Below are 140,457 nucleotides of genomic sequence, written 5' to 3'. Positions count from 1 at the left end.
TGGCTTTCAAGTACGGAGAATGGCAAATGCAAAGGTGTGGAGGTGGGAATGGATAAGGTCTGCTCTGGAGACACTGAAAAAAACAATTTGGGGGCTTCCCTGGTGGCGCAGTGGTTGAGAGTCTGCCTGCCAATGCAGGGGACGCGGGTTCGTGCCCCGGTCTGGGAAGATCCCACATGCCGCGGAGCAACTGGGCCCGTGAGCCATGGCCGCTGAGCCTGCGCGTCCGGAGCCTGTGCTCCGCAGTGGGAGAGGCCACAACAGTGAGAGGCCCGCGTACCACACACACACAAAAAAAAAAACAATTTGGCAGGAGTTTAGCATTAGGCCCGGACTATAAGTGCTCAATAAATGGTAGACATGGTTATGGCTGGATGTCAGTACCTGTTTGATGAATACATGAAGAAGGGGCCTGGTATTCTCAAGTTCGTAAAGCCCTTTCCCAACTGTCAGAAGAGATGGCTACAGCCTTTGGGGAACATCTGCACATCAGTGTCTGAGTTCCATCCCTGCCACCGCCTGGCTGAGGGATTTCTTTCTCTCTCTAAGCCTGTTCCCTCCCCTGCAAAATGAAGCTCAGACAGCCTGCTGGCCCTAAAGCAAGGATCATGGGCCCCGGCAAGTAGGAGAGCCTCAGTCAGTGGGACAGAGCTAGGCTGTACAGATATGTGCAGTGTCCCTTAGGGTTACTATTATTGTTGTTTATTCGTCTCACCAACCTTGTGAGGAAGGCAGGCAAGGCAGTGAGCTTGGGGTTAGGAGGTCCACCACGGATGGGCTCTGGGCTGGACCACTTCAGCTGTGCTCTTATTTCCTCAGTTAATCCCCACAGCTCCCTGCAACACGGGACCATGATTTTCCCCACTTTACAGAGGGGGAAACTGACTCAGGGATTCACCCAACCTCTTGCTGATACAAAGAAGCCAACCTGGATGTGAAACAATCTGTGGCTGACACCAAAGCCAGTGTCCTTTCCCTGAGCTCATTCATGCTGAGCGGGCTTAGCCCAGAGAATTTGAGTTACTTAACTAGTGGCTGCACAGTGAATTACAGACATTGCTGGGCCCCCTATCATCTCACCTGCCTCCCGCGGGTCCAGCCCGTGCCTGGTAAAGTGAGGGAACTGAAGGAGGGAGCCCACCTGAGTGGAGCCCAGAAGATCCAGAGGGCAGCTGGTGGGCTTAACAGTGAGGTGGGCCCGCCTCTTGGGGCTGGGGGTGGTTAGGGGGGCCTGCAGGAGGGAGAACCCACGCAGGTAAAGAGGAACAGGAAAGGCCTTCCTGAGAAGGCGCTGTGTAGGCGGCATCAAGCCCAGGCTCTGTGTGGGTGTCCGTATCCAGGGCGATGAGGAAAGAGCCGGGCCCAGGGTGGAGTTGAGAAACTGATGGGACAGGGGCCAGGTCACTGAGAGCCTGCGATAGTTAAAAATACTCCTAGGGATTTTGAATTCTACTCCATAAAGTATCCTGGTTTATTTTAAAGTAACAATTTTGTTTTTAGTTCCTCGCCAGTTGAGTTACTGAGTTTCTTCCAAAATCTTTTCCACTCCAGGGAAACATTTCATATATATCCTGTGACATGGCTCTGTGGCCCTGGGATACACAGGTCCCTGCTTGAGAAATGCAGCTGTAGGCAGTGGGGAGTCATGGAAGGTTGTAGGCAGGGAGTGACTGTGTTTTAGAAACGTCACTTCAGGGCTGGACCATGAAGAGGCAGTGTCCCCATGCAGATGGAGGTAATGAAACCAAAGCTAAGCAGGGGGTGTGGGTTTGGAGGGCTAGAGTTGGTGTTGGTGGAATCTTTGCTGGAGAGTGGCCCTGACCCCCTGCCCACTCTCCTCCAGTAGGGGGTCAGAGCTGACTTGAGCCTCCTCCACAGGTCATCACCTCAGGCATTGCAGTCATCGTGTTATCACGCTACCTCCCCAGCATCCCTCTGGTATGTGGTACCTCCTGGGATAGGGCTGTGCGGATAGGGGCAGCAGCCACCCCCAAAGGCCTGGCCTGCTTGGAGGGGGTGAGGCTGACCCCATGGGGGCCAGAGCTGCCCATGGGGCCGAGCCTGATGTCCACTGACCAGTGGCCTCCTCCATCCAGCGCTGGACGGTGTTTAGCTCGAGTGTGGCCTGTGCTCTTCTCTCTCTGACCTGTGCTCTCGGCCTCTTGGCCTCGATTGCTGTGACCTTTGCCACCCAGGGCCACGCACTGCTGGCCGCCTGTACTTTTGGGGACCCCGAACTACTGGCACTGGCGCCCGACTGTCCCTTCGACCCCACTCGCATTTACGTAAGTGCTTAGGCCTGGGATGGGGTGGGAGGGCAGCGAGGTGCTCATCAGAGGTGGGAAGGGTTCTTGGAGTCCTGCCCTCCACTCCCCAACCCCAGGCAGCCATCACTGCCCCCTGTCCCCCTACAGAGCTCCAGCCTGTGTCTCTGGGGCATCTCGTTACTGTTCTGCATGGCAGAGAGTGTGTTTGCTGTCCGCAGCGCCCAGATCACCCACCAGTTGCTGGAACTGAGGCCCTGGTTGGGGAAGAGCAGCCATCACATGGTAAGGCCTGCCATCCCCCAAGCCCTGACTCTTCATACTTCCTGGGAGCCCCTGCTGGGGAGCTCAGGCTGATCTGTCCCCACCCCTCTGTAGAGGGCCCCCACCTTGAAACCTGGGGCAATAGTGTTCTCCCCAGGACCAAAAGGAGAGACTTGGAGGCTCAGAGAACTCAGATCTCCCAGCTAAGTCATACAGCTGACACTTGGCTCTCCCAAGGCCCAGGATGAGTCTTGGGGAGGGGGAGAGGTATCTGGGCTGGAATTGGGGGCACTCCAAGGGTATGGCCTGACTCTTGCTTAGTGGAGAGTAATGATGTCCCTTCACCCAAAGATCACCCCAGCCCCCGACTCCTCCCACTTTCTGGATGTCCTGGAGGAGAAGACCCAGACCCAGTGGGCTGGCAGCCTCTGACATCTCCACAGATGCGGGAGAGCCCAGAGCCTGTGGAGGACCACGACCTGCAGAGCTGCACTAGCTCTGGGCTGATGACCCTTTGACAGCTGTTGCCTCACCCAAGCCCCGTGGCCACTGGGGCCCTCCAGCCAAGTCTGCACCGTGATCAGGCCAGGATTCCTGGAGCCAGCCAAGAGGGCTCAATGCCACTCCAGGACGCGGGTGGGTCTTTCACCCCTCTCCTCCAGCCACCCAGCCCGCTGCACTGAAACGAGACTTTATTCTGAAGATATTAAAAAGAACAGAGATGCTCCACGTGGATGCATGCAGCGGGGGAGGGGACTCGGCCGGGGGCCTGTGCTGCTCTCCCACACAGGACACTGTGGGTGGCGCTCTAGGTGTGTCTGCCCATCTGTCTGTGGGCCTGTGTGTGTATCTGAGAGAGACAAGACACACAGAGGGGTCCGTGGGTCTGTGTTCATCAAAATGCTGAAACGCAGGCGGGGGTTCATGGGACTCACAGCTGGGGGGCTGGAAGCAGGAGGTTTTCCTTTTGCATCATGGCCTCCGGGACAACAAGGGCAGGAACAGGCAAGGTTGAGGCCCTCCTGCAGGGAAGGATGGCTCAAGGAAGGTTTCTCCTCAAGCCCCCAAACCTCTGGAATCCTTCTCTCCGCTCCAAATAAAAAGACAGGCATGATTCCCAACTCCACCAAGGCTGAGATCTACAAGGGTTGGGGTGGAGGCAGGGAAGCTTGCCCCGTGGTTGGCGGAGGGAAGTCTGGCCTCGTGGCTGGGTGTGTGCGGGGGTGGGGGAGGGGGAATGGCTGACGTTCTGATAGCTAGGTAAGGGAGGGCTGACTGAGAGGCAGACCAAGCCAGAGCCTGTGTCTTTATCATTGCCGAAGGGAGATATTGCCTCCCGGATGGGGAGTGCCAACGACTTGCTGGCTTGGGCCTTGGGGGGGGGGGGGGCTGCAGGGTTCCTTTCTCCATAGGCCCCTCAGAGTGCAGACCCTGGGGGTGGCAATCTGACCCCCAGCCTGGACAGACACAAGGGCGAGGAAGCTGAGAGCCGGGAGAGGGCCAGTGAAGGCAGGGAGGGGAAACCTGGCTCCTCGCTCAGAACTGGGAGGCGCTGCTGGGGTCGCACTGCAGCAGACGCACGATGGACGGGTCGCTTTTGGCCCCGCGGATGAACTCCTCCAAGGACAGCTTGCCTGCGGGGTGAGGGGAACAGTGACGGAGGAGAAGACGGCAGCAAAGCGAGGGGGCTGCAGAACCGAGCCGCGGGAGAGGGAGGGGGAGTAGCTCCCGCCCCGTCCCGCCCCGTCCCGCCCCGCCCCTGCCTCCTCACCGTCGTTGTTTGTGTCCATTTGGCGGAAGATCTTCTCAGTCCTCTTTTCCGGGGTCGACTCGTCCTCCGGCATCTTCATCACGGACGAAACCATCTTGTAAATGGCCTGGGGGGCGGGTGGGGAGGAAGTGAGGGGGAGCCTGCCTGATCCCTCCACCCCCAACTTTCCAAAAACGCCCCCAGGTGCGCTGACGATCGCCGCTCCCGCCAAGGTGAGGCGGAGAGGGGGTGACGGAGGAATGGGGGAACTGGGAAGTTCTGAGACTGCGAAGGTTTCCGGAAGAGGGGGCTATTGGAGAGAGCCCTGAACAAGTTCCCTTGGAGCGCTCGGTGGGAAAGGAATTGCAGGCAGAAGGATCTGCATGCACAAAGGCCCCAGAGCGGGCAGCCCTGAGTGGACGCCGAGAACTTAGGGATGGCTGAATGCAGGGGGTCAGAAGAGATGTTGGAGGACATCGGGGCCCAGAGGGAGAAGGGCCTGAAACGCCCGGCCAAGGAGCTTGTGCCGGACGCCCCAGGTTCCCAGTTAAGTCCCAGGTTGAAAGAGCTGCTTCTCAGAAACTTCGGGGCTCCGGGCGGCCCGCCCTCGATGACCGACAGGGGACGCTGGGCGAAGGGGATGACACTGGGCTGCGATGCTACTGTGGCCGGCAGGGGGCGTAGAGCTGCCCTGAGAGCTGGAGGGAGTGAGGCAGCTGGGTCCACAGGGGGCGGGGGATATTATGCAAATAAACGCACGTGAGTACCTGCCCGGGGCGGGGACAGCCTCGGCTGTGCTGGGCCGAGGACGGCTGCTGCCAGATGCAAGAGCTTCGGAGGCGACTCGAAGGAGGGTTTATGCGCTAAGCGTACACAGAGCACAAAGGACTTGGCCTGTGGGCTGGGTTCCGGCGCCCCGGAGCTCAAGGACCAGACCCGTCGCCTCAATCTGCCAGCTTTTTGCTACTGACACCTCCTTCAAGAAGCCTTCCTTCTCCCATCCCATAAACTTCCCTAGCCTCAGATCCGGCTTTGGCCTCCGCAGTGGTCTCTTCCGGCCTCTCTAGGTTTTGTCCCCAACGCTGCCTCTGAGACCTCTTTACAAACACAGATCTCCACCGCCACGTCCCCAGCCCAGGGGCCGCCCCCTCGTTCCCAACATACACAGGCCTCCCTCCGGGCCTGCCGTGCACCCAGCTCCTTCTGGATGCTGCCCCACGCTCCTTCTGCTGCCACCCACTCCTCCTTGGTGCTCAGCTTACATGGCGCATTCTTAGGGAGGCCTTCTCTGATCCAGGCTGGGTCAGGGCCCATATGCTGCCCCAGAGCCTCCTTTGGGGGCAACTCTCCGGAAGTAATTATGCATTTGTAGGATTGCTCCTCGGTCCCAGCATACAGATAAGGACCATGGACATCTAGCTAGTGCCCAGATCCACAGAATTTAGCACAGTGCCTGGAATCTGACAGGGACTCCCCTGTTTAAAAGCCACTGGCACCTCCCACTGCCCTCTGTTATCAAGTCCAAACATTTGGCCCTTGGCATTCAAGGCATTTCACACTCTGGTCCCTGCTGATCTCTCCACCATCAGGCCTCCCCTAGTAGGTGATTCTGCCATAACCAAATACCCCTGTGCCTTTCAGGTCTCCCAGTGTTTACAGCCTCTGCCTGGAACAATAATACTAACTACCATTTACAGACACCCACTATGTGCAAGGTCCTTTACATACATTATTCTCACCCTTGCAATAGCCCTGAAAAGCAGGTACTGAGATCCCCATTTTCCAGATAATAAATTGAGGCTCAGAAAGGAAATTGATGGCAGACACCAGATTAGAAATTGCTGCCTCTTAGCCACTGGATAGATGCTTGTGGAGTGCTAATGACCCCTCAAAGCAGGGTATACGAAGTAAGGTGGCCTGGTTCCACTAATCACTTGTTCTGTAGCCTTGGACAAGTACTTAACCTCAGTTTCCTCATCTGTAAAATGGGGGTAATCATATCTTCCTCATTTGGACTGTCTAGAGTATTAAATGAGATACTGTGTATAGCTGGCTAGAGTAAGTGGTCAGTAAACATAATCATAGTATAACCATTACTCAACCACCACAGCCTCAGGTCTTCCCTGCCCTTCAATCCCCTGGACTCCCAGATGTCACCTTTACACCCCTGTCACCGAGCTGGTCAGTGTGGCCTGCACAATTGTCTCTCCCAGCACAGTGGGAGCTCCAAGAGGCTGAGGTGAGGTCTCTTCCCTTCCAGTGTGCCCACCACCTGGCACAGGGCTCCATCCTGAGAAGGACTGAGCAAGTGGCTTAGAGAGTGACTGCTCCCCTGTGACAGCCCTTCTCCTGGGCCTCCTAATTAATTGTCTGGAATTACTGCTCGCTCATTGTTTCAGTGGAGCCGACTTGTAATTAATCGGTCACTAGGGTTTGCAGAGTTCTGTCTGCACCGGTCGTTTGGAGCCTCTGGGTTGCTGTAAAGGAACCCAGTGCTTAGATAGCAGAGGCCAGCCAGGCAGGGGTCCCAAGGATGCCCAAAGAATGGTACTGGCTTGACCAATGCCCTGGGTTTGGAGCTTCCAGCAAGGCTGACATTTACCAGTATACACCAGGCAACCACACTTAAGTGGTAAACATGAACATCCATACAGATTAGTTGGTATCCAGCTGCTGCCCAATCCCTGAGTGATCTTCCACTACCCTGGCTACCCCAACCCTTCCACCAGCACCCCCAGAAACCCCCACTATCCATCAACTAGAGAGTTAAGGCCTGGCCCATGGGAGCCATTGATAATCATTAAGTCTTTTCCCTAGTGATAGACATAGGGAGAGCACCACATCCTAAGGCAGCCCATTCTACTCTAGCTGGAGAGAGCAGACCCAGAAGCCAAAGTCAAGAGTCCACTAGTGGCTGGATGAGTTGGGAGGGGGAGCAGACAGCAGAGCTGAGGGACCAGAAGGGAAAGAATTCAGAGAGGCAGAAGGAAAGGGAGCAAGAGCCTGTACAAAGTGGCACATTCCGAGGATGTTGAAAAGGCCATTCTGGCTGGAGCAGAGAATGTGCAGAGGAGAAAATAATAACTGACAATCACTAATGTTTACTGAGCGCCAGTTATATGCCAGGCCATCTACTAGAGTCTTTATCCTGCTTTACACCCACAATAGCCTTGGAAGAAGAAGGGGTTAACACCCTCACTTTATAGGTGAAGAAACAAAGGCTTAGGAAAAAAGTGAACAAGGAACTGGTAGGTAAAATAGGACCAGATCCCTGATGGACCTCAATGCTGCTGAGGGGATGGGCACTCTGGAAGGTTTCTGAGATAAAGCCAACGTACTATGCTTAAATTTGTTCTAAGAAAGGACATTCCTATCAGGTTCTTAAGTCTCCCTGTGAGATCAGCCTCACCATCCCCGTTTTACAGATGAGCAACCGAGGAGTTGAAGCCAACTCCAGAACTGGAAGTCAGACCCCTTTTAAGAGACAGCTCTGAGTGTTGACCAAGTTGAACCTGACTCCACTTAGATGCTGTGTGACCTTGGGCAAGCCACTTCACCTCTCTGAGCCTTATGGGGTTGTTGTAAGGATGCACTGAGCTCATGGGTATAAGCGTCTCACAGTACTAGGCTCTTAGTGGGCTCTCAATCAATTAGTTGGAAGGTGGCTGGGTATCCAGATGGAATGTGGGTGACAGAGCCAGGTGGCCCATTCACAGGCTGTGTGATGTCGGGCAAGTGTCTTTACCTTTCTGAGCATCCGTTTCCTCATGAGTAAATGAGGATCAGTGAAACATAACTGGCCTGTACTCTGCAGAAATGTCAAGTCTTGAAAGACAAAGAAAGACTAAGGAACTGTTACAGGTTAAAGTGGTCTAAAGAGGATAGGATGACTAAATGCAATGTGTGATCCTAGACCAGGGCAAAAAACGCTATAAAGAACATTATTGAGACAGTTGGCAGAATTCAATATGGTCTGTAAGTTAGATAATAGCATTGTTTCTATGTTAAATGTCCTGACTTTGATAATCCGGGGCGGGTTATGTAAGAGAATGTCCTTGTTCTTAGGAAATCTGTCCTGATGTATTCAGGGGCAGAGGGTCATGTTCAGAACAACAAAACATTACACACACACACACACACACACACACACACACACACACACACACACACACGATGATAAAGCAAATGTGGTAAAATGTTCATTGGTGAAGATGTAGAAGTTTTCTCAACTTTAAATTGGAAATTACTTCCTATTAAAGACTTCTATAAATGGGTCGTAAGAATAGCACCTGCCACTGCCTACCCACAAGGGCTGTTGGGAGGGTAAAGAGGGCTAGCAGGTGCAAGCTGCTGGGCCCTGTGCCTGCCATTCTGAGGGGCCCAGGGGCCCACCTGCACGATCTCCAGCATCTCCTCACGGCTGATATAGCCGTTGCCATCCAGGTCGTACATGCTGAAGGCCCACATGAGCTTCTGCTCCAGGCGGCCACGTGAGGTCACACTCAGCGCGATGATGAACTCCCGGAAGTCGATGGTGCCATCGCTGTTGGTGTCAAAGGTGCGGAAGACATGCTCTGCGAACTTGGAGGCGTCACCGTAGGGGAAGAAGTTGGCGTAGATCTTCTTGAACTCATCCACGTTGAGGATGCCCGTGGGGCAGTCCTTGAGGAAGCCCTTGTACCACTCCTGCAGCTCCAGCTCTGAGAACTCTGTATTCTCCCGCAGGTCCTGCAGCATCTCGGGCCGCAGCTTGCTGTTCTGCTTGCCCATGGCCACCGAGCCAAGTCCCACCTGGGTCCCCGAGGGGGTCAAGGGACAAAGAGGAGTGGTCAGGCACTCCTGGCCCCTTGACAACACTCCAGACACCGGCCACTCCAGCCTCTCTTTTGACCCAGTGAGAGAGAGGAGCTGGCCCAAGATCACACAGCTTACATATACCCAGGCACCCTGCCACTGTGTCAGCTCCACACCATTTCCCCAGACCTTCTACTTCCCCAGGGAACAGACCTGGAGACAGAGGAAGAGAAGGGGGCTCACCTTTACTGAGGCCCTTCTCAGTGCCAGCCACTGAGCCTTCCCAGGGTATACCATTTCACCCTCACAAAGTGAAGCCTGAGAATTAGCCCATTTTACAGATGAAAAGGTAGGCTCAAGGAACTGAGGTGACCTGCTTCAGGTCACATAGCCATGAAGTGGCAGGGCTAACTCCCAGAGTTGCCAAGGGAAGTGCAGAAAGGCCCTCTGGTCTTCCTCCCTCCTACCCCCTGCCCCCTTACTGCCTCACATACACCTGCTCACACAAAATACACCTGCAATCCAAACACTGACCTGTTCTCCCTCCCACCATGTGTGCTTGACAAGAGGCAGAATAAGGTAGGTGTTAGCCTGGGCTCCAGAGCCAGATCACATGGGTTTGAATCCCAGCTCTGCTTCTTACCAGCTATGTGACCTTGGGCAAGTTCCTTAAACTCTCTCTGCCTCATCTGTAAAGTGGGGGTAATAGTACCTACCTCATTATTGTTGTGAGGATTAAATTAGTTAATACATATGAAGCACTTAGAAAGATGCCTGCACATATCAGTGCTACCTAAGTGTTAAACAAATTTAAAAGATTTACATGTGTCCAGATGCCAACAGTAAACAAATGAATACATACTGACACATGTTATGCTACACAGCTCACCAAATCCACACATGGATCCCATGCCACTCACATACCAGCACACACCCACCCAGGGTCACCGTGCCTGCACACACGACAACATTCCCTCTGTTCCACAACTCACATGTACTGACACAGCACCATGCACGCACAACTCCCATACCCTGTGCATCGAGACACACCAGCCCACAGCCCCACATGTCTCACACATGCCATCACAAGCCAGCTCCCATGCCTACACCTCTCACATGGCCAGCTGCACGTGGGACCCTCAGACACCTTTGCCATCTTTCTTTCTTTACCCAGGGGTGCTGCCAGGTGCCAGGAGAGGGAGCTGCAGCCCTTCTCAGGCTTATGACAGCCCCCTCTTCCAGGGAGACCTCTAGCCAGTCAACCCTCCCCCAACACTTACCTTTCATCTAGTTCAGAAAGGTCCCCTCAGTGCAGGAGGTTAGACTGTGGAGGGCTGAGGGGAAGGTATTGGAAAGGAGACAGCCAGGCGGTTCTGGACAGGGATGTAGGGATGTGTGTAGGTGAATCTCCCCCCAGCTGTGAGACAGAGTGAGGGGGTTATTCCTTGTGCGTGCATGTGCACATGTGGGTAAGCGTGTGTAAGTGCATGTGCTCATGTATGCGTGTGTGCCCCTGGCTTCTGCCTTGCATTTGTCTCCCCGTGTATTTCAATGTATATCTGTGCATGTGCATATATGTGCGTGTGACTAGGTATGCACCCATTACAGTGTGAGGGGCATGTATCTGTGTGGCCATTTGGGGGACCTGTGTGTGTCCTCAGCAGTGTGTCACGTGCATGTTTCTGTAAGTTGGTTCCCTTTCTTTCTAAATCAACCTTTTTTGCCCCAGGCTGAGGATCCACTGAACAAGTGTGTGGGAGGGCACTGAGGAAATGCCTGGAGCCGGGGTGGCCGAATGTGTCCCTTAGTCCCCTCCTCAAGGTCCAAGGAACTGGGTCATCTGGGCGGAGGCAGAGAGACGCGCTGGGCAGGAAAGATCTTCTAGTGCCCCCTCCCCCCTGCCACCCTCTGAGTCCGTCCCCCTGCCCCCAGTTGGAAGAACTGGAAACGAGGGCGGTAATAGATTCTGCTGTCTCCGCAAAGACCCCGTCCCCAAAATGGGAAGGACCTAAGCTCGGTCTGAGAAACCCGCCTCGGGGACCCTCTCCAGTCCTCTCCCCAGCTCTCGCCCTGGCCCCCGCCTCAACCCTTTCAGCACTCGGGGAGCGCCAGGCTCGTGGCCCTTCCTGGAGGGGGCGTCCGGAGGCGGCCGGAACGCGACTCCCCAGGCTGGCCACTCGGCGGTCAGGACCCTGGAGAGCGCCAGGCGTTTCCCGGCGGGAGCCCCACTCCCTGAGTCCCCGGAGGGAAAATTCCTGGGAGGCCCGGGAGCGGCGGGGCTGGGGAGCCCTGGACGTGGCCCCCTACCTCCGGGATGCCCCTTCCTCGCACCCCCTGGCCCCGGCCGAGCAGCCCCCACTCACCCAGCGACGCGGAGACACCGACTGCGCAGGGAAGGCGGCGCTGCTGCAGCGCGCGGCGGCAGAGGCGGCCGGAGGGGCGGGCGGGGGGCGGGGGGCGGGACTGCGAGGGAGACGCCCCGCAGCGTTAGCCCGGTGCCCCTCCTCTGGGGGGGGTCCCCGTTCCTCCCTCTGCCCTAGAGCCCTGATAGTGCGTGGAGCAAAGGGTTAGGCTCCGCCCCCGCCCCTGCCCGGGAGAGGGAAGGGGACGCCCTCACCTCTCCGGCCCCCATCCCGAGGGAGCACCCCGCCTGGGGAGAAAGGCAGAGGTCCCCATCTCCTCAACCTCTCGACTCAGGTAGCCCGAATACGGTGGACGGTAGGGATAGTCAGTGCCCAGACACCTCTTTCCTAAGCCGGGGACAACCCCCGACAGCTCCACCCGCCTGCCTCCCCCATCCCTACCTGGGCTTGGAGCCGCAAGTCACAACGAGGGCGGAAATCGGATCCTGGGCGCCTCGATATGTACCCTCCCTGCACCTGCGCCTCAACTCCGGATCTAACTGAGCTCTTCAGAGAGGGGGCAGCGCCCACTCCTCCAGTCCCTGAGGTCTTGGGGGGCAGACACGCCCCCTACCCCGCCTCTGCCTTAGAGAGCCCCACCCCCTTTTCCCGCCCGCCACACCGGGTCTCGTGCCCAGGACCTCTCTCAATGAATTCCACCTCTTAACGTGGATCTAAATTGCTCTTCCCATTCCCCCCGACCCCAGTCAAGAAGCCCTCTCCCTCCCTCCCCAGCCTCCCCAGTGCCTGTACTGGATTGCGATAAGTGAGGGCTGGGGAGCATCTCCACCTGGGGCGTTCTGAGGTGTGTAAGCCCCCTGCCTGCAGACAGGACAGCCCCTTTCCAGAGTCGCTGAACTCTATCAAAGCTTCTCCTGCCAGGATGGGGGCTGCATCCTCCTTCCCACAGCCTCAGCAACAATCCCGACCTCTGGGCTCGAATTTTGCTCTTTCTGTATTTCCGGGGGGGGGGGGTTGATCCTTATTGTCCCCACTTCACAGATGAGAAAACTGAGGTTCAGAGGGGTTAAATGATTTTTCCAATGTCTGACAGCGAGCGAGAGGGCTTGGACTTGAACCCATGTCTCCTCATCCATTCATTGCACAAACGTTTATCAAGCATTAGTTCTGTGCCCAGCACTGTTCTAGGCAGTGGGGTTACAGGAGTGGACAGTAAGGCATGAATATAATATACAAGTCAGTTCTGTAGTGTATTAGATAAGTGTTTTAGGAAAAGTTGAGATCAGTGTGCAGAGGTTGGGATAGTGGCAGTGCTTAGGACCATGCCAAGGACTTTAGATTTTATTCCAGGTGAGATGGGAAGCTCTTGGGGCTTTGAGCAGACTGGAAGCTTACTCAGATATTCTGTCCTCAACTGACTTTGAGGAGTGGGGTCCAGGATGGGATCAGGGGGCCATCTCAGGATAAGAGATGACCAGGGTGGCAGAGATGGGTCTGGTTTCTGGACTTACTTTGAAGGTGAGCTGACAGAACTTGTCATCTGACTGGACAGTTCCTCCCACTTCCTTGGCAGCAGCTAGGACCCTTATGACTCCCTAGGGCTCAGACCTCCAGGTTCTCAGACCAAGCCTCTCAGGTAGTCCAAATCTAGCCTTAGTCTCTCCTGCTAGAGGACAAGCGGGGAGTCTCAACTGGAGGAACTGGGGAGCCAGGCCGTTGTGGGTGAGGGCAGCTGGACCCTCCAGAACATTAGTTCCTCTCTGTACCTTGGCTCTGGTTTTGGGACCCCTAGGGAGGCGCCAGACGTGTGTGGGTGGTTCCCAGCTGCCTCTTGCAAGAGGACCTGGGGGTGGGGAGAGACTTGCCGCTCAGGCCCCTTGAGTGACAAGCTCCCGCCCCTCTCCCCCCAGGTTTGGAAGGCCGGCTCGGCTTGGGGCTGGGAGAGGGACCTGCCCTTGGGTCCTCCTCACCCTCTTCCTCTTTCCTCTACACGCTGCCAGCAGCCTGAGAATCTTCCCAGCCAGATCTGGATCCTCCTCTCCATCCTTGTGGGGTCTCAGTTTTCCCTCACTGGGGACTGCTCAGCCACTCTGCTTCCTCCTGCTTTCCCCCCTCCCCCGCCAGCTTCACCTCCTGTGGGCTGACTCCTTGGTTCAGCCTCAGGGGAGCCTACTTCCCCCACCCCACTGTTCTTCTTCTCTGTGCCAGTGACTCTGATGCCCTGCCCTCAGGACCCCCAGTCTGCATTTCTGTCTCCCCAATAGATGGGGCTTCTGAAGACAAGGCTATGTCTTACCCTCACCCTGGGTACCCCACATCCCTTTGACTTTCCATACCTCAGATGAGGAGGGTGGATGGCGGGGACAGGGCAGAGTTTTGGCTCTGGGAGCTCTGCTGATTACTTCCCATCAGCCACCTCTGCTCTCCTGGGGGCCTAAGAAGTACTGGGAGCCACGCTGAGCCAAAGGGGAAGGCTTGGGCCTCCCCATACTGTACCCCAAGGCCATTGGCCCACGAGGTATAGCCCAGAAAAGGGGGGCACAGGGCAGTTGTCAGGAGGCCTGGGTCCCTCACTTTGAACGACCTGGAGCAAGTCTCTTCCCCTTTGTGAGGAGAAAGGTTAGACAGGTGACCTGGGTGCTCTGACATCCCCTATCAAAAACCCTAACCAGAGCACAGACAAGACAGGCCTCACTTACTGCCTCACTGGCTCCTGGGGGAGTGTGGGGACGTGAGTTTTACATAGATGAGATCCCAGTGGCCCCGGAGCCGTGCAGATTTGGATTCTGTGAAGGCCTGTTGCAGGGGTGGAGGTGAGGGGTGCCCTTGCTGATGATACTCAGTGCCCCCCCCCCGCCCCCCGGCAACCCAGACTGAGGCATGTCTAGGAGGGAGAGAAATGCAGAAGCGAGTTATTGAGAGAATCAAGCGAGGGATGAGTGGAGAGGGGACTGCATAGCTCTTGAGCACCTACTGTGTGCAGAGTGCTTTGCCTATGTCACCTCCTTTGATCCAAACTAATCCTGAGGAGGCAGTAATGTGAATGCCATTTTACAGATGTGAAGACTGAGGCCCAGAGAAGTGAAGTCACCTGTCTGAGGTAATACAGCAAGAGAGTGACAGAGCCAGAATTTGAACCCAGTTCCATGTGACTCAGGAGCCCAGGCCCCTCTCTGGAACCTCTCAGTGAGGTAGGTGGACATAGCCCCTCCCCATCCCCCTCAGAGGCACAGCCCCCAGCCTCCCTCTTAGGTCCCAAATGGTTTGGAAAATCCTGATGGGAGCAGATGGTGGGGACAGATGGAGGGAAAAGCATCTCAGGGCTGAATTACACAAACAAACATTGATAAAGTGATTAAAACCTCAAGCCACCCCTTTCCAAAGGGCCCTGCCCACCCCAGCCTGGAGCACAATGGACCCAGAGGTGGAGACCTGGGGGTCTCTGAATGCCCAGCGTCTTAGCCCAACTGATCCCAGCTTCTGCTCACCTCCCTCACTGCCGGGGACCACCCCCGGACCAGAGCCCAGGGCGGCAGAGCTGCCAGGAGCACAGCCGGGAGGGGGAGGGGGTGGGCCTGGCTGTTCCCGAGGGAGCTGGGCTGAGAGGAACAGAAAGAGGGGAGGGTGGGGAGGGTGGGTAAGTCCTGGGAGCTGGGAACGCAGACCTGAAGTCAGTGGCGGGCATGGGCGTGTTGCGGTGGGGCTGGCATCCCTCAGAGCAAGCCTCACTTTACAGATGGGGCTCAGCTCCCACTGAGCAGGGCCGAATCCTGTCCCACCACCCACCCCCATGGTGGAGGGGGGCAAGGCCCTTCACTTGCAGAAGGTCTGGTCGGTTTCTCCATCTGTAAAATGGAAACTATAATATTAGCACCTCCCTGGAAGGGGCTTGTGAGGATTAAGTGAGATGGAGCCTGTAAAGTTCAGGGCCCTGGGCACTCCAGGCTGCTAATAGGGCCTCCCTGCTGTAGGAGGATCAGGAAGGCCGGGGCTGGTTGGACAGTGTCCCTCTCCAGAGCAGCAGTCAGGGCTTGGAGATCCCGCCGCAAGAGCCCCTGAGGCTGCCGGGCTCTGCAGCAGGGGGATCCTCCTGGGTGAAAGCAGCTGAAGAGCACCACCTCCCTCCCGAGTAACAGCAGCTGATGACTCTGCCCAGCCCAGAATCCAGGACCCCCAGGGAGAGAGAAAGGGGCGTGTCTTTGCCGGTCCCTCACTATGAAGGAACGGACTTCGGAGGGCAATAGACCCAGGCTCAGACCTTGATGTGGCCCCTTCCCAGACATGGGAAAGTTGGCAACAACAACCCCTCTGACCCTCTGGCTCCTTCTCTGCAAAACTTGCATTTCCAGCTGCTTTCTGGACTTGCTCCCACAAACCCACAGACACCTCAGACTCAAGCCAGTCAGTATCCAAGTCATCACCTTCCACCACAGCCTGCCCTGTGCCTGGGCCCCCCTCCATCACCAAACAGGCCCGAGATCCACCATCCAGGACCCCTCCCTTCTCCTCATCCCCACACCTGCTTCCTTTCCAAGTCAGCGTGTCTACTGGGTACATCTCTCAGGCCCGACCTCCGCTCTCCTTGCCGCCTCCCCTTCCCCACGTCCTCATCGGATTGGCCCTGTGTGACGCTCTCCTTGCCGCCTCCCCTTCCCCACGTCCTCATCGGATTGGCCCTGTGTGACGGCTCCGGCCCTTTTACAGCGCCTGCCTTCAGTTTCTCTAAATCTAATCCCCTTCCTCCCTGCTTAATAACCTTCCATGGCTCTCCACTGCCTACCAAAGTAAGTGAACATTCCAGGCTCTCCATGACAGACCCCAACCCTAGCTTCCCATCTCAGCTCTTCCCGTCCACCTTCCTTCAACAACTCCCCACCAGCCAGCAATCCTCTACCAGACTGCTGGGATCTCCTACACCAAGAGAAGAGATCCAGAGTAAAGGCTGGGGAAAGGGGGCTCCCTGCTCCCCGACCCCCATAACGCTGCATATGGGTTTTAACCTAGTTGGGGGTGGGGTGAAGTGAAGCAGGCAGCTGGGATCACGTACCAGCCAACCCTTGTCTGCACAATAATCCCTCTGCTGGTTAAAGCAACTCCTAGCTGGAAGGGCCTCTGGCTCAGCCAGGGAGAAACAGTCACTTGCTTGAGGTCACCCTGCCAGGGCACCCTTTTGTCCCCTCCCCAAGTCATAAGTGACTCCTTCTGTGGCAGCTTTCCTGACAGATAAGCATTCAGATCTTTCTCACTCATTTCCATTGCTGGTTCGCTTCTCCTGGTCCATCTCTGACTGTCTGAAATTTGTTGCTGGGTTCACAGCAAATAGAATGGTCACTCTTGGAAGTGGAATTAAGGGCAAGAGGCTGAGTGTTCACTTGTGACTTCATAAGCAATTCTGCCTGGATGTATTACAACCTGCATGCAGGACATTTGAGACTTGAGTCAAAATCTAAAGAGTCAAGATTTCTTTTTTTAATTAATTAATTATTTTTTCAAAAAGTTTTGGCTGTGCCGCATGGCATGTGGGATCTCAGTTCCCCAGCCAGGGATCGAACCCGGGACCCCTGCTTTGGAAGTGAGGAATCCTAACCACTGGACCACCAGGGAAGTCCCAAGAGTCAAGATTTTTAAAAGATGGTTCTTCCTCCTCTGGGATCTGCTTCCCAGAAGTCTTCCAACAGCCCAGCTCTGCCCTAGGGGGTTGCCCAGGCTGAAGACTGCACCCAGCACCCGTGGCCAGTGTGACTCTCCTCCCAGCAGACCTGACCCCACCACTGGCCAGCTTTGTCCTCCTAGAGCCCCGGTTCTACTACTGGGAAAAGCTTCCCTCCCAGAGTTGCTGTGAGCAGCCCATGAGACACTGGGAGGGTCGTGCCCATGAAGGAGGCTACTCTGTGACACTCCAGGGCTCTGGGGTCTACACTCATACAGCCTTGAGGGCAGGGCCCCAGCGAGAGGAAAGGTAACATTCCAGCTCAAGGATTCCGCGGGCACCTGCGATTATCCCCATTTTATAGAAGAGGAAACAGGCACAAGAGATCGAGTTCGCTGCCTGAGCCTGTGCGTGGGGTTAGAGCCAGATTCAAGATGAGACCCGGCTCCATGTCCTGAGCTCTTTCCAGTGGGCTGGGATGCCTTAGAGAAGTGAGAACTTCCTAGAGGATTCAGAGGGACGCAGAGTCCCAGAACCCAACCCCCAGAGGCTGAGGTTGCCACATCCCAAGGCCCTCATGCTCTGGATCTGTCTTTCTTGCTGGGAAGACTGGGTCAGCTCCCGTTTCTGGCACCTTAGGCTCTTCCCGAAGCTGGGGATTGCCTCTTTGTTTCCATAGTAACAGCGAACAGGGGGGCCTCCTGAATCAGTGCAGGGATACCGCACAGGTACTGGCAGGTATGCATGTGCCCTGGGAATCCCTGGGATGGACAGCCTGAGGTACACGCACGCATACCCACGCACACCCTTGCACATGCATGCACACCCAGTGCATGTGTGTGCACACCCACTCCCCCTTGCACATGAAGGCACATGTACAATGTGCCCACTAGCTGAGAAGTGGGTCAGGACATCACCCTGCCTGACACGGTCCACTCTCACAGCAACCCTGGCCCACTCAGGCAGGGGGAGGGTTTTGGGGAAATGAATGACTTCCACTTTATAATAATACATCTATAGATACTTACTATGTGCCCAGTACTGCATTTTCCTTTTCACATATAACATCTCCTATACTCCCCACACCACTCTGAGAGAGGTGCCTGGTGAGGAAACAGGCTCAGAGAGGTAGAGTGATTTGCCTGAGGTCACACAGTAGCCAAGATTTGAGCCGAGGACTGTTTGGCTCCTGCCCTCCACGACAGATCCCTTGGTGCCAGACTCAAGAGCACTCACCCCGGGACCCACAAATACAGATGGGGGTGCCTGGCAGCAGGTAGAGCCAGAGCTGAGGCCTCCCCGCTAGGATGCCAGGGTTCCTGGACTTGTGGCTCTGGGCACTGGGTTCCCTCTCTGGCCTCCAGCCATTCTTGAGACTGAGGAGTGAAGGGAAGCCCAGAGGACCGCGAGGGCTTTCCTTCCACTGATTTCTCCCAGTCAGCAGAAAAGGAACTTTGAACAGCCAGAGAAAGACCCACTGGGAATTTCCTGCTGGTAAAGCCATCTGGGTTCACTTGTGAGCTCCCTGCCCTTCCTCTGGAGACAGAAATCCAGCTGCCAGGGTCCTGGCTTCTCGACCTCTCGGGCCTCTCAGGCAAAACTTGGGGAAATGAGGGGGCCTGAGGCTGGAGGCTGGGCCAACTGAATCATCCTGAATAGGAAGCTGGGAGGTGGGCTGTCTTGCAGGAGGCAGCTTTCAGCAAAAAGATGATGTGACAGTGAAAATGGGCTGCTGGGGAGGGAGTGAGCTCCCTGTCACTGGAGGCATCCCAAGTTGGTAGGCACTGGATGCTCCCCGTTTAGGAAATTCAAGATAACCAGTGACTGAGTGCTGCATCGTTCTCCTCATCACTGCCGTCATAGCAGCACTGATTAGATACCCTTTGTGTCAGGCACTTTAAGATACAACTGCCACCAGTGCTAATAAAAATAGCAGCTCCTGTGTACTCAGCCCTTTTGCGCTTGATCATCATTGACTCCTCACAGAACCCTGTGAGGCAGGCACTATCGTTAGGCCCATTTATGGATGAGGAAACTGAGGCTCAGAGAGGCACGGCAGCAAGATTCAGACTCTGCCTGGCTGCTGCGTCTGTGATCTGCTCACCTGGGAGTTGGCCTCCTGGCACCCAGGCAGAGGGACCAAAGCGGGAGGCAGGGCGGCCTCCCCAGCTAGGGCTCTGGGTCCCCCCAGTCCCGGAGCCTTTCCTGTTCTGGGCAGCACTATGGCCCAGGTGGGCGCCCTCTGCTGGCCATGCTCTGGTTCTGCAGAGCCATGTTGTTTTCAGGCTGAGGGAGACCCTGGGATGTGGGAGGTGGGTGGGCTCTTGAACCTAGACCCTCACATTAGATGGTGGTACCTGAGGTCACCCAGCCAGTCAGGGACTGAGCTAAGGTTTGAACCTAGCGTTGTCTGATTCTCAGCCTCCCGTCCTTCCACCCCTCCCTGGTGGTGAAGGAGTTTTACTCCAGCAGCCTTCGCATCCTCCACCCCCTCCCTGCACCTGGACCCCCTAAAACAGAGCCTCTAGCCCCACTGCTCCTGAGGGATCTTAGTGACTGTGGTTTGTAGCTGAGAATCTGTCTCCAAAGGCAAATCTGGGGTCCACGATTTGAGGTAATTTGAGGCATAGAGATGCTACTGACTAGCTGTGTGACATTGGGCAAGATTCTCAACCTCTCTGAGCACTGTCAGATGGGAGTCAGTTCCTTTGTAGACTCTGAAGAACTGAAGAAATTGGAGGAGGTCTCTTTTACCCATTTAGAAGGTCTTTACTCAGACCTCTCCTCTACCTCTTCCCTCCTCCCCTCCTTTCCCCCTCCTCCTCCCTCCCCCCCTTCTTTCTCTCTTGCTCCTCTTCTCCACTCCCCACTATCTCGTCCACCACTCTGTGGTGTGGATATTATCTTTCTTTTCAAGAGGAGGCATTTGAGGCTCAGAGAGGTGGAGTAACTGGCCCAGCGACACCCAGCCAGGTGTTTTGGTTTAGAATCCAGACTTTGGTGAGCTGACCCCTCCCCTGTTCCCTCTTCACCTCCTCTCTCCTCACTCATCACATCTCATCCATCAGCTCCTCCTACAAAACTTTCCCCAAACCCTCCATCAACTTCTCTCCTTGTCCCTTGCCACTACCCAGACCAAGACCCATCTTTTCTGGGCTGGTGACTGCAGCAGCCTCCTTGCTTCCTCACAGGTCACTCGGCCTGGTTTTCTGCAGTCTGGCTTACACACTGGAGCAGGTGAAGTGACCCTTTTAAAATGTAAATCAGATCATATCACATCTCTTTTTGAAAGTTTCCACTGCAAATGGAATAAATCTAAGCTCCATTCCACTCCCTCAGGCCCTGTGCTATTGATCCTAGTCACCTTTATTTCCTCTTTCTTCCCCATGAAGCCCCAGTCTCACTGGCTTAAGTTTCCTGACCATGCCAAGCCTGCTTCTGCTCCAGGGCCTTTGCACTTGCCGCTCCTGTGGCTGGAGCACCCTTCCTGGGATGTGTGTTGTGCCTGCCCCCCTTTCCTTCTTAGTTCAGATGTCGCCCCCTCAGACCACACTACCTAACATTTTCCCACTCAGCCATTCTCAACCATATTCCCCCATTTTTGCCAGAGCCATGTGAGTCTCCGAAGATATTGTACTGTCGTTAGCTCCCTTGTTTCTTGCCCGTCTCTCCCACTGGAACATGAGATCCATAGGGGAGGGACCTTGTCATCCTGTCCACAGCTGTGTCCCCAGGACCTAGCATAGGACCTGGCAGTTAGTAGATGCTCAATATGTGTTTGTTGAATGCAGAAAGCCCTCCGCAGCCCTGACTTCTTTTGCATGCTCAGAGCAGTCTTTCAAATCCAATCCTATTTTTCCTGCTCCCACTGTCACAGCCCAGAGCTTGTAGCAACCCCTCCCATCCCTCCCTGCCACCCTACTCTGCCTCCCTTCCTCCTCCTCCACATAGACAATATGCTCTCCCAGGCCTCAGGCCAATGATTCCTTTTTCCCTCTGTCCTTTTTGCCTCATTTGACTAATTCCCACCTGACTGTCAATACTAATTAACTCAGGTGTCACCTCCTCCCAGAAGCCTTCCCTGCTTTCCTTTTAAGTTAATACTCTCTCCTGGCCCCTGAAGATCCTTGGTCCCTCCTGGTCCGTAAGGCAGTCCTCTCCTTGTATATTAAGAATATCTCTCTCCTTAAGGAGCTCCTCAAGAACTTGGACCAATCTGGTTCATCACGATGTCTTTGGCACCCAGCCCAGACTGCCTGGCACAGGCATTCAAGAAACATTGATCTGGGCTGGCCTCATCATTGCTGTGATGGGGACTTTGGGGGATTAGACCAGACCAGTGTCTCCCAGCTGTATGACCCATGGCAAACTACTTCCTCTCTTTAAGACTCAGTTTCCTCATCTGTAAAATGAGTATAACATTCCCAACTTCTTAGGGTTGTAAGGATTCAAGAGAAACTTCTCTAGTGTATGTAGTGCTCTGGCATGTGGAAAGTGTTAGGTGAGTGGTGGGTCCCTTTTCCAGTATGGACTTGGGCCTGGGCTTAGCAACTGCCTCTGGGAGCAGCCAGCCCCCTCAAGCCCTTCAGGGGAGGAAAATGTCTATCCTCTAGTGAGCCCTGGGCCCAGGACCTCTGAGGAGCCCTCAGAGCTGAAGGGAAGATATAGGCAGACTGGATCAAGCCCTGAACTTGAAGCCGCATCACTGAATTTAAGACATGGCTCCATAATTCACTGGCTGTGTTACCCAGTGTGAGTCCTCACACCTCTCTGAGCCTCAGCTTCCTGATCTGGAACAGGAGCTAATAACACTTATCAGCCAAAGACTCAAAATAACATGGACAAAAAGCCAAGTCTGGGTAGGCGCTTGATTACTGGTCCTCAAAGCAATCTCCTTCCCTTCTCCTAATTCTTCCTGTGATTTGGGGTTTGTGTATCTAGGGGACCCCCTAGACAGGGCCATGACCATTCTAGGTGGCAAAGAGGAACCTCCCCATTCTAAATGCTAACCTGCAGCCTGGGTTAGGGGCTGGGACTCTGGACACTCAGGAGGCTCCAAATGCTGGTGACCTCACCAGGTGCCAAAGTGTAAGTGACCAGTCAGCCCCCTAGGAGGTGTCTGTGGGGTCCTCCAAATGCAGATCATCTTTGGAGGACAGAGGCCCACCCCTCATGCCCCCCACCCAGATCCCCGTTCATGCATTTAATCATTCTTCCACTGCTGTATTTCCAGAAGGTTGCACAGAGCCTGGTACATAATAGGTCTCAATAAATATATGTTGTAAGAACAAGTTTTTATGTTCAACACACTTATTGTCTACTGCTCTTAACCCTGTGCTAAGAGATGGTGTACAGATGGTGCACACAGAGGAACTGGTCCTGACAGCTCTCTCCCAAGATCACCCAGGGGGGCTCTAAATCCTCCCAGCTCTTCCCACTCCAGAGCCAGCTTCCACTGGTTGCCAAGCTCCAGGCATCAGGACTTTTCCCAGAATCGAGGTAATGCCCAAGCACCCCATGCATCATGGGGCCTGGGAAGGCTGCACACCTGCAGCCATAACTCTCCAAATCCTCTCTGTCTTTCATGCCCCGTCCTCCAGCCACGCTTCCCCAGCCCTCTAAAAGCCTCAGACACAGCCATCTCCGCCCACCCAGTGCCCTACATCTACCTGGGGTTATACCCAACGTGGCCAGCGGGTGGCGCTGAGACTCCCCTTTCCCCAGCCCTGGACTGGACTCCACACCCCACCAGGACCCTGTCCCTCCCTCATTTTCTCCCCAGCACGGACAGGAGCGGACTCTGTGACCTCTAACTGACCCCTCTCTTTCCTGCTGGCTCCTGCGATGAGGCCTGAGGAGACTCCAGTTGCTCCTGCAGGCCCCGGGTTGTCTTTTCCTGCCTGGTGGGTGAGGGGGGGGGGTCCCCGGGGCCAAGATGCAGCTGGTGGGGCGGGGCTGGGCGGGGTGAGGCTGAAAGCAGCTGCCGGGTGAGAGAAAGAAAAAGAGAGAGAAGAGAAGAAGGAGCGGGAGGGAGAGGTGCTCTGGTTCCCTGGCTCCTATCCCAAGCAGGTGGAGGTCCCAGCTGAGGCTCGCCCCAGGATAAGGTATGTGGCTGAGGAAGCAGAAGGGGCCAGAACCTAACCCGCTAGCCCCTCAGTACCCCTAGGCCTGCTCTGCTGCTCAGCAAGAACCCCTGAGCCCCCTCCCATCTCACCCCTCCCAAGGTGACCAAATAGAGACTTGGGGGGCAGTACAGGAGTCGAGGGGTGGGCATTAGGAGGCAAAGGCTCTATTGCTGTTCTGGACTCGATACGTGAATTTGCACCAAGCTCTTCCCGTCTCTGAACCTCAGTTTCTTAATCTAAAATGGAGGCAGAGGCCGGGGGCTCTTGAAGATGTTTTGTGGGATAACTTTGCAAGGTGTCCCTTTTTCAAAAAGAATTCGTTCTTTCAGGGGCTTCTGAAGACCAGAAGGCTTTTTTTTTTTTTTTTTTGCGGTACTCGGGCCTCTCACTGTTGCGGCCTCTCCCGTTGCGGAGCACAGGCTCCGGACGCGCAGGCTCCGGACGCGCAGGTTCAGCGGCCATGGCTCACGGGCTTAGCCGCTCCGCGGCATGTGGGATCTTCCCGGACAGGGGCACGAACCCATGTACCCTGCATCGGCAGGCGGACTCCCAACCACTGCGCCACCAGGGAAGCCCCAGAAGGCTTTTAAGACCCAAAGGGATGCGCCCTTAGTGGTGGAATTTCAGGCAGTGCAGGGAGGGGGTCATTTAGAAAGATGGGTGGTCCCTCCATGTCAGGGGCCCTGAGGCCCTGGTCTGTGCCTCTCTCCTCAACCTAGTTTCCCTGACTGGGACTCATGGTGGAGAGTGACACAGGGTGGTGGGTGGGAGCTTCCCCAGGTGTCTGGTGCTCCAGAGGTCCTCTCATTAGGGAGAGGGTGGTGGGCGCAGGGTGAGGGTATTTCTCTGCCACTCCAAGATCAGAAAAAGAGTGGATTAGGCAGCAGGGTGTGTGGCACCAAGGTAGGGACAGTGGTAGGCTTATGGATGTCCCCAGGGTAATGAGGGAGGGGTCACCCGAGCCCTTTTTGAACTGTGGCTGCTGGCCACGTCTCCAAAGTCCCCTGCACTTCAGAGTCATTAGCTCATTCACTGCTCACATCCTTCAACCAGTCCAGAAGGGTGGGGGCAGGGGGGCTGGAGCCATTCCTCCCTCACCCTGCTCTTGGGAAGAGATTGTTCCAGATTGTTCTCTGGCTGGGGAGAAGCTGGCACGGGCAAGTTTTAGGATCTCAGGGATCCCAAGGTGGGAGGCAGTCCAGTCAAGCACATGATGGGGAGTCAAATCAGCCTCTGTTCAAATCCTGGCTCTGCTGTGGGTCCTTGGGGGAGTCAAGTAACCTCTCCTAGCTGCAGTCTCCTCCTGTGGAAAATGCGGACAACAGAGCGGGCCCTTACAGGGTTGCAGTGAGAAGCAGTCCACATGATGCAAGTAAAGCCCCCAGCGCGCAGCTGGCACCTATGAGATGCTGTTGCTCTCATTATGGAGGGAAAAATGGATGTCAAGAAGGGAAGGACTGGCCTGGGGTCACAGAGTTAGGCCCTCCAGTGAGTCAGAGCACCCTCTTCTCAGCCCCATGGCAAACGCTGAGCACCTACTGTCTGCACCCCAGCACCTACGGAGCACTCTATAGTCACCCCCATCCCTACTAGGATTGCTCCCCTCTGCTCACTCCTGTCCCAGCCTGCAAGGCCTCGGGTCTGGGGCTGGGGAGGGGAGAGGGGTGGGGACCCCCAGGCGCGGGAGGGCAGGTCAGCTTTGGGGCGGGTGCGATGGGAGCCCAGAGGAGAGTCTCCGTGGTACTTGTCCTCCCTCTCCCTCGGGAAAGGGCAGCGGTGGCGGCCGGGTCAGGGCTGCGCGGCGGGGAGAGAGGCTGCGTGCGAGCCTGGGGCTGAGCACAGTGGGGCACGGAGAACCCCGCTCGGGCTCCGGCACAGGCGAGAGGGTGGCAGCGCGGGTCGGCGAAGCCCCGCGGGCCGGGTTATCGGGGGTGGGGGCGGCGAGGGGGCGCCCTCCGCCCCTCACCCCGCCCCCGCGCCTCTCCCCGCAGCGGGGGCGCCCCGCCCCTCGGGCGCCCGACGTGGACGCGGCCGCCGCCGCCGCCGCCGCGCGGGAGTCGCTGTCCGCGGAGCCGACATGCAGGCGGCGCGGGGCGGCACGGGGCGGCCGGGCCGGGCGGGCCGCGGGCCGGTGCGCCAGCGCGAGCGGCTGCCGCACGCCGGAGCCGCCGCCATGCACCCCGGGCCGCCCCGCGCCGCGCTCCGCCTGTGGCTGGGCTGCGTCTGCCTCGCGCTGGTGCAGGCGGGTAAGGGGGTCCGGGCGCGGGGCGCGGGCGGGCATCCTCGGGTCCCTTGCTTGCTCCCTGGGGACCCCGTCTCAGGCCCGCTCACTGCTCCCCTCGCCCCACGCCCCAGCCCCTTTCCTGCCTGCTTGACCCCCAGACCCGACCTCCAGCTCTCAAACCCCTTCCCACCACCACTGCCCTGGGATCCACGGTCTTGGGATTCCCCAGCCCCCTCATCCCATTGCCCTGACCCCAGGCCTTTCCTTCAGGAGCCCTAGCTCCTTTCTCTGGCCCAGGGAGCAGCTGAGGACACCGGTCCCCCCACCTTGGGCCTCCCTCCTTGACCCAAAGCCCTGCAGGCCAACTCTGCAGGTCGAGCGGGATGGGGTCCCACTGTGTGAGGGGGATGGGGACCGGCACCCGAGGGCACGGGGACAGGTGGGGTGGACCCCGAGCCTGGAGTCTGGCCTGCCCCCTGGGGCCTGGCCTCCTCCTCACCCCGCCCCTCCTGACGCCCTGTCCCTGTCCCTTCTGGCTGCTGCCACCTTGCTCATCTCTCCTCCGACCCAGCTCTCCTTGGCTGCTCAGTGCTGTCTCCCTGCTTCTGTCCTGTGTCTGTCTCTGATACCCCACTTGTCTGTTCTCTGGTTCTGTGTCTGCTGCCCCTGTCTGTGACCCTCTGTCTCTCTCTGCCTCCACGTCTGTCTTTGTCTCCCCAGGCCCCAGACCTATGAGGTGAGGGGTAAGGCTCAGGCTTAGGTCTTCTTCCCCTTTAAGCGCCTGCCTCTTGGGGGATACAGAAGCTGTGTGAGTCCGCTGCCCCTCTCCTAGAAAGTTCTTCCTTCCCTGACCCCCACCATCCTCATCACCCTCCTCTCATCTGGTCCCCTTTGTCCTCTCCTCCCATCCAAGAGGCCCTACCCTGTTCTCTTGACTCCACTGAGGGGCCGTGCTCTGAGTGACCCCATCTTCCTCTGCCGCCTTCCCACCTGCCTCTTGGGGCTGGAGGGGTGTGGAGAAGAGGCCTTTCCCCAGGCTTCATCCTGCCTGGGTCTCCACAGTACTGGGGCTTCTTTTCTTGGTCCTCACTCCCATCCCAGGGCTCACCCAGCTAGGCTCTTCTCGACCTCTGGGTCTTTCTCCTTCCCTCAAGGTCACTCACTTGACAGTGCAGTTCTGTAGAAAGAGCACTGGACTGGGGAGCCTTCTGATTGCTTTGCACCAGACTAACCTTGAGCTCCTGCAGCCCGGCCACCTATGTCTCCTCCATGCCTGTCTCCTCACCTCTCATTCCTCCTCCTTTAGACCTGGCCCTGGCCCGGGCTCATCAATTTTAGCTTGAAACCTAGTGGGGCCAGTTGTGGCCAGCAGGGGTTCCCACCCTGTTTACAAGGAGCCTGGGGCCTCTCAGGCCTGGCTCTTCAACCACTAAGGAACTGAGACCCAGGTGCCAATCCCACTGGAAGGCCTGGGTTTCTTCCTTCCCACCTCATGGCCATTCCCAGGTTATCTTGTCATACTGACGGGACCATGGGCCTGGGCCTCACGACAGGGGGTGCTCAGGCTCAGGTGCCTCCCCACCCCCAGATAGCCCCTCGGCCCCAGTGAATGTCACCGTCAGGCACCTCAAGGCCAACTCTGCAGTGGTGAGCTGGGACGTCCTGGAGGATGAGGTCGTCATTGGATTTGCCATCTCTCAGCAGGTAACCCTTGAGGGTCCCTGGGAGGGAAGAACACATCAAGATAGAAGTGGTGGACGGGGGAGGAAGGGGTGCTGAAAGAGAAAGGAAAAAGGAACGAGGAGCAAGAGAGATGGCCAGAAAGCTGCACACGTGGCTGGGAAGGGAGGCCCCAGAAGGGAATCCTTTGGTTGGAATCTGGGAATTAAGGGCATGATTTTGATCTTAAACAGATCTGAGTTTAGGACCTTGCTCCAGTTCTTGCTAGTTGTATGGCCTTGGGCAATTTCCCTAACTTCTGTGAACCTGTCTCCTTACCTGTAAAATGAAGATATCAATACCTACCTGCAGAGGTGATGGGATGCTTGAGTCAGATTGTGGATGTCCGGGGTTTAACATGGTAGCCAGGTGAGGCCTTATCACCGCCGGAGAGGTGGACAGACGTGGGGTGGGGGCCTGGGCACTGAAACCTGGGGCCCGGCTTTTGCTCCACAGAAGAAGGACGTGCGGATGCTGCGCTTCATCCAGGAGGTGAACACCACCACCCGCTCGTGCGCGCTCTGGGACCTGGAGGAGGACACCGAGTACATCGTGCACGTGCAGGCCATCTCCATTCAGGGCCAGAGTCCGGCGAGCGAGCCCGTGCTCTTTAAGACGCCACGGGAGGCTGAGAAGATGGCCTCGAAGAACAAAGGCAGGCCCGGGCCACCGTTAGCAAGGGAGGGGGTGCGGGGAGGGGCGGTCAGGGCTAGCGCGGCGGGCGGCTGGAGGAGAGCGTGAGCCCCCCATCCTCCCCCAGCCCCTGCTGCCTAGCCAAGCAGCCCCTGAGAGAGGGAGGCCCACTCTGGTCCCCCAAGCTATGGGATACAAACTTTCAGCTCTGGATTAAGTCTAGTCGGTGCCACCCAAGTAGCCATCAGCATGTTCTAGAATCTCTTTTTGTTAGGTGTGTGGGCACCTGTAGAAATAAGCCCTTAATATTTTGCACTTGGCCCTAGAAATGTGGCTGGCAGGGGCCCAGGGAGTCCTGGAGCTATAGTGTCTCTCTCCACACAGATGAGGTGACCATGAAGGAGATGGGGAGGAACCAACAGCTGCGGACGGGCGAGGTGCTGATCATCGTCGTGGTCCTGTTCATGTGGGCCGGTGAGTCTGGCCCCAAGCCCTTCTTCACTTCACCTCGGGGAAGTGGAGGACCCTCACCAGACCCTTTACTCACAGAAACGAAGGGTGAGGGGCTTGGAGGCAGTGAGAGGACTTAGGAGCCTAAGTTCTGCTCTGGGGGCCAGATCAGATCCCTTCTCTAACTGACCTCTCACCAAAAAAATAGCAGTTCAGTAGCTGCCTCGTAGGATTATATGAGTGAGTGCCCTCCCTAATGAATGGCCAAAGCCCCTGGCCTTCCAGCCCTGGCTGCAGCAGCCTCTCCGTATTCTTCCGGGTTGCTGTGCCTCCAGGTGCTTCAGGCCTGGGCAGCTCAGGCTTGGGACACCCTCTTAACCCACTCATCCTTCTTGACACAACTCGGAGACCGCCTGCGTGAAACCTCCCCAACCCATCCATTAGAATGTTCTCCTGCCTCGATGCTCCCGCGGCACCCTGTGTGCTCCTCTCTAAATTTAGCCCTTCTTAGCTAAGTTAGTTGGGTTCCTGTCTTTCTCTTTTCCCACTTGTCTGTGAGCTCCCTGGGGATAAAGACCATCACCTTTGTACTCAACTCAACCAGAATTTACTGAACAGCCACTCCATTCCAGAGAGTAGTGCTACAGTCGTGACTAAGAAGAGCCATATGCTTGTAAGAAGTCTGGGAGACGCCAGGCCCGTACTTAACAATAATTCAACGTGATGGGTGCTCTAATAGCACCATGTATGGGAGCAGAGGACGGGGAATGAATTAATTCTGGGGCTAGGAGTAGAAATCAAGAAAAACACAGAGAGGAGGTAAATGGGGATTGAGCTTTGAAGGATGAGTAGGAGTTCACCAGGCAGCCAAAAAAGGAAGGGTATTCTGGGCATGGTGTGTTCAAGAAGGAAGTTAAGCTCAGTCTGACTCTGCAGCTGCGACCCAAGAGAGAAGATAGAAAGTGAGGGGTAAAGGATGTTGAGGCTGTCAAGTGGACTGGAGTCCTTCTTGAGGGAATTAAACACCATGTCGAAGTTATATGAGCATCGTGGTTGAGAGGACAGCCTCTGTTTTAGAAGCATATGGAAAAATAGGTTCCGTAGACACAAAGAAAAGCAGACACTTGAAAAAAAAAAAGCTGGAAAAACAAAGGATTGTACAAAAGGGGAGGTTTGCTTATGGCGCATTATTAGTCTTGGCACAGACAGTATTCACATCATTGTAACAATATAGAATAGTGAATTAACTCGAAATTGTGAGGTAATTCTGCTAGGATGATGAGGAAGGTAGTAGAGGGAGTGGTTAGGCTCTATATGCCATGGTGGGACGTCAACAGATAATCTCTAAAACAGATCAGGTAATAGCACTATAGAGTTTCCTGTTGCCTAGTGGTTAGGATTCTGGGCTTTCACTGCTGTGGCCCGGGTTCAATCCCTGGTCGGGGAACTAAGATCCTGCGAGCCGTGTGGCGCAGACAGAAAAGAAATAGCGCTATAAATCAAGTATAGAGGTAAAAATGGGGAAAACACCTACGAGAGTTGGAGGTGCCTTAATACTATAGGACTTGCAAAAAATATTAGTTTGATAGCGATAAACATTTAGGAGAGTGCAGGCCCTGGAGTGCACACCCCCATTCCACCGTGTGACCTTGAGTGAGTTATCTAAGCTCTTCATCACTGCCCTCCCTCGTAACCTGGGGATGGTAATAACCAGTGCTCTCAGAGAGCTATGAGGGCTCAGTGAGATGGAATGTCAGGGCCCAGCACAGGGCCTGGCACATGCTAGACAAATGCTATTGTTTCTCTTTGCCCTAAAGGAAAGGGGAGCCCTCTGAGGTTTAAAAGAAGGAAAGGGAGGAGACACGATCAGAAGCATGTTGTAAGAAGATCAGCCCAGCAGCAGTGAAGGGGCTGGTGGGGAAGGGGACAGGTGGACACAGAAGCCAGAGGCCAGAGGCAGCCTCTTGCAGTAGTACTGGGCTCCAGATGGTGAGAGGCCATCTGGAGCCCGGTACCCACAGGAGCTCAGCCTGGTCTAGTGGGCATGAAGTGGAGGGGCAAGGACTGGGGCTCTGGCCTCTGACTGCTCTCCTTTGTCCCCTGCAGGCGTCATCGCCCTCTTCTGCCGCCAGTATGACATTATCAAGGACAATGAACCCAATAACAACAAGGAAAAAACCAAGAGCGCATCAGAAACCAGCACACCAGAGCACCAAAGTGGGGGCCTTCTCCGCAGCAAGGTGAGGGCAAAACCTGGGCCTGGATGGGGGCCCCGTGGCTGGCACCCTGGTAGTCCCTGGGCTGCAGAAGGGGTCAGCTTGGGGACTACCAATGGGGCCTGGCATGGCTGCAGCTGGACAGAGCCAAGCTTGGCCGCTGCCCGTGTGACACAGGGGACACTGCAAATTGATTTTGGATCCTCTCCTTTTGCAGGGTGCCAGGAGCCAGTAGGGGTTTAAAAAGAGGGCAGTGAGTGGGGAGGGCAGAGCTCCCAGTAGGTGCGGGACAGCAAGAGTAGGGGTTCTGGGCTCATTCATGCTCCTGCTGTGCTGTATGACCTTGGGCATGTACTTCACCTCTTTGTACCTTCATTTCCTCTTCTGTAAAACAGATATGAAAACCTTTTCAGTGCTTGCTTTGAGCAGCTCAGAAGAGAGACATAGAGAACGGAAGAGAATCTCATGGTTCTGACGATGATTATCCAACAAACAAACATCTGGCTCTCTCTACATTTCCTCCTTCCTCCATCTCCTTACACCCTCTGGCTTACTGTCCTCTCTCTTGGCTTCTCTCTGGCACTCTCCTGAAGCCTCTTATTAATCCACCATCTCCAGAAGCACCTCAGCAATGTCAGTGGCTGAGGCTACGCTCAGAGGCAGATCTGCAGGATGTGAGAGAACCAGCCAGCGGGATGCTCGGCTAGGGCCCCGGACCCAGTCCTGGCCACTCAGCTGAGTGAAGCTGAAGGCTGGGTTTGAGAGGCAGAGAGATAAGACATCCAGGCAGGGCTCATCCTTTCCTTCCACCTGAGAACAAGAGCCTGGCTTTTAGGCTGCAGCCCTGCTGCTCCCTTCCTTCTGGTGTCTTCTCCCTGTTTCCATCCTTGCAAGAAGTCTGTTCAATTTAGCCCTGGCCGCTTCTCTCATTTTTTTTTCCTCCCAGTTTCCAAACAAGCCCTCGGTGAACATCATCGAAGCATGACTGCCTGTCTGCAGGGAGAAGGATTTCATTTTTCTTCTCTGCTGGTCCCCAGGTCCATGGGCACAGGGAGAAAGAGGACTACCATGGGGGGAGGCACAGCTAGCTGCACAGTTCTCCCTCTGCCCCCCCATCCTAGTCTGGTGAAGAAGGCTGAACTGCAAACCCCAATTCTGCAAAAAATAAGCCACAAAACTAAAAGGCCTGGCCCTGTCCTGGAAAAGGCAAAGCTGCGTGAGACACAGCCGTCTTTCTGCCTCCTCGCCTCTCCTGGACTGGCTTCCTCTTTGAGAAAATGCACAAAGCTCCTGGGAGATGACAAGCACCTAGACTGACAGAAGCTGTGTCTTTCAGGGAAGCTGTGGGGCTGCCTGCCGGGCAGGGGCCTGGCGGCCATCAAGCCTTTGCTGGATCCAGCCATCAGGGACTTGTTTGTGGCGCGATGCACAACTTTGCGAGTGTGTAAGATGTTATCTGTTCTCTTTTGGAAAACACAACCGAAGGGCTTCACTCCAGAGGGCAGAGGGATTCCCCGAGCTGGTTGCCTGTGTCCTTTGTCTTCTTTGGCCCTTATTTTGACTGTAAGATCATCAGTCTGGGGTCTGAAGGAGACAAAGTGGGAAAGAGACCTGGAAGGTACTGGCCCCATTTCTTTAGGAAAAATCTCTTGGAGTTGCAACAGTGCTGGCTTGCACAACTGAAAAGGTACATCCACCTGGGACAACCTGGGGGCTGCTAAATCACCCCCTCTGGGGTGGACGCTGCTGGAAGGCGGGCCCGAGCCATTCACCATGGACAGTCAGAGCAGTCCTGACCTCTGGGGTCTCCATATCTTGCCATCTCATCCAGGGTTCGTGAAAGCTACCCAGGGTCCTCATGTCCTTCCCTAGAGCCTGAGTGGTGTGAGGTGACAGGTCTCTCCCTCCACTGCCTCTTTCTGGTTTAAAAAACAAATGGTGCTTGCTAAGGAAGGCAGATCCTTCCCTAGGACTGACAAGTTGCGGCTGCTGAATGCCTGCATAGGAAGAGACGGACCTCTGCGTCTTCCATTCGTGGCTAAGGACGACAGTGTGGGCGACTGCGCTTGGCACAAGCCTGGCACGCAGTCGGCGCCCAGTGAGTACCTGCTGAACTGAATGAGAAGCGCGGTGACCCCCAAGCCAGAGAGCTGAAAGCCATTCCCCAGTGACCGCCCCTGCTTTGCGGTCTACAAGAGCTCTCGGGGCTGGGGCAGCTGCCACTCTGCTTTGCCCGAGTGTGGAGCACAGAGAGGGAGGAGAGACAGGGTGAAAGGCAGATGTCAGCAACACTAAGGGCTTCCTCATGGGAGGGCATGAGGCTCCACTCATTGTCTTGTGACTTCCATCCCTGCTGAATGGGGCTGCAAGGCCAAGGCTCCTTAGGGGAGAGGTCCTTACCTCTGATCCAGTTAGAGCAATAACCACTTTTTAAATGTAAAATAAAAAGACATATGAAAAGGCACATCCTCGTCTTCTGGTAAATGCCCAAGTGTTGCCCTCTTTTTCTGGCAGTTGGCAGCAAATCAGGACGTGTGGAGGAGGGAGTCAGTTCTCTCCATTTTGGCCTGCAGCTTCTTAGGGACAAGCCTGGCAGCCAAGCTGGAGTTGGAAGGGAAATCTCTAACAGATGGGGGTGCACGTGTAAGAGGAGAAAATAGTTGCTCTATCATCCCATTACTGAGCCCCCCCCCCCCCCAAAACCGAGCTTGGGCTGCCTCACCGCATAGGTATGCAGGCTGGAGCTCAGTTTTTAAAACAAAGGGTTTTCCCCTCTGGATAGGGTTGGTGCTTTTCCTGGCCAAAGGGAATGCAGTCCTGCTTCTCCCAGCATGAAGGGGAAGTAAAGCGGGACTGCAGAAGCTGCCTGCTGCAGCTCAGGATTCACAGCATGCTGTTCGGGGATGTTAAAGGAACATCACTCTGATCCCGCAGCAGGCTGAAAGGTAGAGGAATGATGCCATTAGCCAATGAGCAAACCAGTAAATGGGGCACCTTGAACATTTCTGTCCAGAGCCGGGAGGAGCTTAGGAAATGTCAGGTGAGTGGGGCTTAGGGTAGGCTGTTCTGGAAGGTTCTGAGAGCAGAGGGGAGCAGGTCTTACAGGCTGGGTGGGAGAGTGGGTAATCGATTAGCACGCAGAACTGCCAGCCAAACCTCAGAGAGGTACTTCCCAGGTCCTCTGTGCCTGTTTAGTGCCAGATGATGGAGAAACTCCAAGTCAGCATCAGGTATAAACAGCTGTCAGTGGGGTCCAGGGAGTGCCGCTAATGGGAGTTTGCTGTCTTTACCTTATCTGTGCCTGTAGCACATCATCTTAGGGAATGAGGGGAGTGGAGTGAACAACACGCCTCATTAAACACCATTCCCTTTAATCACCTCCCTAAACCCCCAAGTTCTACAACTGAACTCTTCCCGAATCAACTAGTGACACAGTGGAAGCCTACGGCTGTGACTTGGGCTGTGGTCCTTTCTTCACCCCTCACTTAGATCTGCAGATTCCCCACAGCTTGGGAAGGGCTCAGGCAAGTTGTCTGAGACTGAGAGACCTGCCCTGCAAGACCACAGCAGGTCTGTGGGAGGAACGGTGGACTGAGGCAGGAGACCCTCAGGCCAGTTACTTCTCTGATGGGGCCCTGGGCTCCTTATCTGTCAAAAACCAAGGGGTAAGAACAGAGGATTCCCAGACCCCACCCACCACCTAGAGTAGGAGCCAAAGGGTTTCCTTATGGGACAGGAGACAGACCCCGGGGTCTACGGAAAGGAAGGAGGACTGGTGTTTCTATGAGGCACGAGTCTTTCCTCTCTCCAGTCGTCCCCTCAACCCCAGCTTTTCAGCGTAGGCCTCCTTTCGAACCCACTTGTATGATCTCTAGTTCAACCCTTTACAGAAATATTTAACATCTCACCACCCCAGTCACGTAATGTTTCAGACTTCTACTTTCTCACCCTCTATAAACCTATTTGACAGATTTTGGATTTTGCTTTTAAAAAGTAGCCTCCAAGAACAAAATGCTTTTGTAAATGGGACACCCCACCCCCCAAGCTCCATCGGTACAATACTCCCAAACCCTCAAATGTTATTTGAAGCCGAATTGAAGGAGATCTTTGTATACAAATAATTCCTTAGTGATACAGCATTTCAGGACTAGATGGCTTTAAAGGTTGTCCAAAAGATTACATTCCACCGCTTCCCAATGGGTGCTGGGAGGGTCAGATTTTTCTGTCTGTGGCATGTTCCAGTTGTCATAGGGGGAAGACAGGTGGGGAGGAGTGACAGGGCGGGAGCTTTTAATTAAGGAATTCCACCGTTGGCCAGTTGATACTTCCTGTGACAAGTGGACATTTTTTTCCTGACAGGTGCTCTGGCCTACAAAACAAGCATACCCTAGAATCAGCTTAGGAATAATTGTTTTCTCTTAGAAAAGCAGGAAACTCTGCTTTCTAGTTTTAGGTGGTTGGGACTTTTTCTTCCCGTAAAAGTTCACAACAGGCTGTTTAGAGAATGAGCTTTTAGAGAAGGTCCATTTCTCCTCCTCCTCACTTCTCCACAACATAAAACGAACTGAGGGTAAAGGATGCCACCAGCTCAGAGAATCCAGCCTAGTCTCTGAAACCTTTGAGGCCTACAATAACACATTGCTAAAAAGGAAATAAGCAATTACTGGACAAAGGAACACCTACACCTGAGAGGACAAAATGGATATGTGTATGTATAGGTCAAGGGACCCTCGGATTCAGACAAGAATATTAAACAGCTGAGTATTTAGAAAATTTATATTGAGGCTTTCACCTGGACTGTAGGCTACATGTTAAAAACTTACAGGACAGGGCTTCCCTGGTGGCGCAGTGGTTGAGAGTCCGCCTGCCGATGCAGGGGACACGGGTTCGTGCCCTGGTCTGGGAGGGTCCCACATGCCGCGGAGCCGCTGGGCCCGTGAGCCATGGCCGCTGAGCCTGCGCGTCCGGAGCCTGTGCCCCGCAAAGGGAGAGGCCACAAAAGTGAGAGGCCCGCGTACCGCAAAAAAACCCCACAAAACTTACAGGACAGCAGGACAGAGAAGCCTATCCAAGTATGTTGCTACTTAATGTCTCAGCACAAGCTGAGACTGTAAAGCATCGGCTAATACAGGTGACAAGCTCTTACTGCCTTCCTTTTCATCTTTGCTCCTGGGGTGAGTCTAAGAAGCTTCGGTTCACAAAAGTGATCTAACGCTGTCTCCCACATCTACCCACACTTATCCAACCTTCACCCCAGGTTCTAGGAACAATTTCTGGAGAAGTTGGGTTAAGAACAACTATCAATTCTGGTTTCTCACATCCCTTTCAAAGGGAGAATGCCCCAGGTAGCTCAGTTTCTTCCTTATCAGTGCTGGCTCTGGAGAGGCAGAGAGACACAGGGGTCAGCCATCAGCCACAGGAAGGAATGCGAGGCAGTGTCTGTGTGATGGGGCTGAGCCATTTTCCCCCTCTGCAAAAACAGCAGCACAGTGATATTTAAGGCTCTCCCTATGTCACGCTCCTGATGTGCACTATATGTAGCTGCTAATCCCAATCAATTTCAACATTTCTTAACTGCTGGAACGCCTTTCTTAACACTGTAATTTACCCTCAAAAGAACAGGGAGCACACACCCTCGCCTCCCCGGTACCACATTCTACTAACTGCCGCCCCTCCCACACCCCACTAACCTACCTGCACAAAGAAGGAAGAAGCCCTCCTTCAGAGCCCGCAATAGACGGCCACGGTACATAAGCCACCGACAAGAACTTTTATTTCTTTGCAATGACATTAAATACAACTGCTACAAGGAGAAATACATGATAAAGAGGAGGCACCAAACTTCACTTTCATAATTGATCCTGACAACAACCAAAGTAAACTGGGGCCTGCATTAGATGCAAAACTAAGGTTATTTCAGGCTCTTTATATACAAGTAAACTATGTAAACAGCACATTCCTACTCTGCATTGTCAAGACCCCCGTGGCGAGAATGTCATCACAGATAAAGAAAGCTAGGTAGGCAGTTAAATGCACACAACGCTTATGTAAATAAAACACGGCAAGAATTCTACATGAAAATTAGACTTAGAGGCCAACACTAAATGTGAGATATGTAGCTTTTAAAAACAGATTAAAACTCCAGATTCTACCCACTACCGTCTTTAAGGCGAACATGCCTGATAATGAGTTTTCTTTGGCTTTGTTTTTCTTCTTAAAGAATACCATGTTAACCGCTAGGGAACAGTTCTCTCCTCCCCCAGTCCAACAGATTTAATTAAGCTGCTAAAGCTTGAAAAACAGAATTATCTGAGCAAAGAGGAAATGTGATTGTCACATTTTCTCGTTAACCCATCACTCATTTGATTTGGCAAAGGCGATGCTCCCATTACACATCAGTCTTAAACCCTCCTGTACCAGGGAGGCAGGAACATGAGTCTTAGACTTTTGCCTAAGCAAAAGGCTGTCCCTTTACTCCTTGGCTATCTGTGGGGAACAAGACAGCTGCAACGCTAATTATTCCAGCAACAATTAATTCTAACTATGCTATAGTTCCAAAGGTGGATGTTTGTCCCACTCCATCATACTAATTTACGGAAACCTGGAGAAGTGACTGATATAGGAAATGCCAACTGAAATAACAGATTTTGACTCTTGCCTTTGAACAGAACTTCTCCTTTGCATTTTGGTCCCAGACTCTAAACCAGATGTCGAAGGAAAAGAGAATCCTTGACTGGATAGAAATAGTTAACACTTAGGGATATCCATCTAAGTTTACTGGTAACTATGACCAAGTTTCTCCCAAATCAGTTTCTAAAGCAGGGTAGGATGTTTAAGATGGGTTACTTGCATACAAAGATGGGGCTGATGGAACAACAAAACCAGACAGAGGCAATGAGCCCAGTATCACAGGCTGTGTGCTATAGCAACTAGGTACAACCGTCTCACAGAGTGAACAACAGCACAAATGCCAGACTGCAAAATCTCCCAATAGATGTCTAGAGCTGTCTGTAAAGAGAATAACAAACTACTAAGACATCCATTAAGATAGCTGCATATAGCATTACCCTTAAGATCCGGTAATGCTTTGTGCACAGGCTTAATCAAAACTATTTTAGATTCACTTTAGTAGTTTTGTAAAACTGTACATCAGAGGTTTGACCAAGTAAGGAGATCCTGGATCAAAAGGCACCTCTTATTAACTAATAATGGAGACAAAAGACAGCTTCTCCAAAGTCTCTCCCACAGGATGGAAGCTCACTAACACGTCAACTCATACTTGAACTGGAGTTCAGCAGATGAAACTGAAGACCAACTGACACCTCTCAATAGCACTGCTTTCTGGCCTGTCCTAGAGTCAAGACTCTGGGTGGGTGGCTCTTCAATAAAAAGCACAGTAAGGCTGTTCTTAAGAGGCATATCTATGTCTAACAGGATACAGGAATATGCCAGTAGAGCCCTAAGTTCACTGGGGAAAAAAGAAGGAATATCCTTGAAGAAAGGCAGAGAAGGCAGACAGTCACAAGATCACAAATCAACAGGGGTTGTTAGTCACCAGTCTTCTGTTAGAGTTAAGATGTACAAGATTTGTAAACACTATTGTGCAAAATAAATTTAATGAAGAATGAAAAAAAAAGCCAAAAAATAAAGGCAGCTAGTAGGTACAAAAAGAAGAAAAGATTTACACTTCTAATTTGTCCTTTCAACTACTTCAGATGTCCTGGATTACCAACTTTAAAATACTGACAGGTATTTGGAGATTCAAATAAAAAAGGTAAGAGGCGTTGTTAAAAGTGACTTGTATCCATTTATAAGTCATCAGCAATAATTAACACTGGCTTGCAGCCTGATAAAGAATCTCTTCCTCATAGGAGATTAAAAGATGATTTCTTTTGGGCACCAGAAGTAGACTTCACCTCTGCATAGAGGTGGGTGTTTTGCTTGATCCTGGGTGTTTTGACTTAATGCCGGCTTTCAGGCGGCAGCCACCTTCAATTTAAATTAAAAAATTAAACCTATTATCAACTCAACACTGCTTAAATGCATACACACACATAAACAGGAAGGACCTTATACAAAAAATTTCAAGTCAGCAATGGGCATTTCCAAAAGGTGACGAGTTCTTTAAATTAAAATGTTGTGAAAAATAAATTTCAAAATCTACAAAGCACAAAACAGCAGAAGATGAGACGCTGCTCTGGACAGGACCCTGGATAGGGACCTTCACTGCTGATGGGAGGAGACAAATGGACTGTACGGGAAATCTGGTAGACGCTGGAACCGATGGTGGCTTCGCATGTTCTGGTCAACCCACTGAGTCAGACTGTATCTTTGCAGAGACTTCTGTCGGAACCGGGCGTAGTTTCTATCAGCAGAGAGGGAAAATAAAAAGAGGACAGATGAGGGTTTCAGCTGGAATGGTTATTTGTACACAAAAAAGGCCAAGAAAACTATTTAAAGAATACTGTTACTTTTGGAAATTGGATATTCATTTTATATTTCGATTCTCATAATTTTAGAAATTTTATATTATTTTCCTTATATGAAAGTCACACTATAAGTTCTATTTCCTTCCAATTTCCAAAGCCACCTAATTCCCATACAGGTATTATGGTGATATGGTCCATATACATGAATGTTCTAAGAAAACCCAATGTATAATGTATAATAATGTTTAAGCAGGAAAAACCCATTTTCTCCCTCTGGAAACATTTAGAACAGGATCTATATTTTATTGCTTGCATCAGACCTGTACCTCCAACAGGACTTCACTGTCTGACACAGCTCAAGGTTGCTCAGGACACAGCAGTTAAAATTAGAATAAAATTCCCAGAGAAGGTAAGCATCACGTGAGAATCACACTGCAAGTTTAGAAACTGAACAGACTCAAAGTTTCTTGAGAGCCTCCTTTAGTTGTGTACTGGGCTGGGGTTCTGAGCAGGACCCTCTGAGATAATTTCACCCCATTCTCAACTCCAGCTTGTCCTAATAACCACCTGGGAAGCTTTAATGTAAAGATATAGATTCTTGGCCCCTCTCTCCACCCTTAGACTTAATAATTTAGAATCCCTTGAGTCAAGCCCTGGACATCTGTATTTTTAGACATCTCCATAGGTGATTATGGGGAATAGCCCAGGTTGAAAATAATTTTAACAGTACTTGGTATTTATCTAGCCCTATATGCAAATACTTGCTGAATTCTTTAAACATCTCACACCATTTAATCCTAATGACAATCCTACCAGAAAAGTACTCTCATTAACTCCTTATACAGGATAGGAAACTAAGCCTCAGGTAAAATAACTTCCCCAAGGTCGTAGAGTGGAGTAAGTAGAAGAGCCTGGATTTGAATTCACATCTGACTGCAGAATTTAATAACTATTACACAACACTGCCTTTCCGAGTACTGCTGTCATTTTGGCAACTATAAAGAAAACACTAAGTTTAAAGGCCCTGATGTGGGAGTACGTCTGACATACTTGAAAAATAGCAAGGAGAGACTTCCCTGGTGGCGCAGTGGTTAAGAATCCACCTGCCAATGCGGGGGACACCGGTTCGATCCCTGGTCCAGGAAGATCCCACATGCTGCAGAGCAACTAAGCCTGTGCACCACAACTATTGAGCCTGCGCTCTAGAGCCCGTGAGCCACAACTACTGAAGCCCGTGCGCCTAGAGCCTGTGCACCATGACAAGAGAAGCCACCGCAATGAGAAGCCCAAGCATCGCAATGAAGAGTAGCCCCCGCTCGCTGCAACTAGAGAAAGCCCGCGCACAGCAACGAAGACCCAATGCAGCCAAAAATAAATAAATAAATAAACTAAACAGTATGAAAAACAGAAATAGCAAGGAATCCAGTGTGACTAGAGCAGAGTGAGCAAAGTGAATAGTAGAGGAGATGAGGGTGGTGAGCTAACCAAGTCAGCCTAGACCAAAACATAGAGGCACTTGTGATCATGGAGATGGGAAGCCACTGGAAAACTCTGTGCAAAGAAGAGAGAATCTGACTTATGCTTTCAAAGAATTTCTCTGGCTGCTTGAGTTGAGAACAGTAGACAGGCAAGGGCAGAAGTAGGGAGACCATTTAGGAGACTTGCAACAATCCAAGTGAAAATGATTGAGAAATGATCAGGTTTTGGATATATTATACGTAGAGCTTATAGAATTTGCTAATGCACTGACTATGGAATAAGAGAGAAAGGAATCACAGATGACTCCAAGGTCTCTGAATAATTGGATCAAGTAACTGAATAAATCTGTAAAACCACACTACATCAAGAAACCAGAAGATTTCAGGACTAGAAAGGCTCTTTGACATCAATTAGTCCAATATCTTAATTTTACTGTTGTGAGGACCAGAGAAATGAAGTGATTTGATCAAAATCACATAGCTAGTTAAAAAGTGCAAAGCCAGTATTAGATCCCAGGTTTCCTGAATTTCAGTCCAATTCTTATTCTATTATACTATATCACTTCTTTTTCTACCTCTGGAATTAAACAATAATTACAGCCCTACCAAAGCCCTACCACATTTCTCCTGTAGCAAAATTCTACCCTTTTCTTCCTTCTTCTAAACACCCACTCACCGCCTGGTGAGGTCCGAAGGATGCTGCCATTTTGGGTTCTGCATGTGATGAACTTGACCCATCAAGGCACACAGCTCCCCCAAGGTACCTGTGATACAGAGAGATCAGTGGTTAGGAAGCAGCTCAGTGAACTACCGTGTCAGCCTAGGTCAAAACATGTACTTTCAGGGAAGGAGAAAACAGGCACTGGTCCTAATACTATCTATTTATGATTATCACAAGCAGTCAGCACAGAAACTATAAGCCAGAGAAGAGAGCTTGCTCTTGGATGATATGATGATGAAGAAGCAGCAATAATGACAGCCACCATTCATTCATTCAACATTAATTTATTAGCTCCTATAATGTGTGAGAAACTTTACTGGGTCCTAGAATATGGTACAGACAAGACACTGGACCTGCCCAATGAAGTTTATACAGAAGACGGGCAAAAACTTTGCAAAACTGGGCAAAAACCAGTTTCCAAAAACTTTGATATGTAGTGACAGGAGAAATACATGCTGCTATGAGTACAGAGACTGGGGAGTGGGGGTTAGAGAAAGTCCCCTCCAGGGGAAGTAAATTATAAGCAGGGATCTAAAGGATGTATAGACGTTAGTGGGAGGGGTGGGAGGTAGGGATATCCAGTAGAAATAGCTAATAGAAAGGCCCAGAGACACAAGACAGCAAAATACATTCAAGAAACAAGAGAAGTTGAGAATAGAAGGCGGGTAGGGGCTTTTTGCTTAGCAAGAAAAATAACTGGAGGCAATTTCTCAAACACCTGGGAGCCAGGCAAGGTGCTAGGCACTATACATGTTATCTTACTAATTCTGAAAAAAATATCTTGTAGGGAGATAGATTTTTTTTTTTTTTTTTTTTTTTTTGCGGTACACGGGCCTCTCACTGTTGTGGCCTCTCCCGCTGCGGAGCACAGGCTCCGGACGCGCAGGCTCAGCGGCCATGGCTCATGGGCCCAGCCGCTCCACGGCATGTGGGATCTTCCCAGACCAGGGCACGAACCCGTGTCCCCTGCATCGGCAGGTAGACTCTCAACCACTGCGCCACCAGGGAAGCCCGGGAGATAGATTTTTATTAAAATCATTTTAGAGATGGGAAACTATGGCTCAGGGAGGTGAACTTGCCTTAAATGATTATTAAACTGGACTAAAAACTGGCTCTTTTTAGATTCCATGCTTTTGCCACTATTTGATAATGCTTATTTTGCACTTAAGGGCTGAGAATTCGGCTGAAGCTCACAAAGCCAAAAATTATGGTTAGAGAGAATAATTCCCCTAGACCAGTGGCTCTCAAATTTTAACATGCATCATAATCAGCTGCAAATATAAAACAGGTTGCTGGGCCCCAACCCCAGTTTCTGATTCTGTAGGTCTGGAGTGGGACATGGGAATTTGCTTTTGTAACAAATGCCCAAGTGATGCTACTGCTGCTGCTGGTCTGGGAACCACATTTTGAAAACCTCTGCCCTAGACAGTGGAGACCCTTCTTTCAGCTGGTTTACATACTTCTCATTATCGTATCTACCCTGCTCTCAGGAACCAAGAGCTGTCAAACTAGGCGACAGACCATCTTTTCATGTTCTGGTAGAAGATACTTACTTAACTTTTAGGACCAGTATAATTTATTTGAAGCCTCAAGAAGCCCAACTCTGTAGAAAAAGTATATACTTTGGAGTTTAGGCAGACTTGAGTTAAAATTCCAATCCAGCCACTAACTAGCTCTGTAACCCTGGGTAAATCATTCCTCTTATCTATGAAATGTGGACAATAATAATATTTTGCTTGAACTTAAATATTAGGGATATAGTACATAAAAGACCTAGCATATCTTCTGGCACTCAGGCAGTGTGCAGTAAGTGGTAGCTATTATTATTATGGTGTTACAGCCTCGGGACTATGTTAGTTTGCAAAGACTCTTCAAAGCCTGTGACAATCAATCACCTATTTATAAGGAAAAAATGCTTATTAAGTGGATCAGTCTACATATAAACTATGACATGCTTTATAACACTCAGCAGAAATTCTCTAACCATAATGAGATGATACTTTTCAGCAAAAATTTATAGATTCATTACATTAAATGTTTCTATGCAGTTAAAATAAAAAAGCACAACCAAGGGTAAAAGAAGACAACTGACAAAATGAAAAATGTACCTGAAACGTATTTGCAAGGGTTTACTGTCCTTATTCTGCAAAGATAAGTCTCCTCATCAAACAAAACAAAAGAGGTCAAGGACATGAATAGGTAATTCTCAAAACTAATACAAGTAATCAATAAACGTAATGAAAAGATGCTCAATCTCACTAATATGGAAATAAAACATATTATCTCACTTCTTGAAAAGGAAATACAAATCAGAAATGGGTTTTCCTGGGCTTCCCTGGTGGTGCAGTAGTTGAAAGTCCGCCTGCCGATGCAGGGGACACGGGTTCGTGCCTTGGTGTGGGAAGATCCCACATGCCGCGGAGCGGCTGGGCCCGTGAGCCATGGCCGCTGAGCCTGCGCGTCCGGAGCCTGTGCTCCGCAGCGGGAGAGGCCACAACAGTGAGAGGCCCGCGTACCACCAAAAAAAAAAAAAAAAAAAGAAAGAAATGAGTTTTCCCTTTAAGAGAGAAGTAGCTTTTGATTAGAAAATCCCTTGCCTGTTTGATTTGTTAAGCTAAAATCAAAGGTCTCTACTCAAATTGCTTTTCCTTTACCATACTTTCATATCACTAGCATCCCCCTCCCTCTAGCCCCCACAAAAAGGACATTTCAATGGTGAGAAATCAGCTTTCCAAGAATTTCAAGATACATTTTTCTTGCCAAAGCATCACCAAAGGAGGGCTGGCAAGATATGGAAAGTCTGGTGTCCAGTCTCAAATGCGACAAGATTATCTGTAGACCATGTCCTTCAGCTTACTCATCTCTTACCACGTAGACTCTATAAAACTGTCCTGACGATGGAGACTAAAGATATACCTATAAACCTCCTACAAAGAAACCTATTCACTTTAAACTAAAAGAAGAAAAAGACTGATCAATTAGGCCCAATGAGGCTTCAAGTATTCAACTGCTAGGCGTCATAATCTAGCAGCAGCAACTTACATACAGCATTTACCATGTATCAGGCAGTATCCTATGTGCTTTACATATATTAACATATTTATTCCTTACAATAATCCTATGAGGTATTTCCCCCAATTTACAGATGAAGAGGCACAGAGAAGTAATTGGTCCAAGGTTACACAGCTAGTGACAGAGCCCAAATTCCAATAACAGAATACCATCATAGGGTTGAGTTTCCTGAAAAATTTTCTAGGACTGACATTTCACTGTGGGGATTAGAAAGCAAGAATCACATTGCAATATGTCTTGTATATCCAGTTGGTACCTCAGCACAGCGCTGAGTAAACAAAGGCTCAATAACTATTGTCTCGGCTTATGTACCAAGAAATGTTAGTTTTCATTAGCACTAAGAACTTAACTGATGTACCAGGGTAACCTTTATTATTAATAAGGGTTAATGATCTAGAGATAATGGGAGCTAATATTTATCAAGCATTTATTATGTGCCAGGCACTTTGCTAACTGCTTTCCATGTATCTTATCACTTAATCCTAACAACCACATGAGGCAAATACCATTATCTCCATTTTATTCATGAATAAACTGAAGCTTAGAAAAGATACTCATCTATCATCTAGTAAATGGGAAAGCCAGGATTCAAACCCATGTGGGGCTATTAATCCAAAAACCTTATTTCAGCTCACAGCTTCAATCTCTTCTTCCTCCAAATTTAGAGATGCTAACAAGAATAGAAACATTTAAATTTTCTCTTTTCATAGTTTCCAACAGATGGGCTTTCTTGGATCAACAATCAGTACGATGGGTTTATTTTAAGTTGTGGCTAAAAGGTGGTGAAGACTGTCCTTTGTTTTGTGGCTAAGAATGAAATTCATCTAAGAATGAAATTAGGAGGAAAAAACCTCAACATTTCAGAGATGAGATCAGCGGTTCACCGAAACAATCTATAAATATGCAGCTGTTATAAAGGAGGAGTAATAATAATGCTGAATGCTTGCTATGCCAATGGCCCTTCTGACAGGTCTTATACATCACCATACTTTGTACCACATGACCAAGAACAGAGACTCTCTCTGGGGCTAATGACCTAAGATCTGGCCTGGCACCAACAGGTCATTAAGTGAATCAATCAGATACTCTCCCTTGGAATGTGAATGTGAGCTTTAATAATGAGAACAAGAGAGAGAACAGCACACAGAGGTAGGACTCTAGGAGAGGACAGACACTTGAGATAGCTAATAGAGAGCAGCAGAAGCACTAGTCATAGAGATAGATAAGATTAGAAGTACCAGAATCACTAACTCAGCAGGGAAAACCTATTGAAAAGGAAACAAAGGCATCCATTTCTGAAGGGGCCTGGCTCTATGGTTGATTCTTTTTATTATGAGGCCAAGCTATGTAGCTGAGCCTCTAATCTTCATCTCTTCCTGTAAATCCTTAAACTCAGTTACTTAAAGGCAATCACAATGTCTTTATTCAATGCAATCAAAAAACTACCTAATACAGGGGAGGGAATGAAGAGGGAAGGAAAGAAAAAAAAATGTGCTACAGGGGTATAGGCTATTGCTTTTACAAAAAGATTAATAGAATAGGAATAGGGAATTCCCTGGCTGCCCAGTGGTTAGGTCTCCATGCTCTCACTGCTGATGGGCCGGGTTCAATATCTGGTCGGGGAACTAAGATCCCACATCCCACAAGTCGCATAGTGTGGTCAAAAAAAAAAGGAAAAAAAGATTAAGTAGAAAGCCAGAATGCAAACATCCAGGCCAACAAAAGTGTGATGATCTAGTACAAATCTTGACTGATTTTTTCCATGCATACAAGGCAAAAAACAAAAGAAAGAAACAGGAATTATTATATAACTCATTTCTGCAGTGTTGTATTGTACGGGGGATATTGAACAATGTATGAATGTTCTCAACAGTAATGGCAAATGTAGAAACAGAATTTACATAATCACTGCTGCTTATGGTCTTCAGTAAAAATCAAAGCAGACTTCCACTTCTAATCATAATGAATGGGCATACCTCCACTGTAAGCAACTAGAGACTGGGCAAAATGTATGAAACAACTATATTCAGACTGCTCAGAACTGTAATCCCTAAGGGAAAGGAAACAATTGAGGTGAGACTCAAAACTTCTTATGAGTCTATGAGTTTATAATTTTTCAAAATAAAAAGTTTTTTTTTAATGAAGGCAAAACAAATATAAAATAAGTAAACAAAAGCAGAGAGGCTTCACAACAGCAGACCTGCACTATAAGACACTAAAAGGAGTTCATCAGGAAAAAAGAAAATATGAGATGGAAAGGAATCAAGAGCACTGGAAATGGTAAATATGTGAGTAAATACAAAAGCCCTTTTCTCATTTAAAAAGTGTCTTTAAAAGATAACTGTTTAAAGTAAAAGCAATAATCAGGGACTGCCCTGGTGTTCCAGTGGGTAAGGTTCCGTGCCCCCAATGCAGGGGGCCCGGGTTCGATCCCTGGTCAGGGAACTAGATCCCACGTGTATGCCGCAACTAAGAGTCTGCATGCTGCAACTAAGAGTCTGCATGCCGCAGTGAAGATCCCACGTGCCACAACTAAGACCTGGAGCAGCCAAAATCAATAAATAAATATTTTAAGAAAACAAAAAAATAAAGTAAAAGCAATAATGTATTGAAGAGTTTATAATATATGTATAAAAACAGTAACAAAAAATGGAGATTTGTAAGGGTACTATTGTTAGGGCCTTACAGGATATGTTAAGTGGTATATTATTTGAAGGCAGACTGATTAAAGTTAAAGATCTGTATTGTAAACTATAGAGCAACAGTTCTCAAAGTATGTCCCAGGATCTGTGGGAGTCCTCAACACCCTTCTGAGGCTTCACAAGATCAAAATTATTTTCATAACAGCACTAAGATGTTATTTGTTTTTACTACTTGCAATCTCTCAAAAGTGTACTGGGGAGAGATATGGGAACATATGTATATGTATAACTGATTCACTTTGTTATAAAGCAGAAACTAACACACCATTGTAAAGTAATTATACCCCAATAAAGATGTTAAAAAAAAAAAAAAAAAAAAAAGTGTACTGGGGAGTTTTCAAGAGGCTACACAACATGATATGGAATGCAGATTCACATATGAGAATCTGGTAGTTTTCTATTAAGCTAGATGTTAAAAAAAATCTGCAAAAATGTAAATCAATGCATTCTTCTCCCTAAACTTTTGGTTTTGTTTTGAAAATTATAGTTATTTTTAATAAAAACATTGTTAACATGCAATGAATTATCTTAAAATATATTAATAAATATTTTAACAATTTACCAGTTATAACTTTTAATATGGTTGCATATAGATAGATACAATACAAACAAACAAAAACATTTTGGGGTCCTCAATTTTTAAGAGTATGAATGATCTGGAAGAGTGTAAACAAGTCCTGAGACCAGAAACTGTGAGAACTACTACCCTAGAACAACCACTGAAAATAAAACAAAGAGGTATAGGTAATAAGTCAAGCATGGAGATAAAACAGAATACTAAAAAATACTCAAAAAAAAAAAAAACCAGGAAAAGATGAAAGAAGAAACAACGAACATATAGACAAACAGAAAACAAGTAGTAAGATGGTAGATTTAAATCCAACCGATAATTACATTAAATGTGACTGGACTAACACTTGAATTAAAAGACAGATTGTGAGACCAGGGGGAAACAAGACTCAACTATATGCTGTCTACAAGACATCCACTTTAAACATATAGATAGTTTAAAAGTAAAAGGATGAAAAAAACATATCATGCAAACACTAGTCAAAAGAAAGCTTGAATGGCTATTTAAATCAGACAAATTAAACTCTAAAACAAGGAATATTACTAAGAGTAAAAAGAGACAGTTCATAATGATAAAGGGGTCAATTCTTCACGAGGACATAGTATTGCTAAATGTATATGCATCTAATGGCAGCGTTTCAAAATACATGAGGCAAAAATGACAGAACTGAAAGGAGGAACAAAAACATCCACAACTAGGGTTGAAGATATGAACTCTTCTTTTAATGAGAAAATCTGTAAAGATATAGAATTGATAACTACCATCAACCAACAAAACCTTATTGAAATTTATAGAACACTCTACCAACATCAGAATATACATTTTCAAGTACACATGGACCATTCACCAAGATAGACCATATGCTGGCCTATAAAGTAAGCCCCAGTATATTTAAAAGGATTGAAATCACACCAAGTATATTCTCTAACCACAACAGAATTAAACTAGAAATTAATAATAGGAAGATAGCCGAAAACTCCTAAATACTTGGAAATTAAGCAACACACTTCTAAATAACCCACAGGTCAAACAAGAAATCACAAGGGAAATTAGAAATTGCTTTGAACCAAATGAAAATGAAAACACATCAAATTTGTGACATGCACCTAAGTAGCACTTAAAGGGAAACTTGAGACTTAGAAAGGTCTCAAATCAATGACATAAGTTTCCACATTAAAAATCTAGAGAGGGGCTTCCCTGGTGGCGCCGTGGTTGAGAGTCCGCCTGCCGATGCAGGGGACGTGGGTTCGTGCCCAGGTCCGGGAGGATCCCACATGCCACGGAGCGGCTGTGCCTGTGAGCCATGGCTGCTGAGCCTGCGTGTCTGGAGCCTGTGCTCCGCAACAGGAGAGGCCACAACAGTGAGAGGCCCGCATACCACAAAAAAAAAAAAAATCTAGAGAACAAGAACAAATTAAAGCCAAAGTAAATGGAAAAGAAATAATAAAGAGAAGAAAAGAAAATAGCCAACAACATAGAAATATGAAACTAAAAACTTACTTTGGGGAAAAAATTAGTAAAATTGATAAACCTTTAACTAGATTTGTTTAAGGAAAAAAAGACAAATTACCAATATTAGAAATGAAACAGTGAACATCACTACAGATCTTACAGTAATTAAAGGAATAATAAGGAAATTTTTAATGAATAATTTTATGCCAATAAATTCATCAACTTAGATAAAATGGACAAATTCCTTGTAAGACACAAATTACCAAGATAAAGAAATTCTGAAAAGCCCGGTATCTATTACATCTGTAGTTACAAACCTTGCCAAAAAGAAAACTCCAGGCTTTATTGGTAAATTCTACCAAACATTTAAAGGAAGAAACAATACCAATCCTGCACAAACTGAGAAACTGAGGAGAAAACAACTCCCAACTAAATTTATGAAGCCAGCATCACCATGATACTTAAACCAGAGGAAGACAGTACATACAAGAAAAATTGAAGACCAATATTCCTCATAAACAAGACATAAAAACCCTTAAAAATACTAGCAAATTGACTAAAGGATAATTCATCAAGACCCAGTGACTTTACCCCAGGAATGCAAGTTGGCCTAACAGTCAAAAAAAAGTAATAAATGTAGTACACTGTGTTACAAAATAAAGGAGAAACACAATATGATCCAAATAAATGCAGAAAATTCATTTGACAAAGTTCATCATTCATTCATGATAAAAACTCCCACCAAACTACAAATAGAAGGGGAACTTCCTCACCTGATAAAGAGCATCTATGATGAATCTACATCTAATATCATACTTAATGTACTAGAGATCCTAGTCAGTGCTGTAAGGCAAGAAATAAAAAAGGCTTATAGATTGGAAAGGAAGAAATACACTGTCCTTATTTGCAGATAAAGTCATGTTAACAAAGAAACTTCTAAGGGGTCTATTAAAAAGTTACCAAAAGTAATAGAAAAACTTAGCATGGTTGTAGGACACAAGGTCAACATAAAAAATCAACTGTATATCTATATGCTAGCAATGACCAGCTAGAAATTGAAAATTAAAAAGTATCACTTACAATACCATAAAAAAGCATAAGATACTTATGAATTAATTTAACAAAATATGTACAAGACCTGTACAAAAAACTGCTGAGAAATTAAAGACATAAATAAATTGAGAACTATATCCTGTTCATGGACTGGAAGGCTCAATATTGTTATGATATCAACTTTCCCCAAATTGTTCTACAGATTCAACACAATCCCAGTGAAATACCCAACAGGTATTTTTTTTAACAAATTGACAAGATGAAATTGATTTTAAAAAATTATGGAAATCCAAAGGACCAAACAATTTTAAGACTTACTATAAAGTTACAGTAATCAAGACAGTGTAATATTGACATAAGAAAATACACATATATTAATGGAACAGAATAGAGAAGTCAGAAATAAACACATGGAAAGAATAATTTTTTCAATAAATGGTATTAGAACACTTAGATATTCATATTAAAAAAAAAGAACCTAACCTTTGCCTTAAAAAAGCCATAAAATAGTATAATCACTTTGGAAAACAGTTTGGAAGTTTCCAATACAGTTAAAAAAACACATACTAAATGACTCAGCAATTTCACTCCTAATTATTTTCCCTAGAGAAATGAACACATGTTCACACAAAAAACCCATATATGAATGTTTATAGATGCTTTATTCATAATAATCAAAAGCTAGAAACAGAAATGTCCATCAACAAATGATTAAACCGTGGTATATTCATACAAGGAAAAATTCAGCAGTGGATGTATAGAACATACATGCAACAACATGGAGTTGTTTCTTGTTGTTTTAAAAAACTACTCCAAGTTAAAAGAAACCAAACACAAAAGAGCACATACTGCATGATTCCATTTATATGTAACTCTAGAAAAGACAAATCTAATCTATAATGACCAAAAAGAAATCAGTGCTTTCCTAGAGCTGAAGTGGAGGCAGGGACAGATTGACTGGGATGGAACACAAGGGAAATTTTTAGAGTGGTGGGAATGTTCTATCAAGCTTGATTGCTGTGATGATCTCACAAGTGCATAGTTCTGTCAAAACTCACCAAGTACACTTAAAATGGGTACATTTTATTGCATGTAAAACATACCACATTAAAGTTGATTTAAAAAAAGAAAAAAAGTTAATGCATACTTCCAGATAAATATAACAGGTTGACTGCATGAGTTTATCTCTTCTTGCTCCTAACATCCCTCACTAAATTGGAAAAGAAAGGTCTCAAATGAATGATCTTAGCAACCGTCTACAGAAACTAGAAAAAGAAGAGCAAATGAAACTCTGAGTAAGCAGAAAAAGGGAAGTAATAAATATCAGAATGGGGGCTTCCCTGGTGGCACAGTGGTTGGGAGTCCGCCTGCTGATGCAGGGGACACAGGTTCGTGCCCCCACCCGGGAATAGCCCACATGACGTGGAGCAGCTAGGCCTGTGAGCCATGGCCGCTGAGCCTGCACGTCCGGAGCCTGTGCTCCACAACGGGAGAGGCCACAGTGGTGAGAGGCCCACGTACCACACACAAAAAAATATAACAGAATGGAAATTAATGAAACAGAAAAACAGAGAAAAATCAATGAAAAAGCTGTTTTTTTAAAAAAGAAAAATAATAATGTTGATAAAGTTTTAGCCAGACTGATTGGAAGAGAGAAAACACAAATGACCAATACTAAAAATGGGAAAGATGGTATCACTAGATACTATATAAAAGGTTAATAACAGAGTATTATTAACCTTAATGCCAATAAATTTAATAACTTAGATGAAATAAACAAATTCCTTGAAAGACTACCAAAGCTCACCCAAAAAGAGATACCAGTTCTTCTATTATACAAATTCTTCCAAAAAATTGAAGAGGTGGAAATACTTCCCAATTCACTCTGTGAGGCCACCATTACTCTGCTACCAAGACGACACAAAGAAAATACAAGAAAAGTACAGACCATATCCCTTATGAAGATAGATTCATAACAAAATTTTAGCAAATCAACCCAACACTATTAGTACAAGGATAATACTTTAAGACCAAGTGCAGAATGCTTAAGACCAGGAATGCAAGATTGGTTTAATACTGGAAAATCAAATAATACAATTCTCTAACATTATATGATTATCTCAGTAGATGCAGAGAAAGTATTTAATAAAACCCAATACCTGTTTCTAATAAAAATGTACAAATATCAACTGAATTTCCATATACTAGCAACAATCTTGGTAAAGATGGGAGTAACTGGAATTCATACACTGCTGGTGGGTATATAAAATGGTACCACTTTGGAAAACAGTTTGGTAGGTTCTCAAAAAGTTAAACATACCTACTGTATGACCCAGTCATTTGAAAGCATATCCATACAAAGATTTGTACATGAATGTTTATAACAGCTTTATTTAAATAGCCAAAAATTGGAAACAATCCAAATGCCCATCATTAGATGAATGGATAAACAAACTGTGGTATATCTATATAATGGAATACTACTCAGCAATAAAAAGGAATAAACTACCAAGAAAATGATTAACTGCAAAATAATTATGTTTTAAGAAAGAAGCCAGGCTCAAAAAAGAGTATACAGTGACAGCAAGTCAGCAGTTGCCTGGGGAGTGGAGGGAGCAAGGAAAGGCAGGATGAAGGAATCACAAAAGGGCACGAAGAAATTTTGGGGTGTTACAGTATGTTTTTCTTGATTGCAGTGATAGTTTCATGGGTGTTTACATATGTCAAAATTCAACAAACTGTATACTTTAAGTTTGTGCAGTTTATTGTATTTCAATTAAAACTCAAGAGAGAAAAAATATCTTGAGAGAGGTAAGAAATTCATAAAATAAGAACATAAAAAAAAAAACAAAACAGGAAAGAATTCTTAGAAGTCATAAATGTGAATGTAAAAATAAAGAAGTTAATAAGAATAGAAAATATCCCAGAAAATAGAATAAAGAGACAGAGACAGAAAAGGGAAAGAAAAAGTAAGAGACATAGAAGATCAATCCTTGGAAGTTCAATATCTAACTATTAGGAATTTCTTAAAGTGAGAGTAGATTATACAGAGAAGAAACAATTATCAAAGAAATATAAGAAATTCTCAGAACTGAGAAATATATATCCAAATTAAAAAGGCCCACTGAGGACTTCCTGGTGGTGCAGTGGTTAAGAATCCCTCTGCCAATGCAGGGGACACGGGTTCCAGCCCTGGTCTGGGACGATCCCACATGCTGCAGAGCAACTAAGCCCGTGCGCCACAACTACTGAGCCTGTGCTCTAGAGCCTGTGTGCCACAACTACTGAAGCCCGCGAGCCTAGAGCCCATGCTCTGCAACAAGAGAAGCCACCACAGTGAGAAGCCCGCGCACCACAACGAAGAGTAGCCCCCACTCACCACAACTAGAGAAAGCCCGCACACAGCAATGAAGACCCAATGCAGCCAAAAATAAATTAAATAAATAAATTTATTTTTCAAAAAAAAGTAGAATGGTGATTACCAGGGGCTTTGGGGGAGTGGCAGGGGAAGGCTAGTTATTTTTTAACGGGTATAGAGTTTGAGATTTGCAAGATAAAAAAGTTCTAGAGATCTGTTTTACAACAATGTGAATAAACTTAACACTACTAAACTATACACTTAAAAAATGGTTAAGATGGTAAATTTTATGTTACTTTTTTTTACCACAATTAAAAAAAAAAGACTAACGGGTCATGTCAGAAAACACATGAGCCCGCTTGAAGGATTTCTCATTGGTCAAAACTGGGACAAATTGAGCATCAAAAAGAATACTGACTATAATTGATTAGAAGACATTGATTTTTTTTAATTCATGAGATAATAGTGATACTAAAAAAAAAATTGAAATCTTCATACAAGTATGCTAGCTAGTACTTGTAGAAGAAACGATATATTTAGAAAACAAACATTTTCTATGCAACTCTGTGTAGTAGCTGATTCCAGCAGAGATCACCAATGAATGCTCAAACCATGAGGTGAACAATTGTTGTGGAACAGGATATTCAAATGGTACCAAGGAATCACCCCACAGATGACTTACTAATTACAAAGGGGAAAATGTACCTTAGAATGGAAAGATATGGCAGTTAACACTTTAACAAAGTGATCAAACTTAGCATCACTATTAGTAGAACAATCTGTCATTAGGTGGTGCCTCCTTATCTGATATGGGATGAACACACAATGGTACCTATGAATTATTCCAGCTTATTTTAAACGCTTAGTCTGAATCTAATCCCTCCTCTAGACCCAACTTCCAGTTTACAGGAAATATAGGGGATGGAGGAACAAGTTAAACAACGCCACGAGGAAACAATCAGACGCAATTCAGAAGGTGGGACAAACTACAAACCAAGTGACCTAGATTAAGAGAGACTAAAGAGACAATAACTAAACACATGAACCTTGATTAGATCTTGTTTGAACAATTTACAAGAAGACATTTTTGGGAAAACAGGGGAAACTGGAATATGGACTAGATATTAGATAATTTTAAGAAATTATGATTAAATATAAATTGCCAAGAAACATGTGAAAAATGTTTAACCTCATTAATTATTAAAAAAAATGTTAAAATTTACCTGTCAAATTGGTGACAAAAATTAATACAATTTTTTTGGGCAGGACAATCTGGTAACATGTAATGAAAGTTTTAAAAATGTTTATATACTTTACCCAGCAATTCCACTTCTAGGCATTCATCCTATAGAAATAAGAGTTGTACATAAACATTTATGAACCAGAATGTTCACTGCAGCATTACTAATGAAAATGGACATAAGCTAATTATCAAGATGGAATAATAAATGATACTTCATAATCATTAAAAAATCTTAATTTGAGATATTTAACATGGAAAGGTCCCTAATACATTAAGTAAATGGAAGAGAGTAGTTATATTTTGGGATCTTAGAGGGCAGAACTAGGAACTACCATTGGAAATTATAAGGAAGCACAGTTTGGCTCAATGTAAGGACTAATTTTCTAACAATTAGAATTTTCTGAAAAGAATCTAAAAAAGAATGAACATATGTGTATGTATAAGTGAATCACTTTGCTGTACACCTGAAAGTAATACAACATTGTAAATCAACTATACTGTAATTAAAAAAAAAAAAGAATTTTCTAAGCAATGAATGGCCTGCTTCATGAGGTGATGAGTTCTGCACTATTAGACTCTAAGCAAAGGCTGAAGGGTCACTTGGCAAAGATAATACAGAACAGATTTATATGTTAGGAGATTAAGGAGATCTTAATGGTCCTTTCCTACTCTAAGAATTTATAATCCCATATAAAGTTATCCATTAGCTGGGATGTCAGAAAGGAAGTGGTTGGTATTTCTTTATAAATGCTATTAAAGACCCATGTGGCACTAAACTAAAAAGAGATTATACCTATATTACAATAATAGAGTTGAAGAATGATTTACATTATTCTATTCTGTTATCAATAATATATACATTATTGATAAAGTAAAAGAAGATGATTGATTAACCTAATGGAGAGGATTCGAACTGAATTGATAGGAACTAATTTTGAACCTGCCCCCTATTAATTTCTCTGTGTCTAATAAGGAACCTGAAGTGAAATAGTGAAATAGCACTAAACATCTCAAAGAAGAAGGGCAGGAGACGCTCTGCTCCTTCTTTTTGCTTCTAGCTGCCCAGTAATTCATACATAAAGAGAGGAGAGAAAGAATATGCCCACACCCCCCCTGCAATATGGTTTATAAAATCTTTAAATGTTGGATGTATGACTATTAGGCAGTGGAAAGTGACACAGCATTTAGTATCACATTCGGTTCCTGAAAGGCAGAAGCAAGCACTGGAGGCCTATGAAGGTTTTAGAGTAACTGGTAATGTTGAAAATTCTTAGATGTAAAAAAGAAATCCCCCAAAAGATGCACTTAAAAAACCAACCAACCAACCAAACAAAAACCAACCTTTTATTATGGAAAATTTCAAATATACACAAAAGTAGAGAATAGTATAATAAGCCTCCCCCCCCCCAATCACTCAGCTTCATTTATCAACATTTTTGTAAGGCTGTTTTCTCTAATCTTTCAGGTTGAGTTTTTTCATTTTGTTTTGTTTTTAGATTTAAAAGCAAACACCTGACATCACACTATTTTTACCTATAAAAACTTCAGTATGAGAAGATACACTTCCTTGCTAATAATACTAAATATTTAATAAATGTTAGTTGCTATGGCTAGGTACTGTTCTACGCATTATACTACTACTTTCACGTATAATTTTTCCATAAACTAAGCCTCATTGTTATCTCCATTTTATAAATGAGAAAACTGAGTTTTTACTGGCTCAAGGTCACAAAGCCAGTAAGCAGTGGTGCAAGGATATGAACCCAGAAGTTAACTCTAGCCCAGACTTTGTTTTCCCGACCACTAAAGCAGGCTGACTTTTCTCTATTCTAGTTATTCTAGCCGTTCCTTATGGCATATAGATTGTTGTGATAAAGTGGAAGAGGGACTGCTGAATGAGGAAGAGACTGGAAAAGATGCAATAATATGAGCAGCTGCTCACTGCTCTTCTTGTGAAATTTTCTTTTCTAAATGCCCCAAATGAGAAAGAAAAATGTGATTGGATATCATCATTGTCAACTGCCTAGGATACAAAAGAAAGTAAGTCACCTCATAGAGGGAAAGCAATGATCAAGTCTCTTCCACAGAGGTTGAATATAGACGAACTTCTTTTAATTTGCCCCTCTAGTGACAGCGGGGGGTGGGAGTGGGGATGTCTCTAGTTCCACAAGTCCTTGAGTTCAAGCAAAGTGATCTCACACGTAAGGCCAAGTAATCAGTATGAGCAGTATTTGACTGCTTAATGAAATCTCTGGGTAAAAAATAAAAGGACCCCGGAATATAAAATTCTTCTGGCTGATGTCTCAGAGTTCTAAACCTTTCACTCACAGCCTTATAAAAAGAAAAAAAAACTACTAAGTAATTCAAGATTTGTCAAAGAAAGGGGAGTTCTCCTTTGATCTTCAGCCAAAAATTCTTCTAAAACCCTCCCTACTGATTTACAATAGATCTTAGAGTAACTGAACTACATCATCTTCTCTGTGGAGCCTACCAAGGGCATCCTCCTTCCCCATCTTCCGCTCTGCCCAAGCACAAACAGAAGGGCTCCTTCCCTGCTCCTACTGCATTTTATACATAATTCTACTAGAGCACTAATCAATACTGCAGTGTAATTATCTTTTCCTCTCTGGATTATCAATTCCCAGAAGTCTGAGACCCTATCTTAGTCTTTACATTTCCAATCCCTAATCTTCAAACTGAGCACCACTGAAAGTACTCAAGAAAGGTGTGCTGAATGAATAGAGAAAAAAGCTAAAGATGATAGAATATGGAGTGATCTTTATAAGAAGGAACTGTTTTACCAGTATTTTCTAATATCTACACCTTCAGTACAGTTCACAAGCTTCACTTTAGGAATTTCCCCATCAGCCAATAGTTTAGGATGAATGAATGAAAACATGGACTATAGTCTCTTGAGGGCTGGAGAAAGAATTCAGCCGTTTTGGTTTGCAACAGCTTTTAATGAACTAGGGAGAACTCAGACTGAAGGATCTGGAAGATAGTCAAAGCCTTTCAAGAGCTTTTATTCAGATGCCAAGATGCAAGATGGTATTTGAAATGCCTGCTTTTTACATTTAAATGCTGAAGGCAACAGGGAAAATAATTCCAAATAAAAAACCAATGATTACCAAGCAGTGCCTGGTCGTCCACTACTAATTTTTATTTTTTATTATTTTTTTTCTACTAATTTTTAGACCAAAAAATCCGAAGCAAAAAAATCCCTAGCAAAAAAGGTCTGGTTACAGCCCTCAGCCATGGGGGAGACACTTTTCATGTACTGGTATGAGTCTCCTTGGACCCCTCTCTAATACTGGTTAGCCAAACCACTTTGAGGATTATCTGGTTAGGCAATCCCTTGAAGTAAAAATCTTTGGAAAAGAAGTTATCTTTCTCACCAATTTACAAAAATTCAAGACAAGCTCTCAGTTTAAGCTATATTACACTGGAAAAAAAAAAGTCTCATCACATTTTTTATATGCCATTCTTTGATTACTGTGTTACCTTGGTTAGAGTCCACTGGGTCTTCTATATGAGCAATGACATTCCTGAGATAACTTTGCTTCTGCTTTTCTAGATCTGATGGTGAAAACGTCGGAATATTAGTCCTTGAACAAAGCAAACCAGGAGGAAAAACAATCAGTTAGAACCATGAATATAGTGCTTTGTACAGAGAAGACATATACAGCTGATGGATTAGAACAACTAACTCTCAAAACACTCTCTAAGATCCAATGACAAAAGACAGTGTTAGTCACGTAATATGAAGCTGCAACCAAGTATGGAGTTGAGAGAAAAAAAATAGATATAACCTCCTGTTAACAAGACATAGGGACTTCCTTGGTGGTGCAGTGGTTAAGAATCTGCTTGCCAGTGCAGAGGACAGGGGTTTAAGCCCTGGTCTGGGAAGATCCCGCATGCCGCAGTGCAACTAAGACCGTGCGCCACAACTACTGAGCCCGCGTGCCACAACTACTGAAGCCCGCGCGCCTAGAGCCCGAGCTCCGCAACAAGAGAAGCCACCCCAATGAGAAGCCCATGCACCGCAACAATGAATAGCCCCCACTCGCTACAACTAGAGAAATCCCGCGCACGGCAACGAAGACCCAACGCAGCCAAAAATAAATAATTAATTAATTAAAAAACCAAAACAAGGCATAGCAAAGCAAAGACTGCCTACTCCATAGAGACAGAAAGCATTTGTTGAGTAATTCAAGGTTAGTCAGGAAATAGTTAACTTCATAGAGCCACAGAAAAACTGAATAAGATAAAGACCAGAAAGAACCAGCTGGATCTGGCAATTAAAACATTGGTGACCTTGGCAAGAACAATTTCTGGCCCTCACTCATGCTGATTACACTGTACTAAGGAGTCTGTGGATGAGATAGTGAGTTTATGACTGCTCCAAGTAGCCTTAATTTCCACTGTATACAATTCACAAAGTTCCTTCAAGTCACCAAAGCAAAACAAGAAAAAAAACCCAGAAAACTGGGATTAGGGGTGGTAGGAATAAATTTAGTATCTGTGTAATCAAAAATTTTAAAAGAATCTCGTTGTAAGGAAGCCAATCTGAGTCAACCTAAAAAAACAGCTTTGCTAATTGAAAAGGCCCATGTAGAGATACTGCCATCTCCTGGCAACAAGAGAACAGATTGAAAAGGTGACCCAGATCTGCAAACTCTATAAAATTTTCTCCCCAAGGACAGTTATATGCAAGTTGGGAGAGATGGCTAAATGATTTTCTACATAGTTATATCTTAACATTTTTGTAAAAATTATTCTAACTTCCTATATCTGTGACCAAGTTTCTCCACACGCAGGGAAAGAAATCTTACATTTATACAGTGCTTTCACTAATATGTCTTTTTTTCTCTTCAAAATAACCCTGTGAGGCAGCAGGGAAGGCATCATTAGCCTCATTTTATTGACAAAGAAACCAAGGTCAGAGAATATTTGACTTGTTCAAGGTCACACAGTCATTGGTAGTCCCAGAACTTCAAGTATGCTTACTTCTGGTGCAGGGCTTTTTCCCCACACTAAGGAGAAACTCAGGAGAGGAAGAAAGCAAATGAAGAGAACCAACAGAAACCAGAATACTTCACTATACCATTACCTTGTTTTGGTTTGCAGAACAGGAATGACTTTGCCTAGTCTTTTTTCATGGACCTTCAGCTTCCCAGAATCCTTGTCAAGAACATCCTGCGTTTTTTCAGAGCAGAAAGAATGAAGAAGCAAAGATGGCCCTTAGTTATAACAAAACATCATTTATGGAAATATTCTTGAACTAATGGCTACATAGGCATACTCGTGAACCCTAGTGTGTACTGGGCACTAAGGGAGGTGCTTTAAATGAGATAATGACAGTACTCTCAAGAAAAAAAAAAAAAAACCCTAAGCGGTATGGACTGTTACATCCATTTGACAGATAGGGAATCAGGCTCAAAGAGGTTAGGTAAATTGTCCAAGATTTTTCAGCTCTTCAGTGGCTGACTCAGAGCTGTTTTATCTAATATATACAGCATGGCAACCAAAGATTGAGGCTTAGGCTGAAACCCAAAGAAAGGAGAAATAATAAAATCATCATCATCTTAGTCTATTCAGTAAATGGTTAATTTAGTACTATGTACCAGTTACTGTCAATAAATTATTTAATTAATCTTTACTATACTGTAAAGTATCATTTACTCCAATTTATAGATAAGAAATTGTGAGGAAACAGAGAAGCTAAATAATTTGCCCAGGGTCACAGTGCTAGTCAGGATTCAAACCCCAATTTATTTGAATACAAAGCTCTGCTATACAGCTTCTGAATGAAAATAATTTCATTCTGCTCTTCACCTTGAAAAATATACTTACTTTGTTTGATGAACTGGAAACAACCGGAAACCTCATTTCAAAACTTGATTTATGTGATCCATTTCTCCAGGCTGACCCTGTATTAGGAGTTTCTGAATGGTCCAAGATCTGAGAGAATACAGGTGTAGGTTTCTTACTGTCAGACATATTTTTATCAGAGACAGTTTGTTGAAAATTACTGTTTGAAAAAGGGAGTGGGGACCCATCATAGGCAGAGTTACTGAGGCTGATCCCTTCAGATTCTGTGCAAATTGTGCTCTCATTTAGGCTAAGACCATCTTCTCTCATCTCTTCTCCAAGGGAGGAGGGTTTTTCAGTAACTTTGGATGTATCAGTCTTGTCCTTATCAAGTACAACATTACAAACTGTTGGATCAAATGGTGCAACTGTAACTTTTATAAGATTCTTTTCTAGTGCAAAGCGTCTGTTCAATGGTTTAGGAGGAGTTGGTCCATGACCAACTGATGTATTTAGTTGAGGTAGTTTGAAGAGGCTAGTGGTCTCAGCTTCTGGTCCCAAGCTGTACAATGAATTTTTCTCTTGGGGAGTATCAAGTGGAATTTGACTCTCTTTCCCTCCCTTCTCAACATTCCTGCTGTCATGGTTAGGCAAGCCTCCTCCCCAAGAAAAGTGCTCATTTGATAGGTCATCATCCTTCAAGAGTTCCTGAATCTCTTCCTCCGTGAAACTGAAATGGCCATCATCTTCCCCATCAGACAGCTCCAGCAAGGAGTCATCCAATCCGTCCTCATCCAAGGAATCCCAAGAAAATGGGGCATTGTCTTTAGGCAAAAGAGAGGTACCAGAAGACTGTTCAGAGGGCACTAGTGAGCACGGCATATCTGGAGAAATAAAAGGCAGTTTCGCTGAGGAACAGGAAATACCCTTATATCAATTCCAATCTGCTCTAGAGAGTGGTGGTGTCTTAGTATTTCAAATTCTTTGCACTATGACTTGTAACATGAGAAAGTTTTAAGATATTTAAGCTTACCAGAATCATGGAAATATATATCAGAACAATGAGATACTTTTTTTCCTATCAAAATGGCAAAAATTAAGATGACACAGTAATCTAGTTTGGTGAGAATGTGAGAAACAAGGATCCTCACACACTATCAGTGACAGTATAAGTCAGTACAATATTTTGTGGAGAGAAATTTGGCAACAGCATTTGACCCAGCAATTTCACTTCTGGAAATTTATCTTGCAGAAGTACCTGTACAAAGGCACACAGATACATTTACAAAGATGTTCAAAGCAGCATTATTCAAAACATCCAAGTATTGGAAACAACCTGAATGTCCATCACCAGAACTGTTCAGTAAAATCATGGTACACTCATGTTATAGAATACTTTACAATTATTTAAAAACATAATGAAGTGGATCTGTATATACTTTACAATTATTTAAAAACACAATGAAGTGGATCTGTATATACTATCATGGAATAATATCTATAACATACAAACAAAATAAATATGTATGTAAAATGTTTGGATTTTCACAGTTTACACTTTTTAGAAAGCAAACATGTATTACTTCTGAAAATGAAAAACAAAAAAAACTTTAAGCATACAATAAGATAAAGAATTGTCTTTCATACTGTGTGGAGCTGCTGGTGTGATCTCTGCCTTTGCCACGAGACCAAATGGAAAAAGGGTTCAGCTCCTGCTAGCTGTTCTTTTCAGGAGACTTGTCAAAATGATTGACTCCCACCTTCCTGCAGGCACAAAGAAAATTAGAGGATCTTCTCATCACTTTCAACTCTGCTAATTACAAAGTCAACTGCATTATGCTTTAAGGTGCTCCATCTATTAATATTGATCTTGATTTTTTTTAAATACCACAAAGTTGGATTTCGAGTCAAGAACATCAAAGAAAAACCTTTAGAGGAAAAATTATGCAACTAAGGAACTAATTTTCCTCCTCCCAACAATACTTTCTTAAGAATATCATTTGCTCTAGTAAGATGAGTACTGTCTTGAGTCCAAAGACCTGGGTTGTTGTCCTGGTTCTGTCAATAACCAGCTGTGATAATTTGGGCAAGCCACTTAACCAGGGACTTGTTTCCTCATTTACAAAATAGGGAAGGGATGGAGAACAGGGATTAGGTGATGTCTAAGATTCCCCCAAGATCTAAAAGTTATTATTATGACCATACATATAAAAGCTATAATTATGACCATACATAATACATACGATATATGTATTATGACCATACATATATACATATATAATTATGACCATACATTTTCAATACATATATAAACACAAAGAAGAGGTCTGGAAAAATACAATGCAAAATTGATGACTGTCATAACCTGCGGGGGAATCCTGAGAGGACAAGGGGAGACTTTAGTATTTTACTTTTTTACTTGAATATTTATATATTACTTGTATAATTAAAACCTAGTTCTTAAATAGCTAATGACAGACCTAATCTCTAATTATTTTCTAGATGGCAAAGGTGATAGAAAGCTGATATTTACATATCACATGTCAACAGCTAAGAAGCTATAAGAAACACTTAATCACCAAACTCAATAATTTGGAAAATTCTTGTAGCCTTTTAACTGTGAATTCTCCCCCACCCCACTTCCCTCCCTGAATTTTAGTTTTGGTTCATGCACTCTTTCAGGAAACATTTTCTGAGCTACTATCCTCACACAGCACTGAGCTAGATAATTTGTCTCTATAAGTTTTCTAAGAAATAAAGATATGATTTCCACCCTCAAGGAATGTATAATCTTCCTACAGAGACAACACTGAAAGTTACGTACCAATATGAGAAAATACAAAATGCTATGGACAATAAAGTACTATAGAAAGAGGGAATTCCCTGGTGGTCCAGTGGTTAGGACTCCATACTCTCACTGCCTAAGGCCCAGTTTCAATCCCTGGTCGGGAAACTAAGATACAACAAGCCGCGGGGCGGGGCGCAGCACAGCGGGGTGGAGCGGGGTGGGAGGAAGTACTAGAGAAAGTTAGAAGGAAATGGGAAGGATTATAGAATTTTAGAATTAGAAGGGACCTATGTAATGTATAGCATGGTGACTATAGTTAACAATAGTGTATTTTTTTATTTTAAAGTTGCTAAGAGAGATCTTAAAAGTTCTTATCATTAGAAAAAAAAATTCCTGTGTGAGGTAATGTATGTTAACTAAACTTATTGTGGCAACCATCTTGCATTATGTACATATATCAAATCACGTTGTATAACTTAAACTAATACAATGTTATACGGCAATTATATCTCAAAAAAACTGGGGGAAAAACAAGTTAAAGAAAAAGGCTTGTCCGGGCTTCCCTGGTGGCGCAGTGGTTGAGAGTCCGCCTGCCGATGCAGGGGGCGCGGGTTCGTGCCCCGGTCCGGGAAGATCCCATGTGCCACAGAGCGGCTGGGCCCGTGAGCCATGGCCGCTGAGCCTGCACGTCCGGAGCCTGTGCTCCGCAACGGGAGAGGCCATGACAGTGAGAGGCCCGCGTACCTCAAAAACAAACAAAAAAAAAAAAAAAAAAAAAGAAAAAGGCTTGTCCATCTTAGAGATGAGATGGGACAAAAAGGGAAGAAATATTAAGCACCTGTTATAAACTACGCACTGTGAGACACATTTTACAACTCTAACCCCTCAATATAACTCTATAACACAGATCTTATCAAAGAAACTAAGCTGTTATAATTAAACTTAAGAGTTGCCATGGCTTTTTATCTTATTTTACCAATATTTCAGCAATTGGGAGACAGTTCTAGGCACTGAAGCAGGTGTCTCTATGAAAAGTAATTTCTCTGCCCAGTGACTGGGTTATATTATAGAGTGAAGTTATTTCTTTAGGCAGCAGTAAGAAAAAAGTTTACTTTTGGAAAAATTTTTCTTCTACTTAACGAAGTTTGTGGGTGTCAAGCACAAGTATCACAGGCACAGGGGTTAAGCAGCCACATTTCCGAGAGAAGCTCTTTCTGAGCCACCACCCCCACTCTCCAACTCTTTCCAAAAGGTCTAGTCCTGGGAGTTCCCACGCAGTCCAGTGGTTATGATTCTGCACTTCCACTGCAGGGGGCACGGGATCCCAAATGCAGCATGGTGCCGCCAAAAAGAAAAATGAAACAAACAAACAAAAGGTCTAGTCCAAGCACTTGCTTAATCAAATGAAGAGTTCAATACATTTTCACTTTTGGGAAACTAAAGTTCAGAGGCATTTAGTATACCAAGTATACAGAGCTAATATGCTAGAACAAGGATCCAAACCCAAGTCTAATTCCAAAGACAATGTTTTTTCTTGTTTTTTTCTACCACCCTTGTGATAGACTTGCCCTGGATCAGTAAGCAAATGGCAGAGCCTTCTACATTCAGTACACTCTCTAATATACTACGAAGGATGCAGACATCAAAGACGGCTTTTGGTCCCTTGGCAAAAATAATTTAAGCCACCTTATTTTGCACAGGCTTCCCTTGATTTCCTAAGTGGAATGGAATAACATGAGAAATAACTGTGAATGTGGCCAAACCTCATTGGAAGAAAAACATCACTACTTGCAAACTTTACTGTGCACACAAAGGACCACTATTCTTCATAACCACTGAAAGCATCAATTCCTATGCCACATGACATCCACAGGCACAGAGCTGGCTCTTCTGAGCTTCTCTCATAGAATGTTCCAATAGGTCTAGGAGGAAAAGCATGCAGAATACCATATACGTATAACATTTAACTTTCACAAATCATTCTCTTCACAATTTTATTTCCTCATTTTAAAAAATACTTTTTATTATAATTTAAAACATATACAAAAACAGCGTAATAGTATAATGAATTCCCACATACGCATCATACAGCTCCAACAACTATCGACCCATAACTAACCTTGCCCCATCCACTTCCCCCTTTACCAGATTATTTTGAAGCAAGTCCCAGGAATCACATCATTTCATCTGTAAATAACAAGAATTCCTCATCATAAAATATCCAGTTCATATTTCCAGCTATTTTATAAATGTCATATTTTTTAAGATTAAAAAAAAACAGTATCCAAATAAAGGCCATATATTGCAATCGGCTGATAGGTCTTGTGAGTTTTTTAATCTACAGATTCCCATCTTTTTTTTCTTACAATTTATTTGTTAAACAATAACATAAATTGTGTATGGATACATATATATACATCATTAAATAGAAATAAGGAACACCAAGTTCAGGATAGTGACTACCTCTGGTGGTGGGGAGGGAAGAGGAATGGCAAGGGGGTGTGAGTAGGTTCAATTCTATCTGTAATGTTTTATTTCTTTAAAAAACATTAATAAGAAAAGACCTAAAACAATAAAGCTAGGTGGTGGGTATAACAGTATTCGTTATTGTTACATGGTATAACTATAATTTTTATATGCTTGAAATATTTAATAATAAAAACATTTTAAAATTAAGAAGTCAGTGGGGAAAGATACAATGATTATATTCTGAAGTTTCAAATGTCCTCCCTTGTAAAATAGGGACCATCACAGTATCTACCTCATAAGGCTGTTGCAAGAATTAATGAGATCATGAACATCAAAGTACTTAGCATACTACAGGCACAACGTAAAAGTTAAATTAGTAGTGGCTGGTTATTATTTTACCCCACCATCATCATCTCCCTGACCCCTGAAGAGTCAGTCAGTCTTAAGATAAGCACAGTAATGGTAGGAAAAGATTGTTAAACCGATAGGAAACTTCCCCTGGTCCCTGCTTGTTAAGAAATTATTCAGTATGCTCTAATCCCTTCTAATTTAACCCAGCATCTTGTCAACCACACTGTCACAATAAATTGGTTAAAGATGAGGCCGTATGGACATTTGAAATATCAGGCAAATTCTGCAAATTAACGGTCACTGAAGTGAGACACTGGACTAAAATTCAGAGACCTCTGTATTTCACTTGAAGTCTCTGAACCTCAATACAGATGAGAACACCATTCTGAAAAATGGGGGATAATTAGTCACTGTTAACTTCAAACACAGATTATCATGAGGATCAAATGAGGGGATGTTTATGAAAGCATTCTAAACCTAAAAGCCTTATACTAATGAAAGTTGATATTTAATAAATCTGCAAGGGAGGAAAAATAATCCCGGATAAAACTGAAGTTCTAAAGTGAAGTTCCACAAGACAGCCTTAGTACTTCCCTGTCTGCCATTCCACCATCACCTGCCTTTCTTGGCACTTGCTTTGTAGTGATCTGAAATATGAGGATCTCCTTATTTTTAAAGGAAAAATATTTTCACCATCTCCCAAGTCTATCTCTTAATTCTCTGCTCCCCATCCCTTCTGTGACCCTATTCTGTCCTTCCATGTCTCTCTCACCTGTCCACCCCCCTCTTCACACTTCAGTTTACCACCCCCTCCCTCTGTTCTCTAACCTCCTGGTTGCAACTTCAGAAACTGGCTCCCTTTCTATTTTTATCGTACCTAAGAAAACCTACTGCCTTAAAGCACAAAGCCTTATTTCATTAAGGCCACGAAAACTGCAACACCAGACACAACCCCACATCCCTCTTTCAAGGCTCTAAAGCCAAGACCATTACCAAGCTGGATCTGACAGGTATGGCCAAGGGAAAGGATTATTTCCAAGAGATCGGACTTCCCCAATGACCTTTAATTTCCAACCTTTCCTACATGCAATACATGTGAGACATACAGCACTAAAGGCACTCAGTAGGCTTTATCACTCCATAAAACGGCCATAAAGTTTAATCAAAATCAAACTGAACTGAAATTATCTGAGAATTCTGCAATGCCCTTTGCCGTAAACACTGCAGGACAGAAAAACGACCCAGGACTGGAAATCTCTGCTTGAGGTAACGTTTCGCTCAGATAAGGGTGCCAGGACATCATCCCACATGGGCATAAAGACAAAATACTTCCCAGCTGCAGCAACAGGTTTCTTTTTAAAAAGAAAATGTCTTTTAAATGATTTAGATAGGTTTGCTAAAGCTCGAAGCCTCTAACAAATCCACAGGAAACGAGGTCAGGTTGGGGCAGCAGGAACGCAACTCAATCACTTCCTCTCCGGGGCCCACCCTGCAGTGCCAACTGCCCGCCCTCCAGCCCAGGAAGGAATCGGTGCCGCCTCCAGTCCTACAGCGCTAGGAGGAAGGGGAATCGCAGTTCACCCTTCGTAGGATACGGCTTGTCCGCCCCCAGCTCTCCCTCAGAAGCGCTGCGACACTGCATCGCCCTCGGGGCTGGGCCTTCGCACTTCCCGCCTCCGGCTCCCCTCCTCCCAAAAGACCAAGAGTTCCCGCCTCCCGGGAAAGGCGGGAGAAGCGCGGGGCTTGCTGCCCACCCCTCCCCCAGCAGGAGCAAAAGCGGCCCGCCAGCAGGCCAGCGCAGTGCACCCTCACCCTGCGATGGCTGCCCACCCCACACCTCAGCTGGACCCGGGCCTCCGCTCCCCCCTGGGGCGGCTCAGCCTCTCCACCCCCCAGCCCCCCGCTCGCAAGGCGCGGCCAGAAAGACCGCGATCTTCTGCCTACCGACACCCTCCCGGCCCCGTGGGGTAGAGGGCAGAAGCACTCCCTCCATCTCCACCTCCAGCCCCCCCGCCCCCCCGGGTAGGGAGAACGGACCTCACTCCCCCTCTCGGGTAACCAGACGGCCTCCCTTTGCCTCGGCAGGGTGAGGGGCATCTATCGCCCGCCGACGTGGAGGTGGGGGGCAGAGACACTCCCCCCCCCCCCACCGCCATCACCTCAGAAACGACAACAAGCCCTTCTCCCGCCAGGGTGAGGGCCTCTCAACCCCTCAACGGGGCGGACGGCTTGCGCGGCCCTCTGGAGAAGCAACAGGCGACCCCATCCCCCTCCCAGCCGAGGAACGCCGACCCCCTCGTCCCTCAGCTGTTCACCTCCAGAAGCCGGGCCCAAGCCTAGGTGAACGACTGCACCTCACTCCGCCCCCTGCGCCATTTTATCGCCCCCTCCCCGACCTCCCCCACCGCGAGGCTGCCGGGCCAGCGCCAGGGGGAGGGCAAACAGGCAGTGATTGGCAGGAAACCGCCCCGCCTCTCAGAAGGTTGTGCCCCGCGCAGGCGCCGCAGCTCCGCCCTCCGCACCGCTTACCCCACCTACTGGCTCCACCCCTTTTCGTCTCATCGACCGGCTCGACTTTTCGCTGCTCCTGACTCTTTCCTGGCTGCTGGTAGGAGGACAAGGGTCCAGGCCGAGCAAGCCGAGCGACGAGTTCAGCTGATGCAACCTCACTGGACCTGCGTGACAGTTCCCGGCACGCGGCGGCGGCGGCGACCGAGAAAGGGGCGCGAGTGCTGGGCTCAGGGCGGGAGACGGAGGGGACAGAGCCATGGGGGACGCTCTGAGCCCTGAAGAGAAGCTGCACCTTATCACCCGGAACCTGCAGGTTGGGCCTCGGGGTTGGAAGTGCGCCGTTGGGGACTGGGGGCCGGAGGTCCAGTGATCCTGAGCCCCGCTACGGGGTCATAAGTGTGTGAGGCCGGGGACTCCGCGCCGAGGCCGCTCTGAGAGAGATTGCAGTCCTCACTGCCCGTCGGTCAGTCCCACAGAAATCACAGTAGGCTCACCTCCAGTGTGCAGTTACTTGTGTTGAGCCAGGCTTCGAATCCAGGGCTCCCACCCCACCCACCCTATTATGTGCCAGGCGCGGTGCTAGGCGCTGGGGGATACGTCGGGCGGACCCTGCCCTCCCAGAGCATGTCTGGAGGAAATCAGACGTTTAAAATGACCCATAATCCAAACATTTAATTACAGTCGAAACAAGTACTGGAAGGTACATTACGCGGAGATCTTTCTTGAAAGGAAGTTTCGGGGGAGGGCCGGGGGCAGTGTCAGGGAAAGCTGAGGAAGTGACCTCTAAACTGCGCCCTGAAGGATGCGGATCACTTCTTCACTCCACATGTGTTCCTGCTGGTTCCAGGCACTGAAGGAGTAGAAGTTAACCAGAATACTGGGGGCTAAAAACGTGTCAGGTAGAAGGAACCCAGGTCAAGATCCAGAAGGAAGAAAGAACCCTGTGGTTCAGAGAGAAGGCTAACTTGGCTGGAGTAGAGGAAGCAAAATGCAGACCAAGCACTAGGAAATATTTATGTTGCTCATTCCCTTGACTCAGGCCTCTACTGTCACGCTGCCTGGAAGGCCTTTCTTGGCCACGTTATTTAAATAACAAACCGCTGCCACCAGAACTGCCACATCCCTTGCTCTGCCTTTTGTTGTTTCTCCATAGAACTTACCACTATCTGACATCCTATACATTTTACGTGTTTGTTTAGGAGGCACAGGCAGGGACCAGGTCATGAAGGCCTTGTAAGCTATGTTTAACATTGGGGTTTTAGAAAGGGCAGTGGTTACATTAGTTGGGCCACAGCTTGCTTTTCTCTTTTTATGAGATACAAGTAACATATCATAAAATCCACCCTTTTAAAGTGTGCAATTCAGTGGTTTTGTTTTGTTTTGTTTTGTTTTGTTTTTTTGCGGTACACGGACCTCTCACTGTTGTGGCCTCTCCTGCTGCGGAGCACAGGCTCCAGACGCGCAGGCCCAGCGGCCATGGCCCACGGGCCCAGCCACTCCACGGCATGTGGGATCCTCCCGGACTGGGGCACGAACCCATGTACCCTCCATCGGCAGGCGGACTCACAACCACTGTGCCACCAGGGAAGCCCAATTCAGTGGGTTTTGATGTAGCAACAGGGTTGTTCAATTATCACCATTATTTAATTCCAGAACATTTTCATCATCAAAAATAACCTGTACCCATTAGCAATCACTGACCATTCCTCCCATCTCCCCAGCCCTAGGGAAACATGAATCTGCTTTCTGTCTCTAATTTGCCTGTTCTAAACATTTCATATAAATGGAATCATAATATGTGGCCTTTTGTGTCTGGCTTATTTCACTTAGCATAATGTTTTCAAGTTTCATCCATGTTGCACTTATCAGAACTCTATTCCTTATGACGGCTGAATAATATTCCATTATATGAATATACTACATTTTGTTTCTGCATTTGTCAGTTGATGGACATTTGGGTTATTTTCACTCATAATTTGATCTTAACCAGAGATTCTTGCATGCTTCCCTTTAGGCAGATCCTTTGTTTCCTAACCTCTCTCCATAAAATAAAGAGAGGTTGGGAAGAAATGGCACACAAAGCTAGTGGCATTGACTTGCTCAGGTTTTAAAGGGTAAGTGATATGACCTTTCCTTGAGTAGTGAAAACTCTCCAAGTATCCAAATAGTCAGCGGCTCAGAGGATCAGCCTCCAGCTGGCTTGGAACACAAGATTTTAACAAATCCTACTAATAGGTGATTCAAACCAGCAAAACAATTTTTGTCTTTCATGGCTTCCAACAGCCCCCCACAAACCGTCACCTGAAGAAACACTAAAATCTCTTATCAGCAGCATACTAGCCTATTAGGATTTTTCCAATATTGTCTTAGGGCAAAAGGAAATTATTATTAAAGTATTTAAATAGGTGAATGAGTTAATCAAACTTTGGTTTTTAAAGACCTCTCTGGCTTCCTTTTGGGACATGGATTGGAGAGAACAAGAATAGATATGGGAGACCTGTTAAGAGGCTATTACGGTTATCTTGGTGTGATCTCTAATGATGGCCAAGACTAGGTTGGTGGTGTAGAGGCGGAAAGAAGTAGGAGGACTTAAGAGCTGTTTCAGAGTAACTTATGCAACTCAGTGAATGATAGTACCATTTATTGCACTGGGGTGAAACTAAGTGAAAAAGATGGTTGGGGAGTGAGGTAAGAAGATGAAAGCATGAGTTTAATTTTGCACGTGTTGTGTTTGAATTAACTGGGTTGATAACAAGTACATGTATATAGGTGTGAGCAGGAGATTTGGTAGTTACTAGCTCATAAGTAGTAATTGAAGCAACTGAAGAGGATCAGTTAGGGAGAATGTAGAGTAAGAAGAGAAGAGATAGGGCCCCAAGGATTGCTATTATTTAAATGATTAGGAAGAACAGCTGCAAAGAAAATTGAGTCCCAGCAGCCAGAAAAGTGGGAGGAAAACTAAGACAGTAAAATAGAGAAAACCAAAAGAGGAGATTGTTTCGGGGGGAGTGAGGACTAAAAAGTATTCACTGAATTTAGCAACACGGAGACCATCTGTGATCTTAGCAAGAGCATTTTCAGTGGTGTGATGCTGTGTAGAATTCAGACTAGAAGGGGAGATAAGGAATGGAGAGCAGAATAAGAGACACCTTTCAAGAAATTGGCTGTGAAAGGAAGGAGCATGAGCTAAAAGTAGACAGAGGGGAAGATACGGTTAGAGACATGCTCCATTCCCCTAACATCAGTGTCTGCACTGGAGTGGTACTGGCAAGAGCACCGGCTTCATTTGGCTGTCACTCAGCACTGAGAGCCTGGCTAGACCTCCCTGCTGGCTCTGAGCCTGGACCCTCAGTGAAACATACCTTTGTTTTCCTTGTCACAGGGTAAAGGATGAGCAAGGTGGGGCACTGGCATTAAACCAGCTCTTCTGCTTCCACAACAGGAGGTTCTCGGGGAAGAGAAGGTGAAGGAGATACTGAAGGAGCGGGAACTTAAAGTTTACTGGGGGACAGCAACCACAGGCAAACCACATGTGGCTTACTTTGTGCCTATGTCTAAGATCGCGGACTTCCTGAAAGCAGGATGTGAGGTAAGAACTAATGTTATAAAGCAAGCAGTTGCCCTTGGGCAATGGCCAAAAGAGAGACTTAACAAGACTTACCTCACTTGTTTGGAGGTACTTGGACGAATTCACATTTTGATGGCCCCTTATCTCTTATGCCCAGGTAACAATTCTGTTTGCGGATCTTCACGCGTACCTGGATAACATGAAGGCCCCATGGGAACTTCTAGAACTCCGAACCAGCTATTATGAGAATGTGATCAAGGCAATGCTGGAGAGCATTGGGGTACCCTTGGAGAAGCTCAGGTTCATCAAAGGCACTGATTACCAGCTCAGCAAGTAAGTGCTCAGTCATCCACCCTCCTTGTGGCTCTGGTGCTCCTAGCTAGTTACAGGCCTGGGGAGTCAAGGATTAGAAGTTGTTGGGCTCTACCTGTTAAGAACCATTAAAAATTGTATACACTTTGTCCTTTTAATTCATCCATCAAAAATCTACTGACTAGTAAATGCCTCGGTACCATACTGTTTGCTGGAAATATAAGTGTAACCACAACAAAGTCCTTGGCCTTGCAGACCTCACAGCATATGGGGGAGTGGTGAAAAACTCAGTCTCACTTTCTCCTTCCAGCCTCAGCAAATAATGATAAAAGAAATGTGAAAGAAAAATTTATATTTGTAACATTAACATACATATAATTTTATGTCCTAATTTTTTAATGTACAGTTTCCTAAGTAACTGCCGCCCACTCCCCCTATCCCCTGCCCGCTGCCTCATAGTTTCCACATTCTTTAATTTTTTTAACCTCTCAAATAAGCCATGTATCACTCTAATGGTCGCTTTTGCATTTAAACCCTTAGAACAACTTTTTAAGGTAAGCATTGTTCTATCCTATTTCACAGATAAGGAAATAGATTCAGATTTAACTTTCCCAAGTTCATGCAGCCAGTAAGTAAAAGGACCATCATGTGAACCCAGATCTTGCTTACAAGTTGATTTCTTTTTTTACTTCAACTAACTTAACTTTCTTTACATTCCCCACTGTTGGACAGTTAGAGTTTTAAATAAAGCATATACCTCAGAGATATTGCAGGTTTGGTTCTAAACCACCTCAATAAAGTACATATCACAATAAAGGGGGTCATATGAATATTTTGATTTCCCAGTGCATATAAAAGTTATGTTTACACTATACTGTAGTCTGTTAAGTGTGCAGTAGCATTATGTCTAAAAAAAAAAATGTGTGTGCCTTAATTTAAAAATACTTTGTCATGGGCTTACCTTTTGGCATAGTGGTTCGGAATCCACCTGCCAATGCAGGGGACATGGGTTTGAGCCCTGGTCCGGGAAGATCCCACCTGCCGTGGAGCAACTAAGCCCATGTGCCACAATTACTGAGCCTGTGCTCTAGAGCCCACGAGCCACAACTACTGAACCTGCGCACGAAGAGCCTGTGCTCCGCAAAAAGAGAAGCCACTGCAATGAGAAGCCCATGCACCGCAATGAAGAGTGGCCCCCGCTTGCCGCAATTAGAGAAAAGCCCGCATGCAACAAAAAAGACCTAACACAGCCAAAAATAAAATAAATTTTAAAAATAGATTAATTAAAAAATAAAAACACTTTGTTGTTAAAAAAATGCTGACCATCATCTGAGCCTTCAGCAAGTCGTAATCTTTTTGCTGGTGGAGGGTCTTGCCTTGGTGTTGATGACTGCTGACTGATCAGGGTGATGGTTATTGAAGGTTGGGGTGGCCGTGGCGGTTTTTTAAAATAAGACAACAGTGGAGTTTGTCACATCAATTGACTCTTTCACAAACAATTTCTCTATAACTTGCAATACATTTTCACAGCATTCTACCCTCAGTAGAACTTCTTTGAAAATTGGAGTCAATCCTCTCAAACCCTGCCACTGCTTTATCAACTAAGTTTATGTAATCTTCTAAGTCTTTTGTTGTCATTTCAACAGTCTTCATAGTATCTTTTTAAAATTTTATTTATTTTTTTATATAGCAGGTTCTTATTAGTTATCCATTTCATACATATTAGTGTATACATGTCAATCCCAATCTCCCAATGCATCCCACCACCCCCCACCACCACCACTTTCCCCCCTTGGTGTCGATATGTTTGTTCTCTACACTTCATAGCAACTTCACCAGGAGTAGTTTCCATATCAAGAAACCACTTTCTCCTCTCATCCGTAAGAAGCAACTCCTCATCCGTTTAAGTTTTATCATGAAATTGCAGCAATTCAGGCTCCACTTGTAGTTCTAGTTCTCTTGCTGTTTCCACCACATCTGCAGTTACTTCAGGCACTGAAGTTTTGAACCCCTCAATTTCACCCCTGAAGGTTGGAATCAACTTCCAAATCCTGTTCATGTTGATGTTTTGACTCCTTCCCATGAATCACAAATGTTTTTAATGACATCTAGAATGGTGAATCCTTTCCAGAAGGTTTTCAATTTACTTTTCCCAGATCCATCAGAGGAATAACTGTCTATGACAGCTATAGCCTTACGAAATGTATTTCTAAAATAATGACACTTAAAAGTCAAAATTACTCTTTGATCCACAGGCTGCAGGATGGATGTTGTGTTAACAGGCATGAAAACAACATTAATGTCATTGTGCATCTCTGTCAGAGCTCTTGGGTGACCAGATGCATTGTCAATGAGCAGTAATGTTTTGAAAAGAAACTTTTTCTGAGTAGTAAGTCTCAATGGTGGGCTTAAAATATTCAGTAAACCATGTTATAAACAAATGTGCTGTCACCTAGGCTTTGTTGTTCCATGTATACATCACAGGCAGAGTAGATTTAGCATAATTCTTAAGGGCCCTAGGATTTTTGGAATGATGAATGAGCACTGGCTTCAAGTTAAAGTTACCAGCTATATTTGCCCCTAACAGCCTGTCCTTGAAGCTTTGAAGCCAGGCACTGACTTCTCTCTTGCTATGAAAGTACTAGGTGGCATCTTCTTCCAATATAAGGTGGTTTCGTCTTCATTGAAAATCTGTTGTTTAGTGGAGCCACCTTCATTAATTATTTTACCTAGATCTTCCAGGTGACTTGCTACAGCTTCTACATCAGCACCTGCTTCTTCACCTTGCACTTTTATGTTATGGAGATGGCTTCTTTCCGTAAACCTCATGAAGTCTGAAGCTCGCAAAACTATTGATTTCACTATGGCAAAAAATTTCAGCTTGTTGAAGGCTCAGATGATGGTTAGTGTTTTTTAACATTTATTAATTAAGGTATTAGATTTTTTAAATAAGGTATTACATTTTAAATAAGGTATTACATTTTTTTAGGCATAATGCTATTGCAAACTTAATAGACTACAGTATAGTGTAAACATAACTTGTATATGCACTGGGAAACCAAAAATCTGTGTGACTCACTTTATTACAATATTCATTTCCTTGCAGTTGTCTGAAACTGAACCCACAATATCCCCAAGGTATGCCTACAATATGAAAGATCACTGATCACAGATCACCATAACAAATATAATAATAATGAAAAAGTTTGAAATATTTAAGTTACCAAAATGCGACACAGAGACATGAAGTGAGCAAACACTGTTGGAAAAATGGCGCCGATAGACTTGCTTGATGAAAGGAGTTTGCCACAAACCTTAAATTTTTAACAAACACAGTATTTGCAAGGCACAATAAAGTGAAGTGCAGTAAAACCGAGGTCTGCCTCTACTAAGAAATTCACCCAGAATACAGCCCAGAGAGATGGACAAAAAAACTGTAAGCATGGTTGAGATGTGGATAAGAACTTTTGTTTCCAACAATCTGGCAGACTAGGTACTCTGACTAACCTTCCTGCTGAAAAACATTTTTTTTAATTTATTTATTTAATTTATTTATTTTTGGCTGTGTTGGGTCTTCGTTGCTGTGCACGGGCTTTCTCTAGTTGCAGCGAGTGGGGGCTACTCTTTTGTTGCGGTTCACAAGCTTCTCATTGCGGTGGCTTCTCTTGTTGCAGAGCATGGGCTCTAGGCGCATGGGCTTCAGTAGTTGTGGCTCCCAGGCTCAGTAGTTGTGGCTCATGGGCTCTAGAGCGCAGGCTCAGTAGTTGTGGCGTACAGGTTTAGTTGCTCTGTGGCATGTGGGATCTTCCTGGACCAGGGCTCGAACCCACGTCCCCTGCATTGGCAGGTGGATTCTTAACCACCACGCCACCAGGGAGACCCTGAAAAGCATTTTTAAAATGCTGCATAAGGGACTTCCCTGGTGGTCCAGTAGTTAAGAATCCACGTTCCAATGCAGGAGACGAGGGTTCAATCCCTGGCTGGGGAACTAAGATCCCATATGCTGCAGGGCAACTAAGCCTGCCGGCACTTTAGAGCCTGCATGCTGCAACTACTGAGCCCGCTCCCTATGGAGCCTGCATGCACTCCACAACTAAAGAGAAGCTGGCGTGCTGCAGCTAAGACCTGATGCAGCCAAATAAATTAAAAAAAAAATGCTGGATAAAATATTTTTAAAGTTTCCTAGATGCTTCAAATAAATGAATTGGCAAATTAGTCAAGAATACTCAGTGGCGGGCTTCCCTGGTGGCACAGTGGTTAAAAATCCTCCTGCCAGTGCAGGGGACATGGGTTCAAGCCCTGGTCTGGGAAGATCCCACATGCCACGGAGTAACAAAGCCTGTGCGCCACAACTACTGAGCCTGTGCTCTAGAGCCAGTGAGCCACAACTACTGAAGCCCGTGTGCCTAGAGCCCGTGCTCCACATCAAGGAAGCCACCACAACGAGAAGCCTGCTCACCGCAATGAAGAGTAGCCCCCACTCGCTGCAACTAGAGAAAGCCTGCGCACAGCAACAAAGACCAAACTCAGGCAAAAATAAATAAATTTGTTTATTTTTTTTTTAAAAAAAGAATACTCAGTGTCCAGAAACCAAGTGAAAGTGGAAATACAAAGAGATTTGTATTTCAGTTAATCTAAGATGCTTTCAAAAATACTGCTAATTAGAGACTTCCCTGGCAGTCTAGCAGTTAAGACTCTGCACTTCCACTGCAGGGGGCACGGGTTCAATCCCTGTCAGGGAACTAAGATTCTACATGCCATGTGGCACAGCCAAAAAAATAAAATAAAAACAACAAAAAAAAGCATTGCTAATTAATCTATGACATGCCTTTATTTTAAAAAGTCACCTAGATTTCAGAGATGCTAAATGTTTAAAAAAATGTGTTTTAGAATCTGTAAAATACAAGAACACTTAAGACTACATGTACCTTGAGGGAGCTGGTTGAATTGTATGTGCTTGAATTTTGATTTTTGTGGCCTCACAGACCACAATGGGAAAAAAAAAAAGGAAAAGATAAAACTAGAGTACTAGGCCAAAAGGTCCAATATTTGAGTAATAAGTGTTCCAGAAAAGAGAACAAAGAGTCAGAGGGAAGGAAATGAAGTACTAATTTAAGGACAATTAAAGGACATGAGTTTCCAGATTGAAAGGACCTGTTGAGTGCCTAATAAAATGAATGAAAATAAACCCACACTAAAGTACATTGTCTTGGGACTTCCCTGGTGGTCCAGTAGTTAGGACTGTGCACTTCCACTGCAGGGGACACAGGTTCAGTCCCTGGTCTGCGAACTAAGATCCCACATGAAAAATAAATCAATCAATTAATAAATAAAGTGAATTATCTTGACATTTTAAAGCACTGGGGACAAAAAAAAAAGTATTATACAAACTTCCAAAGGGACAAAAGAAGTCACATACAAAATGTCAGGAATCATGATGGTTTTGCGTTTCTCCAAAGGAATAGTGAAAGCTAAAAGGGGTTGAAGCAAAACCTTTAAAATTCTGAAGGAGAGCAATTTCCAACCTAAAAATCTGTACCCACCCAAACTACCTTTCAAGTGTAGTGATAAAATATCTGAAAATATTTATTGAAAAAAAATTATTTTCATGTTTTTGTTGGCTATTTGTGTTTCCTTTTCTGTTAATCAAGTATCTATGCAAGTGTTTTGGCCCATTTTTTAACTTTTTTTTTAAGAGTTCCTTGTGTGTTCTATATACCAAGTCCTTTTTCATTTATATAGCATGAGTATAGAGAATTAACTACTGGAACAGAATAAAGAGTTCAGAAATAGATCCTCACAAATATGGAAGCCTGATATATGCCAGAGCTGGCATTGCAGGTCAGCAGAGCAAGAATAAACTTTTTAAGAAAAAATGGTGCAGACACAATTGGTTATCCACATAGGGAAAAAGATGATCCCTTCATTCCAAGTAGATTAAAATTTTAATTGTAAAGGCCAAACTACAAAACATATAAAAGACAATGTATAGGGCTTCCCTGGTGGCACAGTGGTTGGGGGTCCACCTGCCAATGCAGGGGACGCGGGTTCGTGCCCCAGTCCAGGAGGATCCCGCATGCCGCGGAGCGGCTGGGCCCGCGGGCCGTGGCCGCTGGGCCTGTGCGTCCGGAGCCTGTGCTCCGCGGCGGAAGCGGGGGCCGCAACAGTGAGAGGCCCACGTACTGCAAAAAAACAAAAAAGACAATGTATAAAGCTGTCCTATGATTGCAGGTCAGGGAAAATTAAACCAGACACACCAAAAGCACAAATCACAGGAAAAGATAGATGAATTTACCTTCATTACAGTTAAGACCTTCAGTACATCAAAAGTAAGATAAAGTAAAAAGACAAGCCACCAACTGGGAGAAGATGTTTATAACATATATAACTGACAAAGGAGTAATGTCCAGTATTATATGTCAAAAACTGCAAAATCAGTTGTCAAAAATGAATCAATCCAGTGGGAAAAACTTAAATAGGCATTTCACAGAAGAAACCAAACAATGAGTACATTTGCTTAACCCCCTTGGTTATTATTCAAAGAAATACAGGTTAAAATTACAGTGAGAAACCATTCCTGCTTACCAAATTGGCAAAATTTAAAATAGTGAGAGTATTAAGTAATAAAATTGATTAAAAGCCGCTCTGTAAAATAGTTTGACATTATCTTGAACTGAAGTTCAAGATGCAAATTCCCTATGATCCAGAAATTCTACTCCTAAGCATATATAAAGGAACTTGCACATGTACACCAGGATACACATATGAGAATATTTATAGCACATTGTTTAGAGATACAAACATAGTATAAAACAGGAAAGAAATACAAAAGTTCAGGCTCGTGGTTGGTTACTCTGGAGAAGGAAGAAATGGGATTGTGGAGGGGTGCACAGGAGCTTTACAAGTGTAGGTCCCTTTTCTTAAACTGAGTGATGGGTATTCTATTCTTAATATTGTTCATTATTCCTTACATGTGTTTAAGTTAAAAGAAATAAAAAAAGACAAGGAAGATAGACTGAAGAAATTCTGATGTTTATTTAATAGGCATTCCAGAAGAAGAGAGTAGAGGGGAATGGCAGAGAAGCCCTATTTCAAGAGATAAGCAAAGAAAAAGATTAAATTAAAGCCATCTTCAAAAAGGAAAAATAAAAAAAATAAAGTAGTATTTATTTTTTAAAAGAATATCCTTTTTTCTGGCTGTGCCACATGGCATGCGGGATCTTAGTTCCCCAACCAGGGATCAAACCCGGGCCCCCTGCAGTGGAAGCTCGGAGTCTTAACCACTGGACCGCCATCGAAGTCCCGATAAAGTCATATTTTAAAGGAGAGGATGGACTGCTCACATTTTAGAAATTACCAGGCAGTATGCTCTCTGAATGTCTTAAGATTGAGAGAGTAAATTAACACCACCCTTCAGGATTAAACTGAGGCCTGGGCCCTGTCTTACAGCTGTCCCCTCTTGTCTCTTCTCAGAGAGTACACGCTAGATGTGTATCGCCTCTCCTCCGTTGTCACACAGCACGATGCCAAGAAAGCAGGAGCTGAGGTGGTGAAGCAGGTGGAGCACCCTCTGCTGAGTGGCCTGCTGTACCCAGGCCTGCAGGTACCTGGGAGGGATGGAGTTGCCTGATGACCTTTTTTACTCTAACTACTACTGGTCACAAACCTCTCTCTCAGCCCCAGTCAGACCCACATACTGGCTGTTCCTTCACCTTGCTGTAGGCCTTCCTTCCTGTCTTCCTTTCTCCCACTGCCCCTCCCCCAGGCTTCCTGGACCACTCTTTTTTTTAATTTATTTATTTTCTTTAGTTATTTTTGGCTGCATTGGGTCTTCGTTGCTGCACGCGGGCTTCCTCTAGTTGCGGCGAGCAGGGGCTACTCTTCATTGCAGTGTGAGGACTTCTCATTGCAGTGGCTTCTCTTGTTGCAGAGCATGGGGTCTAGGCGTGCAGGCTTCAGTAGTCGTGGCACGCGGGCTCAGTAGTTGTGGCTCGTGGGCTCTAGAGCCACAACTTGCGGGCTTACTTTCTCTGCAGCATGTGGGATCTTCCCGGACCAGGGCTCGAACCTGTGTCCCCTGCACTGGCAGGCAGATTCTTAACCACTGTGCCACCAGGGAAGCCCCTGAACCACTCTTTGCCTTCTTCCCCTACCTGTCTGTCCTTTAAAACACTGCTAATCTCACATGTCTTCTTTACGGGTAATCATGATCCCTTAATTGAAGAACATTAATTTCAGAGTGATAAGTGAAAATAAATTTTAAGCATGATCTTATTTCCCATTAAGCAAAACAAACACATCATATTTCCTGTGTGTGCATATTTGTGTGAGCATGGAGAAAGCATGGAAAAATTCAAACCAAGCTATTGATACTGGTTATTAGCTCAGGAAGGTAGGATGAAAATGTCGATAGACTTAGCTTTTCCTTTGTATATTTCTCTAATGTTTGGTATAAGAAAATCAAGTCATACAAACTACTGTATATAAAATAAACAAGGTCCTACTGTATAGCACAGAGAACCAGATTCAATGTCTTATATTAAATTATAACGGAAAAGGATCTGTAATAGAATATATGTACATAGATATATACATATGTAGAATATATATATATTTTACATACATATATAAAAAACTGAATCACTTTGCTATACACCAGAAACTAACACACATTTAAATCAACTAAACTTTAATAAAAAATTTTCTTTAATTTAAAAAATAAATTTTTTTTTTTAAAAGTTGAAAGAAAGAGGGCTTCCCTGGTGGCGCAGTGGTTGAGAGTCCGCCTGCCGATGCAGGGGACACGGGTTCGTGCCCCGGTCCGGGAAGATCCCACATGCCGTGGAGCAGCTGGGCCCGTGAGCCATGGCCGTTGAGCCTGCGCATCCGGAGCCTGTGCTCCGCAACGGGAGAGGCCACAGCAGTGAGAGGCCCGCATACCGCAAAAAAAAAAAAAAAAGTTGAAAGAAAGAAAAGAAAATCAAGTTTTCCCTTGGCCAGGCACTCTAGATCTACAGTGTCCACTATAGTAGCCTCTTGTCATAGTCATATGTGGCTATTGAAGTAATTAAAATTAAAATTTTTAGTTCTCCAATCACACTGGCTGTTATTTCAGTTTGCAGTTTGCTCGTGTGGCTAGAGGCTAACCTGTTGGACAGCACAGATATGGAACGTATTCATCCTCACAAAAAGTTCTGTTGGACAATGCTGTTCTCACATTCTAACTGCTTGCTCACCTTCTCTTCCTCTCCCCCTGAATCCAGTCAGACACTAAATGTTATCAATTCTATTTCTTTTTTTTTTTTTCTCAACCACTGCGCCATCAGGGAAGCCCTATCAATTCTATTTCTTAAAAATCTCTTAAATTCATTCTTGCTCTACGTCCTCACCGACCTGGTTCATTGTTATTTCTCACCTGGCCTCTCACAGCAGCCTTCTGGCCGTTTTCTTTATCTCTAGTCCTCAGGCCACCACTCCACACTCTGCCGCCTTACTGGTGTGATTTTTCTGCAGTGTGTGAATCATGTTTCTTCCCTCCTTAAAATCATTCACTGGCCAGGATGTTGCTAGGCACCCTCACATGACATTCAGGGTCCTTACCAACTTTACTTTTCTTTTTTTAAAAAATTAATTTATTTATTTTTTGGCTGCGTTGGGTCTTCATTGCGCAGGCTTTCTCTAGTTGCGGTGAGCGGGGGCTACTCTTCATTGCGGTGCGCGGGCTTCTCATTGCGGTGGCTTCTCTTGTTGTGGAGCACAGGCTCTAGGCGCGCAGGCTTCAGTAGTTGTGGCATTCGAGCTCAGTAGTTTTGGCTCGTGGGTTCTAGAGCGCAGGAGCACGGGCTTAGTTGCTCCGCGGCATGTGGGATCTTCCCAGACCAGGGCTCGAACCCATGTCCCCTGCATTGGCAGGCGGATTATTAACCACTGCGCCACCAGGGAAGCCCTTTACCAACTTTTCTAACCTCATCACTCACCACTTCCCACATCCCTTGGAGTTTGTGCTTTTGCAGACTGAATCACTCATAATTTGCCTAAACACTTCACACCTCTGTGCCCTCTCACATTCTGTTTCCTCTGCATGGTGAAAAGCATCTATATATTCAAAACCAAGCTTAGCCCACAATCTGATTCTAGGAAGCCTTCACCACCACCAGTCTGAACAGAGGTAATAATTTCTTTCTTCGTGTTAACATGTTCCTTAAATGAACATGTAAGTTAGCCCTTGACATGCTGTATAGAAATTACGTATTCACACGTCTCTCTCCCCAGCTAGTTAATTGGCTTCTTGAAGGCAGAATCTGGGTCTGATTCATCTCTGCGTCCACAGGACTGGCACTAGGCCTGACATCTAATAAGTGATAGTAACTGTTTATACTAGTTCAGTCTTGCCACATTTTTCTGAGCTCTCACAGGACTTCCTTTTTATGCCAGTTATTTGACACTTATCACAGGCTGCCTTATTCACAGGTACTTTTGACATGACTATGATATGTCTTCTCTCCCTTCCTCACTGGATTGTGAGCTTCCTGAGAGCAGAGACTCTTCTTATTTTTTTACCCCATGACATCCACATCGAATATTGTTCACTGCAGGCACTCAGCAAATGTGTATCTAGCTCTTGAAGCCAACAGGAAGGCTGAGTGCTGCTTATTTGCTTCCTGGTTCTACCTTTGGAAAATTTTAGTGGTTTTCAAAAGTTTCTGATTTCTTAGACCCATAGAGAGGAAATACAGTAGGAGTTTATGCTCATGTGTTTCTTTCCACAGGCCTTGGATGAAGAGTATTTGAAAGTAGATGCCCAATTTGGAGGAGTTGACCAGAGAAAGATTTTCACCTTTGCGGAGAAGGTTAGAGTCCTTTTTTTCCTATCTTTTTTTCTTTTGACCCGCAGAGGTGTGCATTAAAGTTTCTTGAATGTGCCAGTGCCAGCAATCATATGGTATGGTAGGTATTATTCACCTTGTTTTGCAGATGAGAAAGCTGAGGATAGAGAGAGTAAGAAAGGTGTCCGGTATCACACAGTTAGTGACTGAGCAGGAATTAGCATTCAGATCTGTCTGACTCAAAAGCCTGTGCTCTTGCTGCCGCCACCAGGAAGCTGCCCCCAAAGCTGCTGGATTTGCTTCTTTTTTTTTCTTCTTCTTCTTTTTTGCTTCTTTCCTAGTAGCTCAGTTTCCAGGGAAAGCTAACACCAGTCAGAACTACTGTTCTTTCCCAGACCATTTGGTCCATATTGCTCTGGATCTTAAATAAACGACTCATCTCTGAGATGAGGTTTAACAGGGTTTAAAGGAGGAAATTAGCACAAACCCATAATACTTCTTTTCTGGGAAAGAACTTGAGTAAGTTGAAAGGGGCTATTGAGAAGTGGTTGGTATTTTTGAAAGCTTCTCAAAACCTCTTATTGGTAAGGGAGTAGAGAAAACACTGCTAGTAAAAAAGTAGATTCCTGATGGGTGATTTGATGACTCTAAAATGTTTCTACCCTTTGTCCAAATAAGTATACAAATATGTCCTCAAGATATAATTTTATTTTGTTTATTTATTTTTTTGCGGTACGTGGGCCTCTCACTGTTGTGGCCTCTCCCGTTGCGGAGCACAGGCTCCGGACGCGCAGGCTCAGCGGCCATGGCTCATGGGCCCAGCCGCTCCGCGGCATGTGGATCTTCCCGGACCGGGGCACGAACCCTTGTCCCCTGCATCGGCAGCTGGACTCTCAACCACTGCGCCACCAGGGAAGCCCCAAGATATAATTTTAAAAGTGCAACTTCGGAGTTCCCTGGTGGTCTAGTGGTTAGTATTCGGCACTTTCAGTGCTGTGGCCCAGGTTCAATCCCTGGTGGGGAAACAGATCCCGCAAGCCATGTGGCACAGCCAAAATTAAAAAAATTTTTTTAATTACAAAAAAATTAAAGTACAGCTTGACTTATGTATAAAAGTATTTGTTATTTTATCAAATTAAATCAAAATCTAGGAAATAAACTTACATTCAATGGCAAGGGATTGGTTAAATACATTATGATAAATCCTCACAGTGGGATTTTTAAAAAATTAATTTATTCATTTATTTATTTTTGGCTGAGTTGGGTCTTCGTTGCTATGCGCCGGCTTTCTCTAGTGGCGAGCAGGGGCTACTCTTCGTTGCAGTGCGCAGGCTTCTCATTGCAGTGCCTTCTCGTTGCGGAGCACAGGCTCTAGGTGCATGGGCTTCAGTAGTTGTGGCTCACGGGCTCAGTAGTTGTGGCTCATGGGCTCTAGAGTGCAAGCTCAGTAGTTGTGGCGCATGGGCTTAGTTGCTCCATGGCACGTGGGATCTTCCTGGACCAGGGCTCAAACCCGTGTCCCCTGCATTGGCAGGAGGATTCTTAACCATTGTGCCACCAGGGAAGTCCCCTAACAGTGGGATATCATATAATATTTCAAAATGTTTTTTGGATATATTTAATAAATGGGGAAATGTTTACAGTCCATGTATTTTTATTATTATTCAAGTATTGCTTATTCTATTTTATCTCCTCTATTAACTTTTTAGTTGAACCTTTTATTATTCTAGCAAAGGTATGGCCTGTGGCCTGTTTTTGTATGACTCAGAAGCTCTAAGAATGGTTTTTATGTTTTTTAAAGGCTATTAAAAAAAAATGAAAACGAATATGCAGTGGGGACCACTTGTGGCCCACAGAGCCTATAATATTTATTATCTGACCTTTTACAGAAAAGTTTTGCTCAGCCCTGCCCTAGAGATTGCAACATCTGTCTTTATAATTTATTACAGTTTGTTAGATATTTTTACCACTTCCCAACAATGCAAGAACCTACAACAGTTTTACCCCATTTATTGCCCTCCTGCCCTTTGTGCTGTTGTCATATATTTCATTTTTACATATATTTTAAATCCCAGGGCTTCCCTGGTGGCGCAGTGGTTGAGAGTCCGCCTGTCAATGCAGGGGACGCGGGTTCGTGCCCCGGTCTGGGAGGGTCCCACATGCCGTGGAACGCTGGGCCCATGAGCCATGGCCGCTCCGCAGCATGTGGGATCTTCCCGGACCGGGGCCCTATAATTGTTTTTTAAACAGTCAATTTTCATGTATATTTACCTCCACTTACCCTTTCTGATACTCTTGATTTCTTCCTGCGGTTCTGTGCCTCTGTGCTTCCCTCTGGGATCATTTTCCTTTGGCCTAAAGACCCCCTTTGTGTTTTATGTTTGCAATGCAGGTCTCTTGGTAATGAGTTCTTTCCGCTTTCTTTTGTCTGAGAACATCTTTCCTTTGCTTTCTTTTTTGTTTTTTTTTCCCTTGGCTCTCACTGGGTAAAAAATTCTAGGTTTGTAGTTATTTTCTTTTAGCATTTTAAGGAGTTGTCCTGTTGCCTCTGGCATTTATAGTTTCCATTGAAAAGTCACCTGTAAGTATCATTGTTTCTCCTTTGCAGATAGTATATCTTTTCTCTGGTTGCTTTTAATGTTTTCTCTGCCTCTGATTTTTAGCAATTTGACAATGGTGTTTTTAGCTTTAGTTTTCTTTGTATTTATCCTGCTTGGATTTTGCTGAGCTTCTTGAGTCTAATGGTTGATATTTTCATCACATTTGGAAAATTGTCCCCTACTATTTCCTTTATTGTTTCTGTCCTCTTCTGTCTCTCCTCTTGAGACCCTAATTTTACACACATTAGACCTCTTGATCATGTCCCACATGTCTCATAGCCTGTTCTGTTGTTTCCCTCTGTGCTTTAGTTTGGTTATTGTCTATTGATTTTTCTTCATGTTCATTAATCCTGTCTTCTGTTAAATCCATCCAGTATTGTACTGTGCCATTTTAGAACTTCCATTTGATCCTTTTTTATAGATTCCAATTCTCTTTTATAGTTCTCCATCTTTTATCCATTTTGTCCATCTTTTCCACTGTTGCCTTTAACACACCAATCGTAGTTATTTTGACATCCTGATCTCCTTATTCCGGTATCTGGATTATTTCTGCATCTGCTTTTATTGACTGTTTCCTCTTGGCTATTAGTCATTTTTTTTCTGCTTCCCATTTCTAGTACTTTCCAGTATATCAGAGACACCGTAGATATGCTGTAGAGGCTCTGAATTATATTTATAGAGTGCATGTTTTCTGTTTAATTACTGACTTGTCATCTTGATTCTGTCAAGGGGGGTTTTAGGCTTTGTTAGAATAGGTCTATTTCAGTTTGCTCTTACTCCTATAATATGGACCTTATCTTAGTATGTGGCCTTTCTGGGGTCTCAAACTGAAATCTTAGGGTATTTCACAAAGCCCTCTCTGCTTTGATTGGACCTAAACTTCAACTTCTGTCTCCCCAGCACTGTGGAGCCCCTAAAATTTGTTCAGGTCTCCAGCCTCCCAGAGCCTGTTCTCTGCTGGGCTTCCTGCTGTCTCTCCGAATGAACGCACAGCTATGAGTCAATCAAGAAAGCAATGGAGAACTTTGACCTAGATTTTTGGAGGGGGCTCCCTTCTCTCTGGAACCCTCCCCAAATCCTAGCCTCCTGGTAGCCCTGAATTCCAATCTCTATCTCCTCTGCTTAGTCAGACTGCTGCTCTCTGCTTGGTCTCTTTTTTCTCAGCACTCAGTTTGAAAAAAATGCCCTCAAGGAGAAAGCCAGGGTGGATGTAGGGTCACCTAACTCCCTTCTCTCAAGATTTGTAGCCCTACACTTGTTGCTGTCTAATGTCTGCAAATGGTTATTTGCAGCTTATAGAAATGGAATATTTCTATATTTCCAGCTTTTAGAGTTGTTTATGGCGGTAGGGTAAGTCCAATAGCCTCACAATGTAATACTAATAGAAAAACAGTAGGAAAAAAAAACCCTTGTTAATATTATGATCACCACTGAAAAGTTATATATTCAGTAGAAAAAAAAGATTGGCACGAATATATCAAACTGTTATGTGGCAGGCCAGGTTAGATGAGATCAGGGCACCGAGGAGGAATGCATACTAATATCTGCTTTCGTGTGTTTCTTTCTAACCCCCTAGTACCTCCCTGCACTTGGCTACTCAAAACGGGTCCACCTGATGAACCCTATGGTTCCAGGATTAACTGGCAGCAAAATGAGCTCTTCTGAAGAGGTAGGTTGCCAGCTCTGACTTGAGTTGAGAAATCTTCAAGAGATGAAGAAATTGAGGACTAGAAAGAACAGTAACCTGGCTAACTAAGATTCTCAAATATCTGAGCTATAAGAAATCTTAAGTTATCCAATTAATTCCAGTGGTTCTTGAGTATTGAAGGACCCGGGGAGCAGTCCTGATGACATCCAATCATAATTTTAAGTTTTACCGCTGCTGATAAAAAGTACGAGCAAAAGGACTTCCCTGGTGGTGCAGTGGTCAAGAGTCCGCCTGCCAATGCAGGGGACACGGGTTCAAGCCCTGGTCCGGGAAGATCCTACGTGCCACAGAGCACCTAAGCCCGTGAGCCCCAACTGCTGAAGCCCACACTCCTAGAGCCTGTGCTCCGCAACAAGAGAAGCCACTGCAATGAGAAGCCCATGCACCGCAACGAAGAGTAGCACCCCGCTCGCCACAACTAGAAAAAGCCCCTGCACAGCAACAAAGACCCAACGCAGCCAAAAATAAATTAAAAAAAAAATGTACAAGCAAAAGTAGTTTCTTCACCCATAGAACTGTGATAAAAGTCAGCCTTATTAATGAGAAGGCTGTGGTTGCATTTCACCAATTAGCATATTTTTTAAAAAATATTTTATTTATTTATTTATTTGGTTGCACTGGGTCTTAGTTGCAGCCGGCAGGTTCCTTAGTTGTGGCTCACGGGCTCCTTAGTTGTGGCATGCGAACTCTTAGTTGCGGCATGCATGTGGGATATAGTTCCCTGACCAGGGATCAAACCCAGGCCCCCTGCATTGGGAGCTCAGAGTCTCTTTTTTTTTTTTTTTTTTTTTTTTTTGGCGGTACGCAGGCCTCTCACTGCCGTGGCCTCTCCCGCTGCGGAGCACAGGCTCCGGACGTGCAGGCTCAGCGGCCATGGCTCACGGGCCCAGCCGCTCCGCGGCATGTGGGATCCTCCCAGACCAGGGCACGAACCCGTGTCCCCTGCATCGGCAGGTGGACTCTCAACCACTGTGCCACCAGGGAAGCCCGGAGCTCAGAGTCTTAACCACTGCACCACCAGGAAAGTCCTGAGCATCTTTTTATTTTTCATTTAATTTTTATTTTATATAAAAATTTTATATAAAAAATAAGAGTATAGTTGATTTACAATGTTGTGTTAGTTTCCGGTGTACAGCAAAGTGATTCAGTTATACATACACATATATCCATTCTTTTTCACATTCTTTTCCCATATAGATCATTACAGAATATTGGGTAGAGTTCCCAGTGCTATACAGTATGTCCTTGTTGACACCAGTTAGCATCTTGATTCTTAGGGTGATGTTTAATATAATGATTTTGATAAATATGATGTCTTTTAACATTTAAAACTCCTGCTTGGGGAAAGTGCAGTTTTGTTCTGATCACTAAGGCACAGAATAGAAGAATTAGTGGAACTCAAAGATGTGAAAGGTTGGGTTCTGAGTTCCCAAATGTGGCTGATCTTCAGAATCAGCTAGGGGACTTTTAAAAAAGAGAGAGAGAGAGAGAGAGAGAGAGAGTTGATTAAGGCCCTGTCCTTAGAGATTCTGATAAAGTGGTTCTGGGAAACAACTCAGGAATCTGTATTTTCTTTCAAAGCTTACTAGTTGATTCTGATTGGAATCATTTTTGGACACTCATCTAGTGCTTTAAGTCTGATTTCTAGATATTTGTCTGATCATGAATTAGTAAATATAGGCATAGAAACCATTATTGTTATTTTTAAAGGAATAGACTCGTTCCTTTTTCTCTCATTAAAATGCCCTATGTGTCAGTTGTTTCTCTGACAAAGTCTATCACTCACCCTATTTAGTAACGTTCACCATATCTTCATCCTGGAAATCAGTGCCAGCAGCAGTTCCTAAATGTGACTGCCGCAGAATCACGTGCAGAGCTTTTTAAAATGCAAATGCCTGGGCCAACCCCAAGAAATTTTGATTTATTAGGTTTGGGTGGAGCTGGTAATTTGTGTTATTTTAAGCACCCCAGGTGATTCACATACAGTCGTATGTTGACCAGAGCTTGGTAACCACTGGACACAAACGGGCGTTGAGTTCACTCACTCCAAAATAAGAAACAAAGCCTGTTACCCTAAAAAGGACAAATGGCTCTAGATAATACCTAATACCTGGTGTTGGTGATGGCTGTGAAACAAGTATTCTGACACACTGCTGATGGCAATGTCACTTGATATATGCCTGTCAGAAAACAGCTTGGGGCCTAGCAGTTTTTGGTAGCTATAATCCTAGAGAAGGCAAAAGGACCTCTGCAGAGATGTTCATCATAGCATTGTATATAGTTTGTAAAAATGAGAACATAATCCAACAGTTTAGAAATTGCCAAATAAATTATGTTGTCACTAATAATTGGGAATATAATACAGCATAAAAATTACAAGCGAAGACTAGGTAGCCACTCAAAAGTACTTATGATACAGTCTCAAGAGTAAAAACACAGGAGGTTTATTCTCCAGCTACAAATTTGTAACGATTCCATATGCTGCAAATAAGGCCTGGGAAGAAGAGAGAAAAATTAAAATATTTTTATTTAGTATTGTGAGTGGTCCTTCACTCCGATTAATTCTGCTTTTGTTAAAGTCATTTAATGTTTAAATCTTTGTCCAAAAAAATTAAAATACAGATTAGTTGAGCATATTCTCATTTTCAACCACAAGAGGTCCTCCTTTCCTCCCTGGCTTCTAGGAGTCCAAGATAGATCTCCTGGATCGGAAAGAGGATGTGAAGAAAAAATTGAAGAAGGCCTTCTGTGAGCCGGGGAATGTGGACAACAACGGCGTTCTGTCCTTCATCAAGCACGTCCTCTTTCCCCTCAAGTCTGGTAAGATACTGCCTGTTTTCTTCTCGGAGGCCAGGCTGAAAAAGCAAAACCAGTGCTGTGATCATACTTGCGGTTTGTCACAGAGTCTTCCTCCAGGGGCTGGCTTCCCCGAATCTCTGCTCTGATTTCTCATATATTAATGTGTGATTGAAGTGGGGATATCGTTGAGTTATCTGTGTGTTTGTTAACAGGGTAGGTTCTAAGTGGGGTGTCAGGGTGAGCAAGGGTGGTAGAAATGAAGGGGTCAGGCAAGTGGACTAGAGGAATACAAAAGAGATGTAAGACACGATCGTTCCCCCGAGCTTGGATGCTAGCTGGGTATACGACATCGCCACTCATCCAATTTAAAAACAATAAAATGCCATATGATGAAGTTCAAGATACATGGCAGAAACTACAGATACCCATACATTTGGGCCAGGAATGCTGACTTGCCATTATCAGTGAGTTTGTTGGCATGGATCCTTTTTCTTACAGAGTTCGTGATCCTTCGAGATGAAAAATGGGGTGGAAACAAAACCTACACAGCTTACTTGGACCTGGAAAAGGACTTTGCTGATGAGGTAATACCAGAGGAGGCGTAATCTCCACTGAACTCATTCTGACAAATCTCTCCACGTGGCCTCGCCAGGTTTCTTGTTACGTGCCACAGGGCTCTGTCATCATGCTGTTGGGTCCATATATTTTGTATCAATGGCTTAGATTCACGTGGTTCATGGATTAGATTAGCAAATGGCACAAAACTAATATATTGGTGTCCTAATCACACTCCAAAGGACTTAACCTGGAATGAAGGGCCGACAGACTCAACAAGATGAAGCATTTCAGGGACAGGTACAAAATCAAGGTTCAGAAAAGAGACACAACTATTAAAGAACAGAATAGAGAATACTACTCATTTCGACAAACAATTTAACAAAAGACTCACTAGGTTTGCATGTGTTTGGCACCATGCTAGGGGCTGGCATTACGAAGAGGATTAAATCCTCATGAAGCTCATAGTCCCTAGGAGAGGCAGACGTGTAAATAAATAATCATTTACTGGTTACTGTACCAAGTATACATGGTCTAGAAATAGAACAGGGGGAAGTGATTACCTGGCTGTCTGGGAAAGCTTTATGGAGGGGACAACATCCAAACACGGTTTCACTTGAGGATTAGGAGTTCATGAGGAAGCCTGTGAGGGAGTGCATTGTGCACAGATGTGGTAAGATGAAAACAGCATGGTGTCTAAGGAATCACAAGTGCTTTCGTCTGACTAGAGTCTACAAGGTGATGGGGGGGCACTGCGGGAGAGGGAGGCAGGGCCAGATCATGAAGGGAAGGAGTGATAACAGTGTGTATGGGGAATGAAAGGAGGGGTCTTGACTGACTGAATTTGGGCTGAATCAGCAATGTGACGGGGCTGTCAGAAATGTTCATGAGGTCTTGGCCTCAGCCATCAGAAATGTAGAGTCTGGAACCAGGGAGTTGATCGTCCGTTCAGTTCTACATTGTTCTGAGTACCTTTGGGGTTGTGCATTCAGCCCTGGACTTCAATTGTGTGAGGTTTATTTGACAATCTGGGGTGTGTTGGTGGGGAGAGGAAGGATGCCATGATAGGGAACAGACTGCAAACTGTGTCACAAAGCACAGCTGAAAGAACTGGGCGTGTTGAGCTGGGAAGCAAGTATGTGTTCACCCATCCTTGAACACAGGAAGGGCTTTCCTGGGAGAGGGGTGAGGTTCCTTCTAGTGGCACCAGACGGTTGAACTAGGGCTGCGGGTGGGGAACCACAGGGAGGCTTGTTTAGGCTTGAAGAACTTTCTAGTGGCCTCAATGATGTGGTGGTGGGTAGGGCTGCCTGGCCTGACCTTGCATTCCCCATCACTGAGGTGTTCAGGCAGAGGCCAGAGGACCACTGGAGGCAAGGTTGTATGAGGGTTTGAGCATCAAGTGGAAGAAGAGACTCAATGACCTCTGAGGTCTGAGGGCCCTTAAGGCCCATTTTTTGGACATTTGGCAGCTAATTGCTCTGAAACCCTTCTGTCTGCCATCTGAGGCAGCCACAGAACGCACACCCCATTCCTCAACCCTGTGAACAGTCCTTTGTGGGACTGATGAGACGGAATAGAAGAAACGCTTCTGAAGAAAGAGTCTGACAGCATAACCAGCGGCACTTTCTGTGATGGTGGACATGTTCTGTCTGTACTAACACAGTCGCCACTGGCCACATGTGTCTGTTGAACCTCACAATGTGACCAGTAAACTGAGGAACTGAATTTTAACTTACATTTAAATATGCACATGAGGCTTGTGGCTACCATATTGGACAGTGCAGGTCTAAAGCTTTTCTATTAAAAATGAAACATTCGGGGGCTTCCCTGGTGGCGCAGTGGTTGGGAGTCCGCCTGCCGATGCAGGGGACACGGGTTCATGCCCCGGTCTGGGAAGATCCCACATGCCATGGAGCGGCTGGGCCCATGAGCCATGGACACTGAGCCTGCGCATCTGGAGCCTGTGCTCCACAATGGGAGACGCCACAACAGTGAGAGGCCCGTGTACCGCAAAAAAAAAAAAAGAAACATTCAGGACTTTTCTGGATGGCACAGTGGTTAAGAATCCTCCTGCCAGTTCAGGGGACACGGGTTCAAGCCCTGGTCCGGGAAGATCCCACACGCCGCGGAGCAACTAAGCCCGTGCGCCACAACTACTGACCCCACGTGCCACAAATATTGAAGCCCTCACACCTAGAGCCCACACTCCACAACAAGAGAAGCCACCGCAATGAGAAGCATGCCTATTGCAACGAAGAGTAGCCCCCGCTCGCCGCAACTAGAGAAAGCCCATGTGCAGCAACGAAGACCCAATGCAGCCTAAAATAAATTAATTTATTTTTTAAAAAAAATGAAACATTCCCGAGGAAACGAAGGAATAACCTCAGAAACAAAAACATAGGCATTGTTTTATTACATGTATTCATACCTAGGGGACGTCCCCTCAGAATATCTTAGAAGATCCTTTGGGGCCAGATTTGGATGTAAAAGTGGTAGTCACAGGACATGAGAAGAAAAAATGGAATTACTGAGCTCCCACCATGTACTAGCACTACTCACCATTTTTACCCATGTTAAGTGATTTAATCCTTATTCTGACTCTAGCAGGTAAAGGTATTGTTATTTTCATTTTTTAAGTGAGGAATCCAAAGCTCAGAGGGGTTAAGTGCCTGGTTGGGGGTCAGCCAGCTAGCTGGGACTCACCCCAGGCTCTAACTCCAAAGCCCTGTTCTTCCTTCTTGCTCACTCAGCTCCCCTCTCAGGCTGTCTCTAGCTCCTAGCTTCCCTATGTGAATGTTTCCCTACCTGTAAATAACATGTGCTTTACGCCACTACGCTGAGCATAAATGGAGGGACTAGAAGAAGTCAATTAAAAACATTCAGCCTCTAAAAACCCCCACGTTAGTGTGGAATTCAGTGTCAAAAGACCTGGGTCTTGGACGTATTAGATAACCTTTTGAACCTATTTCCCCTTCTCTGCTCTACCAGCTTCACAAGCTTGTTCTGAGGTTCAAATAAGACTCTGCTCAGAAAACACCCTGCATCCTATATGCACATTATTCTTAGTAGATTCAGGTGTCCTGTGCCCAGTTCACCTGTTCCAGTGCCCCTTCTCACCTGGCCTTGAACACTTGCAGGTTGTGCACCCTGGAGACCTAAAGAATTCTGTTGAAGTCGCCCTCAACAAGTTGCTGGATCCCATCCGGGAAAAGTTTAATACCCCTGCACTAAAGAAACTGTCCAGCGCTGCCTACCCAGATCCCTTGAAGCAGAGTAAGGCCAGCTGGGGAGGGGTCGGGCTTGGGGGGGTTGGGTGTGACATCATCAGGTAGAGAGCCTGTCAGTGGGCCTCAGAAAAGGGTCTGTCTTCAATTCAGGCCCAAGAAGCCGGTGGTGGGGGCATGGTCTGAAGTGCAGGAATGTCATGCCCCGTGACTGGTGGAATGGAACTCCAGTCATCTTGAATTGGGTTTGGTGGGTACTATGAAGTGATTACATCCTGCTCTACCAACACTGCTGTGAGTGCTGGTTTGAGACATGTACTTTGATCCTTTCACAAAATCCGCTTCTTCAGTTAAGGAGACCAATTGGGTTAGACCATGAGGGTAACAGCTGCTTGGGCAGGGTCTGCGCAGCATCTCAGGGAAGCTCATCTCTAGATTTGCCCAGTTCCCTTCCACGTGCTCCTGACTGGTTCTTAGTTGGCCAGCCACGCATCAACGATGCTGAGATAACATTGAGAGTCTTGTGTGGCCCTGCCAGAAAAGGAGGAATGGCTGAATATATGTGAAATGCCCGAATGGTGGCAAAGCTACACCGGGCCCCTCCCCTCCCCTCCAGCCCAATACCTGAAGGAGAGAGAGATGAAATCTGGCATGTCACTTCTCAAAGGCTGCTGGCTCTGTTTTAAAGAAGGTATAATTCAGTGGGTAGATTCTGGGGATTCTGCACTAAGTCCTGCTAGTGTCATTTGGGGGGATCAGCAGCTGACCTGTCATGGGAAGGAGGAGAGTTCTGAGCCTTGGGTTCTTCTCATCTCCAGAGCCAGTTGCCAAAGGCCCAGCCAAGAATTCAGAACCAGAGGAGGTCATCCCATCCCGCCTGGATATCCGTGTGGGGAGAGTCATAAGTGTGGACAAGGTACTCATTTTCCACCACGTCCCGGAGAGGCAGACAGGGGTCAGGTTTGTCTGCTTCCATCTGGAGGAAACCTGGCCTGGGATGGGAAGTAACATCCCTGAGGTCATATTGCGAGTCAGAACCCAGGCATCTAATTCCAGGCATCAGGCTTTTTCCCTTTGCTATCTCTGGACCTTATTCAAACAAACACAGCCAGGAACTCAGAATACGGAGGGATGTTAGTCAGAAGGAGCTTGTTTATCTACCAAATCCAGTCTGATTGACTCACCTGGTCTCTCCCAGCTTGTCTGGACTAGCCACAGGCCTTATCTTGGATCAGCTGCTTTGTCCTTCCCTCTCCCCACCCCAGGAAATGGTGAAGGGAGGACTTCCTTTTTCCAGAGGCAGATGGCTATGCAACCAGTGGCCTGGGACCAGTGGTCTGGGTATTTTTTTCTCCCAGTATTGATTTGCTTTTCACCGTATTAGACTAACCACCAAAACTACCTTGAAATAGCTGATGCTCTTGTTTCGGATGGTGAAGCCAGCAGCTGCCTCTTGTCTTCCAGTCCCCTCAGGACTGGGATTGATCTGGTGCACACATGGCCATAATGGTGGCCACCCAGGCAGTTCAGGCCATTTTAATCTCTGTTAGAGGTTCCTTCCACTTCTAACACAAGTAATTAGGCTCATGTTACTCAAATCTGCCTCTTTGGGGCCCCTTCTCATGTCTGCTGCCTGGGACCTGGAGAGTTAGCGCTAAGAGGGTTCCTCCAGGGCCTCAGTAAGGAGTGGATGCCCGTTTCTGGAGTCAGAGGGTTCACCAGGCCCCATGATCTATTCCATTATGATGTTCTCTGAGCCTGACATCTCTTGCTGGCAGCACCCGGATGCAGACAGCCTGTATGTGGAGAAGATTGATGTGGGGGAAGCTGAACCACGGACTGTGGTGAGTGGCCTGGTGCAGTTTGCGCCCAGGGAGGAACTGCAGGACAGGCTGGTGGTGGTGCTGTGCAATCTGAAACCCCAGAAGATGAGAGGAATCGAGTCCAAAGGCATGCTTCTGTGTGCTTCTATGTGAGTGCGGACTTGGGGGGTGGGGAGCACAGGGCCTGGGGAGGCCCGGAAGAGAGGGGATTAGCCCACATGCTGCCCTTCCACATGCCAGGTGGAGGCCCTGAGAACACTACCCAAAAGATGATGCATGGAGGGATTATTTATTGTACAAGAGCCGTGGATGAAGCACTTTACCTAAAGTTAACTTTATTAAAACAGGAATTGAAGATTCTAAGCTGTGTGCATGCTCAGGTCTCTCTACTAGTAAGAGGTGAAACCAGGATTCAGACCCAGTTCGCTGGCTGTTATGTCATATACTCCCTCCCCTAAAAGCCCAGATTTTGGAGTCTCTCCTGACAGAATTTCAGTTCAGCCCTGGTTAACCCAATGCGGGTGATATCCAGAGACGTAGTACAACCGTGAAGTACTCTTAGGGCCCTGGCATTGAGGGTTCCCTAAATCCCATTAGGCCCCTAGGAAAAGGCCCCAGTGCTTTGGCCTCCATGGCAGCTGGAGACAGTCCATAGCCTCACTCTTATCTTGTCCTGTGTGTCTTCCCAGAGAAGGGGCAAGCCGCAAGGTTGAGCCTCTGGACCCTCCTGCCGGCTCTGCTCCTGGTGAGCGAGTGTTTGTGAAGGGCTATGAGAAAGGCCAACCAGATGAAGAGCTTAAGCCCAAGAAGAAAGTCTTTGAGAAATTGCAGGTAACAATCTGCACTTTTTCCCTCATACCAGGGCTGCCTGGACTGTCTCCAGATTGCTCTGTTACTGAGTCCACACCTGCCCTTTTCCCAGCTGGGCCTTCCTGCGTCTAAGCCCCTCTTCCTTCTTCATTCCAGACCTGTCAAATGAGGTGCCTGAGGAGCCTGTGGGCCTTCGCAGGTACTGAGCACTGACAGACTGTTTGAGGCACTGTGTCAGGGACTTGAGACATTTCCTCATTTGACCTTCCGTCTGTGATAGATGATCCCCAATTTATCTGGCAGGATACCTGCCAAGGCCACACAGGGTCACCAGAAATGATGGAGCCAGGATCAGAGCCCTCCCGGGATCCCTCCTGCCCACCTTGATCTGAGAGCACTCATTCTCTTTGCTTCAGGGGCATTGACTCACATGGCCTGCCCCGAATTCATTCATTCATTCAGCACCCTAATGTATGTGTCCGGCACTGTTCTAGGTGCTTGGGCTACATCATTGAGTAAAGCAGCAGAGATTCACTCTCCTCGTGGAACTAACACTACACGTGTGACTTTTCCTAGTTAGTTCCTTGTTTCCTCAACTAGACAGTATTTCTGGAGGGTGTTTAGAGTGGTTTCTACCTCTCCATCCTCCTGCAAGTGGCAAATGGCTTTGTCCCCTCCCTTCTTTCCTAGTTTTCCAGGCCAGTTTTTTGAATCCACTTTTTTTTCTAGCTATAAAATAAATTTTCATTGTAGAAGTGGCTAAAATGTAGGGGAAAATGAAAATAAAACATCCATAGTCCTGCTACCTAGAGATGCTGAAAAATGTCATTAGTGATTATTTCCTTCTGGAATTTCTCTATGCATAGTGATAATATATTTATAGTTTGAGTCATACCATGTTTATTTTTCTTTTTTAAAAAAATATTTATTTATTTGGCTGTGTCGGGTCTTCCTTGCGGCATGTGGGATCTGCTTGTTGCTCTTTGCTGCAGTGCGGGCTTCTCTCTAGTTGTGGCCTGCGGGTTTTCTCTTCTCTAGTTGTGGCACGGGCTCCAGAGCACGTGGGCTCTATGGTTTGCGGTACGCGGGCTCTAGTTGAGGCACGTGAGCTCAGTAGTTGTGGCGCGCAGGCTTAGTTGCCCCGCAGCATGTGGGATCTTAGTTCCCTGACCAGAGATCGAACCTGCATCCCCTGCACTGGAATGCAGATTCTTTACCACCGGACCACCAGGGAAGTCCCTCCTCTTCTTCTTCTTTTTTTTAATTTAACTTTAGGCCTCAAAGATTTCCCCATCTTCTTAAATACTGAGGGGCGGGGGAGAACCATACACACACACACACGCACACACATATACATACATATATACAGTATTATATCATAATGATCATAATTAACCCCAAACCTTATTAGACATTGAGGTGGTTCTCAGTTTTTCACTCTTAGAATACTACGATGGATGTCCTGGTACCTAGTTCTTTGTATTTATTCATGATTATTTTCTACAACTAAATCCCTAAAATGGACTTACCTTAGGCAAAAGATAGAAATACCTTGAAATGAAAGCTTTTCGCAAACTGCCCTCTTAGAGAAGTTAAGTAAATTTACACTACTAGTAGTATAAGAGTCTTTGTTTTCTTGTAGTCTTGCCACCATCACTATAATCACTTTTGTTGTTGTTTTTCTTGTCCAGGCTGACTTCAAAATTTCTGAGGAGTGCATCGCACAGTGGAAGCAAACCAACTTCATGACCAAGCTAGGGTACATCTCCTGTAAATCACTGAAAGGGGGGAACATCAGCTAGCCAACCTGGCGTCTTCCTTCCTTCTCTCATCATCCTGAGTCATCTGCTGTCTCCTAAATTTGCTCCATCCATCATCTGCTTACCCATCTCCCAGGACACTGAAGCAGGAAGTTTGGGACTCTGTGAGGTGCAAGACTCGGTGAGGTGCAGCTCAGCCTCCCCAGGATCCAGGATCATCCTGTCTGGCTGCAGGGAAAGGCTGACCTCCCGGGTAGTGATGAGCACGGGGCAATGCAGGGAGTGCAGCCCTACCTTCTTCCCTTGGCAGCTGACCTGACAAATCTGGTTTCAATATGATGTTAACTCAGAAAAAGTTTATGCCATAATCCTTGTAACTGGAAAAATATTGGTTTCCAGTTTTCTTAGCGTTATCCCAGCAGCTATGCCTCTGGCTGGGATCTGGTGCCTGAACTGGGCTAATTACAGCCTCTCCCCAACAGGAAACTGTGGGTTTGAAAAGGGAAGGGAAGGGAAAACAGAGAACCTAGTGGTCTACCAAGTGGTTGGCACCTTTCCCGAATGCTTGCCAACCCTGAGGCTTGTCGCTGGGGGCAGAGCCTGCCCCAGGACTCCTGGATTGCCCTTTGATCCTGCTGGGGGGACACTCCCTAAACCAGCTGCGTGTTATTAGACGGCACAGCCTGGTTCTTTCTTCAGGGAGGGTGCGGTGCTTCTCCATAAGGCATCTCAATCAGGACCACTAAGCATCAGTGTCATAAATTCAAATAAAATGTCTGAACAAGGGTGTCTGGACAGGACCTGTCTGTGAGCTGCACCATCTCAGGAAAGGAGAACACAGTGTGTAGCAGCTTCTGGGCCCCTCACCCAGCCTCGGGCTGTTTGTATCTTGGACTTTTGACCCTGTAATGGGAGCGGGGGTGGACTAGGCTGGATGGCAGACACCTTGACTTCCCCTTTAGCAGTGTTAAAAAGAAGAGGCTCATTTTAGGGTCCAGAACATTGTCCCTTCTAAATGTGGGCCCAGACCACGACCTTGACCCACCCCATTAAGAAGCAGCAGCCACAGCCAAGTTTTAATCATTTAATTAATTAACATCTTCGAATGAAACCCACACAGAGCTTTTTCCATGTGTATCACTCCAGCTTCAGAGCAGAGGGAATAGATTGTTTGTATAGACATATCAAAGACTCAGAAACTTAAAGAAATATATATATATATGTGTGTGTATACACATATATATATATGTGTATACACACACACACACTCACACTTCTCTAACATTTTTATGGAAATTAAAAATCAGAGGCTTTTGGTCTCCATGTGCACTAGGGCAAGCTCATTTACCCAAGAGGACAAAAGGATTTGCCTCTTGGAGGTCCTCCCTTCTCCTTTCTACTCTGTTCCACCCAGTGGGAAAACAAGCTCAGAGGAGTCTTAACTGAAGACAAGGGGCTCCAGTAACATAGGAAGGGGAGGGAAAGAAACACAGAAGGTGGGCTCCCTCCTACCTCCAGCAGCTCCGAGGCTGCTGCCAGGGCCTGGTGTCATGGAAGCTTTGGCCTGGTCCTGGTTTCTGGTTCCCAGTTCCCGGGGGGTTGAATCAGGAGCTCTGAGCAGAGGAGGGCTTACTGACTGTCCTCTTTCCCCAACTCACTGGGCAGGCACAACACATACCCAGCAGCAGCTCTCCATTACCCAAAGGGCAGGGAAGAACATTGGTTTATAGCTACAGAGAGAAGAGAATAGTGAGAGAGGGCCATAGGAACCTGGGATCTCAGACCACATCCCCTGTGTTCCCAGCTCTTTTTCTGGGAGGGGGTCAACCTCTCTCCTGGGTGGAGGAGAAGCAGCTAAAAGCAAGGTCCCTTGCCCGGCTCAAGCCTGAGTCACCGTTGAGGAAAGAGGATCAAGACAGAAGGGGTGACCTGGTGACAGCCATGCTGCAGTAGAAGGAGGCACTAGGGCCACCCCCGTGGAGCCACCGGGGCCAGTGAGGAAACCAGCTTACCGAGATAGGTGGCACAGGTTGAAAGTGGGAAGGTCAGCAAAATTCCTGGAGGAGAGATCAGTAGCAGAGGCTGATGTCTAGGGGGGAACCACCCAGCCCGCCGCTAGGAGCGCTGAGTTCCCCCTCATTGACTAGGGAAGAGTCTGTCATAGAATGCACCTCTTTGGCTTCCCATCCTGTCACTCAGCGTCAGCTCTCCCGAGTGGAACCACCTGTGCTGAAAGGCAGCTGCAGAAAGGACATGCTCAGAGCAGAGTAAAGGTCAGAGGATATAATCCATAGGGCCGGGTCTGGGCCCACTGCCCAAATAGGCTCTTCCCTGCCAGACCCACCCCTCCATCCATGTCCTCAGTACTTCCTGTCGAGCTGACAGGAACCCAGCTTTGCCATGGCCTGCGGCTCCGGCCTCTGAAGAGTCGTGCCCACCCACCCCAACCTGATCAAGTAAAACAGGGCCAAGTGCCCCATGACGTGACTCTCTACTCTGTTCTCCCACTCTCTCAGGACAGAGAGAGCCTGTGGACCTCCCCTCTGGTTCTTTCTCCCCCACCCATTTGGGCCCTGGCAGTCTCCCACTTCCTGTCCCCTACATGGAGCACCTGGCAGAACCAGAAGGTAGGAGGCTGGTTGGTGGTAAGTTGAGGCACAGGAGGGCTAACCCCCACTGCACCTTTTGTGCTTTGGAATTCCACAGCCCCACTCCTGCCTCCAGCCTGGAGAAGCCTGTGGGAATACAACGACTTGCCTACCTCCAAGAACTAAGAAAAGTTGCAAACTGGATCGGAGGAGGGGGACAGATTAGTCCCAGCCATGGGCTGGCTACTGGGGACTGATGCTGCTGCCATGTAAACAGGCCCCTGGAATGTGGCTTCGCGGGCCCTGGAGGATGGACATGCAGCCACTTTTCAAAAGTGCTTTGATTCTGGACTACAGCATGTGCATGATTTGGACATTTAAAAAAAAAGGAAAAAAAAAAAACCTCAAGTGAGGTGTTCTGTTCCCAATTCTGTGGCCTTGAGGCCAGCAGGGGGCACAGACACCCACTCCCACCAGCTACCTCCTTCAAGATGAGGCTAAGGCCACGACTGAAGCGGCAGCTGCCAGAGGTGAATCCATTCAGGAAAAGGCATGAGAGCCGGATGACTTGGAGGACAGGAGCCACACCAGGCTTGTGTAAATATTGAAGGCCGTGGAGGTTAAGGCTGCAGGCGTCCTCCCTATTAGGTTAAGTGTCTGCCGTATCCTCTCATCCTTGGAGCCGCTCAGGTCCCTGAGATTGTATTCCTGGGATGGGTCAGCAGTGCCAGCAAGGTGCCTGGTGGTCAGACCAGCTCTTTCTGTGGGTCTGTGGAGAGAAAAGAAGGGATACTCAGCAAGGGACCCCCTAGCTTGGTTCTGACCACTGAGAGCCCAGGGCACATCCTCACCCCCTCACTTTACTGACCACGACAGCAGCACTGGGCTGGACATTTTACAAACGTTCCCTCTGCCACTATAATGTATCATTGCCTCACACTTTACAGTGAGGAACCCGAGGCTAGGATGGGTAGATAAAATGGCAAAGTTGGAATTCAAATTTCAGTAGGTCTGACTCCAAAGCCCCACCATCCATGCTCCTTCAGTGCAGCTCATCAGAGGTGACAGGTCACCCTTCCCAGGCACCCCAAGACCAGAATCCAAGAGCAAATCCCTAATGGCAGGACTTCTGATACCTGTTTCCCATTACCAGTGATGGGACCCACACCCCACCCCTCCCTGCCCACCGTACCTGTGCCAGGCAGGCCCAGCTTCTCCTCTGGACCCACCCGCTGCAGCACACCTCCATTCTCTGCCAGCTTCTCCTTAGTCCTGTCCTCGGCATGGGGGAGCCCGTTGGTGGGAGGAGCAGGAAGGGGCTCAGCCGGAGGAAAGCTGGGGGAGGTGGGGGGGGCGACTCCCCCAGAAGGCTTGCGGGCCACAGGCGGGGGGGCCTTAGGTGGCTTCTTTGGGGCCTGGGGTGGCCGTTGCTCTGAGACGCTCCGAAGTTCAGCTATCAGGTTCCGCTGGAGGTCAGCCTGGGTCTCAGGGGACACGGGCCGCTCCAGCTGCAGCTTCTTGGTGCCCTTGGAGAAGATGAAGCTGGCCGTAGAGGCAGGGGACCGCGGCTCTGCCTCAGGTGGTCCATTGGGCTGGTCACTCACAGGGCCCACGCTGGCAGCCAGATTGGAGGCCTTGAGCCGAACAGCAGCGTGGAGCCCTGAAGAGGCAGGCGCTGGGCTGGCCCGCCCTGACAGGGCCCTTCGCAGTGGCTTCTGGGGGGCCGACGGCCCTGACGCTGGAGTCGGAGCCACTGTGGCAGTGCCTACAGAGCGCAGCCGAACCATCTGCAGGAGTGAGGGTGTGACCAGGGGTGCACCAGCATCCTCCCTGGGAAGGCCGCCACCCTTGCTGCAGCCCCCTGGTTCCCTCCGAGGGACCTTGGCCTGAAGCCCTGGGACAGAACCAGCAACAGATGGGGCTGGCAGAGCTGGAGGAAGATCTGGGGTACCACAGGGCTGGCTCTGGAAAGAGACAGTAGCTAAGGAGGGCTCCGGGGGCTGTGAAGGGTCTGCAGGCTCAGGGCCGGCCACAGAGAAAAAGGCCTCCTCGGGTGGAGGGAAGTCAGCCATGGACAGGTCCTGCTCCTCCGGTGCAGGAGGCGGGGGTGGGGGCCAGGTGGGATCTTGGAGGGCCTCCTCAGCAGTCTCTGGGGCAGACAGGGCCTCCTCAACCACCTCTGGCTTCTTAGTGGGTGGCGGGGGCGGGTGATAAGATGGGGGTGGGGATGGTGGGGGTGACTGGTCTTTGGAGGCACCGGGAGCTGCCTGAGGCGGGGTTAGGGATGTCTGGGGAGTAGGTGGGGTCTCAGGGCTGGCAGCAGTGGTAGAGATGGGCCCAGGGACCACAGCAGGGGCAGCTGGAGCAGGGGCAGCTTGGTTGGGGCTCTTGGGCTTAGAGGGAGGTGGGGAGAAGGGGGCAGGCACCTTGGGGTGAGGAGGTATGACAAACCTGTCACCCAGGGCGGTCGACACGTGCGGACCAGAGCGGTCTGAGGGCGCCGGATCAGAGGAGGAGGAACATAGAGACGTGAGGGAGGAGGAGACCGAGGCCCCGGGAGATCGAAGTGAAGTGACACGCTCTGGTTTAGGGGGTTGGGCCTTGCCTGGGGAAGCAGGGGCCCCTGTTAGACCCTTGGGAGGGAGGGTAGGGGTACCACTTTGGCTCGAGTATCCACTGGAGGGTGAGAGTGTCCGTTCTGGGGAGCGTGGGGGACGCCGGGAGCCACCTGGAGACAAGCCAGGCACCCAGCTGCCTGCTGAGCTGGATGGACAGGGTGCTGCCCCCATCCCTTCTGACCCGCCGCCAGTGGTGGGCGGCCGGGGCAGCTGTTGCTGCTGCTTCCGCTCGGGCTTGGGAGGCAGCCCCAGGGGCCCATCATGTGCTGCTGAGCTGCGCTGATGGAGCGAATGGGTCCGGCGGGGAGGTGGCGGGGGCCGCTTCAGCTTCCGTAGGGACACACTCCGGCTGGACAACTGGCCACCGCTCCGAATGCTAACAGTGTCCGAGGCCTCGGCAGTGCTGCCCCCGCTGGGAGAGCCCCTCCCGCTGCCCCCCAGGGGAGGGGGCGCCACGTTACTGTTGGCCACAGAGCTCTCTGGCCGGCCCTCTGAGCCACCCTTAGAGGAGAGGGTAGAGCCGTCAGACACAATGGTCTCAGAGGACTGAGAGTGGCTCCAGGTGTCACTGGAGGAGGAAGGGTGGCGGCTGCGGGGCCGCGGGCTGGAGACCGAGGAAAAGTGGCCCAGCGAGCGGATGGAGGCCGGGCTGGATGACAGCAGGCTGCAGCGGCTCAGCGTGCGCAGGCTGCAGCGGCCCAAGGCCACCACGTCCACTGTGGGCGGCAGCACGGCGTGCGGGATCAGCTTCGACAAGTAGGTGGCCTGGGGCGAGATGGACATGGCCGGGCTCAGGGGTTCTGGAGGCCCTGCCCCTCCGGTCAGTCCGGGCACTGCTAGGGACATGGGCCGGGTCAGTGGCAAGGGCCGGGCCCCCGTGGACCGGCCAACGAGCGTGTCATCCCGGTAGATGCGGTCGATGTGGCGCTGCAGCATGGCCTCTGCCTGGGCACCGGCTTCAGCCTCTGCCTCCAGCGCCTGCAGGGACACCCTGGCCCCTGGCCCTGAGGCCGGGCCTGCCGGATGGCCATCCACCGTGGGGATGCGTACAACGTCCCGTGGACCGGGAGGCCGAGGAGTACCTGGTGCCTCACGTTCATTCCGCAGGCCTGGAATGGACAAGGAGGGCGTGGGATGGTCAGCAGAGGGGGCGGCCAGGGCTGCCCGCCCACAGCCTCCTCATCAGGCGCTCACCGAGTTCCTTCTGCACGTGCTGTGGCAGTCCCAGCACCGTGCTCCGCCGCTCCCGCCGCCGACGCCCTGACTTTCCAGATGATTTGGGAAATGAGTCATGCGGTCGGAAGGTGGAGCCTGCGGGCAGAGTCCAGGGAGAGAAACTGTTAGAGCAGGTCTGGGGCACATTCTGCAGAGCACAACTTTTATAGAATATTAATAAGAACTCTGAGAAAAGACTTCCACAGTCAAGTAGGCATGGGCATAGCTGGGTTAAACAAAGCTAGACACTTTTCTGCAAGCTTTCTGGAAGGCTTTACTAGGTCAATAATGATGATTTCCATTTAGCGAACACTTATTAAATGTGTTAGCATGCTAAACACTTGGCATTCATTCCAATAAGGTACGTATTCTTATCCTCATTTTTCTAGAACATCAAACAGAGAGGTAAAGGGTTGGCCCAAGATCACACAGCTGTAAATAGCAACACTAGGCTCAAAACCAGGTTTCTCAACTCTTCACTGTCCTGCTTTTCAGTTAATGCTCATTATGAACCTCCAAGAGGACACAGGGTACTATGTTTCCTGAATCCACTGAATCACAGTCTTGGGAAACACTAGATTAGGAGGAAAAGGGAAAGCTGCAGGTGCTGGGTGCCCACCACCCCCTCTCCTGCCCAACAATCCTGGCTGGTGAGTGGATACCTTTGCGCTGGATCATCTCAGAGCGGACGGAGAGAGCATCCTCTGCCGTGGAGCTCTCAGCTGTGTAGGATGTGGTCTGGCTGCAGAAGGAGATGCTATCGTCATCTGGTCCGGTCCGGGAGGACTATTGGGGGAAGAAGGATCAGCCCAGAGGCGTGAGTGGGGCTTACCTTTGCCTCCTCAGGCTCCCCTTTGTAACTTCTGACTCAGATTCACCCCCCACCGACCTGCCCCAGCATCACCTAGCACTGAGCAGGCATCAGCTAGAGCTACCCTGGACCAGCCCTCGGGGGCATCTCGTCTAGCCTTTCATGATACAGAAAGGAAACAGATCCAGAAGGGTTCAAAGACATACTTGTCAGAGGTCAAGCAGGGAGAGAGGAATACATCAAGAGTGAGCTGGGGGCAGGGCTCACCTGGATGCTCTGTGTGTCTCCATGGTCCCAGGTACCCTTGTTCAGTTTCTGTTTTTCTGAAAGGCATCAGAAAGGTATGTTGAGCTAGGCCCCTGACTTTGGGAGCTGAAAGTAGCGCTGGAGAGAAGAGGAGGAGGTTACCTTGGTGCTGGAGGGAACGGAGCCCCTCCTGGGCCTGCGTGTGCAGCTCTTCCAGGTGAGGCGGTCGCCCACTGGGGAAGAAGACATTGTCCTGGTGCTCATCCACTGCAGACCCTAGCCCCTGGCCTGGCCCCACACTTAGTCGTTTGTCACTCTCAGCCTTGGCAGAGCCTGCTGGGAATGGAGGAGGAAGGAAAGTGAGGCCCAAAGGTATCTGGGCCCTGGGAAGGCACAGGCACTGCAACAAGGGCGCCCACAGTCCCCAGAGTGCACAGGGCACCTGCACATACATGCAGTGCCTACTTCCCCCAGTCTGTACTCACAACCCACAGTCCTGGGGTATACACTCAATATACACAGCCCCCAAGTACATACACAAGCTATAATCCAAGTGTACATATACCTGAGCACCCACACCACACAAAGGGCCCCATATAGGGCACCATATCCAAGGCACACATGCCCACCATATATGCACACAACACCCACAGGCTTCATTCAGTATGTATACAAACACATAGCATCCAAGTAAAACCAAGAGCACACCCAGCCACCACATATACACATGACACCCACAGTCCCCAGTCTGTATATACACAAACAGTACCCAAATATACACACAACTGTCACTCAGGGCCCCATGCAAGACACTCCAGTGTACACACAGCCCATAGCAAATACATTTCTCTTGTCTCCAGATCCTGAGCTCCACTTTACAGGAAGACAAACCACCTCTTTGTACACCCCAAGAAAAAGACACATGGGACACTAGGAAGGGGGTGGGCACTAGCAAAGGTCATAACCAGATTCCCAGGAAGTCCTGGGGTGTGGGCTAAGCCAAGGATATGGCCACTTGGGTCCCCTAATCACCCACGCAGCTGTCCCTTCGTGGAAGGATAGGCTGGGGAGGGGAGAAGAGGGACCCCAGCCACTCCACTCCCCCTGAGGCAGCTCCAGCCTCTCTTTGGGGAACAGTCCCAGGTATCCCCCTCTCCTGGAGGCCCAGGGCCCTGGTGCAGAGGAGCCTGGGGTCCATTACAAAGGATATTGTTACAGGCCCTGCCCATGGAGGAGCTGGGCATCTAATCCTGGGAATAGGGGCTGTGTCAGCACTTTGCAGCCCCAGCCCCTCTTTAACCGGAACCCACAACATAAGCAAAAGCTCTGGCAGGGTCATGTGACCTTGGCAGCACCTTGTGGAGGGACAGGAACAAAACAAGCCCTTTAAAGGGCCACGCCCCAAGATCAGGATCTTCAATTCAGACACCTGAACTGCCCATTCCGCCTTCCTCAGCGCATTCTTCAACAGCCAAGCTCCCGCCCAGGGAATCCTCAGGAATCCCACAAGGTCAGAGCTAGGAGGTCTCTCAGTGACCCTCCTCTCCCCGACCTCCTGATTTTACAAGTCCACAAAGAGGCTCAAAGAGGAAAGGTCTTGCCTAAGGTCACCCAGCAAATCGGAGTCAGAGCCAAGACTAAACTCCAGGTTTCCCGAGGGGACTCCTGAATCACACTCAAACTGGGGGCCCTCTGGCCCCCACATCTTAATCCAGGCCTGAAAGCCCAGTTCCTAGGAGGAGGAGGGGATAGGCCCCTCCCCTCAAAACTTCACCCCCAGGCCTCTAAACACGATTTTCCTGATCTGCTCCCCAACTTCCAGGGGCACTACTTTCCTTTCTACTCTGCTCCCCACATCCCATCCTCACACACACACACTGAGTTGACCCGGGAGGGGGTGCACTACCTCTTGGAACTGAGGTATTGGGATGTACCCAGTAAAGCGTGAGTACCCCTGGAGGAAGGCAATCTTGCCCGAGGACTGCGGGCTTCAAGGTCAGAGACACCTAGAGCCATCCTCTGAAACACAAGCAGAAATCAAACAAAGGCAGTAGGAAAGCTGCTGGACAAAGGCACCGTGGCGGACAGGGGAGTCTGGCCTCATTACCAGCCCGCATCCCCCACCCCACTGCCTTCCCCGGCCTTGATCCCCCATTCTACGTAAGGGTCTGGCAAATGGGGGTGTCGGAGATCTCTTATCTCCCCCACAGCCACACCCACTCACCCTTCTTCTTGAAGAGCCCGAGGAGCGCCGGGAGGTGGCGGCCCAGGAACACCACCATGACTGCCGACACCACTCGGACCGTCCCCTACGTTGACCTCTCCAGAACGCCGGGCGATGCCTTCACCATAACCCAGCGCTGAGGGGATGAGTCTGCCCGCCCAGCCGCAGAGCGCCAGCTCCAGGCAGAGGAGGGGGAGGGGCTACTCTCCAGGTCCTCCTCCCACCTTCACCACTGCTCCCGCCCATCCACCGACCCCGCCCCTCGAGTGCAGGGCAGGAGCAGGCACCTTCCCAGACTCCGACAGGGAAACTGAGGCACGGAGTCTCTGGGTGCTCGGCTCTTGTGCAAAGGATGACTAGGAGGGCCAAAGATACTCAATTCCAGGGGCAGCCCACTACCCCTGTCTCCAAGTCCTTTTCTAAACGGTCACGAGCCAGAGCTAAGGCAAGGGTGCCGGCTGCCAGATGGTGGGTGGAAGAGCCACTAGACTAGACTTGGCATGGTGCCCACCCCCAAGTCCTCCTGGCTGCCGAGGGTGATTCCCTGGGGAAGGGGCTCACAGCATGCAGCAGCCAGGCAGAAGCCCAGGACTGCCTGGGCGGATGGCAAGGACACACTGGCAGAGGTCCCTGGAGGAGCAGAAGCCAGCCCAGGACACAGTGCTGGGAAGCCGGGGAGATGCCCAGAGCGGAATCACAGTGGCTGGTGCTAACAACCCCTCACGTGTCTGTCCAGCCCCAGACGTTCCAAAGGATTATCTTCCCACTTCAGTAATGTAACATCAACAGCCAGAAAAGCACTAACTTGCCAAGGTCACACAAACAGAGGCAGGCCTTCAACACAGACCTCTCCCTCCTCCAGCCCAGGATTCTTCTCACTGGTCTCACTCTGTGACTCAGCGACTCTCTTGGATCACCAGGCAGGGGGGAGAACAGAATTAGTCACAGGTGGGGGCAGTAAGAGTGGGGGGCAGGAGGGAAGGTACTTGGAGGGAAGTCAGGTCCAGGTTCAAATCCAGCTCCATCACATACAAGTCATGACCTCACATGGAAACAAGGCTAAGAACTCCTCTTTATAAGATTGTTGTATCCATTCATTTAATCAGCAAATATTTATTAAACTAGTACTAGGGGCTACAGCTATTGGAAAACTTTTATCTTGTTCACCAGTATATCTCTAGTGTCTGGCACATACTATGAGTTCAATAAATATTCGATGAGGGGCTTCCCTGGTGGCACAGTGGTTAAGAATCCGCCTGCCAATGCAGGGGACATGGGTTCGAGCCCCGGTCTGGGAAGATCCCACATGCCGCAGAGCAACTAAGCCCATGCACCACAACTACTGAGCCTGAGCTCTAGAGCCCACGAGCCACAGCTACTGAGTCCGCGTGCCGAAAGCCCGTGCTTCGCAACAAGAGAAGCCACCGCAATGAGAAGCCCATGCACCGTGACGAAGCCCACACGCAGCAACAAAGACCTGACACAGCCAATAAATAAATAAATAAATAAATAAATAAATTTTTATAAATAAATAAATAAATATTTGATGAATACACAAATGAGGTAAACTAGCAAAATAATTTTAGATAGTGAGGGCTGAGGAGATGTGACAGGAAGTGGGTGACTTTAGGGGGCATCAAGGAAAGGCTATTGGAACTGAGACCTAAAGAAGAAGCCAACCAGGGCAAGTGCTGGGCATAGAACCTTCTAGAAAAAGGCAACAGCAGGGACTTCCCTGGTGGTCCAGTGGCTAAGACTCCACGCTCCCAATGCAGGGGGCCCGGGTTTGATCCCTGGTAATGGAACTAGATCTCACATGCTGCAACTAAGAGTCTGCATGCCACAACTAAAGATTCTGCATGCCGCGATGAAGACCCCGTACGCAGCAACGAAGATCCTGTGTGCTGCAACTAAGACCTGGCGCAGTCAAATAAGTAAATAAATATTAAAAAAAGAAAGAAAAGAAAGAGGCAACAGCAAGCATAAAGGTGTCTTGAGGCAGGTGTGGTGGGGTGGTTTTCCCAGAACAGAGAGGAGGCCAGTGTGGCTGGAATATGATGAGCAAGGGAGAGAATGGCAGGTGAGAAAAGGCAGGAGCCAGGTCAGGTTGGGCCCCAGAGGCCTTGGCAGAGTCAGGATTTTATTCAAAGAACCCCAAGAGGTCAGTACTAAAGGTTCAGCTGAGTATTGACGGTGTTAAAAGAGATTCCCCCTGGCAACTCCAAAAAGAGTAGTTGAGGGACTTCCCTGGTGGTCCCATGGTTAAGACTCCGTGCTTCCACTGCAGGGGGGCATGGGTTCCATCCCTTGTCAGGGAACTAAGAGCCTGCATGCCATGCCTCACGCTGCAGCCAGAAAAAAAAAAAAAAACAAAGAGTAGCTGAGACTGTGGAAGAGAAGGTCTGTGAACTATAAAGTGCTGTCCCCCAGACTCTGAGGACACCCCTCTCTCACAGCACCTCTCTCTCTCTGAGTCTCTAGGGATCTAAGAATTCACAATGGCTCCCATGCTGCAAGATCCTCCTACTGGTCCTTCCCCATTTGCTGTGCCACTTCTCAGGGACCACTCATGCAGATACCTGAGCCTTTGCTCTCTAGAGAACAAAATTCTGTGGGGCTAGATAGTATATATCCTCAGATCACTGAAATCTAAACAACACCCTTAAGAAGTAGGCACGTTTTTTTTCTTGGCTGTGCTGTGCGGCTTGCAGAATCTTATTTCCCCAACCAGGGGTTGAACCCAGGCCCCCGCAGCGACAGTACCGAGTCCTAACCACTGGACCGCCTGGGAATTCCCAAGAAGTAAGCACTTTTTTTTTCTTTTTTTTTTTTTTTTGTGGTACACGGGCCTCTCACTGTTGTGGCCTCTCCCGTTGAGGAGCACAGGCTCCGGACGCGCAGGCTCAGCGGCCATGGCTTGCGGGCTCAGCCGCTCCGCGGCATGTGGGATCTTCCCAGACCGGGGCACGAACCCGTGTCCCCTGCATTGGCAGGCGGACTCTCAACCATTGCGCCACCAGGGAAGCCCAGTAAGCACTTTTATCTCCATTTTACAGATGAGGAAATGGACACCAGAGAGGGCAAGCATTATAAAGCTGGTAAGTGGCGGGACAGCATTCACACTCAAGACCACTTGAATCCAAAAGCCACGTTCTGCCCACTGTGCCAGCTACAAACCTGATCTCCCTCTGAAGAAGGTTTGGATGACCCTACCATCCCCCAAAATTTGAGGTTTCTTGACCACATCCTCCCCTCTTCCCTCTCTCTTAGGCCATACCCATCCATCCCTCTTATTAGTCCCACTCAAACAGAAAAGAGCAGTAGACCGACACTTGTAGGGTGATTAATTCGTGCCAGGCACCATGCCAGGTGCTGGTGGAAGGCAGTCTCTACCCTCACAGATCTGACAACAGTCCTTCGAAGCAGGTACTCAAAGATACTCTCCTGGTAACTGACCTGTGAGGCTCACAGAGCCAGGTGACTTCCCAAGCTCTGGCTGGTTCCAAAACTGGAGCCTTCAACCATGCAGGACAAAGGCATGCTCAGCTTCTCCCAACCAGGGAAACTAAGGGCTGAGCTCTGCTAAGTCAGGGGTGGGGAAACATCAGCTCATCAAGGTCCCAGGCCCATAGCTTGCAGTCAGGGTCACAGCTGCAAATTCCCCAGCAGGATCCAAGGCTCTCACACTTGATAACATCTGGTTCCCCCAGCAACACCCATCCCCCCGACCCCCACCCACGCCTTGGCCAGAGCCTGAGGTCCCTCTGAGCCACCCCAGGCGCAGGTCTACACACCTGTAGCTTGTTTGGGGAGAGGCTCAGCAACCCGAGCCTCGGATGGAGAGCATGCACCTCGCAAGGAAACTAAGGCCCAGAGAGCAGAAGGACCTTGCCTAAGGCCACACTTGGAGTCCGTGTTCCAGGACCTTCAGCCTCAGCACAGTCCAGAGGTGCAGCCTGGGACTGAGGCTCACCACGCAGCCTCTGCCTCCCCTACCTGCCCAGGGGAGGAGGCTTCCTGGATCTGAGAAGACACCTTGTTCCAGGCCACGCACACCAGGAAGCACACCTGCAAGTTCCGGAAGGAGCTGAGATACAGACCACCAGCAGAAGTGTGCAGACCGCACCTCCAAAAAGCCTCACTGGGGCCATCCCTCACAGGTGGGTGCTCTCACCACCACGTCCACAAAGCACACCCACGCCTCCCTAGTCCACGCCCTCCCCACACCCGAGCGCCACTGCGCAGATTCATGCAGGGTCTTGCTGGGTGGCTGCGTGTACACGAGGGCAGATGCATGTACCCGCTGCTCTGGGGCCCCCCTGAGCCTGGAAACAGAGAGGAATAGGAAAGGGAGCCCCTGCCCCCACCCCCCAAGGCCACGTGCACCTGTGCGCATGCGTATGTACTGTCTTGGCAACATCCTCCACGGGGTGAGGCCTCAACCTGCCCCATTCCAGAGCAAGGGGCGGGGGCTGCGGCATGCCCCGCAGCCAGGCTGGCCTGACTCAGGGGAGAGGAATGAAGTGGGAGGGCACAGCTGCCCAGGTGGCCTTGCTCTGGAGCCAGGATTCAGGGTGTTTGGAGGCCCCTAAGTCTCAGCCCCTCACTTTTGTACTGGTGGGCAAACCAAGGCCCAGAGGGGACCCGGGCCTTCCCATAGGAGCAGAATCCAGAGCATGCGTAGATTTTATTCTCTTAGAGGCAAGACAAAAGGAAGTGAACACAACTCTCAGGTGAAGGCGCTTTACCGTTCTCTCAAAACACTTTCCTCTTCTACTGTCTCGAAGAAAGCGAATGAGAAACATGAAAGGTAGGTGTGAGTTCCCTTCTTACAAATGAGCACAAGGCTGGAGGGACAGTGACTTGCTCAAGGTCACCCAAACAGGAAGTGGCAGAGCCCAGAACCTGGGTCTCACTGCAAACGCCTTAGTGACCCTAAGTCTCAGGAAGTTAAGGGGTCGGCGTGGGAGGGAGGGGGCCATAGCCTCAGTCACTGCCCAAAGTGGGGGAGCTCTGCACCCCACTTCTGCACGAGGGGAATCTCCCTCCTTCCTCTTCTCAGTGCGAAGCCCCAGCCTAGCCAGGGCAGAGCTGACAGGCCGGTTCTACGGTAAATATTGGTGGGTAGGGAGCGCCTGGGACAGAAAGGGGAGGATCCCGTCCTACAGGCGCCTGGGGGAACAGGCAGTAACACAGGGAGGAATTAGCTACCATAATATTAGTAAATGTCATAATGAGTTTCCGGGTCAGTATCTGCTGCCGACAGTAACATAATAATCTCTTTCGGCCAGGGTGAGATCCTGACTTTCCAAAGCCCTTTCCTTTGTTCCTTCAAGGCATGATTATCCTCATTTCATAGATGCCAGAGAGGCAGCCACCATGAAGCCAGGAGAGAAAAAGGCAGGGAGTCGGAAGGTCTGGATTCCAGGCTTTGGACAAATGAATCAGCCTCTCAGGGCTGCAGTCTCATCTGTAAAGTGGGACTAACACCCACCTCACAGAGTGCCTGGGAAAGTTAAAGCCACGCAACCAAGTGTAAACACAGTGTTGTCATCAGAGGGAGCCTCTGCCTATCCAGGCATGGGGGCCTTTTCACTTTCGCCAATCATAAGCCAGCATTTACTGAGTGCCAATTGACTGAGACACACATGGTCTCTCACTAAATCCTCCTCACCATACAGAGGCACTCCCCTAGGGTTAGTGACTTGCCCAAGGTCACACAGCTAATAATGGCAGAATCAGGATGTGAGCCCAGCTCACACTGGCTGCTGTTCTTCCCATGCCTCTAGAGGCCTCCTCTCCCATCCACTTCTGGAGCTCTCTTCAAATCTCAAGTGGAGTTGAGAACCATTATTAAGATAAGGTCTGATAAGGGACACTTAACATCAGCTTCCTATCAGCTCCTCAGTGACCTAGCCCTATCTAGCAGCCCTAACTGCCCCCTGTTTGGGAGGAAAGGGAATTCGGAGCCCACATCAGATATCCCATTGCCCCGGGAGTCAGATGTCCTAGGCCTGAGCTCTCACTGCCCCTCAGTTGAAGCATGATCCTGAATCAGGCACTGCCATCTTCTGGGCCTCAGTTTCTTCATCTGTGAGGTGGGACGGTTGGGGAGATGATCTCTAAGGAGCCCTTGGCATGTATGACTCTGCCGCTAGAAGGAGGGGAGTGGTCCCTCACTTTGGGTCAGGACCTGGGGCAGCAAGGGGGTTCAGCTTATCTCAGATCCCTCAGACCAGAGAGGGCTGGGCCAGCCCCTTATCTGGAAGCCCAGGGCTCCCACAAGCAAGTCTAGACATACAGTTGGTCACAAGTCTCCCCACCCCAGTAAGGGAGAGGAAACAGGAAGAAAGGGGGCAAGGGAGGTAACAGGAGCAGGTCTTCTCCCAGCTGCGGCCACTGGTGCTCTAGGTCCAGAGGCAGGGCGGAGTCTGACTCCACCAATGACTTAGTCCCTTCCCTCAATCTCATCTGCAAAGTGGGAACAATAAACCCTATCAGGAGGAGGGCCATGTGTGTAAGCCTGACAGTATAATGCATGGGAACAGGAAGAGGACAGAGTGCTGGGGGTGCTCCTTGAGCTCCCAATTCACATCCTTCACCAATTCTCCGTACCTCCCAGGACCAAGTGCCTAGATGGCCTGGGGCTGGGAGGGTTGAGTTGGATTCCTGAGAACCAAGGCCAAACAATCCCAGCAGGTTACAATGTCTTTGCAGCAGTGAGGAGGCCTCTCCCTATTCACCCTCACCCTTCTCTATGGTCCAAGGGCATTTGTAACATGGGACCAACCCTTCCTTGAAACTCAGTTTCCCCTCCCACTGCCAACCAGCTCCCTCTCTGAGCTCTTGGCGGCTTCAATGCTTAGTCCTCAACCCCTGCCCTTCCTCCACAGTGCTTCCTCCACCTGTGCACCATACGGAGTCCAAATCCCCCAGGGCCTCAGGCTTTCTTCACCCGGAGGACATGCAGGCCCCTCCGTCATAAGAGGATATCCATCTACACCTAAAATAATTAAGAGCACAGGCTTTGGAATCTGACAGGCTTGGGTTTGAATCCCTGTTCAGCAACCTCCTTGCTGAGTAGCCTTGGACAAGTGACTTAACTTCTCTGAGCTCCAGCTTTCTCATCTGTAAAATGGGAATAATAGCTTACAGCTTGTAAGACCGTTGGAGGACAAATGAATTAATCAAAGTAAAGGGTTTAGCATAGCATTTAGCTCTGCTGCCACCCCCAGCCAAGCAGCCTCACGCATAGAGCCTTCACAGCACTCTCTGGCCCATACTCTCAACATCTGATTAATCCCAGGTCCTTCCTATCACTTCCGCCACCTCCTCTGCAGTGTCTCTGCAGCTGCCACTCCTCTCCACTCCCACAGCCCTCAACATGTCCCCAGCCCTTACTTCATCAGCCTCTCCCCTGGATTACTGCAACAGCCTCCAGACCGTTCTATGAGCTTCCACTCTCACCACCCCACCCCCCAACCTGTCCTGCCTGCACCTGCCATCTTCCTAACATACCACTTTCATTGGCTCCTCAATTGCTCAAACACTTTCACTGGCTCCCTTTGGCCTGTAGACTCCAGCCCTCTCTGCTTGCCTTGCGTTCTTTCCCCCATCCTTTCACAGACTAATCAAAGGAGTAAGCACTCAAGCCCTAGTCCCATACCTGGACCTGTGTCAGCAGAGGCTGAAGCCAGGGAAGCCTTAGAATCCTCAGCACAAGTAAAAACAAAGAGATTGAGGTTTACATTCACTTTTTATCCTCCCAGGCACAAGGAAGAAACCTCAACTACTTTGCTTTCCAGCCTCCACACTCAGTCTCAACCCCATGCCTTTGCTCACGACCATACCCCAGAGCTGAAATGCATCCCTGGGCAGGTTCTCTTGTCTAATCAACAATTCAGGACTAATTCCAACCCTACAGTTACTTCTTTAATACCAGCTCCCCAGTTTTCTAAAACTGACCGCAACCCAAAAGCCTTTTAACATATAGCCTAGAATATTCCCTAGCCCCCCACGCTTTCTTCTATGTTGCCTTGACATTGCTTTCTGGGCTTTTAGGAACACCTTTAAAGCCTGGTTGATCCTTGAGTTGCAGCAGGAACTGGAAGAGCACAAGAGATGCTAGAAGCCCCAGGCCTCTTCTGTAAGGGCTGGCGGGCAGGAGATTGTAAACAGCCCTCTTAATCTCTCTCTCCCCCACCACAAATGGTCACAAGTCTGGATCCACAGTTGGTTCTCAGGAAACCATCAGATTAGAGTGGCCATACGAGGGCAGATGAAGATTCACCAGCCCCAGCCCCAGCCCCTTGGTGCCAATTCCAAGAGGAGAGACAGGTGGGCACAACCTAGATTTCAGGATTACTGGGACAGGGAGACTACTGGAAGGTCCAGGAGTCTCTCATCAACCCAGCTTCTGAGGAACCTCAGAGAGCGTACCAGAATTTAATTAATTCTTTTCTTAATAATCATGATTATTCTTCAAACCACTGCAGGCAATGACCTTGGACAAGCCCACCTTCTCTATCAGTCTCTTTCACGACGAAACAGCCAGCCAGAACTGTAAGGGTCCCAAGAAGTCACCGAAGCTAAGCTGCCCTAATTTCACAGACAGACCTCCCTCTAGGAGCCAGGAAGGTCCAGAGAAGTGAAAGCAATCTGCTCAAGGTCACAGAGCCCATACCAGAGGAACACTGAGAACCCAGACACCCTAAATCCCAGCCTAGGCCCTTTCTATTGCCCCCTGCATGGAGGGATGAGATCATCAGGCTCAATTCAGAACCTCTAGGAATGTAGGCCATCCTGGGAAGTCATGGGTGGATTCTCCCACCACAGGAGGGAGGCCCCCCAAGCCACCTTCTCCAGGATTTTTTCATTCCCCAAAACCAGCAGATACCCGACTCTGTTGGAGACCCCTTATCTTGCGGGGTGGGGGGTGGATCCCCACCCTGCCCCTACCCCATGTCTGGATTCACCAGGCGGAGGAACTAGGCACTTTAGACAGCCCCTCCTCCAACACCTCTTGGGACCCGGGGATACCCTGAACCGCCACACCCACTGGGGGGAACCAGGAATCCTGGCTCCCAGCCTTGGGGTTGGAGGCCTTCCCATTCTGCCCCCTCCCCCCGACTTGGAGGATGGAATGTGACCCGCGGACAGATCCCGCAGCACGCTGGGAAGGGCTGCGTTCCAGCTCGGTGGCTGCACTGAAAGGGGGAGATGCGGCAGCGACCATGGGGACCGCGAGTGGGGGGGGGAAGGGGGACAGAGAGAGGCAGCGGCGGTGCGGATGGGGGTGGGGAGGGAGCCCAGGGAACCAGTCCGACTCCCGATCAAGCCAGATGGAGGCGGCTCGAGTCTCCAGCCCCTGGTTTCCTGCTTCTCCCCTCAACCTTTGTCTCCCCTCCTTCCTGCAAACTTTCAGCCTGTGCGGGCTAAAGCCTGGGGAACAAATGTGCGTGCGTGCGTGTGTATGTGTGTGTGTGTATGTATAAGTGCTTTGGGGTCTGGCTGGTTGTGCAGTTTTGAACCTGTGTGTACATACGTGTGCCTAAGACGTTGGGCAACTGTACCTACACGAATGTGTCTGAATCTGCGACTGTGGTGGTGTTCGTGTGGCTGGGTAAACCGTATACATAGGTATATGTACCTGTATCTCAGGATCTGTGCCTCCCACAGCGATCGTGTGGGCGTGAATGTGTATGTGATTTTGTGTCTGCATGTCCATACATCTGAGTGGGTGTTGTGTATGTGACTGTAAATTGTGAACATGTACATGTGCCCGCCCGCGGGTATTCGTGCGTACATGTGTCTCTGTCTGCATGTGAGGGGTGGGGTCTGTGCGGGGGATTCCCGGCCCCCCAAACTCACACCCAACAAGCCCCAGGAGGGGGCAGCAGCGGCGGCGGCGGCTGCGGCAGGAAGACCCTCCTCCCCGCCTGCCCCGCCCCCACCCCCAGCCCCTACCTGCCGGCCGCTTCGCCGACCGCCCGAACCGCCAGAAGCTGCGGGCCCGGGGGCCGCTTGGGGCCTTCCTCTTGTGGTGTGAGTTGCCCATGGTGGGCGCGGGAGCCGGCGCGGGAACCCTAGCGCAGCCCTACCAGCCCGGCAGCCGGGCCCGCAGCCACAGGAGGGAGGCAGAGAGAAGCGCGGGCGGCCACCGCAGGCGCCCCCAGCCCCAGCTCGGCCACGCCCCCGGGCTCTGCGGCCAATGGCCGGGGTGAGGGAGGGGCCGGCAGGGGGCGGGGCCTGGCGCACATCCCGTAAGCTCCACCCCTCTGAGGACCTGGGAGACCTGCTGAGCCGCCCCGCCCAGTGCTCTGGGAAAGGCCGGGCCTGTCCAGGTGGGGCCGACGGATCGCTCGCTCTCCCAGGCCAGGGGCTGCCTCTGAGGACTTCAGTTGAACCAAGAGAACTAGGGGCCCAGGCTCCAGACAGGCGGGGTCTGGAGCCTTGCTGCTGCTAGGGCCCACCAACCACCACCCCGTGAGTGTCACGTGTCTGTGTATCTCCTGTCTCTGCTTGTTTGTACAAATACATCTATCTGACTGTATTTCTGTAGTAATGGTGTTCAAAATAACAATAGAACCCTTTTATATAGCGCTCCCTATGTGCCAGGCACTGTGATAACTGCTTTCATGCATTACTTAATTTCATGCACAAAACAATTCCGTAAGGTAGGTACTTTTATCATCTCCATTTTACAGATGGGAAAATTGAGGTTCCATGAAATCAAATGATTAGCCCAAAGTCAAACAGCATTAAGCTACAGAGCCAGTACTCAAACCCAGACTGAGTCCAATACCCACTGCTCCAGGCTACCTACCCCACCACTTTATCTGTGCCTCTCCATGACCTTGAAGGAGGGCATGTAATTGGGCATTTGTATTTGCGTTCTTGAATGTGGCTGTGTAGTTGTGCATCTGTGACCCTGAACATGTGGGTTCCTCTCTGTGTCATCCTCTGTGACTGCATGCCTGTATCCATATAATTGAGTCTGTTTACATAGGTCTGGATGTGTGCTTTTGTGTATTTGCCTATATAATTGTGACTCCCTCAAGCTGGCTGAATATCCCTGCTTTTTGTGTATTTGAGTGTGTAATAGTCTGCTTGAGTGCATGTAAGTAAAAACGTTTGTCTATAAGACTGTAATTGCATGTGCTTTTCTGTATCAATATGACTGTGCAATTGTCTGCTGATATACCCATATCTATCTACCTTTGGGGGGCGGGGTATGTGTAAGTAATGGAGCATATAGGTAAACATACATGGAAGCACATGTCTGTGTGCATCTAACCCTAACTCTCTCTCATCTCCCGTTAAATAAGTCTTTGTTTTTCAAAGCCCAGGCCAAGGTTCACCTCTTCTGAAAGCCTTCCAGGTTGCCCAAGGCCCCCACATCTTCATGTTCTCACAAGTGCCCTGTGTCCAGGGACCTGCCCAGGAGCCCACATATTGGGCAAGGACTCTCCTTTACGATCACTCTGCCATCTCTCCAACCAGGGGCAGCAAGGTATAGACAGAGAAAGAGCACAGGGCTGGAAGCCCACGGCCCTCAGTTCTAATCCCCTTAAGGTTCATCCTTTCTGCCACCACAGCAAGCCCCTCCACTACACCTCGCTGCCTCTTATGCCCAGTGGCTCCAAGACACCCTGTTCCCTCCCTGCAAAATGGGAGAGTTAAAGCTGAACCACACCCTCCCTGAGGCCCATCTCTTGTTAAGAGACTGAGGTTGACAACAGTGTAGTCCCTGAGGGGCTGGTATTTTATATATCCACGCAGAAAATACTTGTTGAGCATACACTGTATCCCATGCTGTGTGCAGCAGGCTCCCTGCCTTGCACAGAGAAGAGGGTCCTAGTGGCAGAGCTCGATGAGACCTCAGAGATTTGCTGGCCCAATTCCCTTAATTTACAGGTGGGGAACCTGAGGCCCATAAAGGGGAAAGGTGGTATGGGGGGGCAGAGAGAACACTCAAGGGTAAAGTCCAAATCCCTTGGCATACATTCAGTGAGGACAGGCATGCAAAGAGCTTAGAAGGATGTCTGGAGTGTAGCAGGTAACTTGGCCTTCACAGGAGACCTTGCAGGAGCTGCCCCCGCTCACCAGTTCAGCCTCATCTCTGACCACACCCCTCTCATTCTCAGAGCTCCTTCCTCTTCCACCTTTGCCTGTCCTCAAGGCCCTGCTAGACAGTGTCCTCCTCCATGTCTTCCTTGACCCCCCCCCCCAGCCCAGTTCTTGGGGCTCCCACAGGCATTAATGCTGTCCGCTGATACAGAACTGATCACACCTCAGGGCTCCCCAGCACCCTGTGTAACACCAACCCAGCACTTGTCTCAAGGCAACAGTTTGCTTTGGTATGTCCCTTTCCAACCAGAAAACAAGTTCCTCAAGGACACTGATCCTCTCACTCCTCCTAGTAGCCCCAGGCTCAGCACAGTGTCTGGCACACAGTAGGTATCCCTACGTGTTGAACAGAAACTGGCAAAGGTGGTGATGATGGCACCTTGAGCACTAATGGAGGTGAAGAGGCACAGGCAAGAGAGTCCAAGGCACTCTCCCAGTCTTACCTTCTTTCACTACAAAGGCTGTGCTTGCTCCCGGATCCAGGAGGAAGAGTACTACCAACGAGTCAAGTGCATGGGAGAGCCTGGGAGAGCCTGGGGTAGGACTGGTGGGAAGAAGTAGGTGATATGGTAGGCATATGGACCAGAACTCCTGGAACCACAAGGCAGGGCTTGAGTGTCTCGTGACCCTCCTGGAGGATAGTATTAAAGGCCTCGGCTGGCTAGGGGCTTAGAGGAGAGGGTATCTTAAAGCAGGCAGGAGGTCCTACTCGGAACAGACCCCATCAGCAGCCTCCTGGGAAGCATGCACTTTGCCAGAAGATTCAGGGTTTAAACCCTTGGCAGGCTGAGCTGTCTCCATCTCCCCTCCATGCCAGCACAGAGCACCCTGGGAGTGCAGCTGACAGCCTTTGGTGAACCGGCCCCCAGGACAGCGGAACACTAGAGCACAGAGTCCTGGGGAGTATAGTCATGGGGGAGGTGGACAACGAGTTCATCCCTGCTGCCCAAGGAAGCTGCTTCCACCCACTTCCTCCCCCAAGTCAGCCACAGGACTGGAGGTGGCCGTCCATGGGTTCTCCAGATGGGAGGCAGAGGTGTGTATACCTGCTCTCCCCACCCCGCCACATTCACTGCGGCCTAAACAATATACAATGCCGCCTCTCATTAGTTTTCTTCAGCATGTGACAGGCCAGGAGCAGCTGAGACAGCTTTGAGGGTTCGGGGAGAGGGGAATTTCCGAGGGGCGGGTGGGGGAGGGGAGGCGCTCCCACTGCCCTCTGCCGACAACAGATTAGAGATTTTTCTGGCCACAGGGAAAGGGAGAGTGGTGGGGGGAGGGCCCCCCAGCCTGAAGGGGATTTCCAGGAGAACCTGGGCCCTGTGCCACCGGTGCGGATCCAGGGCCTCCGTTGAGGAGGGAGGGGGAGAGGCAGCTGGACCCGGCCCCTTCTGAAGGTGTCAGAGGTAAGGGAGGGGATGGATGAGGCCTTCTCGGCCTCCTCGGCTTCCTGCTCCTTTCATCCCACCCCTGCTCGAGGGCCCTTTCTGGGATGGGATTTTCCATTTGAAGTCAGAACAAAGGAGTGGGGAAGCTGAGGTCAGCCTGGCAGGTGTGGGCTCCTGTTCTGCCTCCAACACTGGTTGGCTGTATGACCTTGAGCAAGTCACTTCCTCCTCTGGGCCTCAGTTGCCCATCTGTATGTGCCGTGAGGGCTCCCTGTGACATCTCAGGCTATCAGCTCTGAGCGCCCAGGATCTGGAGATACCCGTGCTCTGGGGGCCCATATCAGATTACCCACCTATCACCCAAAGCCACTTAATGCCAGGCCCTGTGCTGGGCAGGGCAGAGGGAAAAGACAGTCAGCCCAGGGCCTGCCCTCAGGATGTTCAGAACAGTAAGGTATGGTGATGCCTGTGCCCACGGAATGCGACAGCCAGCTGGTCCCAACCCCCAACAGAAGCCTTGCCTGGTTCCAGCCCTGCAAATCCCTCAACCCCAGCTTCCCCTCATTCTTCCATTTTAGCTCGCATCACCTCTCGGGGAAGATCACTCTGTTCCCTCCTTAGTCACACTTCTTGACCCTTAATTACTTGTTCAATGTCTACTACCCCCCTCAAACTGTGAGGTTCACGAGGACTGGGACCTTGTCTTTCATTCATCCTCAGGACAGAGTCTGGCACATAGTAGGTACTTATTACCTAATATTAAATACTTAATAAGTATTTGTGAAATAAATTAGTGAGACCCCCTCTCCCATCTGGACCCAAGGCAGACAATGCTCATCACTTCAGAGGGGCTTGGAGAAGGTGGACCCAGACTCCTTTATGGAAACCACTCCCCCACTGATGTATCCCACAGCAGAGGGAGCCCTGCCCATATCACATCAGCCAAGGCCCCAGGCTAAGGACACTGAGATGCCCCTCCCCAAGAAGAAGGTGACCAGAAAAGCATATCCTGGGACTTCCCTGGTGGTCCAGTGGTTAAGAATCCACCTTCTGGGCTTCCCTGGTGGTGCAGTGGTTAAGAATCTGCCTGCCAATGCAGGAGACACGGGTTCGAGCCCTGGTCCGGGAAGATCCCACATGCCGCGGAGCAACTAAGCCTGTGCGCCACAACTACTGAGCCTGCGCTCTAGAGCCCACAAGCCACAACTACTGAAGCCCGCACGCCTAGAGACTGTGCTCTGCGACAAGATAAGCCACTGCAGTGAGAAGCCCACACGCCACAACAAAGAGTAGCCCCTGCTCGCCGCAACTAGAGAAAGCCTGAGCACAGCAACAAAGACCCATTGCAGCTAAAAAAATAAAAAAGAATCCCCCTTCCGATGCAAGGGACAAGGGTTCAATCCCTGGTCGTGGAACTAAAATCCCACAGGCTACAGGGCAACTAAGCCCACGCACCGCAACTACTGAGCCTGTGTGCTCTAGAGCCCGTGCGCCAACTAGAGAAGCCCGCGCACTGCAACAAAAGATCCCGCATGCCGCAGCTAAGACCCGACACAGCCAAATAAATAAACGAATAAATAAAATATTAAAAAAAGAAAGAAAAGCATATGCTGTTCAACTCCAAATCTCTTGAGCACCCTGCTCCAGAGTCTGGGGGCAATAATTTCCCCAGGAGTATCACAGAGATGATGACACTGGACCAGGCCTTGAGGATGAATAGAAGTACTGCATAGAAAAGGGAAGGGAAACACATACTAGGTGGGGAACAGCACATGCAATGGCACAGAATGTGGAAATACATGGAGTGTTTATTGAAAGGCAAACAGATACCACCCGGACCTCAGAGAGGCAAAGTGACCACTAACCAAAGTGCCTTTGGGTCCTCACTTTGCTTTAGAGCTACACAGGCCCCTTCCTCAGCAGGGAGAGTTGGCATTATTCACCCTGCATCCTCACCCACCTTCCTATGACATCCAGACCACTGGGTCCCGATGTCGTGTCCATCTGACTGGCCAAAGGTAGGCTCTCCTTCCCTGAACATAGCTCCCACCCCCAGTTCCCCCTTCCAGCTTGCTCCTCCAGACCATTCTCAAACTCATAGAATTCTAGAATGAGAAAGGGCCACTAATGGTCAGAGGTCATTAAACCCCATCTTTATTAAGACAGACAGTGTCTTGCCAAGAATGGGGCAGGACTTGGCAAAGCAGAACTCAAACGCAGAATTCTCTCCATAACCCCATGCCCAGCACAGCTCTCCCTGAGTGAGTGGCCAACGTTCATGGGGTTAAATCTGCTGAGCCTGGCAGGGTAGCTCCTAAATTCTCACTATCAGTATCGGAGCCATCCCCAGCACCCACCCCCCCAGCCACTGCCCACTGCCTGAGAGAAACCTTCGGGAGGGCTGTATACTCCTTTCCCCGAAGTTGATCCTAAGCTCTACAGCAGTTACTCCCCTCGAGTCAGAAACACATCCAACCTCATACTATCTTGTTTGGAGTATGGCCTCTGGAGACAGATTGAGTGGCTCTGTCAGTGCTACGCTATGTTCATCATGTCCATGCAAGTAAGAACCTTGCCCGTCTTGTCCCAAATATTTGCATTACCCTGACCAGTACATGACACTATCTAGTAAGGAATATGTCTTTTTCAAATGAATGAAGCTGAATGACCTTGACCAACTTACTTTCACCCTCTGGGCCTATTTTCTCACCTATAAATGGTTGTAACTGACCACCTCCCAGGTTGTTGAGGACAAGGGAAAACATTCATGAAAATGCCTGGCCAGGGTCTGGCACATAGCAGCCTTCATGTTCCCCTTCAAATTAGTCAGCACCCTGCCCTCCTTCCACACTCTGCTCACCTCCTCCAGGAAGCCTCCCCCGATTATCTGCCAGCCTCCAGTCCTGGCATCCATCCCAGAAACACTTCCTCCCCACACACTTGTCTAGAGTCCACATGATATTTCTGAAATATATGGATGTCTGCTTGTTTGTTTGTCTGTTACTTTTTCTGTGCCTGAATCCTCCGCTGGACAAAGGTAAGACTCCACCTTCCGTGGATCCCCCCTCAATAATCATCATCATCACGGGTATCTGAGGTGTAACCAATGAGTTGTTTTCCAAACATGAATCAGGATAAACTTAGCTAATGCTCAAGTCCTCAGCATCACAGCAGCAGCAACCCGCTGACATCTGGACCATGCTCCACAATTCACAATGCACTTGCATGTCTGTTTTCTAATTTGATCCTTGAAACACCCCTGTAAAGCCAGGATTTGTTATCTCTATTTTACAGGTAGCAGAACTGAGGCTTGGAGGGGTTAATAACCTGCCGGGGTCACATGGCCCGAGAGGGGCAGACCAGGGCCCAGGACAGAATTGTCCTGTCGGCTTCAAAGCCCATTCCTTCCAGACTGGGTCCTCACAACTCAGGTGAATAAACTCACAAACACAATAACAGCGACCCCTTACATTTCTATGGTGACTTCACTTTCAAATAATTTTCACATCCTCTTTTGTAAGAATCTTGGAAAGCTCACAGACCCATCAAGGATATGTCTAGCCGGAAGGTTAGCCCAGTGAGAAGGTCCCCTCTCTTCAAGAGACAGTAATGGAAACAGTGAGGCCACAGAGAAGTTGCTTGCCCAGTGTCACAGGGCTTGCTAACCGCTGGGCCAGGATGTGAACTCTCATTAACTTGCCTGACTCTGATACTCCTCCTACTTTATCAAGTTCCCTCACTTTTCTCTGGGCCTCTTCCCATCTGTACAATGGGTTGGATGAGAAGATCTTTAAGCCTTACCCCCTGGTCTATGTCCTTGGGAGAATCATGAAAGCAGGACCAGTTTTGGAAGTCAGATGATTTGAGTTCAAATCCCAGGTGGCCAAATCAATCGCTCAAAACTGTCCCTGAGCCTCAGTTTTTCCATCTTCAAATGGTCGTAAATGATAATGGAGGTAATGGATGTGGGGCGGGGAGGTGGGGGGGGGGGCGTTCTGGCACATTCAGAATAATAAATAAATGTCAGACTTCCTCTCTTTCCTTTCTAAGTCTGTGCAGGGCAGTGCGGGGAGCACGGGGGTTCTGGAAAACAGAGGCTCAAAATCTATCCCAAGCTCAGTTTTCCCTTTTATAGTAGGGGACTCAGATTAAAGAAGCCAAGACCTGCATCTATGGGTCTTTGGTTCAGCAACTGGGAGCAGGGAGATAATGACCTCCCTAGCAAAGGCCCCTGACCTCCCAGGAATTTTCTGTGTGTGCCTCCTCCCCATCTCCCCCAATCTTCATTCTAAACATTTTCCCCAGAAAGAGTTAAGCCTTCTTTGGGCTTCCCCTTCCTGACCAGCAGTGCCAGTGGAGATTAGAGAGATTGGATTTATTTCTCTTAATAAACAGAAAAGAAGTTTGGCCAGGCAGGTGACAAGGAAACAATTGGAATAATAGGAGGTTGGAGCAAAAGGAAGCAGGACTTCCTCCAGACATACCTACGGCCACCCTCAGACCTGGGGAAACAACAGCCAGGGGCAGGGAGGTGTTGCCCATGCACGTGGTCCCAAATCAGGTCGACCTGCTGCCCAGAAAGCCCAGTGCTACCCAATACCAAACACAAGGCAGGGGGAGGCCTGCCACTGACCCAATGACCCTTAACCCAGACTGTCGGAGCAAGGACCTACAGAGTCAGCTTTTCCAGCCCCTGCACCCAGGCTGATCTCCCAGGGGAAAAGTGTCCACTGCCCTGGGGTATGCCACTAGCCTTCTATCTCTAATCCTGACAGTCTGACCACAAACCATCCTGCTGCAATTCTGACCCATGCCCCCTCGAGTGTGATAGGGATGACTTCAGATTGAATCCCAGTGGGACAGCCCTGGGACAGACTTCATATATTGTGGGGACTGCAGAGCCCTTGGAAACACCCCTCATGCAAACCTTCCCATGGGGCCTGGCCCAGTCATCTCAGCCCCAGCACCCAACTTCTGTTTGTGGCTGGGCTGCAGGGGAGCAGGGCCCATATCCAAAAGGAAGATCAGGCCGGAAGCAATCACACAAGAGGCCTTTCACCCTCTTCCTGACCCCTAAAGTGTTCCATCTAATTATCCTCCAGAGGAGGTGGTTAAAGGACACTGGGCGGGTAAACACAGGCAGAATGGGATGGGCCTGCACACACCGCCATTTCCTCACCTCTAGCACTGAAGCAGGAGCACAGGAAAGGTAGACTTCCTAGGACGGCTGGCCCCAAGGGAGCCCCACCCTCTTGCAGAGACTCATGCCCTCCACCTCAATCAGGAGACAGAAACAGAGAGGAAGATGAGGGAAGAACAAAGCAAGCGGCCAAAAGAAAAGTGATTCCAGTAGGGATGGGCCAGATCAGCCACCCCTCCCGTCAGGCTGCCCATCCATCAGGCCAGAGGGAGCCTAGAGGCAAGGAATTAGCTGTAGTACTTCAGGTAACCACCGCTGCCCCAGGTACAGCCTCTCCATTAACTTGGGCCTGTTTCCCCCATCTGCAAGCACACTTCCAACACAAGACCGTTTCTACCAAGGCGGGGGGAAGGAGTGGTGGGTGGGGCAGTTGGCTCAGATCCTGAGCTCACCACCCCAGGAGGTGGATGTTTGCGGTTTGGCCCAGGTGAGTGGTGAGGGGGACCAGGTAGGAAAAGCTAACACTGCTAAGAACCTAAAGCATGTTATGCTCCGTGCTGGGTCCTCTGTGGGGCTGGAAACCCGGATCCACCTCGACGACTGAAACACCTTTTGAGTGCAGTTGGCTTTCCAGACCCAGAGGGACCCCCCCACCAGAGATGTAAGGTCACGTGCCTCTCCCATTGGCCCCAGGCCAGAGCCAAGACTCTGACCCCCTGACTCAGCAGCAGAGGGCAGAACGTGAGTGAGACTGGGGGAAGGGGGCACCGCCTCACCGTCCCAAGAGCCGGGCGGCCAGCACTTCCTGCTTAAGCCAGGGGATTCCTGCCCCCTTCGGGGGGTCCTCTCCATCTCGAGCGGGGCTGAGCCCTGGGCTCTTCGCTCCCCAAGCAACGGCGCCTAGGGAGTCACCACCTCCGACACGCCGCGGACCCCCAGAGGAGCCACCCAGGCCGCACCCTCGGCGCCGCCCGGCGCCTGCCCAGGTGCCCGGTCGCCTTACCTCGGCCTTTACCCTTGGCCCTCCTGGCCTTGTCGTCCGCCTTCTTGGCCCGGGGGGCGGCCGGTTCGGCGCCCTCTGTCCCTGCCGCCTTCTTGCGCCGCTTGCCCCGCAGCCAGCTGAAGGCACGGCGGAGGCCGGACACGCCGGAGCGAGACTTCTTCCTGCGCGGGGGGCCGCCCGGGCCCCCCGGCTCTTCGGCCGCAGGTGCGGCGGGGGGCGCGCGGGCCGCCATGGCTCGGCCGGGGGACCCGGCGCGAGGGTCAGGCCCCCTGCGGCGGGGCGCCCATGGGCCGGGGGCGGGTGGGCGGGCGGGCAGGCGGCCGCCGCGCGGAGACGCGCCCGCAGAAAAGTTTGGGCGGCGGAGGCAGAGAGGGCGAGGAGCGGGGCGGGCGGCGGGAGCGGCGCGGGAGGGGCCGCGGGGCGGCGGGCGGGGCGCGGAGGCCGGCCGGGAGGGACAGAGCCGGGAGGGAGAGGCCGCGGGGCGGGGGCGGTGCTGCCTTTGGCCCCTCCCCGCCTCCTCCGGCCCTCCGGCCCGGGTCCAGGAGGTCGGGGACTCGGGGAGGGCGAGGTCCGGTGCAGAGGGAGGGTGGTCCCGCGCCCCCAAGCCGCGCCTGCGGGCTGGGGCCGAGAGGGCGGGGTCGCGGGGCGGGGCGGGTCCGGGAGGGGGCGGTACCGAGGTTCCGTTTCTGCGGGGGCACTGAGGAGAGCTGGGTTCGAACAGAGAAGTACGGGGCGATGATGGGGATGCGCAGGGAAAGGGGGGAGAGAGGTGTTGGGTTTGGACCCCAAGAGAACCTGGTGCCCTGAGTTTGGTCCGGGACGAGATGGGGGATTCTGGAATTCTTCTGCAATAAGGGAATTCTGAGAATGTTTTCCAGGACCCGGGCAGTACTGGAGGTTTTGCTCTAGAGACAGACGTCAGACCCACCCGAGACCTGTGACCGACAGTGGGTCTTCCTCTCCCATCTGGCGACTGGGAGTCGTCCCTTCGCTCCTTTCCCCTTCCTCACCCCACCTTCACCTTTCCTCACCCCATCTTCCCCCAGCCTCCATCTGTCCTCGATGTGGAGCTGGGACCCATGCCTCCTGGGTTCCTGCTTCATCCTTGGGTGACTGGGATGAGGAGAGCCGTGCCTCAGTTTACCCTTGGGCCAGGCAGGGAGTCCCCAGAGCACTCCTGCCTGGGTCTGAATTTTCCACTGAGATGCTCAACACTGATTAGAGCTGATCGTGGATTAAACTCACAACTTTATAAGGTGCTTTGAGATCCTCTGCAGGTGACAAGTGTGACTGAGGAAGCTGGTAGGGAAAGGAAGCCTTTAAGAATCATGAAAATGCTGTGCTTGTTTCCTCCAGACCTCTGGCTCTTTATTATAGCTGATCAAGCACTTTCATATCATCTGATCCCACAACAAGCTCTGAGGGAAGCAGGGCAGGGAGTGATACCCCCATAGTACAGAAGGGAAACTGAGGCCAGAAGAGGACAGTGATTGCCCAAGAGCACAGAGGTGGTCAGCAGCAGAGGAGCTAAGATCGACAACCTAGGTCTTGTCTCTGCCTGGTCCCCAGGAGCTAGAAATTGCCCTAGGGTCCAGCTGTGGGTTCAGGGCTCTTAGACTCCCTCACTGGGTCCCCAGAAGGGCATCATGATTACCCCACCGGTTAGAATTTGTCTTCATCGCCCAACCTGACCCTGGTCAAATAGCTTTCTCCTGCTCCCCACCCAGCCCAGTCAGCCCTGCTGTAGTATAGACAACACTCACTATATTATAGAAGGATTAGACTGTGCATTGTGACCTCTCTAACCTGCCTTAGCCCCCGAGTGCCCCCAGCGGCTCAGCTGTGGCAAACTTGGGCCATCACTGGCACCTCCCCCCTACCACCTGGGGGACCTGGGGCAGATTACTGTCCTTGCTGGGCCTCAGTTTCCCATCTAACCACCATTCATTTGGTTTCTGCCCAGCCTAGCACTATCCCTAAGGACCCTACCTCTCCTTCCATTGGTGAGTATCAGAGGAAAATTGTTATAGGCAGGGCTGAGACTTCGAGAGCGAGCGATGCACAGGGCCTTGGCCTGTTGGAGAGTCTGGATGCATTGGTAGGGAGGAAAGAGGAAAGCAAACATGCTCTGGCTTTTGGAAGTGGCGATCAGGAGAGGAACGTTGGGCAATCTTGCCCCCCACCAACCCTTTCAGCACCTCCTTTCTTCTTGGTGGCCAGACTGGTTACACAGTTTGCAGAGCCCAGTGCAAAATGAAAATGCAGGGCCTTTATTCAAAATTTATTAAAAATTTCAAGAAGGCAACGGCAGAGCATTCAACCAAACATGGGGCCTTTCTAAGAGCAGGGCCGTGTGGACTACGCCCACGAAGTTGGCCCTGCCAGTGGCTCATATAATTTCTCAGCGAAAGCTCCCCTAGAAACACAACCCCGAGGAGTCAACTCACAGATTGGGTCCCCTGATTAGGAGAAGAGGAGAGGAAAGGGGAGTGGGGAGAGGTCAGGTCTGTGTTCCCCTCACTGCTCCTAACTCTAACACCCAGACATTCTCACCTCCCATCTCCAGCCACCCCTCAGACCAGCAGCCCAGCTTTCCTGCTTGTCCCCTGGCCTAATGGACTGGCCTGCTTCTGCGACCCTCAGGGCTAGCTGGGAAGGGCTAGCCTGCAACACTGCTCTCTGGATTCATGATTGCTCAGCTCAGCTACATTTCTTTGCTGGCCCTCTGGGCAGCTAAGGAAACTGACTTCCCAGCAGCCGCTGTCGGCAGGGCCCAAAGTCCATCCTGGAGCCAGGCTGTCACCTGACCAGGAAGGAAGCTGCCAGCCTGTCCCCAGGGAGGAACCAGCAATAACCAAGCTTGGGGCTACAGCCCCTGAGGCCATCTAGCTTTGCTCCCTCTGTTTTTGTTTTTCTTTTTTTCCTTTTTCTGGCTGTGCCACATGGCTTTCAGGATCTTAGAAGTACAGAGTCCTAACCACTGGAACGCCAGGGACTTCCCTGCTCCCTCTGTTTTTGGAAAACCCAGGACCACCCCATGTTGCCCTCACACCCATCCTACACTTCCTGACCCCCCACCCTTGGGAGACCTGCCTCCCATAGGCTCCAGCTTTGTCCCCTGCTAGGCCTGGCCTCCACCTACAGACTCCAGACTAAGCAGCCACGCCAAGGTATGGCTGAGCCTCCCTCGTTTTACCGGGAACACCAGGAAGGGACAGAGTCTGTAAATCATGCAGCTGTGGGTGGGAGCACTTTGGCTTCCCTCAGTTCTTAGACCAGCTGGAGGGCAGAGCAGTTCTGCAAAGTCGAGGATGTTGAGAGATTAATAGTCCTCGTATTCCATAGATAAGAAGTGTAAATAGAGGAGGAGTGACTTGCCAACAGGCACACAGCTACCTCTGGGCAGAGATGGAATTTAAAACTGATTTGTGTTCGTGGGGGGGGGAGGTGGGGGGGGGTTCTAATTGATCACTTGCTTTGTGCCCCTGCCCCACCCCTGCTGCTTTCAAGGGTGGGCAGTTAAGACCCTGGAAAAGCAAAGTATTTATCCTGGGGCCGCAGCTGGCCCTCCAGGAACCTCCAGAAATGTTCTGCTTAACTTCAAATGCACCTGTATGCATTTTTTCTGGGGAAAGGGTCCACAACTTTAACAGATTCTCAAAGGGGTTCCTGTTTCAGAATGAACTAAGAATCTACACTTTGATCCTTTTCAGTGGGAGAAGATAGAAACGGGCTCCTTGTATCTGATGCCCTCTACCTCTTTCCTCCCTAACCTGGGGGCGCGGGGAGACCCTGCAGGTCTCATCCCCACAATGGACACTCCTGTGGCCCCTACTCTGTGGCTCCTGGCATCTGTGGCAGCGTATCAACGTTTCAAACAACCTCCCTGCTGAGGTCTTCTTTGATCCTCCCAGCATCTCTTAGAATCAGGCCCCAAGCCTAATTCCATCCATTTTCCCTGCTGGGTTGAGAGGTGAAATAATGCCCAAGGTGTTGGTGATGTGTGTGGAATGGAGATGGAGTCTTGTGGGTTCTCAGCTCTGAGTTGCTGCCAGCTCCTAGGAGGCTGAGGGAGGGAAGGAAAGAGAGAGAGGAGGGGGAGACAGAGAGAAAGGAAAGGTTGCTGTTGCCACTGCCCAGTCTCCATTGTGGAATGAATTCTGATTCCTTGCATTCTTTCAGCCACTATCTCCTGAGCACCAGCTCTGTGCTCCAGGCTTCCAGACTGACCAGCTATTCTGTGATCAGACTGTCACTCTCTGAGCTGTACACAGTGTAAAAATGTGGGTTTCAACCTTTTTCTTTTAGCAGTGGAACTTTTATTTTTCCCTGCAAACAAAAGCCCCCTGAATTTTATCTGACAGATAAAACAGATAAAAGCAATGCTTTATACATATGAATTTATTTTTATAAATCAAAAGGTATAACCTTTACTTAACACAAAATAAATCAGCAGGAACAATGCCAACATTTTGATGGACTAAAAATTTGAAATCCTGAGTTACAGGTGTGGTTATTGTTTTAACAGAGAGCCAGCGTTCAGTTTATTTCTGCAACAGTTTCTCTTAGGCAGTTATTAGAAAATACTACACTTCATAGACAAGCAAGGGCAAATGGTAAGAGTTTTAGCATCTTGGTAGAAATGTCAGGAGAAGCTTTATCTGAGGTCTGCACAGAAATGAGTTATCCAGCCAGCCCAGCCTAATGGCTTGTTAAAAGTTAGCCTAACAAGTTTCTCATCTCGGTCCTGCCACTAACTTGGTGTCCTTGGGTAAGACACTTGCCCTCTCTGGGCACCAGTTACCCCATCTGAATATCTGATTTCACCTAGAAAAGGAGAGTGTGAGTGGAGGTACTGGAGTGGGTTGGGGTGTGTGGGGTGATGCATCGAGCATATATGGAAACTTCATTACTCATCCTCACCGCCCACCCCCATCCCAGTGCCAGACCTGAAGAAGGAGCCACAAAACCACTGAACTGCCCAAGTTCAAAGGCAGAGGCGAGTTGCCATGGAGACGTGCTTTGTTTCCCAACTGTCTGGCTGCATCTGACAAGCACAAAAGCTGGCCAGATGGACACTGACCTAGGCTGAGAGAGCCAGGATTTCCTGACCCCCAGATCCACAGGGCTCACTGCTGTCCAAGGAGGGCGGTCAGTTCTCAGTTCTCACCCCCGAAACAGGGGCATGACCAGCCTGGTCTGCCAGTTGATAAGGCTTCCTGTAGGGAGCTGCTGGGTGGGGCCTCCAGGTGTTTGCAGACACCCACTCCACCAGTCCTGGGCAGCAAGGCTGGCCCTGTGCCCAAGGGCAGGGCCAGGAGGGAAGTGCCCACACTCAGGGCCTTCTGGAAGCTGGGAGAGGGGTCAAGATGTATGGGGCCCATGATCGCACATGGGGCCTACACAAACACGCCGAGACACAAACACAGCTTGACAGACCCACATGCACACCAGTTTACCCTGGCATACTCAGATACATGGACACACACCAAGACACAAACCCAGATACACACTGATACCTCTGAGTACCCATAAACGCCCAGGTACACTGAGACAGCCTGATATCTAAACACATGTAAACACACACAGGTACAGAAACATACCCAATTATACACAGACATGCTGACACACACACATATATACACAAATGCTCACATTCCCAGATGCACAGACACTCATACTGTCATCCACTGATACAAAAACAACACACACAGATACCCACTGGCCCATAAATCAGAGAGAGATATACAGAAGGCCTAGTCACATAAATATAAACAAACAGTTACAGATGGCAGCACCGATGCACAAAACCCAACACACATTCAGGCAAGAGGAAGCGAAGGGAACTAATACTTGGTGAGGGTCAATTCTGCACAGGCAGTGTGAAAGGGATTATATCTGTAGGATCTTCTTGAAATCCTTCCAACAATCTGTGAAGTTGGCATCGTTATCCCCTCCTTTTACAAATGCGATAACGTAGAATATATGTATCTATAAAATGCCCAAACAATGCAGCAATAAACAGGGTAAAATGTGAAAGTGCCTCTTTACGCATGTTCCCCACCTCCACCTCACCACTGTTAGTGGTAGTGGGCAGTATGCATATATTTTTTCTACGCGTTTACATACAAGCATTTAAAAATATTACAAGTCTGAACACTTCCCACAAAAGCAACTCAGAGTGGTTAAGAAATGTGACCAAGGTCATAGAGCCAGTTAGCAGAATCAGGATTTGGATGTAGCTCTGGCTCACTCCAAAATACTCTTTCTGCTGCCTCAGCCCACAGACAACCACAGAGACACAAATTCACAAAGGGGAGGCCCAGGGCAGGGGGAGGGGCTGCACCTCAGGGCTGGCCCAACAGGCTTTCTGTCTGATTGCTCTGGGTTCCCCGGGTGGTTCTTCTGGCTAAAGGCGTTGCCCCTATAAATTCCTGTTAAGGGGCAGATGTCTTCCTGGGATAGGAACCTTTGAATCATTGACCCCAGGTGAGCACCAAGCAGGTGACTAAGTGATGCAGGCACAGCTCCAACCCCAGCTCCCCCCAGTCTCCTAACCTCTCAATCCCTTCTCCACACACCCCAGAGGCACCTTTTCTGATGCTATATCTGGATCTTGTCCCTCTGGCAGCTTAAATCCCTTCCTGTTGACTCCAGTGTAAATCCCAGCCTCTTGGACACCTAGGGCCCTTCACTCTCCAGCCTGACCTCCCTCTCCCCATTTTTTTTTTTTTTTTTTTTGCGATACGCGGGCCTCTCACTGTTGTGGCCTCTCCCGTTGCGGAGCACAGGCTCCGGACGCGCAGGCTCAGCGGCCATGGCTCACGGGCCCAGCCGCTCTGCGGCATGTGGGATCTTCCTGGACCGGGGCACGAACCCGTGTCCCCTGCATCGACAGGCGGACTCTCAACCACTGCGCCACCAGGGAAGCCCCCTCTCCCCATTTTTGCATTTGGCAAAGTACTTGTCCTTCAGGACCAGCCCAAATGCTCCTCTTGTTGAGCCTTCACTGACTCCCCCGTGCAGATTCACCCCGGCCCCACAGTGTGCTCAGCAGACACCCGCCATGACTTACAATCATCACTGTCAAAGCATCTCCGCTGATGGACTGACCAGCTTCCAGGGCTTGCCCTAAGTGCTTATATAATTGCCTCCCTTAATCTTTACAACAGCCCTAAAGAGATAAGAAGTATTGTCCCCATTTTACGGATGGTTAAATGGAGGCCCAGAGAGGTTGAGTCCCTTCTTTAAGGTCTGATTTTCTCAAAAGTCAGTCCTTGGCCACATCACATACAACCACATTATAGCAAACATGTTTCCATTGCCCTCCCAGCTAGAAGCCCTGGAGAGCAGGTTTCCTCGTCTCTTCCTGGCCTCCTTCGTCTCTGAACCTCTGGTGCTGGCACAGGCTTGGACAGTGGGGAGGGGCTCAGTGAACGGTTGTTGAATGAGGTCCCCATCCATTTGCTGTGACAGAATAAGAGAGGATAGGCGAGGAGACACTGGGGTACCCTGGGAGGACCCCTGCTAGATGGGATTCCCCAGGAAGTCACTGAAGGCAAGAGTTCCCTCAAGATTGGGATGTGTCTGCCCCTAGATCTCAGGGACATCTGTGCAGACCCTGCTAGGGGAGCAGGTGTCCTCTGGCTCCTCCACATGTCCCTCCCATCAGGAGCTCTCAGCCAATCTGTTATTAAATATTTACTGTTTCCCACTCTGCTCAGCTTGGTGCCAGGCCCTGGACAAGGGGACCAGAGAACAGGGAACAGGGAACTATACAGTTAATGATCACCTACCAGGTGCCATGGAATCCTCCCAACAGCCCTGCAGTGAGTCTCTCAACCCTATTTTTGCAGCTGGAGAAATGAGGCTCAGAGTAGGGAAGACACTGGTTCGAGGTCACACAGCCAGTGAGCCAAGATCCAGAGTCAGCTGTGTGGGCATCTGTGCCCCTGCATCCTACCCCCCACCTCAGAGCCAGGGAGGATGTGGGCTGACTCAGACAAGACTCAAGGAGGCCATTTTTGAGGTGGGGCGTAGCTGGAACCCAGCCTGCCCTGGTGGACATTTTACAACAATAGCTTGCCTTTGTCCAGCACTTTCCCTTCCATTAGCTCATCCAGCCCTCCCCAACATCCCCTCGGGTGCCTATTATTATCTCCATTCGACAGATGAGGGATGGAGGCTCCGTGAGGTCAGGTGGCTTTCCCAAGTTTGCACAGAGCATGCAGAGCAAAGCAGGGGTAAACTTTCAGACCCTAACCCTCCTCCTGTGTCTCCCTGCTGCCTCCACTTCTGCCTCCTCCCAGCAGTCCTCCTTGCTGCCCCAAGTGAGCTCTCTAAACTGAACCGTGGGCAATTCCCTGGCGGTCCAGTGGTTAGGACTCTGTGCTTTCACTGCTGAGGGCCTGGGTTCAATCCCTGGTGAGGGAACTAAGATCCCACAGGCCACATGGTGTGGCCCAAAATAAAATAATTAATTTAGGGACTTCCCTGGTGGCTCAGTGGTTAAGCATCCGCCTGCCAATGCAGGGGACATGGGTTCGAGCCCTGATCCAGGAAGATCCCACATGCCACGGAGCAACTAAGCCCATACGCCACAACTACCGAGCCTGTGCTCTAGAGCCCGTGAGCCACAACTACTGAGCCCACATGCCACAGCTCCTGAAGCCCGCACGCCTAGAGCCCATGCTCCGCAACAAGAGAAGCCACCGCAATGAGAAGCCCGCGCACCCCAACAAAGAGTAGCCCCCGCTCGCTATAACTAGAGAAAGCCCAAGCACAGCAACAAAGACCCAACACAGCCAAAAATAAATTAAAAATAAATCGATTAAAAAAATTTTTTTAACTTAATTAATAATTTAATTTAAATAAATAAACCCAACCATGAGCCTCCAGCTCTAAGGGCCTGGCCATTCTCTGCTCTCTCATACCTCTCACTGCCACACCTTTGCCCGTGGCTGGTTCCTTAGCTCTCCCTGACTCATTCACCTTGCAAGCTCCTACTCAGCCTGCGAGTGCCAACTCAAATGCTCCCTTCTCTAGGAAGGCTTCCTGGATTGTAAGGATTTGTTTGTATGGATTTCTCCATACAAACCTCTAATAGATCTTATTGTATTAAATTGCTTGTCTCCCTCCTCAGACTATGAGCTCCTTAAGGGCAAAGACAATGATTTTTCAAGTCTGTCTTCCCTGCACATAGCTTTTCATTGAATGAATGAATGACATCCCAAGGGCTCTAACAGAAATAGGGACATTGGGACTTCCCTGGTGGTCCAGTGGTTAAGACTCCACACTCCCAATGCAGGGGGCCCAGTTTGACACATGGTCAGGGAACTAGATCCCACATGCCGCAACTAAGAGCCCACATGCCGCAATGGAAGATCCCACACGCAGTAAAGAAGAAGATCCTGCGTGCCGCAAATAAGACCCGGCGCAACCAAATAAATTAATTAAAAAGAAAAAAAAAGAAATAGGGGCATCAAGAAGAGAAGCTATTAATAAACATTTGTTATTATTTTTATCCAAAAAAAAAAAAAAAGAAGAGAAGCTAGTATTTAGGGAGGAAAAAGAAGGGATGGGATTTTGCTTTTGACCATTTGGAGTCTGAAGTGCTACTAGGACATTCAGCTAGATATACCTACTAGGTAGGAGTTGGGGTGGGGTGGGGAGGAAAATTGACCAGGAAGAAAAGATATTAACAGCAACTGCCAGTAACTGAATACTGACTAGTGCCAGACCCAGTGCTGAAAACTTTCTTTTTTGGCCACGCCCTGCAGCATTGGGATCTTAGCTCCCAGACCAGGGAGGAGCCCATGCCCCCTGCAGTGGAAGCTTGGAGTCCTAACCACTGGACCACCAGGGAAGTCCCTCAGTGCTGAAAGCTTTATGTGCCTTATCCCATTTGATCCCCAAGAGATAGGTAATATCAACTCATTTGATGGAGGAGGAAGTTGAGGCTCAGAGAAGTAGTTTTCCAAAGTTGCATTGCTAATAAAAGGCAGAGGCAGGATTTGAACCCAGATCCACAAGATGCCAAAGTCCACGCACTTAATCCTGCCTCCATATGGAGACTATGGAGGACTGAGTTTATAGAACACATACCTTTAAGGGAGAGAGTAGGAAGCTGAGATCAGAGAGGGAACCATTCAAGAGATAGAAGGGAAACCAGCAGGGTGGTGTTTGAGGCCAAGAAAAGAGCTCCAAGAAGGGTCACGTCAACAGTGCCTACTGTCCCTGAGAGATCAAGGTTGGGCAAGGGATTTAGCAACTGAGAAGCAACCTTCCAGAGAGCTGCTTCCACGTGTTTCAGGGAGTCCATAATAGGACCTGCCTGAGTGGGAGGTGAGAAAGTGGAGGCGGTTGGCTAGAAAGAGAAGGAGAGAACAGGGAAGAAAGGGAGCATCCCATCGGTATGCAGGCCTACGAGGGCGGGGCAAACAGGTTGGGGCTGGCCTGGAAATACTGGGGAAGGGATGTAAGCAGGTGGGGGGGGTGAGCATATGAGCACTGTGGGTTGAGTCAGCAACTAGCCTCAAGGACACCCTCAGTCTCTTCCTTGACAGCCCCACGATCAAACCCTCTCCTCCATCCCATCCCCATCTTGCAGGCCAAGCTACACTAGCCTCATTCATCCTTTCCTCTCCCTCCCCCACCCTGTCCTCACCGCTCCCCTGAGGTTGTTCAGGACCAGCCATCCCCACTTCCAATCTGCTGTCTCACCCTCCCTGGCCCAGCCTGGTGAGGCAGGCAGGGAGGAGCTTCCAGGCAGGAAAGGGCTGAGTCACTCGGCCACACATCTGGTCTCAGATCTTGATACCCAGCTGAAAGGGGCAGGAAGGAAGAGGGCTCCTCCCCAGCAAGCTCTCCTGGCCAGTCCTCACTTTGCCAGCTGAGTGGGGCAGGCTGGGAGAGGAGAGCCCTTGTCACATTAACAGCCAGCATTTGCTGAGCTGCTTCACCCACTCCAGCTGGGGTCCTTTGCTTCTATGCTTGCCTTTAAAAAGTAGGGTCTTGGGCTTCCCTGGTGGCGCAGTGGTTGAGAGTCTGCCTGCTAGTGCGGGACACACGGGTTCGAGCCCTGGTCTGGGAGGATCCCACATGCCGCGGAGCAACAAGGCCCGTGAGCCACAACTACTGAGCCTGCGCGTCTGAAGCCTGTGCTCTGCAACCAGAGGCCGCAATAGTGAGAGGCCCGCGCAGCACGATGAAGAGTGGCCCCCGCTTGCCACAACTAGAGAAAGCCCTCGCACAGAAACGAAGACCCAACACAGCAAGAATTTAAATAAATTAATAAACTCCTACCCCCAACATCTTCTTTAAAAAAAAAAAAAAAAAGTAGGGTCTTGCCTGAAAAGTAGGACCTGTCACCTCCCTTTCACAGGTGAGGAAACTCAGAGAGACAAAGTGACTTGGGCAGGGTCACACAGATTGGAGGGCTGGTCCATTGGTGTCCTCATCCCGTGCTCTGGGCACACAGGAAGGGATGGTGTTTGGAGACAGTGGACAAGGAGGCTGAGGGGCTCAGGCATACCAGTGGGTGACGCCTGCAAAAGCTGGGTGGAGGGAGGCACTAGGCCCATGGTCCTGCCAAAACGGCCCCTTTCCCAAGCCCCAGTGGAAGGCAGACCCTCCTTCCTCCCCACTCCCTGCTCTGCCCTTGCTGTTGTTGGCTCAGCTCTGAGGCACCCCATCTCATTCCTCAGCATCTTCCATCCTCTCCTCACCGTGCCATGCTGAGAGGAATAGCAAGGACCTTGGCAGGCGGTGTCCTACCATTCTGCACTCTGCCAGGGCACAGTGTTCCCATTGTCTTGAGCAGTGAGAGGTGTCCAGGTCCTGGGGAGGAGCGGGGGATCATGCCAGGCCTCTACTCTCTCCTCAGGCTGCTCAGCAGCCTTCTCTGGGCCCAGGCTGTTTGTCCACACAACAGTGGACAAACACTGAGTTTGAGAGTGACATTGGGCAAGTCACACTCCTCCTCCTGAATGGGGCAGGCTATGTAGATTATACAGAAAAGCAAGCCAATCAGCATTCTCCCATAGACCTGGACCATCCCTGATACTAACTTTTGATTGATTCAATTGCATTTAATGTGGCTAGAGTCACAGATGTGCCACTTGCTGTGTGACCTTGGGCAAATTTCTAGACTTCCCTGAGTCTCGGTTTCTTCCTCTTTAAAACAGGAATAGCAATAATAACACCTCCCTACGAGAGTGGTTGTCGGGGTTGATTTAGATAATGCCTAAAGCAGGTACCACACAGTGTTTAAAAGAAAAAAAAGAGAGATACTTAGTATTATTGGGAGATATCTGATTACAAACTGAATTCATGCTCAAAGAGAATCTGGGAAATGCAGAAAAGTACAAAGTTGTAAATTAAAATCACCTGTAATTCCACCCAGAAGCACCTTTTTGTGATGATTTTCTTACACAGAGTGGAGTTGCCCTCCCTCACCCTCCAAGAGAATGACCCATGTGCTTCCAGGGAGGATGGGTGGATAAATCTGCATTTTCTGCATCCTCTCTGGGCCTCCGGTTCCCTGTCTGGAAAGAAAAGGGTTGAAGTAATCAGGGAAGACAAATAGATTTAATTTCATATGCTAACTGCTGCCTCAAATGGCTCTGGGTCCACAGTGCCGTGATCA

General features: G+C 48.7%; 6 protein-coding genes across 16 annotated transcripts in view; 3 read left to right on the top strand and 3 right to left on the bottom strand.

Moving 5' to 3' along the window:
- The window catches only part of TMEM54 (transmembrane protein 54), a 6,592-nt gene extending 3,093 nt beyond the window's left edge, over positions 1–3,499 (top strand). Inside the window, 5 exon segments of the mRNA XM_060018625.1 lie at positions 1,879–1,938; positions 2,097–2,285; positions 2,415–2,549; positions 2,925–2,943; positions 2,946–3,499. Coding sequence (XP_059874608.1) covers positions 1,879–1,938; positions 2,097–2,285; positions 2,415–2,549; positions 2,925–2,943; positions 2,946–3,046 — 504 coding nt within the window. The 3' untranslated portion in view covers positions 3,047–3,499.
- Positions 3,500–4,022: 523 nt separating this feature from the next.
- HPCA (hippocalcin) lies at positions 4,023–11,895 on the bottom strand. 2 transcript variants are annotated; one of them, XM_060018612.1, is made up of 4 exons: positions 11,877–11,895; positions 8,671–9,069; positions 4,300–4,405; positions 4,023–4,162 (listed from the first exon to the last, which is right to left on the bottom strand). In XM_060018612.1, the coding sequence occupies exons 2-4, from the start codon at positions 9,046–9,048 to the stop codon at positions 4,065–4,067; spliced, it is 582 nt and encodes a 193-aa protein (XP_059874595.1). In that variant the 5' UTR covers positions 9,049–9,069; positions 11,877–11,895; the 3' UTR covers positions 4,023–4,064. The 2 variants fall into 2 exon arrangements, with proteins under 2 accessions (XP_059874595.1, XP_059874586.1); XM_060018603.1 differs by lacking the exon at positions 11,877–11,895 and adding an exon at positions 11,436–11,567.
- Positions 11,896–25,362: 13,467 nt separating this feature from the next.
- On the top strand, positions 25,363–32,909 carry FNDC5 (fibronectin type III domain containing 5). 3 transcript variants are annotated; one of them, XM_060003459.1, is made up of 6 exons: positions 25,363–25,456; positions 27,023–27,138; positions 27,610–27,808; positions 28,171–28,260; positions 30,343–30,476; positions 31,399–32,909. In XM_060003459.1, the coding sequence occupies exons 1-6, from the start codon at positions 25,384–25,386 to the stop codon at positions 31,435–31,437; spliced, it is 651 nt and encodes a 216-aa protein (XP_059859442.1). In that variant the 5' UTR covers positions 25,363–25,383; the 3' UTR covers positions 31,438–32,909. The 3 variants fall into 3 exon arrangements, with proteins under 3 accessions (XP_059859442.1, XP_059859447.1, XP_059859438.1); XM_060003464.1 differs by having other exon boundaries at positions 30,848–32,909; XM_060003455.1 differs by lacking the exon at positions 31,399–32,909 and having other exon boundaries at positions 30,343–30,695.
- A 3,305-nt stretch (positions 32,910–36,214) lies between these two features.
- S100PBP (S100P binding protein) lies at positions 36,215–68,315 on the bottom strand. 7 transcript variants are annotated; one of them, XM_060018546.1, is made up of 8 exons: positions 68,266–68,315; positions 64,919–65,317; positions 61,990–62,106; positions 60,385–61,226; positions 59,642–59,727; positions 58,033–58,136; positions 41,036–41,123; positions 36,215–38,817 (listed from the first exon to the last, which is right to left on the bottom strand). In XM_060018546.1, the coding sequence occupies exons 4-8, from the start codon at positions 61,222–61,224 to the stop codon at positions 38,676–38,678; spliced, it is 1,260 nt and encodes a 419-aa protein (XP_059874529.1). In that variant the 5' UTR covers positions 61,225–61,226; positions 61,990–62,106; positions 64,919–65,317; positions 68,266–68,315; the 3' UTR covers positions 36,215–38,675. The 7 variants fall into 7 exon arrangements, with proteins under 7 accessions (XP_059874529.1, XP_059874547.1, XP_059874537.1 ...); XM_060018564.1 differs by lacking the exon at positions 64,919–65,317 and having other exon boundaries at positions 68,266–68,288; XM_060018554.1 differs by lacking the exon at positions 68,266–68,315 and having other exon boundaries at positions 65,250–67,694.
- Positions 68,316–68,596: 281 nt separating this feature from the next.
- YARS1 (tyrosyl-tRNA synthetase 1) lies at positions 68,597–99,234 on the top strand. The gene is made up of 13 exons (XM_060018525.1): positions 68,597–68,774; positions 71,904–72,050; positions 72,187–72,362; positions 79,815–79,944; positions 83,111–83,191; positions 87,344–87,436; positions 90,160–90,295; positions 90,773–90,858; positions 93,970–94,105; positions 94,875–94,972; positions 95,835–96,028; positions 96,569–96,710; positions 98,381–99,234. The coding sequence occupies exons 1-13, from the start codon at positions 68,718–68,720 to the stop codon at positions 98,489–98,491; spliced, it is 1,587 nt and encodes a 528-aa protein (XP_059874508.1). The 5' UTR covers positions 68,597–68,717; the 3' UTR covers positions 98,492–99,234.
- Positions 99,235–99,500: 266 nt separating this feature from the next.
- Positions 99,501–128,057, bottom strand: NHSL3 (NHS like 3). Of its 2 annotated transcripts, none has more exons than XM_060018501.1 (7): positions 127,812–128,057; positions 106,090–106,263; positions 105,949–106,004; positions 105,533–105,656; positions 104,850–104,966; positions 102,230–104,764; positions 99,501–101,806 (listed from the first exon to the last, which is right to left on the bottom strand). In XM_060018501.1, exons 1-7 carry the CDS (start codon positions 128,041–128,043, stop codon positions 101,784–101,786), a joined length of 3,261 nt encoding a protein of 1,086 aa, XP_059874484.1. In that variant the 5' UTR covers positions 128,044–128,057; the 3' UTR covers positions 99,501–101,783. The 2 variants fall into 2 exon arrangements, with proteins under 2 accessions (XP_059874484.1, XP_059874493.1); XM_060018510.1 differs by having other exon boundaries at positions 106,090–106,260.
- Between the last annotated feature and the right edge of the window lie 12,400 nt (positions 128,058–140,457).

Source organism: Delphinus delphis, chromosome 1 (genome assembly GCF_949987515.2).
Source record: "Delphinus delphis chromosome 1, mDelDel1.2, whole genome shotgun sequence".
Taxonomy (NCBI): Eukaryota; Metazoa; Chordata; class Mammalia; order Artiodactyla; family Delphinidae; genus Delphinus; species Delphinus delphis.
Note: the sequence above shows the minus strand (reverse complement) of the source record. Positions and strands in the feature narration are given on the sequence as shown.

Coding starts and splice junctions, on each gene's coding strand:
- HPCA (XM_060018612.1), bottom strand. CDS start 9,048: ATGGGCAAGCAGAACAGCAAGCTGCGGCCCGAGATGCTGCAGGACCTG. Junction 4,406..8,670: donor AGATGCTGGAGATCGTGCAG/GTGGGCCCCTGG, acceptor CCCGCCCCCCAG/GCCATTTACAAGATGGTTTC. Junction 4,163..4,299: donor AATGGACACAAACAACGACG/GTGAGGAGGCAG, acceptor CTCACCCCGCAG/GCAAGCTGTCCTTGGAGGAG.
- FNDC5 (XM_060003455.1), top strand. CDS start 25,384: ATGCACCCCGGGCCGCCCCGCGCCGCGCTCCGCCTGTGGCTGGGCTGC. Junction 25,457..27,022: donor CCTCGCGCTGGTGCAGGCGG/GTAAGGGGGTCC, acceptor CCCCACCCCCAG/ATAGCCCCTCGGCCCCAGTG. Junction 27,809..28,170: donor GATGGCCTCGAAGAACAAAG/GCAGGCCCGGGC, acceptor CTCTCCACACAG/ATGAGGTGACCATGAAGGAG.
- S100PBP (XM_060018546.1), bottom strand. CDS start 61,224: ATGCCGTGCTCACTAGTGCCCTCTGAACAGTCTTCTGGTACCTCTCTT. Junction 59,728..60,384: donor TTTCCAGTTCATCAAACAAA/GTAAGTATATTT, acceptor GAAAAAACGCAG/GATGTTCTTGACAAGGATTC. Junction 58,137..59,641: donor GTTCTGCAAACCAAAACAAG/GTAATGGTATAG, acceptor GCTTTGTTCAAG/GACTAATATTCCGACGTTTT.
- YARS1 (XM_060018525.1), top strand. CDS start 68,718: ATGGGGGACGCTCTGAGCCCTGAAGAGAAGCTGCACCTTATCACCCGG. Junction 72,363..79,814: donor ACTGATTACCAGCTCAGCAA/GTAAGTGCTCAG, acceptor GTCTCTTCTCAG/AGAGTACACGCTAGATGTGT. Junction 90,296..90,772: donor CCTCTTTCCCCTCAAGTCTG/GTAAGATACTGC, acceptor TTTTTCTTACAG/AGTTCGTGATCCTTCGAGAT.
- NHSL3 (XM_060018501.1), bottom strand. CDS start 128,043: ATGGCGGCCCGCGCGCCCCCCGCCGCACCTGCGGCCGAAGAGCCGGGG. Junction 106,005..106,089: donor CCGTTCCCTCCAGCACCAAG/GTAACCTCCTCC, acceptor GATGCCTTTCAG/AAAAACAGAAACTGAACAAG. Junction 104,967..105,532: donor TGAGATGATCCAGCGCAAAG/GTATCCACTCAC, acceptor CTCTGCCCGCAG/GCTCCACCTTCCGACCGCAT.